This window comes from Protopterus annectens, chromosome 2.part1 (genome assembly GCF_019279795.1).
Source record: "Protopterus annectens isolate FY-2018-M chromosome 2.part1, PAN1.0, whole genome shotgun sequence".
In the NCBI taxonomy this organism is placed as follows: domain Eukaryota; kingdom Metazoa; phylum Chordata; order Ceratodontiformes; family Protopteridae; genus Protopterus; species Protopterus annectens.
In genome coordinates, this window is record NC_056729.1 from 1,843,596,262 (window position 1) to 1,843,740,440 (window position 144,179).

The 144,179-nt window shown below is 40.1% G+C and overlaps 1 protein-coding gene across 1 annotated transcript; it reads left to right on the forward strand.

The window, feature by feature from the left end:
* Positions 1-8,454: 8,454 nt before the first annotated feature.
* Positions 8,455-106,474, forward strand: CYTL1 (cytokine like 1). The gene is made up of 4 exons (XM_044063415.1): positions 8,455-8,755; positions 9,034-9,078; positions 105,738-105,884; positions 105,985-106,474. Exons 1-4 carry the CDS (start codon positions 8,594-8,596, stop codon positions 106,075-106,077), a joined length of 447 nt encoding a protein of 148 aa, XP_043919350.1. The 5' UTR covers positions 8,455-8,593; the 3' UTR covers positions 106,078-106,474.
* The last annotated feature ends 37,705 nt before the right edge of the window (positions 106,475-144,179 follow it).

Sequence of the window (144,179 nt, forward strand, 5' to 3'; positions counted from 1 at the left end):
ACAATAAACAAAACATGCTGGAGGGATAGGTTCCTGACCCAGAGACTCCCAGACTCTGAATAGATTGCCCATACATGTCAAGCAGAGTGCCTCTTTGGACCTCTTCAAGAGGAACCTTGACAATTGGATGGGAGAAAGGAAATTCACCCCAGGGATCACGTCGGTCGCCCTGCTAGACAGGGGTCCAGGAAAGTAAATAATGTGGGAAGAAATAGCCAGGAATTGTTATGGCTAGTAGTAGGCCCTAGGGCTGATAGCCTAGTACCAACCTATGAACCTATGCTTCAGTATTCTGTCTCCATGCACGTGCACATGGGTATTAAAGCACTGTATGCTTCAGTATTCTCTCTCCATGCACATGCACATGGGTATTAAAGCACTGTATGCTTCAGTATTCTGTCTCCATGCATGTGCACATGGGTATTAAAGCACTGTATGCTTCAGTATTCTGTCTCCATGCATGAACACATGGGTATTAAAGCACTGTATGCTTCAGTATTCTCTCTCCATGCACGTGCACATGGGTATTAAAGCACTGTATGCTTCAGTATTCTGTCACCATGCACGTGCACATGGGTATTAAAGCACTGTATGCTTCAGTATTGTCTCTCCATGCATGTGCACATGGGTATTAAAGCACTGTATGCTTCAGTATTCTGTCTCCACGCACGTGCACATGGGTATTAAAGCACTGTATGCTTCAGTATTCTCTCTCCATGCATGTACACATGGGTATTAAAGCACTGTATGCTTCAGTATTTTCTCTCCATGCACATGCACATGGGTATTAAAGCACTGTATGCTTCAGTATTCTGTCTCCATGCACGTGCACATAGGTATTAAAGCACTGTAATCTTCAGTATTGTCTCTCCATGCACGTGCACATGGGTATTAAAGCACTGTAAGCTTCGGTATTCTGTCTCCATACACGTGCACATGGGTATTAAAGCACTGTATGCTTCGATATTCTCTCCATGCACGTGCACATGGGTATTAAAGCACTGTATGCTTCAGTATTCTCTCTCCATGCACGTGCACATGGGTATTAAAGCACTGTATGCTTCAGTATTGTCTCTCCATGCACGTGCACATGGGTATTAAAGCACTGTATGCTTCAGTATTCTCGCTCCATGCATGTACACATGGGTATTAAAGCACTGTATGCTTCAGTATTGTCTCTCCATGCACGTGCACATGGGTATTAAAGCACTGTATGCTTCAGTATTCTGTCTCCATGCATGTACACATGGGTATTAAAGCACTGTATGCTTCAGTATTCTGTCTCCATGCACGTGCACATGGGTATTAAAGCACTGTATGCTTCAGTATTCTGTCTCCATGCATGTACACATGGGTATTAAAGCACTGTATGCTTCAGTATTCTCGCTCCATGCACGTGCACATGGGTATTAAAGCACTGTATGCTTCAGTATTCTGTCTCCATGCACGTGCACATGGGTATTAAAGCACTGTATGCTTCAGTATTCTGTCTCCATGCACGTGCACATGGGTATTAAAGCACTGTATGCTTCAGTATTGTCGCTCCATGCAAGTACACATGGGTATTATAGCACTGTATGCTTCAGTATTGTCTCTCCATGCACGTGCACATGGGTATTAAAGCACTGTATGCTTCAATATTGTCGCTCCATGCATGTGCTCATGGGTATTAATGAACTGTATGCTTCAGTATTCTCTCTCCATGCATGTACACATGGGTATTAAAGCACTGTATGCTTCAGTATTGTCGCTCCATGCATGTACACATGGGTATTATAGCACTGTATGCTTCAGTATTGTCTCTCCATGCACGTGCACATGGGTATTAAAGCACTGTATGCTTCAGTATTGTCACTCCATGCATGTGCACATGGGTATTAATGAACTGTATGCTTCAGTATTCTCTCTCCATGCATGTACACATGGGTATTAAAGCACTGTATGCTTCAGTATTCTGTCTCCATGCATGTGCACATGGGTATTAAAGCACTGTATGCTTCAGTATTCTGTCTCCACGCATCTGCACATGGGTATTAAAGCACTGTATGCTTCGGTATTCTCTCTCCATGCACGTGCACATGGGTATTAAAGCACTGTATGCTTCAGTATTCTCGCTCCATGCACGTACACATGGGTATTAAAGCACTGTATGCTTCAGTATTCTGTCTCCATGCACGTGCACATGGGTATTAAAGCACTGTATGCTTCAGTATTGTCTCTCCATGCATGTACACATGGGTATTAAAGCACTGTATGCTTCAGTATTCTGTCTCCATGCACGTGCACATGGGTATTAAAGCACTGTATGCTTCAGTATTCTTTCTCCATGCATGTGCACATGGGTATTAAAGCACTGTATGCTTCAGTATTGTCTCTCCATGCACGTGCACATGGGTATTAAAGCACTGTATGCTTTAGTATTCTCTCTCCATGCATGTGCACATGGGTATTAAAGCACTGTATGCTTCAGTATTCTCTCTCCATGCACATGCACATGGGTATTAAAGCACTGTATGCTTCAGTATTCTGTCTCCATGCATGTACACATGGGTATTAAAGCACTGTATGATTCAGTATTCTTTCTCCATGCATGTGCACATGGGTATTAAAACACTTTATGCTTCAGTATTCTGTCTCCATGCACATGCACATGGGTATTAAAGCACTGTATGCTTCAGTATTCTGTCTTCATGCATGTACACATGGGTATTAAAGCACTGTATGCTTCAGTATTGTCTCTCCATGCACGTGCAAATGGGTATTAAAGCACTGTATGCTTCAGTATTCTGTCTCCATGCATGTGCACATGGGTATTAAAGCACTGTATGCTTCAGTATTGTCTCTCCATGCACGTGCACATGGGTATTAAAGCACTGTATGATTCAGTATTCTCACTCCATGCATGTACATATGGGTATTAAAGCACTGTATGCTTCAGTATTCTGTCTCCATGCACATGCACATAGGTATTAAAGCACTGTATGCTTCAGTATTCTCTCTCCATGCATGTACACATGGGTATTAAATCACTATATGCTTCAGTATTCTTGCTCAATGCATGTACACATGAGTATTAAAGCACAGTATGATTCAGTGTTCTCGCTCCATGCATGTACACATGGGTATTAAATCACTATATGCTTCAGTATTCTTGCTCAATGCATGTACACATGGGTATTAAAGTACTGTATGATTCAGTATTCTCGCTCCATGCATGTACACATGGGTAATTAATCACTATATGCTTCAGTATTCCTGCTCAACGCCTGTACACATGGGTATTAAAGCACTGTATGATTCAGTATTCTGTCTCCATGCACGTACACATGGGTATTAAAGCACTGTATGCTTCGGTATTCTCTCTCCATGCACGTGCACATGGGTATTAAAGCACTGTATGATTCAGTATTCTGTCTCCATGCACGTGCACATGGGTATTAAAGCATTGTATGCTTCGGTATTCTCTCTCCATGCACGTGCACATGCGTATTAAAGCACTGTATGCTTCAGTATTCTGTCTCCATGCATGTACACATGGGTATTAAAGCACTGTATACTTCAGTATTGTCTCTCCATGCACGTGCACATAGGTATTAAAGCACTGTATGCTTCAGTATTGTCTCTCCATGCACGTGCACATGGGTATTAAAGCACTGTATGCTTCATTATTCTCTCTCCATGCACGTGCACATGGGTATTAAAGCACTGTATGATTCAGTATTCTGTCTCCATGCACGTCCTCATGGGTATTAAAGCACTGTATGCTTCAGTATTCTCTCTCCATGCACATGCACATGGGTATTAAAGCACTGTATGATTTAGTATTCTGTCTCCATGCACGTGCACATGGGTATTAAAGCACTGTATGCTTTGGTATTCTCTCTCCATGCACGTGCACATGTGTATTAAAGCCCTGTATGCTTCAGTATTCTCTCTCCATGCATGTGCACATGGGTATTAAAGCACTGTATGCCCAACACTAAGGGACTCTGTCTAACAAAGTTTGCAGATGACTGCAAACTGGGAGCCATTATTGAATCCCCAAATGATGTGGATACTCTACAAAAGGGCCTTACAGAAACAGATGCTTGGTGCCAGAGCCATGGGCTCAAGCTCAATGCCAAGAAATGTATTGTTATCCCCTTTGGGAAAAAACATGTATCCATGAATTACCATATAGGTGGCAGTACACTAAACACAGAAAGTGTGATAAGAGACTTAGGGACACAGGTGGACAGTGGTCTCACCTTCGATAACCACATCACCACAACAGTCAGGAAATCCTTCTATGTGGCACACCTCATCACGAAGGGCTTTGCATCCAGAAAAAAGGAGGTCATTGTCCCACTGTAATCATCCCTCATTAGACCCATTATAGAATACAACGCCCCATTTGGTATGTACCTCTCAAGACATCTGCAACAACTGGAAAGGCCTCAGAAATACCTCACTAAAAGAATCACAGGCCTAAAGCAGATGCCCTATGCTGACTGCCTTAAAAAACTCCAGCTATACTCTGTTGCATATCGTCTACTCAGAGGCGATCTCTGCTTAACATACAAGGCCATGTCAAACCCAGAGCTGTTGGACATGCTACACTTAAAGAAATCCCAATCCCTCAGAGCTACACGCTCCAGGGAACTAAACCTTGGCATCACAATAAACAAAACATGCTGGAGGGATTGGTTCCTGACCCAGAGACTCCCCAGACTCTGGAATAGATTGCCCATACATGTCAAGCAGAGTGCCTCTTTGGACCTCTTCAAGAGGAACCTTGACGATTGGATGGGAGAAAGGAAATTCACCCCAGGGATCACGTCAGTCACCCTGCTAGACAGGGGTCCAGGAAAGTAAATAATGTAGGAAGAAATAGCCAGGGAATTGTTATGGCTAGGCTTGTATAGGCCCTAGGGCTGATAGCCTAGTACCAACCTATGAACCTATGAACCTATGCTTCAGTATTCTGTCTCCATGCATGTGCACATGGGTATTAAAGCACTGTATGCTTCAGTATTCTCTCTCCATGCACATGCACATGGGTATTAAAGCACTGTATGCTTCAGTATTCTGTCTCCATGCACGTGCACATGGGTATTAAAGCACTGTATGATTCAGTATTCTGTCTCCACGCACGTGCACATGGGTATTAAAGCACTGTATGCTTCAGCATTCTCTCTCCATGCACGTGCACATGGGTATTAAAGCACTGTATGCTTCAGTATTCTGTCTCCATGCATGTACACATGGGTATTAAAGCACTGTATGCTTCAGTATTCTGTCTCCACGCACATGCACATGGGTATTAAAGCACTGTATGCTTCAGTATTCTGTCTCCATGCATGTGCACATGGGTATTAAAGCACTGTATGCTTCAGTATTGTCTCTCCATGCATGTACACATGGGTATTAAAGCACTGTATGCTTCAGTATTGTCTCTGCATGCATGTGCACATGGGTATTAAAGCACTGTATGCTTCAGTATTCTGTCTCCACGCACGTGCACATGGGTATTAAAGCACTGTATGCTTCAGTATTCTCTCTCCATGCATGTACACATGGGTATTAAAGCACTGTATGCTTCAGTATTGTCTCTCCATGCACATGCACATGGGTATTAAAGCACTGTATGCTTCAGTATTCTCTCTCCATGCACGTGCACATGGGTATTAAAGCACTGTATGATTCAGTATTCTCTCTCCATGCATGTGCACATGGGTATTAAAGCACTGTATGCTTCAGTATTCTCTCTCCATGCATGTGCACATGGGTATTAAAGCACTGTATGCTTCAGTATTCTGTCTCCATGCATGTACACATGGGTATTAAAGCACTGTATGCTTCAGTATTCTGTCTCCATGCACGTGCACATGGGTATTAAAGCACTGTATGCTTCAGTATTGTCTCTCCATGCATGTGCACATGGGTATTAAAGCACTGTATGCTTCAGTATTCTCTCTCCATGCACGTGCACATGGGTATTAAAGCACTGTATGCTTCGGTATTCTCTCTCCATGCACGTGTACATGGGTATTAAAGCACTGTATGCTTCAGTATTGTCTCTCCATGCACGTGCACATAGGTATTAAAGCACTGTATGCTTCAGTATATTTTCTCCATGCATGTGCACATAGGTATTAAAGCACTGTATGCTTCAGTATTCTCTCTCCATGCATGTGCACATGGGTATTAAAGCACTGTATGCTTCAGTATTCTGTCTCCATGCATGTGCACATGGGTATTAAAGCACTGTATGCTTCAGTATTCTCTCCATGCACGTGCACATGGGTATTAAAGCACTGTATGCTTCAGTATTCTGTCTCCATGCATGTGCACATGGGTATTAAAGCACTGTATGCTTCAGTATTGTCTCTCCATGCATGTGCACATGGGTATTAAAGCACTGTATGCTTCAGTATTCTGTCTCCACGCACTTGCACATGGGTATTAAAGCACTGCATGCTTCAGTATTCTCTCTCCATGCATGTGCACATGGGTATTAAAGCACTGTATGCTTCAGTATTGTCTCTCCATGCACATGCACATGGGTATTAAAGCACTGTATGCTTCAGTATTCTGTCTCCATGCATGTACACATGGGTATTAAAGCACTGTATGCTTCAGTATTGTCTCTCCATGCACATGCACATGGGTATTAAAGCACTGTATGCTTCAGTATTCTCTCTCCATGCATGTACACATGGGTATTAAAGCACTGTATGCTTCAGTATTCTCTCTCCATGTATGTACACATGAGTATTAAAGCACTGTATGCTTCGGTATTCTCTCTCCAAGCACGTGCACATGGGTATTAAAGCACTGTATGCTTCAGTATTCTGTATCCATGCACGTGCACATGGGTATTAAAGCACTGTATGCTTCAGTATTCTGTCTCCATGCATGTGCACATGGGTATTAAAGCACTGTATGCTTCGGTATTCTCTCTCCATGCACGTGCACATGGGTATTAAAGCACTGTATGCTTCAGTATTCTGTCTCCATGCATGTGCACATGGGTATTAAAGCACTGTATGCTTCGGTATTCTCTCTCCATGCACGTGCACATGGGTATTAAAGCACTGTATGCTTCAGTATTCTGTCTCCATGCACGTGCACATGGGTATTAAAGCACTGTATGCTTTAGTATTCTTGCTCCATGCACGTGCACATGGGTATTAAAGCACTGTATGCTTCGGTATTCTCTCTCCATGCACGTGCACATGGGTATTAAAGCACTGTATGCTTCAGTATTGTCTCTCCATGCACGTGCACATGGGTATTAAAGCACTGTATGCTTCAGTATTGTCTCTCCATGCACGTGCAAATGGGTATTAAAGCACTGTATGCTTCAGTATTCTGTCTCCATGCATGTACACATGGGTATTAAAGCACTGTATGCTACATTAACAAAATTTCAGAACTGGACAAAGGGTTTAAGTTGACTTCATCGTAAAAAATACTACCTTCTAGTAAACACTGTGATGTTATCTATAGAGGATGATTGAATCCAGGTCTAAAGCTTGAACTTTAACCAAGCCTGGCCTGCAGAGTCATGCCAAACGTTTTAGTTAGGCACAAGCATTTGGCAGCTTTGATTTTAGAATAAACAAATGCCAAAATGCAGTCTGCATTTGTGTCTGAGGTTGTCACTTGCTGTCATCTGAAATGCAGGATACAGTCTGGGCAGCATGAAGTGCATGTATATATGCTTCTAGGACTGCTGACACATAACAACTAGTACCACCCAGCAATGACAAGCCACATCCATGGATTTGGGGGTTGGCATAATGGTCAAGGCATTTACCTCCATCACAAGGTACAGTGTTTGTCTCTCACCTTTGAGGAAAATTGTCTAGGCTTAAAATGACGTTTAATAGCCTAATATTTATCTACGAACAGAAAATCAAGGGGCACACAGACAAATATGCCAGACTACACCCCACAATCTTTATTACTAATGAAGAGCATTTCAGACTAAACAGGTTATGGCCTAAAGGGTTCGCATAAGTAATATCTGTGTACCCAGAGGAATACTCATAGAAAATGTACTCACTACACTGGCTTCATCACTGATAATAAAGGAAATACCACATTTGAAGGTCTGCATAGAATCCTGAGGTTTTCAGCACAGACATATGGAGTTTGTTAATGCTGTATAAATACAGTCAGATTGCCTGCTTGTTTTCCATGGCAGAGCTCAGACAGACATGCTTTTGTGACATTCCATTAGTTTCTGGTTTCTGTGCCCCAGCAGTGCTCAGTGTACAAAATCCGTCCCACCTTTTGCATAGTTAGGTCAGACTACCAGATGTCATGCCCCATTTAATCTGTGAAGTGAATGTTAAAAATAGCTTTCTGTGCAGCACTTCAAAGCAACACAAGAAAACTTCTTGAAGAGGCAAGCCTGCCCCCCTCCTTCCCTGTGGGTGGGATGGGGTTGTGGTATAAGGCATCACCTTTCTTAAATGCTTGGACTGCAAGTCAAACAGTATAACTGTTCAGATGTAGCTAGTCTTTGGTTTTCCCTTGAATCTGAAATATAGAATCGATAAAAAAAAACTCTTGCTTGAAAACTATCTGGTGTAAAAGCTACACAATGAAAGATAAGCAAACAATGAATCTTTCCATAGGTGTCCTCTTGTTATTTGCCTGCTTTGCTCTTGGCATTGCTGCCCCTCCCACATGTTACTCACTGGCAATCTCTCGCAGCAGATCTATAATGAAATCTATAGCCTTTTTGCAAGAAGTCCCCCGGCTGGTAAGTTTCTGCAGCAATTTCTTTGGTGTCATGTAATGTCACTCATTTTTTTTTAATATCTCTTGGTGATATTTGCCCATGACTTATTTATTTTATGTATTCTTTGTGCTTTGATTTGTATGTATCATTTGTGCATATCATTGACATTTTCTAGCATTTTCTGCTGTTTTTATGCCTTTCATGTCTTTTCTTATTGTGATACCATTTGGGTTGTATAAATGTAGTTGATGCCTGCTGTTTTTTTTTGGACAATGTTCATTCTATTGTTTTCTTAACAGAAACCATGTATGGAGGTACTGCCATTCCTTTACTTCGACATCCATGTAAGTTCATTTGGTCTGAAGATCTTTATTTTTAATTACTGTTGAAGTGTGAATTGGTAACTTATATGTGCAGTAACAATTGCTTGGAACTTACCACCTACTGCTGCTGTTGTAAGTAGTTGAATGCACTTCTGGACTTAATCAGAAACAAAGAAATTTAAGATAAGGTAATAAATGATGTGCTATGCGGTTAGTAATATGTATTAATGGCATACCTTTTGCAATACATTCTTATCATGTTGATATACGACTGGTATGAATTCAGTCAGAATTATATTCTACCAGTAAGTTTACCTGCTAATGTTTAATGCATTAAGTAATTCAAAGAAGAAAGACGGGCAGAGAGGAAAGTTGTAACTACTCAAGGGTGGGACGTGTAAGCTCATATATAGGGAAGTACTATTTCACTGATAAAGTAGTAAAGCCCTATACTGCATTAATGGCAAAACAAAAAAGTTTAGTGTAAGCCTATGGTAAAGTTTAAGAAGTGTGGATATACAGAAAATAACATTTTGGTTTTCTGTCTTGTTGAAATGGAGGAAAGAGGAAATCTGTACAAGAGCTAGCTGCATCCCGATGACTAACAAGATAGACTCTTCCATCTGACACTTTCAGATACTCATATGTAACAAACACTAAATTAAGCTTCACTGCAGCACTTGGCTTGGTTTCTACAGCTTTCATTTCTATGCTATTTGACTGACACTTGGCAAGTCACTAAATCCCAATGTTGACTTGTTTGAACAGGAAAAAGTCTGTCAAAAGTGACTGATTATGTAAAGATTGCAAATTGCTGGACTTTTCATGTACAAAGTTGCAGTACAGAGGGGATTAGGAATTTTCCCTTTCCCCACTGTAGTGTGATCTCAGAGATGATGTCAGGGTGTGTGGGCTGCAGGGAGGATTGCCCCACTACAAAAATATATATTTTTTAATATTTCAGTTTTAAACAGTGTTGTTTTGAGAACTTTGTAATTAATGTTTTGAGTTATGAGGTATAGTAGACTCATAAGTGTGTGTGTGTGTGTGTGTGTGTGTGTGTGTGTGTGTGTGTGTGTGTGTGTGTGTGTGTGTGTGTGTGTGTGTATCAATCTAGCTGTCTGATAGATATGCATATGCATACATACTCACACATACATACATATATATATATATATATATATATATATATATATATATATATATATATATATATATATATATATATATATATATAGAAAGAGAGAGAGAGAGTGTGTGTGTGTGTGTGTGTGTGTGTGTGTGTGTGTGTGTGTGTGTGTGTGTGTGTGTGTGTGCATGCGTTCCTGCATGTGTGTGTTAAAATTTGATTCACTGCTTATTATAATAATTAAAGAAGTTCAGGTTTACACTGAAGCAGTGATTATAGAAGTTTTGTAGGGCTTACGCTAACCAAAATTATTACAATATTTTTTCTCCTAGCCTCAGCTTCTTACCATGCTGCGTAGCTCACACATACATCTCAGCTATTTGTTTATTTAGTATTTGCTTATTTATTTAACATTTGTTTACCAGGGGCATCCAGCTCGACATAACATATTTCCAGCAAAGGACTGGAGAGAAAAACTCCACTCAAAATATTTATGCTGGCACAAGGCACATATGATTGCAACACTATAATCTAGTAACAGAAAATAAAATCATGAGCAGCGTACAGAAGGAAAAATAAACCAAAGAAATACCGAGTCTAATGACTATGTGCCTAAAATATAATATTTTATTTTTTTATTTATTTATTTTACATTTGTTGACTGGGATAGTCCGACTGGATACATGTCCATTTTCAGCGGAGGCCCAGGGAGAAAAGCTCCAGCGTATACATAATAAAACATAGCAATAAGGACAATATAATAGAAACAAAGGTGAATGTAGCAATGCAGACAAATACAAGTAAGCAATTACAGTTAATATTTTGACATTGAAAAGAAGACAGTTACATTACATTTTTAAGCAGTAGTTATAGTGAGGAGAAGTCAAAAACACATTAGCATTGACATCTAGTAGATTTTTTTCCATTTTTGTACATTTATTAAAGATGGCTAGCCAGGTTTGTTACAGTGACAGAGCCAGTTTAGTGCCAGATGTTGTTTAAGTTTGGTCTTAAATTCACGTGGGGAGGATAGCATAGTAATATCAGCTGAGAGTTGATTCCATGTTCTACCTGCAGAATTTGCCAAGAGAGATACTCCTGCTGTGTTGTTGGTTTTAATTGTAAGAATTTGAAGTTTATTAGAGGATCTAAGCAGTCTCTGATTAGTTTGGGCAGTGATACTATTTCTGAGAGCTGGTGTGTTATCTGGATTATAGAGAATCTTGTTCGCTATGATCAGAAGGTTATATTGTATGAGACTGGGGAATTCTAGCCACCCAAGCTGTTTAAGGTTAATACAATGGTGGGTTCTGCATGGCTGGCCAGTGATAAATCTAGCAATGTGATTGTAACAGGTAGACAGTCTGTTAAGTAGTGACTTGTTTAGATTAGACAGAAGGGGGGAAGCATATGTAAGTGTTGAAATTAGGTGAGAGCGGGCAATGGCAATTTTAGCTGGAGGGGTTAGAAAGGCTTTAATTCTATACAATGAACCAAGTTTTTTATTGCTGTTCTTTATTATTTGATTAACATGAAGTTCAAATTTTAGGTTATTGTCAATAATGACACCGAGCAGTTTTGTAGAGGGGTCTGGGGAAATAACAAACAGTACCATCTTTTGCGTAAATAATATAAGTACTGATGAATGTAGTGAGTATAATACAAGTACTGATGAATGTAGTGAGTATAATACAAGTACTGATGAATGTAGTGAGTATAATACAAGTACTGATAAATGTAGTGAGTATAATACAAGTACTGATGGATGCAGTGAGTATAATACAAGTACTGATGGATGCAGTGAGTGTAATACAACTACTGATGGATGCAGTGAGTATAATATGAGTACTGATGAATGTAGCAAGTGTAATGCAAGCACTGATGGATGCAGTGAGTATAATACAAGTACTGATGGGTGCAGTGAGTATAATACAACTACTGATGAATGTAGTGAGTATAATACAAGTACTGATGGATGCAGTGAGTGTAATACAAGTACTGATGGATGCAGTGAGTATAATACGAGTACTGATGGATGCAGTGAGTATAATACAAGTACTGATGAATGTAGTGAGTATAATACAAGTACTGATAAATGTAGTGAGTATAATACAAGTACTGATGGATGCAGTGAGTATAATACAAGTACTGATGGATGCAGTGATTGTAATACAACTACTGATGGATGCAGTGAGTATAATACGAGTACTGATGAATGTAGCGAGTGTAATGCAAGTACTGATGGATGCAGTGAGTATAATACAAGTACTGATGGGTGCAGTGAGTATAATACAACTACTGATGAATGTAGTGAGTATAATACAAGTACTGATGGATGCAGTGAGTGTAATACAAGTACTGATGGATGCAGTGAGTATAATACGAGTACTGATGGATGCAGTGAGTATAATACAAGTACTGATGAATGTAGTGAGTATAATACAAGTACTGATGAATGTAGTGAGTATAATACAAGTACTGATAAATGTAGTGAGTATAATACAAGTACTGATGGATGCAGTGAGTATAATACAAGTACTGATGGATGCAGTGAGTGTAATACAACTACTGATGGATGCAGTGAGTATAATACGAGTACTGATGAATGTAGCGAGTGTAATGCAAGTACTGATGGATGCAGTGAATATAATACAAGTACTGATGGGTGCAGTGAGTATAATACAACTACTGATGAATGTAGTGAGTATAATACAAGTACTGATGGATGCAGTGAGTGTAATACAAGTACTGATGGATGCAGTGAGTATAATACGAGTACTGATGGATGCAGTGAGTATAATACAAGTACTGATGAATGTAGTGAGTATAATACAAGTACTGATGAATGTAGTGAGTATAATACAAGTACTGATAAATGTAGTGAGTATAATACAAGTACTGATGGATGCAGTGAGTATAATACAAGTACTGATGGATGCAGTGAGTGTAATACAACTACTGATGGATGCAGTGAGTATAATACGAGTACTGATGAATGTAGCGAGTGTAATGCAAGTACTGATGGATGCAGTGAGTATAATACAAGTACTGATGGGTGCAGTGAGTATAATACAACTACTGATGAATGTAGTGAGTATAATACAAGTACTGATGGATGCAGTGAGTGTAATACAAGTACTGATGGATGCAGTGAGTATAATACGAGTGCTGATGGATGCAGTGAGTATAATACAAGTACTGATGGATGTAGTGAGTATAATACAAGTACTGATGAATGTAGTGAGTATAATACAAGTACTGATGGATGCAGTGAGTATAATGCAAGTACTGATGGATGCAATGAGTGTAATACAACTACTGATGGATGCAGTGAGTATAATACGAGTACTGATGAATGTAGCGAGTGTAATGCAAGTACTGATGGATGCAGTGAGTATAATACAAGTGCTGATGGGTGCAGTGAGTATAATACAACTACTGATGAATGTAGTGAGTATAATACAAGTACTGATGGGTATAGTAGGTATAGAATGTAGTAGGTATAATACAAGTACTGACGGATATAATGCGTATAATACAAGTACTGATAAATGTAGTGAGTGTAATACAAGTACTGATGGATATAGTGAGTATAATGCAAGTACTGATGGATACAGTGAGTATAATACAAGTACTGATAAATGTAGTGAGTATAATACAAGTACTGATGGATATAGTGAGTATAATACAAGTACTGATGAATGTAGTGAGTATAATACAACTACTGATGGCTGCAGTGAGTATAATACAAGTTCTGATGGATATAGTGAGTATAATACAAGTACTGATGAATGTAGTGAGTATAATACAACTACTGATGGATGCAGCAAAGGTTCATAGGTGTTTATTAGGTTACTGACTACAACGGCCTTTTTAAGGCTATCCATGCATCTGGAATCTATGACAACTTCTGATATCCTTGATAAGTGTAATCATGGGCCTGGGAGATGAACCATTTACAGGTTACCTGTTTACATTAGAGATATAGGTACCAAACCAGGGATGAATTTTCTGTTTGCCATCCAATTGTCCAAGTTCCACTTGAATTGGATTAGGGAGAAACTTTGCTTCACATGGATGGTGAGCCTGTTTCATAGATGGAGAAGTCTCTGGGATGCATATCTATCTCTCCAGCAGGTCCTATTTATATTACAGCCTAGGTTTAAGTCTTTAGAATGGGTAATTGTCATGCTGTTTCTTTTGTGGACATGCAGGAGGTCCATCATAGTGGGGTCTGACAATACCCTGTCTACCAGGCATAGATCTCCCTTCAAAAGCCTGTAGGAGACAGAATACAGGGATAGGGCCTTGAGGTGGACTGCATAGGACATATTACTTATACCCTGTATTCTTTTAGTGAGAAACCTCTGTGGACATTCCAGTTGTTGGATATGCCTATTTAGGTACATACCAAAGGGGGCATTGTACCCAATGATAGGTGTGATGAATGCCAAATACAGTGGAACAATGGCTTCCTTTGACTTAGATGCCATACCTTTGTTTATAAGTATTGAAAAGGGAGTTTATCTTAAGTGTATAGATTAGAATTCCAAGGACCTCATAAATAATCAAGCTGACAAACACAATAGGTACAAGTATAATTAATGCATTAAAATCTATATTCTTAAAACAAGGGATCTCACATGTTGCCATATCAGAAACTGGTTTATGATACAAAAGTCAGGAATTCAGATTCATTGATGACTTGGAATCCGAGCAGTATAATACCCATACTATCTGCAATATAATGATTGTGTGGAGAAAAATATCTAAATAGTATAAGAAAGGTCTGCAGGAAAGACTATGAGGACTGTCATCTTTCAATTTTGGAATACAGGAACACTCTGCTACAGGGACAAAGTCTCTTACAATCTCAGCTGTTAAGAGACAAAGACTGAAAAGTAGATGTCTACTTCAACTGAATCACAGACATCTGTAAAATCAGAACAAAGTATAGGAAATGCTTGACAAAAAAAAATCCGATCAAACTGAAGACTCTTATCTTTATGTCTGAAAATGAAGAGATAGGAGAGAAAAATGTTAGGATATGAAAGTCAAGGTAAGTTTCACAGTTTAATGCTGAGCTACTTGGGAAAGCAGTTGAACCAAGATATTGTATTATTCTTGGAAAAGATGGAAAGCTCTGTAGGAGGAATAACAGTCAGTGTAAAAGACAAATACAGTGAAGTCCAAGGAATGGGGAGCAGAATATTTTGTAATATTACAAGAAAATAGAAAGTAGTCGCCTCTGAATCACTTAAGCTACCCTGAAACTCATTAATTGTGGCCACATACTCTAAACAAGTGTTGGAACCTCACAGATACTCGAGCAAGAAGAACCACCTGAAAATAGTGTAGATTAGCTCTTAAGGAAGTTTTATTTCAACTAAACTACAGAAATCTCTAAAAGTCTTAAAGTGTATCCAGTGAGCATAGTGAGCACATTGCCTGGGTTGGCAGCTCAGACAGGTTTTCCTGGCCACCACCTAACCTAATAAACCTACATTTAGCTGTAAATACAAGTAGTACATAGAAAATATCACACTCATGTAATTCAGCTGCTGAAAAAGGATATAGTAACTGAGTAATAAACCCTGGCTAAGCAGTAATTACTCTGTAACTTTTGTTAATAAAAGGTTCTAATCAACAGCAAGTGAAATAATCCTTACTTTTTAAATAAAATATTTCTGAATTGGAAAATGAGTTAACTGGGTTGAAACAAACCTGGATAGCTGATAATTTTTCTTTTAATGCATGCCACAATCTGGTTCTACCCACTGCATTTGCCCTCGCTGCACTTGGGCTCACTTACTCCCCTACCCAGCCCCCATGTCCCACCCACACCCCACTATGTCAAAATTTATTTAAAATTAGCCACACCCACAAGCCCTATTACCTAATCCAACTAACAAACTAAATTACATCACTTGTACATAGTACTTCTCTCCATAACTAGATAGCAATACTTATAACTAATATAACTTCCCCAATTATTACAATACAGCAATAAATGTACAAAAATCATTACTATCACTAACATTCAAATAAATCAACATGATACCCATCCATGTTACTGCAATAATAGTCTTAACAATAGCAGCAAACCTTGCCTCATACCGCATTATTATCAATAGGGCAGCAACCCCCTATAATACTCTATTTCCCAATCCACCACAAATAAAACCTTTAAATATTAAAATATCACCCTTAGTCTCCAAAATTACTTATATTGATCAGATTACCTATAATATAATACCACAACAAAACAATCCCAATGTCTCACTGAAATATAACACAATCATAGTAAAACTCCTCAAGACCATATCACACATCACCTCACAGCTAACCCTTAGTGGAGATATTCATCCAAACCCTGCACCAGCCCACTCCAACAAACAATATGGCAGCCATAGTTTACTAAACCTTTCTTGGAAACATCTGGCCTCCTACTATTAAATTTGAACATTAGAAGTATCATTAACAAAACCCAACAACTTCACAGCACTCTCACTCACTAATCTCTTAACATCACTCTGATTACTGAAACCTGGTTAAAATCAGAAATGAACAATAATGAAGTCCTTCCTCCTGGATATAGTATGTATAGTGTAGGTAGAAAGGACAAAAAGGAGGGGGAATAGCCATTCTATTTAATAATAACCTTATTCTAAAGATCCTACAACAAAATACTCCTGACTTTGGTAATGCAGAAGTAATCTTTACAAAACTTAAGATCAACCTCAAAAATATTTAAACATAGTTGGAACCTATATACCTCCAGGTAACATCTCCAACCTAGAACTCTACTGGTCCTTAAACTCTCTTCCTCAGTAAACAATTATTATGGGGGACTTCAACATAGGTTGGAATACTTGTAACTCAAAAACCCTTCAAATCACATAAACTTCTATGGCTACATCCATATCACACAAGCCCCCACTAGAATTGATAAAACATCAACTAGGCAATCCATCCTTCATTGGATATTAACAAACAGACCTTCTCTGTCTATATATGCTGGTTCTTCCAGATAGGCTCAGTTATCATCTTCCAACTGTTTTACTTAGGCAGTGAATAAATTTAGTGAAACTCACCAGCTATCACAAAATTAGGAACAAAAAAGAACTTTTACATTCAAAATTTCATTTCCACCCTTAAACTCTGTAATTGGGTGCCACTAAAGCATCTCCCCCTATAGGAAGCTATAGAATACTTTGACTTAATTTTCCTTAACATTCTGAATAGACTAAATCTCCCAAGAACAATAACAATAAAAGCCAACCATGTCACATGGTTAACAAAAGAAACCAGATCACTATTAAAAGAGAGAGATAAAGCTTGGAATCTGTGGTAAAAAAGCAAAACACAAACGACTAAACAGGCATATTAAGAACTTAGAAATAAAGCTAAAAAACAAATCAAACAGAACAAGATTAATCACTATCAAGACATTCAAACTAAACATCAAAACAACCCTCAGAAGTTTTGGTCTACTATTAATAAAATCCTACAACCTGGAAACACCAGTACCCCCACCCATATCACCAATAACAACTCAGGGGGTCTATATTAGCAGACTGAAAACTGTACTGAGTGAATCTCAGTTGAGCAACACCAAAAGTACAAAAACCACAAATATCACAAGAGTGAATGGAGATCACCGTAGGGAATTCTTCCCTTTATTTCAATGTAGTGCGATCTCGGAGTTGGTATATTTAAGTGGCAGGGGTGTGGGGGGTGCAGGGGGGCTTGCCCCCCTGCATAAAACACTTAGTGGCAGTTTACGTGTTTTATTTATCAGATTTGAAATTTGCGGTTTTCGCACATTTGGTGTCACTCATAGGTTCATAGATTAGTACTAAGCTAACTGCCCTTGCAAGCCATTTTAAGCCTAGCCAAATATCCTTTGTGAGACTCAAACCCTGCACCTTGTGCTTATAAGGCAAACACCTTAACCATTAGGCCACCCTCCCAACCCACTCAGCTCAGTTACTCAACTGAGATTCAATCAGTACAGTTTTCATTCTGTTAATATAGACCCCAACTTAGGCCGTATGGCTATGCAATTTAATAAGTATTTCACAGAGTCCATACTAGCCCTCACAAATAATAACTGTTCCACCACCGTCACAGAAATTCCCACAGCAAGTCTAGATAGCAGCACTTTTAATTTCCAACCTGTGCAAACAGACACTATAAAAAATATTGAAAAAACTCAAACCAACGACCCTAGCAGCTGATAACCTACCAGCTGAATATCTCAGTCTAGCTGCAGATGCCATCTCCTACCCAGTATCCATTTTAATAATCTGATCCATCTCCAGCAATCTGGAAAATATCACACATCATTCCACTACAGAAAGGGGGAAAATCATTAGAATTGCCCAATTACAGGCCAATAGCTATACTGTCACCCCTGTCTAAAGTTCTAGATAAATCCACTTGCAAATGATGAAGTATCTCCTTGTTAACAACCTTCTATCCAAAATCAACGTGGATTTTTGGCCCCACACTAGCACTACTTCCACCCTAATGAGTTTCACAGACATCATTAATTAACATAGGAACAACAGTAAAATAGCATCCTCCATTTTTCTAGATCTATCAAAAGCATTTGATACCATCTATCATAACAGACTTATACAAGTACTCTTAGAACTAAACCTTAGTCAATCCACAATTACTTGGTTCAAAGACAATTAACAGGGCACCAGCAAGCTGCAAAATGGCAACAAAGTATCTCCTGTGCTGCCTGTTACTCTAGGTGTACCATAAGGTTCCAGCTGAGGTCCCCTCCTTTACACACTTTTCACTAACAATTTACAAAACTACTACCCTGTATACCTTCCTAGTCCAATATGCAGATGATTCTACATTAACATGCATTGCATCATCACTCCAATAGCTACAACAACCACTAGCATACTGTGTCATGTTCCTACACAATTTGTAGAATAGTCATTGGTTACCAGGTATATACTGAAAATGTCATGTTCCTACACCATTTGTAGAGTAGTCATTGGTTACCAGGTATATACTGAAAATGTCATGTTCCTACACCATTTGTAGAATAGTCATTGGTTACCAGGTATATACTGAAAATATCATGTTCCTACACCGTTTGTAGAATAGTCATTGGCTACCAGGTATATACTGAAAATGTCATGTTCCTACACCGTTTATAGAATAGTCATTGGCTACCAGGTATATACTGAAAATGTCATGTTCCTACACCATTTGTAGAATAGTCATTGGTTACCAGGTATACACTGAAAATGTCATGTTCCTACACAGTTTGTAGAATAGTCATTGGTTACCAGGTATATACTGAAAATGTCATGTTCCTACACCATTTGTAGAGTAGTCATTGGTTACCAGGTATACACTGAAAATGTCATGTTCCTACACAGTTTGTAGAATAGTCATTGGTTACCAGGTATATACTGAAAATGTCATGTTCCTACACCATTTGTAGAATAGTCATTGGTTACCAGGTATATACTGAAAATGTCATGTTCCTACACCATTTGTAGAGTAGTCATTGGTTACCAGGTATATACTGAAAATGTCATGTTCCTACACCATTTGTAGAATAGTCATTGGTTACCAGGTATATACTGAAAATGTCATGTTCCTACACCATTTGTAGAATAGTCATTGGCTACCAGGTATATACTGAAAATGTCATGTTCCTACACAATTTGTAGAGTAGTCATTGGTTACCAGGTATATACTGAAAATGTCATGTTCCTACACCATTTGTAGAATAGTCATTGGTTACCAGGTATATACTGAAAATGTCATGTTCCTACACAGTTTGTAGAATAGTCATTGGTTACCAGGTATATACTGAAAATGTCATGTTCCTACACCATTTGTAGAGTAGTCATTGGTTACCAGGTATATACTGAAAATGTCATGTTCCTACACCGTTTGTAGAATAGTCATTGGCTACCAGGTATATACTGAAAATGTCATGTTCCTACACCATTTGTAGAATAGTCATTGGTTACCAGGTATATACTGAAAATGTCATGTTCCTACACCATTTGTAGAATAGTCATTGGTTACCAGGTATATACTGAAAATGTCATGTTCCTACACCATTTGTAGAATAGTCATTGGTTACCAGGTATATACTGAAAATGTCATGTTCCTACACCATTTGTAGAATAGTGATTGGTTACCAGGTATATACTGAAAATGTCATGTTCCTACACCATTTGTAGAGTAGTCATTGGTTACCAGGTATATACTGAAAATGTCATGTTCCTACACCATTTGTAGAATAGTGATTGGTTACCAGGTATATACTGAAAATGTCATGTTCCTACACCATTTGTAGAGTAGTCATTGGTTACCAGGTATATACTGAAAATGTCATGTTCCTACACCATTTGTAGAGTAGTCATTGGTTACCAGGTATATACTGAAAATGTCATGTTCCTACACCGTTTGTAGAATAGTCATTGGCTACCAGGTATATACTGAAAATGTCATGTTCCTACACCATTTGTAGAGTAGTCATTGGTTACGAGGTATATACTGAAAATGTCATGTTCCTACACCATTTGTAGAATAGTCATTGGTTACCAGGTATATACTGAAAATGTCATGTTCCTACACCATTTGTAGAATAGTCATTGGTTACCAGGTATATACTGAAAATGTCATGTTCCTACACCATTTGTAGAATAGTCATTGGTTACCAGGTATATACTGAAAATGTCATGTTCCTACACCATTTGTAGAGTAGTCATTGGTTACCAGGTATATACTAAAAATGTCATGTCCCTACACCATTTGTAGAATAGTGATTGGTTACCAGGTATATACTGAAAATGTCATGTTCCTACACCATTTGTAGAGTAGTCATTGGTTACCAGGTATATACTGAAAATGTCATGTTCCTACACCATTTGTAGAGTAGTCATTGGTTACCAGGTATATACTGAAAATGTCATGTTCCTACACCGTTTGTAGAATAGTCATTGGCTACCAGGTATATACTGAAAATGTAATGTTCCTACACCGTTTGTAGAATAGTCATTGGTTACGAGGTATATACTGAAAATGTCATGTTCCTACACCATTTGTAGAGTAGTCATTGGTTACGAGGTATATACTGAAAATGTCATGTTCCTACACCATTTGTAGAATAGTCATTGGTTACCAGGTATATACTGAAAATGTCATGTTCCTACACCATTTGTAGAATAGTCATTGGTTACCAGGTATATACTGAAAATGTCATGTTCCTACACCATTTGTAGAATAGTCATTGGTTACCAGGTATATACTGAAAATGTCATGTTTCTACACCGTTTGTAGAATAGTCATTGGTTACCAGGTATATATTGAAAATGTCATGTTCCTACACCATTTGTAGAATAGTCATTGGTGACCAGGTATATACTGAAAATGTCATGTTCCTACACCATTTGTAGAATAATCATTGGTTACCAGGTATACACTGAAAATCAGCTGTCATAGGAGACTACTAGGCTATAGGCCCTGAGGCCCTTACAAGCCAAGCCAAGAGTTTAGCTCATGTTTAGACAAGTCAGCACCCAGAGCCCTGTCCAGCAGGGACACAGGTGTAATCCCAGGAGTGTACTTTCTGTTTCCCATCCAGTTATCCAGGTTGTGCTTAAAAAGGGACAATGAGGTACTCTGCCTGACGTGGAGAGGGTGTCTGTTCCACAGATGGGGGAGTCTCTGGTACACAAATCTGTCTTGCCAACAAGTCCTATTGATATCACAGACCAGGTTGAGGTCACACATATGGGTTGCTCAAGTGGAGCTTCGCTTGCGGATATGCAGCAGTCCCATCAAGGTGGGATCTGAGATTGCTTTGTATGCCAGACAGAGGTCACCTTTGAAGACTGTGTATGAAACTGAGTAGAGGGACAGGGCTTTTAGCCTATCTGGTAGGGTAGGTGTTTGAGGCCCTGGATTCTCCTAGTGAGGAACGTCTGTGGTCTGTCCAGCTGCCGCATGTGCTTTGTGAGGTACATGCCGAAGGGGACGTTGTACTCAATAATTGGCCTTACAAGAGAAGAATACAGGGATATTATAACCTTTTTGTCCCTGGATGAGATACCCTTTCTTATGAGGTGGGCCATGTAGAAAGCTTTCTGTACAACGGAAGCAACATGGTGGTCAAAGGTCAAGTTGCTATCAACCTGGGTGTCCAAATACCTCACTACTGATTACGTATTTAGGACAGTGTTATTAATGTGATATGTAGAGATGTCATTCATGCATTTTTTGGCATTCAGCTTGAGGCCATGTTTCTAATACCAGTCATTTGTTTGGGTGAGGCCCTCCTGGAGGATGTCCACATCACTTAGGGAATTGATGACTGTGCCCAGCTTGCAGTCATCTGCAAACTTGGTCAGCCATAGCCCACTGGTTTTGGCCTGCTCCTCAGAGAAGTATATCCTGAATATCAGAAGCCCCAAGACCGATCCCTGGGGTATGTTGGTGGTTATGGGTCTACTGCTTGAGGTGGCTTCCCCTATTTTGATTAGGTGGGTTCTATCAGTGAGCCAGTTTGCTATCCATCTGGTAACATATGGATTGATGCCTAGTTGAGAGAGTTTATCTACTATGTCCGAGTGGGGAATAGTGTCAAAGGCTTTGGCCAGGTCAAGGTAGGTGGTGTGCATCATCTTCCCCTCATCCATGGCTTTGGTGGCTGTCTGAAAGAAGTCTACCAGATATAATAGACATGACCTCCCCTTGACAAAGCCAAACTGTGTGGGGTCAAGTGTTTGGAAGTTGCCATTGTCCTGTTAATGAAGTTCATGATAATCTATTGCATGGCCTTGTGGATTAGGCTAGTTAAGCTGATGGGTCTATAATTTCCTGGATCGGTGGATGGTCTATGTTTGTGTTAAGGGATGACAGTGGCTGTCCTCCACTCAGCTGGGACAAAGCCGATACTCGGGCTTTGATTGAATAGGGTGCCTAATAGTGTTTCAGGCTCATGCCTGAGTTCATGTAGAATGCAGCCTGGAATGTTATCAGGTCCCATGGAAGCTGTATTTTTTGCCTTTGAGAGGGCAGTGATGACATGTTCCCTAAGAGATAAGGGGTAGGGGGAGGTACTGGGGATGTCCTAATTTACTGATGTGGGGACAGAGGGGAGAAGTTTTCACTGAATCTGTTAGCCAGTAGATTGGCTATATCTACAGCATTTGTCTATGTGGTGTCCTTAACCACCAGTTCTGAACAGATCTGGGTGCTTCCTTTGAAATTGTGGACATATGTGAAGAAGGCCTTATGATTTTCTCTAGTAGATGTGGTCAATTTGGACTTGACGTTTGCTTTGAAGGATTTCACTAGTGCTCTTATTTGATTGTTCAGGCTCAGGAGACATTTTGCTTCCAATTGGGCACCTGCTCCTTCTTGGTCTTGGACAGCAATTTTTTCCTTTTGTTATAGTTTATTTTTTGCAGATGTCTACCAGATGGGTTTACTCTTCCTTGCGGAGGAAGATTTTGTCCTGTCAGGTATTCCTGATTCCATGCATCTATATAAATGCTTGTATAGTACTTTGGTGTAGATTTGGACATTAGTGTCAGATCCTGCAGTGGGGGAGGGGGCTGTGAAGCTGTTTATACCATCCATCAGGAGGTTGTAATCAGTTTTGGAGAAGTTTTTTTGTTTGACATAGCTAGGGGGGGGGGTCAGGGGAAATGGTGACTTTGAAAGTGACTGCTTTATGGTCAAAGCTTACCAGGGAGGATGTTCCAAAAGCTAGAGGCTACCAGGCATGAATACTGTATATGGTACTATGTTCCACAACAACTGATGGATAAGCTATTGGCTACCAAGTATGTATACTGCATATGTTATAGCTCAACAACAGCCCACTGATTAGCTAGTGGTTACTAGGTATATATTGTATATGGTATTATGTTTCAGAGCAGCATATGTACCAGCTAGTCATTACAAGGTACTTATTGTTTATGGTGCAATATTCCAGAGCAGCTCACTGACTAGAGGTTGTTAGGTATATGATGTGTACAGTGAAGTGTTCTAGAAGATTTCACTGTGTAGCTAGTGGGCAACTAATATTCTTCTTCTTCTTCTTCTTTCAGCTTTTTCCCGGTTAGGGATCACCACAGTGGATCACCAGTCCACTCATGATTTGCAGTAGAGTTTACAGTGTTGAGTTGCCAGCCCGGCACCCAGCCTTCCATGGAAGAGACACATACATGCATGCACTCACGCCTAGGGCCAATTTGGAGTATCCAATCCACCTACAGCATGTCTTTGGGATGTGGGAGGAAACCAGAGCACCCGGAGAAAACCCACACAACCACAGGGAGGACATGCAGACATCGCACAGAAGGCACCCCAGCTGAGGATTGAACCAGAGAGCCTCTTGCTGTGAGTTGGCAATGCCAACCGCTGTACTACCGCAGCCGCCCAAAAGTGTTTTGGCTTTTCCTGGTTAGGGGTTGCCATAGCAGAACTCCAGTCTGCTAATGATTGGCAGTGGATTTATATGGTGCCGAGTTGCCAGCCCGATGCCCAGCCTTCAAAGAAGGCACACCCATTCACACATGCACCTACTTGCATGTCTTTGGACATCACTTGACCACGGGGAGGACATGCAGACTCCACACAAAAGGTGATCCAGCCGAGAATCGAATAGGAGAACCTCTTGCTGTGAGGCAGCAATGCTACTGCTGCACCACCGCAGCTTCGTGGGTAACATATATTGTATATTTTGCAATGTTCCACATCAAAGAGCAGATTATAGGAACTAGTTTTCTGGAGAAGTAAAGCTTGTTGTGTATGGTTTGGTATTATAGTTTTTTGATAGAAGTTTCAGAATAAGTTATTATGGAATAATTTGGATATCAAATAAATTAACTCTCACAGTGCGATCTATGTTGTACACTAATTCAGAAACAAAGAAATGAACCAGAGATGAAGGGTCATGGCTGGAAAGAGATCAAGGGCCAGCTCACCTTCCCAGTTAACAGATAAATAAATAAATAAAAATAAGAACTGAGGAGCTCTTTGGAGTATCTATTTACTTGCAGAGATGGCATTTCCATCTAAATAAATGTGTACTGTTTTGAAGATAGCTTGCAACCAGTTTGCAGAGATATTGCACATTCTAAGTACTGTAAGTTTAAATATTAACTCGGCAAAATTCTACCATCCATTAAAGTATTTTATTTTTTAAATCTTCAGCAAATTTGGGCAATATAAGCTTCTCCATGCGGTCAGGCTGTGAATAAAATTCTCAAAGAATTGATGCAGCATCCTCTCCTGTTCCCCTGGTGTATATTTAGGGAGCCTGTTCTCCTCTCATCACCTGTATGCATCAAAAGTAATTAATCTCACTCATGTTTATGTTATACTAGGCCCTCATAATGATAATATAAAACACAAATTGTAGTGGCTTATGTTTGGCATTAAAAATGATTTAACCACTGTGGAAGACTTTGGCATTCTTGTTCATGGGTGTTAACTAGGTAACAAACACAGGGGCAGGCCCATTTTCACATCACATCACACATTCTTGTTCATGGCTGTTTACTGGGTAACAAGCACAAGGGCAGGCCCATTTTCACATCACATCACACATTCTTGTTCATGGGTGTTAACTAGGTAACAAACACAGGGGCAGGCCCATTTTCACATCACATCACACATTCTTGTTCATGGGTGTTTACTAGGTAACAAACACAAGGGCAGGCCCATTTTCACATCACATCACACATTCTTGTTCATGGGTGTTTACTAGGTAACAAGCACAAGGGCAGGCCCATTTTCACATCACATCACACATTCTTGTTCATGGGTGTTTACTAGGTAACAAACACAAGGGCAGGCCCATTTCACATCACATCACACATTCTTGTTCATGGGTGTTTACTAGGTAACAAACACAAGGGCAGGCCCATTTTCACATCACATCACACATTCTTGTTCATGGGTGTTTACTAGGTAACAAACACAAGGGCAGGCCCATTTTCACATCACATCACACATTCTTGTTCATGGGTGTTTACTAGGTAACAAACACAAGGGCAGGCCCATTTTCACATCACATCACACATTCTTGTTCATGGGTGTTTACTAGGTAACAAACACAAGGGCAGGCCCCTTTGCACATCACATCACACATTCTTGTTCATGGGTGTTTACTAGGTAACAAACACAAGGGCAGGCCCATTTCACATCACATCACACATTCTTGTTCATGGGTGTTTACTAGGTAACAAACACAAGGGCAGGCACATTTCACATCACATCACGCTGCTGGATGAGCTCTTTGGACTGCAGTCATCTATTAGGCTGCCTAACACAACAGAGAATATCTGGACAGGCAAACCTTATTACACTGTCTTATCACCTCTGTATCTGTGTTGTCTCTTGCTGGTTCATAGTACACTGTCTCATCACCTCTGCACCTGTGATGTCTGTTGCAGGTTCATAGTACATTGTCTCATCACCTATGCACCTGTGTTGACAGGTTCAGGTGTATAGTACACTGTCTCTTCACCTCTGCACCTGTGTTGTCTGTTGCAGATTCATAGTACACTGTCTCATCACCTTTGCACCTGTGTTGTCTGCTGCAGGTTCATAGTACACTGTCTCGTCACCTCTGCTGTACCTGTGTTGTCAGGTTCAGCTGTATAGTACACTGTCTCATCACCTTTGCACTTGTGTTGTCAGGTTCATGTTCATAGTACACTGTCTCATCACCTCTGCACCTGTGTTGTCAGGTTCTGGTGTATAGTACACTGTCTCATCACCTCTGTACCTGTGTTGTCAGGTTCAGGTTCACAGTGCACTACCTCATCACCTCTGCTCCTGTGTTGTCAGGTTCAAGTGTATAGTACACTGTCTCATCAATTCTGTACCTGTGTTGTCAGATTCAGGTGTATAGTAGACTCTCTCATCACCTCCGTACCTGTGTTTTCAGGTTCAGGTGCATAGTACAGTCTCATCACCTCTGTACCTGTGTTGTCATGTTCAGGTGTATAGTACACTGTCTCATCACCTCTGCACCTGTGTTGTCAGGTTCAAGTGTATAGTACACTGTCTCATCACCTCTGTACCTGTGTTGTCAGGCTCAGATGCATAGTACACTGTCTCATCACCTCTGTACCTGTGTTGTCAGGTTATGGTGTATAGTCCACTGTCTCATCATCTCTGCACCTGTGTTTTCAGGTTCAGGTGCATAGTACACTGTCTCATCACCTCTCTACCTGTGTTGTCAGGTTCAGGTTCACAGTGCACTACCTCATCACCTCTGCTCCTGTGTTGTCAGGTTCAAGTGTATAGTACACTGTCTTATCAATTCTGTACCTGTGTTGTCAGGTTCAGGTGTATAGCAGACTCTCTCATCACCACCATACCTGTGTTTTCAGGTTCAGGTGCATAGTACACTGTCGCATCACTTCTGTACCTGTGTTGTCAGGTGCAAGTGCATAGTACACTGTCTCATCATCTCTGCACCTGTGTTGTCAGGTTCAGGTGCATAGTACACTGTCTCATCACTTCTGTACCTGTGTTGTCAGACTCAGGTGTATATTACACTGTCTCATCACCTCTGCACCTGTGTTGTCAGGTGCAACTGCATAGTACACTGTCTCATCAACTCTGTACCTGTGTTGTCAGGTTCAGGTGCATATTACACTGCATTATCACCTCTGTACCTGTGTTGTCAGGTTCAGGTGCATAGTGCACTGTCTCATCACCTTTGTACCTGTGTTATCAGGTTCAGGTTCATAGTGTACTGCCTCATCACCTCTGTACTTGTGTTGTCAGGTTCAGCTGCAAATACACTGTCTCATCACCTTTGTACCTGTGTTGTCAGGTTCAGGTTCATAGTGCAATGTCACTTCACCTCTGCACCTGTGTTGCTAGGTGTACATGCAGGAGCATATTACCTTGTCTCATCACATCTGCACCTGACAACACTGCATCATTTGCCATTATATCTGATACCATCAGTGAATGTCTGTCTACACCTGATGTTTGCTATCAGTGAAATAACCTAAAAGCACCTCACTACTACTTTCCCAAATCTTCAAGTAAATCCATGCCAGTGAGTTCAACCTCGTACTCTATAGTCTGAAACCGACTCCTGTAATCTCCTTTTCTTTGGAGTCTGAATCCATTTCATTTATCTACCTTTGTCTGTTCTCAGCAATTATTTATTATTTTGCAGTTCTTTCTGGGGATACCCCAATTTCAGGGCAGGTGCAGGGATAAGAGCTCCATAATTTGCTTTAAAGTAATGACATAAAGAAAAATGTGTGTATAATTGCTCCATATGAACAGTGCTGAATAAAATCAATGACCATAGTCTGGTTCATTTATTTTATTTTATTACATTTGTTAACTGGGAAAGTCCAACTGGGTGAGGAGCGCGTTTTTAGCAGAGGCCTGGGGAGAAAAGTTCCAACAGTATAATTTATACATTGTCAGACACGGCATTTGTTCACTGTACAGTAATATTAAAACATTAATATAGAATTAAATTTACAGTAACAAGACAGTTATGGCTGAAACTGATCCACAGAAAGCATTGTTGGACTTAAGATGTAATAAATTAGCCGTGTACAGTTTCCTGTAAGCAGTGTTGGACTTAAGATGTAATAAATTAGCCGTGTACAGTTTCCTGTAAGCAGTGTTGGACTTAAGATGTAATAAATTAGCCGTGTACAGTTTCCTGTAAGCAGTGTTAGCAAGGAAACAAGCAGGGATTAATACAAGGAATATTTAGTTGGGGTGGGATCAGGGATAATTTGTAGCAATAATGATGAGAATTACCTGCACAGGTAGGCAGTGGGGGGAGGATCAGCCTGTGGTGAGGCAGGAGCAAACTCATTGGCTAGTTAGGTAGTTTATTACTAGTTGCTTGAACTTGTGATGGTGTGGGTTTTTAGTAATTGCAGGAGGGAGAATATTCCATAATCTGGTAATTTTATTGGAATAGAGACAGACACCATGATAGTTATTAGACTGGGTGACCTTTGGTGAAAATTTATTGGAGGATCTCAGGGTCCTGGGGGCAAGATTTGGTTGAATGAGATTGGAGAGGGCAGGGCAGTTAGTGGGATGATGAATAGTTTTGAGGACCATTGATAGTTGGTTGAGAGCCAGAAGGTTAGGGAGTGCAAGCCATTTTAGTTGAGAGAGAACAGTACAGTGGTGAGTCCAGCGTGGGGCATTCAAAGCAAACTTAGTAATTTTGTGATAGCAGGATTCTAGATTATTTAGGACTGATTTGTGAAGGTTGGTGAGTTTGTGAGATCCATAAAGGAGGGAAGAAAGTAGGTGAGAATGGGCAGTGGCAAGCCTGGCGTTGTGGGACAGGTATGGTTTGGCCCTATATACAATTTACACCAGAAAGATAACTATTGTATCTTTTAATCTTTAGAGTTACCAGGAATAGCACCAGAACTGTGCTACTAATATACAATGTAACTAAGACATACTATATCCCAAATATTAAAAAAACAAAACAAAACTGTGACATTAGAGTTAATAGCTATGATGAGAGTGGGCCGTCTCTTATTTTTATTATAACCCAATTGTCCTGAACATCCTGTCTCTCCACAAGTCCAATATCTCCACCAGTACTAGAACCAGGGACCTAAATCTTCACCAACAGATAAACAAAATGTGATGTAGAGAATAGGTGTATAACCCACTGCCTCCCCCAGTCCTCTGGAATAGACTAACCCTGCATATTAAGCAGTGCAACTGTCTGAGCATGAATTTTGCTATTATGATGTTTAGGTACAGACTTGAGTTGCATAGAAACAGATTGAACAGGTTGAACAGAAATTAAATCTGTTCTGAACCATAGACTGTGTAATAGACAGAAGCAGAGAAAACTACACTGAGTTATCTTTATAATGGGTTAAAGGGTTTCCACATGCTATTTACAAAGATGGAAAATAGAAGTGAGTCAGACATAGGGTCCTTTCTAATAGCGTAAGATCCAACTTCGGCTGACTGCTCAAGTAATATATAGTTTTTGCAGACAGACAGCTTAGATGAAGTGTGTGACTGATGGTATTTAATCGATTTGGCAAGTGAAGATGCAAACAATCAGCAACAACAGCATGGCTGACATCAGCGTGTTCAGTTTTGGTGAGGAGAGCAGTGTCATTTCAACGGCTATAGCAGAGTCCATGTGGAGAATTTCATCCCATATATTGATTCTTTGCATAATGCCAAACTGGGAGTATACTTTAGAAAAAGATTTCTCTCAAAGCCAGACTGGGTTGGGTCCAGTGTCTAAAGGTTGCCTGTGTTTTTTTTTTGTTGTTTTATTAAACGGGAAACATCTTTATCACTTATGACATATGCAATCATACATTTAAATTAATGAAAACAAACCATATTGACATACTTTTAGTTGCACACATTAGACATCATTTACAATCTATCTAGTCACTGGCATTACATAGCTCATTCAAATCCTGCCCTCTTTTAAACCTCATTCATTGTCTGCAGGTATTGTTCCCACAATTTACACTTTTCTCTATGCAATTTGCTCCTACCTTTTTCTAAAGATCTCATTTCTAGTTCTGTCATCTGTGTTACTGTAGTCACTCATTCTAGAACAGTCAGTTTAGACTTCAATTTCCATTTCCTACTCATTGCTTTTTTGGCAGCCATCATGCTTAGACTCATAGGTTCATAGGTTCATAGGTGTTTACTAGGCTAATGGCCACAAGGTCCTTTTTAAGCCTGGCCATCCATCCCTAATCTCTGACGAGTTCTGATACCCTTGATAAGTGTAAGCATGGGCCTGGGAGATGAACCATTTATAGATTACCCGTGTCCATGACAGACATAGGTGCCAAATCAGGCATGTATTTCCACTTTCCCATCCAATTGTCCAAGTTGCACTTGAATTGGGTTAGGGAGGAACTCTGCTTCACATGGATGGGGAGCCTGTTCCTTACTATGTCTAGACAATTTTGATGCTGTATCATAGCTCAGAAAAATAATTTTCTTAGTCATACCAATTTGCTCAGCCAGTATTTATGATGAATAGTCTTCAGGGAATTTTTAAAGTCTGCCAACTCATTCCACTCCTAGAAAATATGTTCCCAACTACCTCTTTCTTTCCCATCACACCTCCAACATTTGCTACCTACATGAGGAAAATTCTGTGGAGTCTACTTGCAGAATAAAAATACTTAAACACTTCCAAGCAAAGATCCTGCATCTTCTAGACTTTGTTGCATATCTGGGAGACATACATATATCCCTCCCCATTGTTTTTGTGAATTGTTTTTCCAGTTTCTCTTCCTAGTCCTTTTTAATGTCCTTTGATCGATTCGTATAGTTATCATACAATATCGTATATGCTCTACTAATTATTCTTTTTTTAGGAGTAGCTTCTGTTCTCGATTCTACTAAAAGCTCTACCAGTGCTGGTCTTTCACTCAGGACCGCCCTATTTATGTCTCTTTGCCTACACTCTGATATCAATCCTTGATAGGGAAGGCAAGCTCTAGCCTGCAAAACAAATACATTCTTGCTTCTTCCCATTCTATTACCTTTCCCGCTCTAATTATTTGGTCCCAGTACTTTGGTTCTTTTTCCAGTTTTCTCCAAGTTCCACCCCCCCTTGTGCCTGTTGTCTGTATTCCTAAATGCAGTCTTCCTTATCTGCAGAATCTCCTATCTCCATTTCAGTGCTGCCTAAATTCTTGAAATACTTTCTGCTGCTTTATGAATATGATATTCGGTAGGTTACTGTTATCCTCCTTAATGATTTGCATCCAAAATCTCAGTCTTCCCTTGTTTCTTGAGCCCCCCCCCCATTTCATCATCATCCCTTTCCACTATGAATTATAACTTTCTGCATGTTCTATGTACAGGAGCCTTAACTGTGTATCTCTGAAATACCTCTTCAAATTGGCCAATCCCGATCCGTCCTGTTCTACTCGAAGAGTCAGCTGATCCCGCTTGACTCTTGCAGTCTTCCCCACCCAGCATACCTCTCAACTGTATAGATTTTTTGCAGAATGTCCAGATTTTTACCTCATATTTTTAGTCAGTTTTTTAATAAAACTGTGGTTTTCTGGCAACTCATAAAATATTGAAGTCCGAAAATAATGAGAGGCATTTGTGTTTCAGACTTTATACTCTTCAGAAAAATGAATGCTACTATAAATGCTGTTATTTCATGAACTTTCTAAGTTTGTAAGAGTAATATTTAAAAAGTTTCCCTATTTTTGGGCCATTGTCACTCAATTATTCATGGCTTTGTCCATATATATTATTTCATAGGATCATAGGATCATAGGAGATTACTAAGCTAATGGTTCTGGGGCCCTTACAAGACTATCCAAGAGTTTATCACCAAAAAAGAAACCTCAATCAGCACCTGTTGCCACTGTCAATGAGGGACACAGGTGGAAGGAACCCCTGGGACAAATTTGTGGTTACTCATCCACTTATCAAGGCTGGTCTTGGAGGGTTTGAGAGGTATGACTCCCAGATAAAATCTTTCAACTCTTTATTATTAATTGCTATCCCCAACTACTCCCCTGGTTGATAAAAATATGCCTGGCCTGTATATAAAAACTAAAGGGACTAAAACATTTTAACTGCTTGTATCTTACTATCCATATCTATATCAATATCCATATAACAAAGCTTCCAATTATAGGTTCAAGGTTCATAGGTGTTTACTAGGCTAATGACCACAAGGGCCTTTTTAAGCCTAGCCATGCATACCAAATCTCTGACAAGTTCTGATACCCTTGATAAGTGTAAGCAGCTTTTGTATTATCTTTTGTTTAGTCTCTTTCTACATATCTTTAGCTGCCACACCAGAATCTTTTTTAATCCATACCCCTAAGTGCTTCATTTTATCATGTCCTCATAAATATATATATTGCTGAACTAATTTATGTGTCGGTACATAATTTACAACTATTGCATTTGCTTTGACTTCATTAATTTTGTATCCCAAAAAGATATGAACCTGTCTCAGAATTTTCCACAGCACTGAAATGTCATTTTCTGGTTTTATCAGGTACAAAATAATATTGTCTGCAAACAGAGACAGCTTCCCTTGACTACCATATTAATTATATCCTTGAATTTCTGCATCCCTTATTTTCTTTGCCAGTGGTTCTAAATGTAATGCAAATAATAAAGGGGAAGATGACAGTCCTGCTTGGTCCCTCTGCTCAAACAGAAATTATCAGAGAGGAACCCACTCACTTTAATTTTTACATTTCATCTCTAATATATCCTCCCAATCAACATTATAATTATATCAGGGAATGCAAATGCTTCCAGTGCCCTGCTCATAAACTCCCAGCTGACTCTGTGAAATGTTTTCTTTGCATCAAGACTTAACAACAACAGTGGTATTTTTTTACATTCTGCTTCCCTCTGGATAATCAGTGTCTGTTAATGTTGTCAAATGTTTGCATCCCCTCCACAAAAGCACACTGATCCATATCTATCAATTTTGGCATCACATTTGCCATTCGTTTAGCCATTATAGACATAAACACTTTATAATCATGGTTTAGGATTGAAATGGGCCTGTATGTAGCTGGATCTGATTGGGTCTTTACCCTCTTTAGGTATTACAGCAACCACAGCTTTCTTCCAGGATATTGGTGCTTCCCCTCCTCTTATAATCCTGTTAAAACTTCCCAGATCTTTCTCAGTTGTTTCCCTGCTAGCTTTCAAACTTCTGCAGGAATACCATCTATTCCTGGAGACTTTCCTGCAGATTGGTTATACATCACCATTGCTATCTCATTTCCTGCTATCCTGTTAGTAATTGAGCCTCGTCTACCTCTTAACTTGGCATATTTAATTATTCCATAAACATTTCCATGTGTACCTTTTTTGATTTCCATATTTCTCTGCTTTATGCAGACTTCCATAAATGTTTTTGAAATATTTTTAGTACCTCTACAGGGTCACTTGTTATCTTCTTTGTTATAGGCTCCCTAAGCTTGGTGACAACTCTTTCTACTTTCTATTGCCTGAGTTGTTGTGCTAAATGTTTTTGTGCTCTGAAGTCGTTATAAAAAAGACAGTTGCTTAACAGCAATCTTTCTAAACTCATATATATGATTGAGGTGATCCCTTATTTTCTGCTTAGCGTTCTGCAGTTGATCCTCTTCTTGTTCTGTGACACCCCCCTAGTCTGCAGTACTTTCACAATTGTCAGTCGCTCAGAATAATTCTTGTTACTTCTTAACCATAGCCCGCTTTCTCTTATTTCCACCCTATTTTTAAACTCCACTTTAATTGTATCCCCCTCCCTAGCTATATTTTCAGTAAAAATTTCTATCTTCTCTAATAATTTCCTGAATAATCTCCACTACCCATTCCTTAAGTTCTTCTCTTTTCAGCCGATAGCTGGGAAAGCGCCAGTGTCTCATTTTTATTTCATTCCCCTGTGTTTTTATTTTAGTTATTATTAGTGCATGATCTGAAATAGTTATTGGATGTGCATCAAAACTGTCAATTAAATGCACATGTTCTTGTGAAATATATGTTCTGTCTAGTCTAGACCAGTTTTTATTTTTGGGGAATAATATGCAAATTCACTCCAAACTCCTACTACTGAATTCACATCTTCCATGACAAATATTTTCATAAATTTCTTCAAAACCTAGCATCTTTTGTTATATTTTCCCTTCCTCCCCCAATACATCTTCACTGCTGCAAATAAAATTCCATTCTACACCTAGAAGTAATATTCCTTGTTGAAGCTGCAGATACAATTCCATTCTACACCTAGAAGTAATATTCCTTGTTGAAAACTCATTATTTCTCCAAGAAATGTCTTAAGTTCCATTATAGCAGTTTTAGGATGGATACAAATACATGCCAGTGTAATCTTTCTCCCTTGTCAGTAGCCGATTAGCACCACAAATCTACCGGTATTATTTTTTTATCTTCTTCTATCACTATCAGAGCTTCTCTTGCACTTAATATAATCACTCCTCTTTTCCTCTGTCCCAGGTAATATAATCACTGCTCTTTTCCTCTGTCCCAGGTAATATAATCACTCCTCTTTTCCTGTGTCCCAGGTAATATAATCACTCCTCTTTTCCTGTGTCCCAGGTAATATAATCACTCCTCTTTTCCTCTGTCCCAGGTAATATAATCACTCCTCTTTTCCTCTGTCCCAGGTAATATAATCACTCCTCTTTTCCTCTGTCCCAGGTAATATAATCACTCCTCTTTTCCTCTGTCCCAGGTAATATAATCACTCCTCTTTTCCTCTGTCCCAGGTAATATAATCACTCCTCTTTTCCTCTGTCCCAGGTAATATAATCACTCCTCTTTTCCTCTGTCCCAGGTAATATAATCACTCCTCTTTTCCTCTGTCCCAGGTAATATAATCACTCCTCTTTTCCTCTGTCCCAGGTAATATAATCACTCCTCTTTTCCTCTGTCCCAGGTAATATAATCACTCCTCTTTTCCTCTGTCCCAGGTAATATAATCACTCCTCTTTTCCTCTGTCCCAGGTAATATAATCACTCCTCTTTTCCTCTGTCCCAGGTAACATAATCACTCCTCTTTTCCTCTGTCCCAGGTAACATAATCACTCCTCTTTTCCTCTGTCCCAGGTAACATAATCACTCCTCTTTTCCTCTGTCCCAGGTAATATAATCACTCCTCTTTTCCTCTGTCCCAGGTAATATAATCACTCCTCTTTTCCTCTGTCCCAGGTAATATAATCACTCCTCTTTTCCTGTGTCCCAGGTAATATAATCACTCCTCTTTTCCTCTGTCCCAGGTACTATAATCCCTCCTCCTTTCCTCTGTCCCAGGTAATATAATCCCTCCTCCTTTCCTCTGTCCCAGGTACTATAATCCCTCCTCCTTTCCTCTGTCCCAGGTACTATAATCCCTCCTCCTTTCCTCTGTCCCAGGTACTATAATCCCTCCTCCTTTCCTCTGTCCCAGGTACTATAATCCATCCTCCTTTCCTCTGTCCCAGGTACTATAATCCCTCCTCCTTTTCTCTGTCCCAGGTACTATAATCCCTCCTCCTTTCCTCTGTCCCAGGTACTATAATCACTCCTCCTTTCCTCTGTCCCAGGTACTATAATCCCTCCTCCTTTCCTCTGTCCCAGGTAAAATAATCCCTCCTCCTTTCCTCTGTCCCAGGTACTATAATCCCTCCTCCTTTCCTCTGTCCCAGGTACTATAATCCCTCCTCCTTTCCTCTGTCCCAGGTACTATAATCCCTCCTCCTTTCCTCTGTCCCAAGTACTATAATCACTCCTCCTTTCCTCTGTCCCAGGTACTATAATCACTCCTCCTTTCCTCTGTCCCAGGTACTATAATCCCTCCTCCTTTCCTCTGTCCCAGGTAATATAATCACTCCTCTTTTCCTCTGTCCCAGGTAATATAATCACTCCTCTTTTCCTCTGTCCCAGGTAATATAATCACTCCTCTTTTCCTCTGTCCCAGGTACTATAATCCCTCCTCCTTTCCTCTGTCCCAGGTAATATAATCCCTCCTCCTTTCCTCTGTCCCAGGTACTATAATCCCTCCTCCTTTCCTCTGTCCCAGGTAATATAATCCCTCCTCCTTTCCTCTGTCCCAGGTACTATAATCCCTCCTCCTTTCCTCTGTCCCAGGTAATATAATCACTCCTCTTTTCCTCTGTCCCAGGTAATATAATCACTCCTCTTTTCCTCTGTCCCAGGTAATATAATCACTCCTCTTTTCCTCTGTCCCAGGTACTATAATCCCTCCTCCTTTCCTCTGTCCCAGGTAATATAATCCCTCCTCCTTTCCTCTGTCCCAGGTACTATAATCCCTCCTCCTTTCCTCTGTCCCAGGTACTATAATCCCTCCTCCTTTCCTCTGTCCCAGGTACTATAATCCCTCCTCCTTTCCTCTGTCCCAGGTACTCTGCTGAATACCTTTCTCTATCACGTTTGCATGCTCATTTCTTTCTGTCTCCAGTAGCATAGCTATTTGCACTCTATGTTTTTAATACAGTATACTATTCTTTCTTTTTTGTATATATCTGTGAGACCATTTACATTTAAAAATAATACAGAAAGCATCATTATGTTAAAATGTTATTATTCCTACCCTCTATGTGTAACAACGTTTTTGTAAGTGTCTAGTTCCAGCTTTTGTGTTATCTGCATGCACTATTGTTTGGCAGGCTGATTTTTTATTCAGTTGTTTCTTGTCATATCCATTTGAGCCTATGTCACATCTTACAAAACGTTTTGTTTTACTGAAAGTCCTCAAAAAAAAAAAAACCACACCCTGAATACACTCCTAAAACCTATTAATTTAATAACACAAAAACTGTACACATTTTCAAATATTGAATTTTACCCTCCTAATAGGAACAATTTCCCCAGACTGACAGCCACACTCACAAACGTAGGTTAACCTAAAAGGAAGGTTATCCATGCTAAGACTCAAGGTACAGCCTGTGCTTATATTAAGTGCTGTTTGGTTTTATCTTATCACTATTACTCTCCCAGATTAGGAAAACACTTGGATGCTTTCAGAAAGCATTATTTCCTAGCCATTGAAAGAAATAAGTATTCTGTTCTTATTGCTGTTTATCAGATTTTCTCCATAGAGACATGAGAACCATTACAGAGTACAGAGTTACTTCTACAAGCAGTCATTTATTTACTAGAGAATTTTCTTTTTTATTAAGGTTGCCTATGTTTTTATTGATCATGTCCATGATAACTTGTTTCATGGCTTTGCATATTAGACTAGTCACACAAATAGGTCTGTAGTTTCCAGGGTCATTTGATGGTCCACCCTTGTGAAGTGAAATAACTCTTGTAATCCTCCATTCACATCATAAAAAGCCCATTTTGAAGTTATAGTTGAAAATTTCTCAAGTGGTCCTGACAGGTCATGTTTCAAGCTATTTAGGAGGCATCCCAGGATATTGTCAGGGTCCATTAAAGCTGTGTTTTTTGGATCTGCTCCCTGTTAAGAGTTGGGTGGATTATGCTAATAGCTAGTTCATGGGAGATGTGAGGGGAGATGGGGGTGAGATTTGAGCTGAATTTGTCAACCATCAAATTCGCTATATTGCTCTGCTCAGTGAAGATGGCACCACTGACCACCAGTTCAGCACACTGCTGTGTGCTGCCTTTGAGGCTGTGGACATAGCTATAAAAGGCCCTGTGACTGTTTTTAGCCAGTGAGGCTATCTGGGCCTCGTAATTGGCCTTGTTGTACTTAATTAGTCTTCTTAGTTTCCTATTTTGTTTTATTACAGAGCTCTTATCATTATGCGAGGTGCTCTTTCTGATTTTAACCATAAGGTTTTTTTTTCCTTTTGTTATATCTCCTGTTAAGGTTAGAATTCTATCAGGTTTTTTTTTTTTTTAGAGTTCGTTTTGGGCCTACGTCTAGTAGGTGTAGCAGCCTCTATACAGTCATTTGCATGGTTGTACAGCACTGCATGAATCCCATAATGTATTGCATTTAAAGCCCGTGACACGTGCATTTGATATGATGGAGCAGTAATATGGTTCTATTGAGTTGTCATTTTATAAAGAATAAAAGTTACCTGTTTAATTAAAATGTTGACAAATCCTGACATCTGGTGTCAGAACTTGGATATTTTGATGAATAATAATAAAAAAAACAAAAAGACAAAATCAGTTACAAAACTGCTCCATACCATCTTAAGTGAATCTGTCACACTTAAGTCAGTTGTTTCACTAATATGAAGCATTTCTCCTCACAAAATAATTGTTTACCCATCATTTTACTTTTTTATTGACATTTAATCAAACCACTATGCCATAGAAAAACACATTTTAAATAATAATTATTCAATTTAACTAACTGAACCAATTTGATTTCTGAAAACCATTTAGCTGTACTACCTGAAAACAAAGGTTCACATAATTTAGAGTTGCAACCAACCGAGATAACGAATAAAGAATCAGATGAGATTCAGGTAAATATCTTGTAGCACCTTAATAGAGAAAAGGTGGAGGTAATATATGTTTCTAATGAGCTGCAGGTTTGTACACAATAAAATTCCTGCTTGGCTTGACTTAAACTTTGGTGAATCGTGACATTTCTGACTCTGCTACTGGCTGTCACTGGGTAATCATTGGTGTATAGCGTAATAGGAATCCAGACTTCTTTGAATTGAGAGGAGATGCGCTTAGATATTAGTTGTGCCAGAGAAAAGGATTTCCTAACTACTATGGAGGCAAAATCGTCAAAAGATAAGAAGGACTTATCAAAAAAGGTGCCAAAGACTGTAACAACAGTATTTTTGTGGGAGGGGGGTCATCTAAGCTGAACTGTACTACATTTTTTACACTGGGTTTAAGGCTGTTGTTCTTGTGTCAGTTACTGACAATGTCTAACCCTTACTGGACTCATTGCAAGACTAGGAATGTGGAAATAACTACACCTAGTTTGCAGTCATCTTCAGACTTGGATAACTATAGGCCTGGGGTATTAGTTGAGAGACCTGAGCAGTAAATGCCAAATACAAGATGTCCGACTTGAATTTCCTGAGGACATCACTGATAACATTGTTAATCTTTGAGGTGATGCAGGCAACTCATGAGTACATGCTTCTGTCAGATAACCACTCTGATATTCACCTACAAAATAAACGTTTATATTCAGCTAGTTCTGCATGGTGACAATGTGTACCACTCTGATATTCACCTACAAAATGAAGATTTATATTCAGCTAGTTCTGCATGGTGAGAGTGTGTGTTTCCATGTGAGTGATTTTGTGTGTGTGTGCACATGTGCACATCTATCTGCATACTTTCTATTTTTATGAGCATGTGTGTCTGCGTATGTATACGCACACACACACACACACACACACACACGCACACACACACACGCACACACATGCGTGTGTGTGAAATATATGTGTGCACGTGTATGACAGTGCAAGGAATTATGCAACTGCAAGTGCATGTGTCTGCATATATATGTAATACGTGTGTGTGTGTGTGTGTGTGTGTGTGTGCATGTGTATGTGTGCGTGTGTCTGTGTATGTGTGTCCATGTGTGTGCGTGTGAGTGTCTGTGCGTGTGTGTGTGCTGTGTGTGAGTGTCTGTGTGAGTGTGTCTGTGCGTGTGTGTGTGTGTGTGTGTGTGTGTGTGTGTGTGTGTGTGTGCATGTATGTGTGTATGTGTGTGTGTGTGTGTGTGTGTGTGTGTGTGTGTGTGTGTGTGTGTGTGTGTGTGTGTGTGTGTGTGTGTGTGTGTGTGTGTGTGTGTCTGTGTGTGAGTGTGTGTGTGTGTGCGTGAGTGTCTGTGTGTGAGTGTGTGTGTCTGTGTGCATAGGTTCATAGATTCATAGGTTCATAGGTTAGTACTAGGCTAATTGCCCTTGCGAGCCATTTTAAGCCTAGCCAATTATCCCTTGTGAGACTCAAACCCTGTGCCTTGTGTTTGTAAGAGAAACACCTTAACCATTAGGCCACCCTCCCAACCATGTATGTGTGTGCACAATTAGGAGTACATGAAGCTGTCCAGCATGTGAATGCTGTTACACTACATTCATCAAGCATGCATTGTGCAGCAGAAAAACAAAAATATTTTGTACTGCAACACTGTCCTCCTAAACTCCTCAGCCCTTACTTCTATTAATTTCATCACATCATACTTATATTTTGGGGTGATCCACTCCCAACATCACATCATTCCTATACTATGGGGTGACCCACCCCCATCTGCTCTGTCCAGCTATGACTTAACTGAAGGTAGTTTTACATGTAGATCAGTACACATACTGTGCTGACTTTAGAACAATTACTACTCTTGTCACATAGTCACTCTGACTAATACCATGTGATACTGGGCAACTCTTCTCCATATTTACCTTGTAATGACCATTGACTTGTACAATACTACTGTCCTGTAATTTACATTTTTGTATTTACTGTAGTATTTGCATTTCTGTCTTTTCTTACATTACTTGAAGGAAGATTGTAATTTCCTGGGTCTGCTTTTGAAAAGGACATTTTTAGTGTCTGCTGTGATTTCCTGGTTAAGAACAATACAGATATACAATGCAAAGAAGCAAACATAATAAACAACACATTAAAAGCCATTAGTAAATACATACCTTTCAGCATTATGTGTTTTCCTTCTTTGATCCTATGCAGTCACATAGACTGGCATTTGTAAGGCCGCATCCTATATCCAGCCTTACTTTCTGGGTTCTTGTGTTGGTGACCTATACAGTCATTTTACTTCAATGTGTTTTTTTGTGTTATTGTTCCAGTGTCTTCCAGAACAAAAAATCTTTATTCAACTGTTTTGCTACATTTCAGATTAATGCGGTTCATACCATCATATTGACTTGCAATATGCATTTTGTAATACGAGTACTAATTTTATGCAGCTGCTTGTTCACATAAGTGTGCATGACTATGTGTTTGCGTGTGTGTGCATGCGTATGTGTGTCTGTGTGTGCACATACGTAAAGTTGTGAGCTTAAATTAATAATAAAACCATTCTTTTGTGGTGTTTTTTTGTTTTGTTTTGTTTTTTTGTATTATCACCTTATTCGGCTTCCTGTCTGGAGTTGGTTGTCTGCTTTCATTGGTGGATTATTGTTTTTAAAGTTTCAAGTGTTCATTTTCTTTTTCTACCAATTGTCCTCTGTATTTTGTTATTTGTTTTCATAGCATATATTAATGGAAGATAGTCTGGGCAACTGTTTTTTTTTTCCATTGGTATATGCTAGATTTACAACAGTCACGCTGGTTGGGCTGACCAATCAGTGTGCTCGTTTTGGAATGGCCCGTCATTGTATAATACAGGTCCTATCACAGCATGAAAACTTCTCAACAAATAAAGACTTATGGCAAGTTTGAACAAAGCTTCTGCAAAGATTGTTTTAATATCCAACAAGAAATGAAGTAAGCGCTTTCATTTTGATTCAATGACTAAAATTTCATCAGACAGTTAAAGTTGCCTAACCCAATACCTTAAATAGTACAAAATGTCATGTGATAACATAATTACATTATTACATTCAGACAACCCCTTTCAATTTGAGCTTCATGTGGAAATGCCCTAAAACAATGAATTTATAATTAAAAAGGAGAAAAACAAGTAACAATATAATTATAATTATAAATATCCCTAAAATTATTATAAATACTTAAAAACTTTGGCACCAACATCAAAAACATGTGTACACCACTACCTTTGTAGGCTTCTTCATTTTAAAATGCATGCTAAAGAGCATGCATAATTCAAGCCTGGCTGGCTATAAGCATTCAGTCTTATTTGCCATAGTAATTCTTGAAGTTCCAGTTTTAGGGAAGTAGGTCCCCCCGGATATCCTGTTCCACTTGGTCTATAATCCGAAAGGTAAAGTTGTGATCAGGGTATTCTTGTATATGTTTTGCTAACGCATTATCTGTTTTTAATTTTTTAATGCTGTAAATATGCTCATATACCCTTTCTTTAAATTTCAGGTTGTTTTTTCCAACATAAAAACTAGGGCATAATTTACATGTGGCTAAATACACCACACTTTTGGAACAGCAACTAAATCTTTTATTATATATGTAATGTTTTGCTTGAATATTAAATGTTGCCCCCACTTCCATAAATCTGCAGTAAGGGCAGGTTTCACATTTATACATTCCTGCTATCCTTACTACCTTAACCTTTTGCCTCTCCAATAAGCTTTTCAAATTAGACCCTCTCCTAAAGATAACCCTAGGTTTTTGTTCAAGTATATGTCTCAATTCCTCATCGGCGATTATTAAATTCTAGTTCTTGTTCAGGATCTGCCTTATGGTCACTGTATCTGTACTAAACGGTGTAATAAATGTAAGATTATACTTAATCTCCTTCTCAGTTGGACAATTGTTCTCAATTGTCTCTACAGTTCTATCAAGTCATCTTTCTTGTACAAGTTTAGGCCTAAAACCAAATTGGAAGAGGCCATGATGATGAATCAACTGCAGCAGCTGGTAGCCCTCATATGAGTGCATCACAACGGAATGACGTAGAAGCAGTAACAAACTTTAATAAGGCAGTCGCCAAATGCCCACATTGGAGTGGGTGTTTGAGAAGTAACATTCAAAATAGTAACAACCAAAATTACAACTTTTCGAACACTCAGGGGGAGAACCCTAATGCTGGTAATTGTTCAACTTCAAATTTTCACAATGAAGGCTAGCAGCAGACATATACAAGGAACAACAATGTGACATTACCATGAACATTGAGGGTGATTTTTAAATTTTTAATTACTCTAGGTTTGTTGTGGACACTTCTTTAGCGGACCTTCTAGCTAAAGGATTAACTTCCGTTCCTGCCCAGTGTGCAGATTTAGCAAGAACTATTATAGATTTGAAATTATTTATACAGAAACTGAATTTGAGTAATATGTTTAAAAATCAGGACTTTGTTCAGAAGGAATGCAGAGTGTTGAGTGTTTACAACCCCATTTTGACACCTATTCTTTCAGTCTTTGAGCACATTTGTGAACTTGACCTACGTGATGCTTTGGGAAATAATAATAGGAGGGCTGTGAACAACGTGGTCAATTTCAGAAGGGAAGACTGGGATACGTTGGACAACTCGAAACTCCATAATGTACGGGTTATTAAACCTGATAAAGGGGGTGAATTAGTGCTTTTGAGGAAGACGATTATAGGAATCATATGCTTAAATTGCTTGACACTGATAATTGCATACATGCATCCTTTAATGAGCTGAATAGGGCTTATCAGCAAATAAGTCTTTTTGAATGATTTATTTATAGAAGCTAGAATTAGCCTTGAGTTATACAATTTTCTTTCCATGTTAGCTCCCCAAACACCAGTCATCTTTGGAATACCCAAGGTACACAAGGACCTTGAGAACCCACCTTTATGCCCAATAGTTGATGGGAGAAACTCCATCACATATCCTATAGCCAAGTATATAGATATGGTGTTATAAAAATATGTCGAACAAGTATAACATATTTGCAAAGATTCCTGGACATTTTTGAAAAATATAAACAATTTTGAATTTAAAGCAAATGTAAAATTCCTTCCAACTGATGTAAACCTTTATGCATCACCGCTTAGCTAGGGTTAAACTATTCCCAGCGCCATAAAGTCTGCTCTTTAAATTCCCATTAGAACTAGCCAGTTTTTCAGTTTTAGCACTAAAATTTGTTTCTTTGAGTTCAGCACTTGTTCAGAACTCGTAAGCACTAAATAACCTACAAGTTACTACCACACTCAACTTTCCTCACTTGTCTAAAGGAAAACAGTTTTTAGTACTTAATAAATAAGCACCTATCCAGGCATGTCTAAGGGTCAGCTCCTGGTGTTTTCTACCTGATGAATCTGGGCATCTTGGGGCAATGCAGCAATTGTCTCGTACACAGACAACCCTCTCTTCCACCACTTCTACCACCCAACACTACAACCTGTGAGAGATATGCTTATATAGCAAACTGGAAGCAAAGCTTTCTTCACCAAAGACTGGACTAGACAGTCAAGAGGAGAAGGTAAACACTTGCACCACACCACACTCATCACATAGTCCTTCAAAACCTACACCATCAAAAGACATACATAGAAACATGAAACACACACCTACATTCGCAGAGGCTCTCAATAAAAATCTGCTCAAGCAACAGAGACCTCCAAAGCAGAAACACAAGCAACCTCCACCCCCCAACACAAACCGAATCACACACAGCCCACAAACTCAGTGTGCCACTCAACCACAGCCCATAAGGCATAACAATGTACCCAACACTCTAGTCATAGGTGACTCTATAGTCAGGCACACTGATGCCACTCACCAGGCTAAACAAGGAGAAAGTTACTGTCAGCTGCCTGTCAGGTGCCAGGATCCACCACATAATGCACGCACTCAGGTCACTCCACAACAAGTACAAATATGACTCTGTCATTGTCCATATTCATGTGAATGACCTGAGACGTAGCTCCCTGGACTACATGAAAACAGACATGGAGGAGCTCTCTGATCTTGTAGCCCAGGCAGGTATGACCCCAGCCCTGAGTAGTATCCTGCCATCACCCAAAATGATACCACAGCACAAGGACAAAATGATTGACTTCAACAATTGGCTAAGCTTCTGGTGTCATTCTAAGGGGATCCAGTACCTGTCTGCTTGGGATGACATGATCGACATACCATGATGCTTTGCCAGAGATGGCCTGCATCTGTCGCCCTTGGGAATCCAGGTACTGCTTAAGGGTATTTCCACCCCTCTAGTGCCTTTTATAGGCAAGGTTCAAATGACATATTCACCACCTTACCAGGTACAAGCAAGCAAAATCTGAGGGTAATGCTACTCTGTGCTAGAAGTCTAAACCTCAAAATGCATTCACTCGAGGCACTCCTTAAAATGGAGAACATTGACATCTGTGCAGTGACAGAGACCTGGTTCAAGGCTCCAGAGAACACCTCTGCATTACCAGGCTATAATTCATACCAGATCTTTTGGCCACCTAATTTGGACCAAAATACTAAAGGCGGAGGTGTGTTCATATTCATTAAGGATATCCACACCTCCAGGCTAGTTGCTCAGCATAATGCATCCGAGATTATCCAAATGCAACTAACTCTGGGCAAGACTGCAATCCAAATTGTAACTTGCTACAGATCCCCCACCATGCACCAGAATTCCCACTCCTCATGTCTTGATACACTGGAAAATATTAGGGTACAACCCAACACCCTAATAATGGGTGATTTCAACTACCCCACCATTAACTGGGAAAACTACTCATGTACCAACTCTTTTGCTCAACAATTTCTGGAATTCATAAATTCCAATGCCTTGTATCAACTTATCCACAACCCCACCAGGGGCAGCAATATCCTAGACCTGGTCATTGCCAACATGGACGACTGGTGTTCCACACCAGAGGTCAATTCCTCGTTGGTCAGATCCGACCACAAGATAATCTCTCTAGACATCCACATCCAGCCCCCACCCCCATTAGGGAAACCACCGTAAAAACGTTCTCCAAAGCCAACTTCACACTTCTTAAGACAGAAGTGCCAAGCTTCACAACACCCTTTCAGATGGACAATAGAGGTATGACTGCTGAATCCTACACAAATGCACTTTATAAGCACTTACACGAGTGCGTGGATCATGCTATCCCTAACAGAACCAAGATGCTATCCTCCAAAAAAAGGAAGCCAATCTGGTGGTCCCCTGCCATAAACAAACTCTACAACAGAAGAAAGAAACTGTTGCAAAAAAGAGTAAAATCCCATGATTGGAGGAACTCCCTGGTCAGCCTCAGTAAGAAGCTGAGATCCCTCATAAAATCCTCCAAAGCTAGTTACGAAAACAAAATCGCCACTGATTCTAAAGACAACCACAAAGCATTCTATAGCTATGTCAAGAATCTCAATGGCAACACTCAGATCTGCTATGAGTTACAGCACAATGGCACTAAATATACAGAACCACCTGATATTGCCAACATCCTGGCAGATAGGTTCAGTGCTAACATTACGCCCCTCTCACCTCCTAAAGGGCCCATCTCTATACCAGAAGAATGCAAATTTCCTGTAATCACAGCTGCACAGCTAAAAACCGCACTCTCCAAAGCTAAGAACATAGCATCCATGGGAACTGACAACATCTCAGGCTGTGTTCTACATGAACTACAAAATGAACTGGCACCCCCACCTAAGCACCATGTTTAATCATAGCCTCACCTCAGGCTTTATGCCCACTGAATGGTGCACAGCAATGGTTAGCTCGCTCCACAAAGGGGGAGCCACCATGGACCCCGGGAACTACCGCTCCATTAGCCTAGTGAGCCTGGTCTGCAAGGCCATGTAATGTATCATCATGGATCTTATAAACAAAGACATTGGTAATCTCCAAACTCTGGACCCCACCCAGTTCAAGTTTGTAAAAGGCAGATCATGTCTCCTAAACCTAATAGACTTCTTTGACGCAGTTAGCAAAGCCGTAGATGAGGGTAAGGTGGTTCACACAGCCTATCTAGAGCTCGCCAAGGCTTTTGACACCATCCCCCACTCTGGAATTATAGATAAATTCACTAAACTAGGTATAAATCCCTATGTCACAAGATGGGTTGCCAACTGGCTCACTGACAGAACCCACACTGTGAAAGTAGCAGAATCCAAATCCAACTTCAGACCAGTGACAAGTGGAGTACCACAGGATTCAGTCCTGGGTCATCTCCTGTTTGGTATCTATTTTTCTGAAGTACAGGCTAACACAGGAGGTCTTTGGCTAACAAAAGTTCACAGATGACTGCAAACTAGGAGCCATAATTGAAACTCCTAATGATGTGGACATCTTACAAAAGGGCTTCAAGGAGACAGATGCCTGGTCAAAGTCATGGACTCAAGCTCAATGCCAAAAAGTGCATTGTCATCCCCTTTGGTAAAAGCTCTGTACCCATGAGCTACCACATAGGTGGTAGTCTACTTAACACCTTAAGTGTGATAAGAGACTTTGGGACACAGGTGGACAGCAGTCTCTCCTTTGATAATCACATCGCCACAGTAGTCAGGAAATCCTTCTACATAGCACACCTCATCACAATAGGTTTCTCATCCAGGAAAAAAGGGGTCATTGTTCCCCTCTACTCATCAATCATTAGACCCATTATAGAGTACAACACCCCTTTTAGTATATACCTAACAAGACATCTACAACAACTGGAAAGGACGCAGAAATACCGCACAAAGAGGATTACCAGCCTCAAACAGATGCCCTATGCAGACTGTCTCAAATAACTCCAGCTTTACTCTGTCACATATTGCCTACTCAGAGGTGATCTCTGCCTAACATACAAAGCTATGTCAAACCCAGAACTGTTGGACATGCTCCATTTAAAGAAATCCCAATCCCTCAAGCTACACGCTCTAGGGACCTAAACCTTGTCACCACAATAAACAGAACATGCTGGAGGGATAGAATCCTGTCCCAGACACTTCCCACATTCTGGAACAAACTACCTATCTATATCAAACAAAGCTCCTCATTAGCACTCTTCAAAAAAAATCTTGATGACTGGATGGGAAATAGGAAATTCACCCTGGGGATCACCTCTGTGGCTCTGCTTGACAGGGGCACAGGAAAATAATTTTCTTGGGTGACAAAAGCCAGGGTACCTTTTTGGCTGGGCTTATATAGGCCCTAAGACCAATAGCCTAGTACCTACCTATGAACCTATGAACCTATGCACATGTAAATAGCTCTAAAGCTGCATCTGTCCACCACAGAAATAAATAAAATGCCAACTTTAAATATAACCTCCCATTGTGGACTCTATTATAAATAGGCTCTATAACAAAAGAAAAAAAAACTCATCATACATAAAACTAAATTTTACTCTCAAGATGCCAACAATGCTCTTGCTAAACTTACAAGGAACTTTGGACCCTGATCAAATTAACTAAAGCCACTTATGATGTAAAAATAGCCATCCTGGTAAGGATAACCACAAAGCTTTCTTTACCTGTTTTAGAAGTCTCAGTGACAATGGTCAGCACTGCACAGAAATAATAGTAAAGGACATCACATAGTCATAGCGAGAGGACATAGCCAATATGTTAGTGGACACATTTAGTTCAAACTTGACTTCCACTCTTTTATTCGAAGATCACCTACCTGCATCTACACCCCATCTGCAAATGTCCCAAGAACAAGTCCTCCAGATGCTATCCAAGGCCAGGAACACTGCTTCCATGGGGTCAAATGATATAATGGACTACTGACCTGTCAGTCTAAAACATTACTTGTTAAGCCACTTACAGAGGCTATTCAATACCAGCCTCCACACAGGTTTCATGCCTGATGAATGGAGGACAGCAGCATTCATCGCCTGGCAGAAAGGTGGGGTGTCAACAGATCTGGGCAGTTATGGGCCATAAGTCTGACCAACCTAATCTGTAAGGCTATGTAAGGGGTCATTATGGAATTAATAAATAAGGACAGAGGTAACCTACAAACTCTGGATCCAAGCCGGCTGCAGTTCATCAAGGGCAGATCCTGCTACTTACCCTGAACAAATTCTTTGAGAAGGTCACTAAAGCAATAAACGTGGGCAAATCAGTGCACATTGCATGTGTAGATCAAAAGGCATTCAATACCATCCCGCATTCGAGTATCATAGATAAACGTTCCCAGCTAAATGTAAATCCCTATGTGATGCAATGGATGGCAAAATGGCTCACAACTAGACCCCAAGAAATTAGGGTGGATGGCTTTACCGCCTCCAAAAAAAATTTCATTAGTGGTGCACCCCAGGATAGTGCTGTTGGGCAAAAGCTGGATGCAAAGCCTATCAGCCATAAAATAAATATCGATTCACTCAGTGTAGGTTCAGATGGAGCATGGAAGTGGATGACATGATGGTACAGAGGGGGCTGGACATTCTATGTGTCGAGGAGACAAGATGAAAGTGCAGTGCAGCAAAGCCACTTGGTCTAGGATCCAGAGTCTACTACTCTGGAGGAGGGCAGGCTAGAAATGGTGTGGGAAGTGTGGTGAGAGAGGGGCGTCAGAAGGCAGTGAGGGATGTCATCAGAATTAGTGACAGACTGAAGATAATCAGATTCCAGTGTAATGATAGGGCAGCATTCATAACCTCAGCCAGTGCCCCACAGCAGGGACGTGACAGTGAAGAGAAGAGTGCATTCACCCACAGCAGGGTTGTGACAGTGAAGAGAAGAGTGCATTCACCCACAGCAGGGTTGTGACAGTGAAGAGAAGAGTGCATTCACCCACAGCAGGGTTGTGACAGTGAGGAGAAGAGTGCATTCACCCACAGCAGGGTTGTGACAGTGAAGAGAAGAGTGCATTCACCCACAGCAAAGCTGTGACAGTGAGGAGAAGAGTGCATTCACCCACAGCAGGGTTGTGACAGTGAAGAGAAGAGTGCATTCACCCACAGCAGGGTTGTGACAGTGAGGAGAAGAGTGCATTCACCCACAGCAGGGTTGTGACAGTGAAGAGAAGAGTGCATTCACCCACAGCAGGGTTGTGACAGTGATGAGAAGAGTGCATTCACCCACAGCAGGGTTGTGACAGTGAAGAGAAGAGTGCATTCACCCACAGCAGGGTTGTGACAGTGAGGAGAAGAGTGCATTCACCCACAGCAGGGTTGTGACAGTGAGGAGAAGAGTGCATGCACCCACAGCAGGGTTGTGACAGTGAAGAGAAGAGTGCATTCACCCACAGCAGGGTTGTGACAGTGAAGAGAAGAGTGCATTCACCCACAGCAGGGTTGTGACAGTGAAGAGAAGAGTGCATTCACCCACAGCAGGGTTGTGACAGTGAGGAGAAGAGTGCATTCATCCACAGCAGGGTTGTGACAGTGAAGAGAAGAGTGCATTCACCCACAGCAGGGTTGTGACAGTGAGGAGAAGAGTGCATTCACCCACAGCAGGGTTGTGACAGTGAGGAGAAGAGTGCATTCACCCACAGCAGGGTTGTGATAGTGAAGAGAAGAGTGCATTCACCCACAGCAGGGTTGTGATAGTGAAGAGAAGAGTGCATTCACCCACAGCAGGGTTGTGACAGTGAGGAGAAGAGTGCATTCACCCACAGCAGGGTTGTGACAGTGAAGAGAAGAGTGCATTCACCCACAGCAGGGCTGTGACAGTGAGGAGAAGAGTGCATTCACCCACAGCAGGGTTGTGACAGTGAAGAGAAGAGTGCATTCACCCACAGCAGGGTTGTGACAGTGAAGAGAAGAGTGCATTCACCCACAGCAGGGTTGTGATAGTGAAGAGAAGAGTGCATTCACCCACAGCAGGGTTGTGACAGTGAAGAGAAGAGTGCATTCACCCACAGCAGGGTTGTGACAGTGAAGAGAAGAGTGCATTCACCCACAGCAGGGTTGTGACAGTGAAGAGAAGAGTGCATTCACCCACAGCAGGGTTGTGACAGTGAAGAGAAGAGTGCATTCACCCACAGCAGGGTTGTGATAGTGAAGAGAAGAGTGCATTCACCCACAGCAGGGTTGTGACAGTGAGGAGAAGAGTGCATTCACCCACAGCAGGGTTGTGACAGTGAGGAGAAGAGTGCATTCACCCACAGCAGGGTTGTGATAGTGAGGAGAGGAGAAGAGTGCATTCACCCACAGCAGGGTTGTGACAGTGAAGAGAAGAGTGCATTCACCCACAGCAGGGACAAGAGTGCATTCACCCACAGCAGGGACAAGAGTGCATTCACCCACAGCAGGGTTGTGACAGTGAAGAGAAGAGTCCATTCAGACAGCAGCTGTAGGACCTACTAGATGAAGCAGGACAACAGGAATTGGTGTTGATAATGGGTGACTTGAATACACATATCAGGACAGAAAGAATAGCATATCAGGACTTCCTGGGTCCACATGGGTGAGGCAACAGGGATAAAGGAGATGCCATTCCAGATTTCTGTCTGGCAAATGGATAGTAACCAAAATGTGGTTCAGAAAGAGAGACAGTCACAAGATCACATACAAGAGTGGCCAACATGCAACTCAGGTAGACCTTCTCCTGGTAAGGAAAAGGCACTGGGGTAGAATCCATGATTGCAAAGTCATCCCCAGTGAAACAGATGGACCACAGCATAAACCACTGGTTCCCACAATCAGCTGCAAGCAGTGGTCATACAGGGCTCTAAGGTCAGCAGAGACAAGGCTAAAGACCTGGAAGTGGACAGTTCAGGGAATTACTCAGAGCTCTAGTACCTGAAGAAGAGAAATAGGCGGAGTTGAAAAAGAATGGCAGTGCCTAAAACAGCATGTGTCAGGACCACAAAACAGATACGTGGCTAGGCCAGGTACTTTGTAACGTTAATAAAGAAAGCTGGTGGTGAAATGTAGAAGTCCTGGAAGTCATTAAAACAAAGAAGGAGTGCAGGAAAACGTGGAAGATAGAAAAGACGTACCAAGCTAGGAAGGAATAGTGGTCAGCTAATAAAGAAAGTAAGAAAGGAGCTGCAGCAGCAAAGAACAAGACATCACAAGCACTCTACCAGCTTCTGGAAAGTGACTCAGTAAGGGGTACAAAGAAACTATATCAGGTTGCAAGGGAAAGACAGAAAGATAAAGAATCTAGTCAGATACCCTTCATAAGGGATGCCAGCAACAACCTGCTCACCAGCCCACAGGACTTTAAAGGCAGATGGGAGTATTTCCAGCAGCTTCTGAATGAAGAAAACCCCACAGGAGCTGTACTGCCCCAGAAACAGCCAATGATGAGAGAAGAAGAGGAGCCACCCTAGAAGATGTAAGAATAGCACTAAGGAAGATGAAGTCAGGGAAAGCAGCAGGCTCAGATGAGGTCACAGCAGGTATGATAAAGATGCTGGGTGAGATAGGGGAGAAATGGCTCCTGAGGGTACTAATAGCAGTGTAGAGAGAAAGGCGTATCCCAGATGACTGGAGAATAAGCATACTCATGCCAGTGTACAAGAACACAGGGGACATCCACAACTGTGGGCAGTACAGACGTATCAAACTCCTGTTACATTGCAGTTCTGGAGAAGGTGATTGATAAATGGATATACAGAGTAGTAGAAAGTAAGATAGGTGATGAGCAGTTTAGATTCAGATCAGGATGCAGCACAAGTGACCTGATGGTTCAAGTGAGACAGATGGTGGAGAAGAAGGAAGAGATGAGGAGAGAGGTCAAGTGGGCATTCCTAGACTTGGAAAAGCACAATTCAAAGTCCCAAGAAAGCTGACCTGGGCAGTACTACGGTGGTTCAAAGTCCCCAAAACACTAGTAGAATCAGTGCAGGGTATCTACAAGCACCTAATGACTCAAGTACGAACAGTGTCTCTCAGAGGGGTCCCAGGGGGAGTGGGTGTGCATCAGGGTTCAGTTCTGAGTCCACTGCTGTTCATACTGGTGATGGATTACATTAGCAAACAGGTCAGAAGGGTCAGATCAACAAACAAAGTTGCTGTATGTAGATGATGTAACATTACAGGCAAACTCTTAACAAGAACATTAGCAAAGGATGGGGGAATGGAATGCAAACTGAAGTACAGATAAGACAGTGGTAATGGAAGCAAATTGGGGAAATCAGAAGAAGCTGAGAATTGTGACAGAAGGGAAGATAATGGAGCAGTTAAGTAGCTTCAAGAATCTGGGAGAGGTGGTTGATGAGGAGAGAAATCTGAATGAAGAGGTCAAAGCTAGAATCAGAGGGGCTGCAGACAACTGACATGTGTAGTGTACGACAGAAGAATGCCAAAGAAACTGCAAAGTAAGGTGTACAAAACAGTGGTGCAGCCAGTACTACAGAGCAGATGAGGAAGCTAGAGATGATGGAAATACAGTGCCTGAAACTGGTGATAGGCTGCACACTGTGGGACAGAGGTAAAATGATGACATAAGAGCAAACGCCAACGTAGACCCAATGCAAAAATGATCAAAGAAAAGATTACGGTGGTTTGGACACGTGCAGAAAAGCAGAAGACAATCTGGTAAAGATTTGAGAACGTGCAGAAAAGACAATCTGGTAAAGATTTGAGAACGTGCAGAAAAGACAATCTGGTAAAGATTTGGGACAGACAGGAAGTAGGCAAGATGGCGTCCAGCAAAGAGGTAGATGGATTGTGTGAGAGAAGATCTGTGACAGTCAAGCATGAGTGTCAAAGAAGGTAGGAGTGTCACTGAATCGAGAGATAGTGATAGTTAACATGACACCCCGACCCCATGTAGAAAATGGGGAAAAGGAGGTTGGTGATGATGATGATTGTCCATGTTGTACTTAAAGAGGGTCAGGGAGCTAGTTTAGTTTACATCTAAAAAAAGAAGGAACCTTTGAGAGAGAGAAAGCTATCTCATCAGCAGTGTAAATCTAGTTCCTTTGAGCTGGTGTTTAAGGTGTTTGTTTTGCAGATGTTTTGAAGGATGTATAGGACTGGATTTTTTTTTTTTTGAGGCTTTAAGGCAGTCTACATAACATATGAAAGACATACCCTTGATTCTGTCTTTCCAACTGAAGCATGTTTAGACAAATGCACCCTGAAAGAACCATTATATTCTGTTACGGGTCCAATGATGGAGGGCTAGAGTGGGATGATAAATTCTCCTGACCTAGAAGAAATACTCTGGTAATCATACTGGCTAGATAAAAGGATCTCATAACGACAGTTGATATACAGTGATAAAGGACAGTTGATTGTCAACAAAAATGTCCAGGTACCTAATAACTGTGTCAGTTTTAAAAAGGAGTGTTATCTATATGGTCTGTGTGGTAGGTGCATCTCTCTGTAGTAGTTCTATAGTAATACATTTCTTGACATTTAGTTTAAAGCTGTGGTCCATGCACCATTTGTTGTATGAGTTAGGCCCTCCTGGAGAATCTGGATGTCAGGTGTAGAGTTAATGACAGCTGCCAACGTGCGGTCATCTGCAGACTTGGGCAGCTGCAGGCCCTTGATGCCAGCTTTGGCATCAGAGAAGTAAGTACCAAAGAGAAGTGGCCCAAGGATTGACCCTAAGGGACACCACAGATAGGGCTTGTGAGGCTTATAGGTTTAGAAGTTCCAATGGTGGGTCAACCCTTGTGGAATGTGATTTCACAATTATCTTAATTTACTATTAAATTAATTAATTAAATAATTTAATTAAATAAATAAATTATTAAATTAATATTATTTATTATTCTTAATTTACTTATTGGCTTTCTTTTTCTGAGAAAGTCTCATTGAATAAAGGAAAATGTACATGTTCTGCACTGGGATGCCTGGGGAAAAGGTCTACACTGGTTCATTCAGGGCCAGATCAGGACAAGATGACCTAGGCATACTAAGCCATGCTTACTGGGGAGCCCAGTTGCACACCATTAAATAAAAAAAAATGCAAATGTCCAGGTTACAGTACATTCATTAAATAAAAAGACATAACACTCGTGAAATAAAAAATAAAGTCAGAATGTCCAGCTCAGCATGTGCACTGAGCCAACAATAGAGAGTTGGTGCACATGTACATGCATGTGTGTGGACACAATGTGAGCCAATAAGAGAAACTAGAGCATTTGGCACCAGGATTTGCTTACCGCAGTGTTAGCAGGCTCTGGCTCTGAATGCTATATGGAGTGATGCTATTGTTTTTGGATGATGGGGATTTGATTATTGAGATAGCAGACGTGGTGATTGGCTCTGGAGCAAGATACTTCTACTAATGGTGTGTGTGTGTGTGTGTGTGTGTGTGTGTGTGTGTGTGTGTGTGTGTGTGTGTGTGTGTGTGTGTGTGTGTGTGTGTAAAATGCCCCAGTGAGTGGGCATTGTCTGCTTAAATGTCTTAGTCAGAGTCAAACCTGCACCTTAGGGGCCAAGACAAGAACCATAATCTTCCACACTAAGTGCTAGACCTCCACTAACTTTTTTTGTGATAAATCACTGAAAACTACAGTATAATCAATTTCATTAAAGTTCCATAGTTTTTGTGCAAAACCTGTATTTCTGATAATTTTTAAGTAACGTAAAGCAGTTTCCTCTTATCTGTCTCCAGTTTTACAGAACATCTCTGATTTTGTCTCATATTTATGCCCTGTCCCCGATCATTGTACACACAATGTTCTTTGCATGCAATCCCCGATCATTGTACGCACAATGTTCTTTGCATGCAATCCCCGGTTTGCTTGTTCTGTTGAATGCTAACAGTGTGTTTATTATTTAGCTGGGTATAAATTGGAGAGCATAAGGTCTTCAAGTTTGATGTTAATATTTTAACTATGAATACCAAAGACATACATCTGGAGCATTTCTCCACTGGCCTCAGCTGAAAATGGGCTCTGTCCCATTCGTGTTTTCCTGGTAAACAAATGTTAAATAAATACATTTTTAACTTCGATTTTTTTGCATGCACACAGGTGTGAAATGCATTGTGCTTGGGTTGCAACCGTTTGTCTAGCACTTGGTGCAAATGAGTAAGGCTATGAGCTGTTAAAGAACTGCATCCTGTAGTGCACTGTATGATTCCCTCAGCTTTCATTTGTCTTTTATATGACTCTGCCAAATTACTTTAGCAAGCAGTACTCCTAGGCTGCTCCTGAAAAAGGACATTTGCATCTAGTGGGTTGTCCCAGGCTGTTAGCAACTAAGTTACACATTTGTCTTTTGCATTTCTGCACCCTTCACATAGATGCTAATTAGTATTTCACTTAAGTATGAATCTCATAGGTTCATAGGAGATACCTCTGCTAATTGCTTAAGGGTTCTTACAAGCCTAGCCAATAACCTGATTTTACCCAATATATGACCCCTAGGGGCAAGAAGATGGCATGGATTTGTGGCTGTGCAATGAGTATGTTATAGATTGCCCCTTTTCATAAGGGACATAGACACTGCCCCAGGTGTGAATTTGCAACTCCTCATCCATTGATCTGAATTGTTTTTGAAGGGGGCCAGGGACGAGCTCTGCTTAATGTGAATAGGAAGCCTGTTCCAAAGAATGCGCACTCTCTGAGACACATATCTGTTGTTCTATCATGTTTTATTTGAGTCACTCACTGTTTACATCCCTAGATTGGGTGACCCTCATCCTGTTTGACTTGTGAATGTGTAGCAGCTCTATCAGGGCTGGATTTGTGAGTACCTTGTACGTCAGGCATAGGCACTCCTTAATAGTCGGTAGGAGACAGAGTAAAGGGATGGGGCTTTTAGTTTATCCGCATAGATCATATTGTCTACACCCTGTATTTTCTTTGTGAGGAACCTCAGAGGTTGCTCCAGCTGCTGTAAGTGTCTAGTCAACGACATGCCAAATGGCGCTTCTGTACTTGATTATTGGTTTAATGATGGCTGCGTACAGTGGGAACATAATTTCTTTGGATCTGGATGACTTAACTTTGCTTATAAGTTGTGCCACATAAAAGAATTTCCTCACCACTGTGGACACATGGCAGTCAGAGTTCAGACTACTGTCTATCTGCTTACATAGACCTCTCACCTCTGAGTCCACTCTAAGAGGTGTGAAATTGATATTGTAATTTGCAGGGGTATTTGACTTCCCAAAGGGTATGATAATGCATTTTTTGCATTTAATTATAGACCATGGTTCTGACACCAGACATTTGTCTGATCTGCACCCTCTTGAAAAATATCTATGTCACTGAGAGACTGAGAGATTCCGTTATTTCTCAGCCTATAATAATCAGCAAACTTTGTCATCCAGAGGCCTCCCACATTTGTCTTGATTTCAGAGTATATTCCAAACAGGAGTAGTCCTAGCACTGAGCCCTATGGCAGACCACTAGTAACTGGCCTCTTCCTGGATCTGGAGTCACCCACTTTAACCACATCTGTCCTGCCAGTGATCCAGTTGGCTATCTATCTGGTGACATATAGGATTTATGCCCATTTTTGTGAGTTTATTTATAATACCTGAGTGGGGAATTGTGTCAAATGTCTTGACAAGGGGAAGGTAGGCAATGTGTACTGTTTTACCCTCATCTATTGCCTTAATGACTTTCTCAAAAAAATCCGCCAGATTCTGTAGGCATGACATGACCTTCACAAAGCTGAATTGGGCCAGGTCCAGTGCTTGCAGGTTTCCTATGTCATTATTTATAAGGTGCATAATAATTCTTTCCATTGCCTTGCATATAAGACTAGTCAAACTTATGGGCCTGTAATTTCCTAGGCCAGTAACTGGTCCCCATTTATGAAACAGGATGACTTTTGCTGTCCTCCACTCTGTTGTGACAAAGCTATTCCAGAGGCTGTAGTTAAATAGAGAGCCCAGAGGTCCTGATATGTCCTGATTTAAGCTGTAATAAATAAAACCAAACAGGCTAGCAAACTCACACTGGGTCACAAAAAACAGCTCCGAATAAAATAACTAAATGTCTAGGTCATGAACTGTACAAAAAACTTTATTAAATGGCAGGTTTAGCACTTTCATCTATATCATACAATAAACATCTTCATATCCATTTAAAAACTCAGTACTTAATTAAGAAAAAATGCAAGAGACATTTAAAAACACAGCCCAAGTAAAAACACCAGTCAGATATTTTATACCCAAAAACACACCAATTGTTCTTAAGAGGCAACACAGATTAATTACATTCTACCATAATATACTGTGTGATCATCATGTTTAAAAGTGACACTAAAAATACAGAGTACCACTGAAAAAGGTAGTAATGTAGATCTGAAATAGTGAATTAATTCATAACTTAGAAGCTCTATGCTTTAGTTCACTTGTAATAGAGACAGCTTCATTCAAGCTAGGTGGGCTCATTCCATCAAAGCTTAACTGCCAGACCATGTCTCTGTGTAGAAATCGGTTCAGCCAGCTGCCACAGTATAAGTCAGCCTGAATCTTCTCTATTATAGAAAATGTTAGAGTGTGCTCAACCATATACTAAGGTTGAAAGTAACTTTGCTACAAATATGCAACATAAACAAGGTATAAGATAAAGCTTGCTTAAATGTAGAAATAGAGTTTAGTAATATTTATAATATCTAGTAATATTTATAATATTTATAATATTTAGTTGTTGTTGTCTCTTTCGGCTTTTCCCGGTTAGGGGTTGCCACAGCGGAACTCCGGTCCACTAATGATTGGCAGTAGATTTTTACGTACTGGCTTGCCGAGCCTAACGCACAACCTTCAATGAAGGAACGCCCATTCATGCATGTCGCTGCACAGAAGACGCTCTAACTGAGAATCGAATGGGCAGCGTCTAACTGTGAGGCGACAACGTTACCACAGCACCACCACTGCATTTATAATATTTAGTAACATTTAGTAATACGGGCCTCTGCTGAAAATGGACCTACATCCAGTCGGACACTCCCGGTCAACAAATATAAATAAATAAATAAATAAATAATATGTGATCAGCATCCATACTAAATTACCATGGCTTGGAAAATAAGGAATCTGCTGAATGGACATTTTTTCCTTACAGACTTAAAAACAGGATGTATGCAAGAGCAAAAATGCAAAATTTGCTTTTAAAGAACAAAGACATGTTTTTCTGCATATAAAAATAACACAGTATGTTTCCTTAAACAACAGGACATGTTTCTGCATAATGGACACAATGTTTCCTTAAACAACAGGACATGTTTATGACACTGTTACAATCTGTTTCCTTGGCACAAGAACAGATGTTCTTATACAAAAGACAAAAAACAGGATGTTCACACTGTCAGAAAAGCTGGCCTCTTATAAATTCAGCAAAAATGTGACAAGACATTGTTAAACAAGGAAGCTTAAAAAATAATATTATTAAGTCAGCATTTGCATCAGCATCTGCAACAATCAGTAATGTTTCTGTAGGATGAGCAAGTCTCCAAAACAGAATACCAAGAGGAAATGTATATGCATGTGCATGACTAAAATTGTATATAAAGAGCTGTATGAATCCAGTTATGTTAGCGGTATTTGTAGAGACACATTTGTCTTGAGGTAAATGTTATATCTCTCACATCATCTGTACTATATGAGAAGTAAAGTTGGAACCGTACTTTAAGCTGCAACGTTAGTCCATTTGGTTTATTATAAAAAGTTATTTGTTACTGCTCTAAGTTGATGCTGCAATGTATTTTCTCTTATCAGTGTATATTCTGCAAGTTTCTGTATGCAACAGACTGTGAATGAAAATATAATCAGACTTTAATTTTAGCAGAATCCAGCCAGCAAGACTGAGTGTCTTAAGAAGACTTCAAATCCATCACAGTAAGCAGCAACAATATAATTTTTCAGAAAACTTAAACATACTAAACTTAATACAAGAGAGTGTATGTCTGACCAAATACTCTTATTGTCTTTTTTATATATAATATACAAGTGCTGATGCATCTGCTTATTGAGTGTGTTGTTTGTCTTGCCCATGTAAAAGGCAAAACATGTCCAACACCTTGCCAGGTACACTGCTTTATGAGTGTCATGGCTTGAGTATCTAACTTTGATCAACCATTTATTTACTTTATTAAAAATTGTACATTCAGGTTCTGCATCAAAGTAGGCACATTGATTATAACTTCCACATTTACTGTTTTTAAATGAACCATTGCAACATGGTATCAATAGTCTCTCCATAATCCCCTCGATGTTTGGTCTGTTTTTAAAAATAAAACCTAGTGGTTTCACAGTGCATATTTTAAAGTTTTCATCCCCTTGCAGAATCATCCATTTTTGTTTTGTATAAAGTTCTGGATGTCTTGTGAGTATAAAAAATAATGCAGAACCATGCTTTCTGGAGTATATGAGCATGGTGAATCATGGTTGCTGCTGTTATGTACTTCGCTGGTTAAAGTAGGCATGTTTGGCTTATACAAACCTTTATTAATAATAGGAGTAAACTTCTCAGTCCTTCCAGGTGAAAATTTGTATTTAATAATAATCTGTTATACTATCTGGGTAACCATATTCTGAGAACTTTCCTTTGAGTTTGCTAAACTATTTTTTACATTCACTATTGTCCAAGGTTAATCTGGAAGTTCTTATAAATTAGTTTCTAATAATGACTCTCTTTGGATGGGTAGGGTGGCAGTTCTTGTAATGTAAGAAAGCATTACAGAATGTAGGTTTCCTATAGACTGAGGTAACAAAACTGCCACTGTCATCTTTTTTCTATTTCCACATCAAGAAAGTTTATTTTTTGTTGTGTACCTTGTATGTCAATTTCAAAAACTGTCAGATTGTTCAGGTTCATCTATAAACTTGTGTAGTTGGTCAAAGCTACCTGCCCATAACAAAAAGAGGCTATCCAGATAGTTCAAAATAACATTTACAGTGTTCAAAAGGATTTAATTCAAAAACATCTTCAAGCTCCCATCTTACTAAGACCACATTTGCAAAAGTGGGGGAGTGTGCCACACCCATTGCAACTCCTTGCCATTGTTTAAAATACTCCCCATTGAAGAAAATGAAGTTGTTACTCAGGATTAATTCCATAAAATCTGAAATAAGCCTCCCATCATACATCATATGTAGTAAGTGGTTTATAATTCATTAACCAGCGAAGTACATAACAGCAGCAACCATGGTTCACCATGCTCATATACTCCAGAAAGCATGGTTCTGCATAATTCTTTACACTCACAAGACATTTATTATTTATTTATTTATTTATTTTAGATTTGTTGACCGGGATAGTCCAACTGGATTAATGTCCATTTTCAGTGGAGGCCTGGGTAAAAAAGCTCCAAGGTAGACAGTTACAGTAATAACAAAGAAGGCATTTACAGATGAGATATTTACAAATGACATAAGCAGACATGAAATAGACAATATCACAAGTTTGAGTTACCCCTGGTGACATCCAGAACTTTATACAAAAAAAAAAACTGGATGATTCTGCATGGGGATGAAAACTTTAAAACATGCTCATGTGAAACCATAAGGTTTTATTTTTAAAAATAAAATGAACATCAAGGAAATTATGAGGAAACCATTGATAACATGTTATAATGGTTCATTTAAAACCAGTAAATATGGACAATGTAATCAATGTCCCTACACTGATGCAGAATCTGAATGTGAAATTTTTAATAAAGTAAATAAATGGTTGATCAAAGGTAGATACTCATCCTAAAGCAGTGTATCTGGCAGGGTGTTGCACATGTTCCAACTTTTACGTGGGCAAGACAAACAACATGCTCAGTAACAGATATGTCAGCACTTATATAGTATAAATAAAACAGGCAGCAAGAGTACTTTGGCCAGACGTGCACTCTCTTGCATTAAGTTTAGTATGTTTAAGTTTTCTACATTAGAGAAGGGTCAGGCTGACTTATACTCTGGCGACTTGCAAAACCAATTCCTACACAGAGAGATGGTCTGGCAGTTAGGCCTTGATGGAATGAGTCCACCACGCTTGAACGAAGCCATCTCTATTACAAGTGAAGTAAAACATAGAGCTTCTAAGTTATGAAGTAGTTGATTTTTCAAATCTACATTACTGCCTTTTTCAGTGTTACACTGTAATTTTAGTGTCACTTTTAAACAGCACGATCACACGGTGGAATGTAATTCAATTGAGTTTCCTCCTTAGGGCAATTTTCAGGTTTTTGGAAATAAAGAATCTGATTGGTGTTTTACTGGGGTTGAATGTTTAAATGTCCTTTTGCATTTTTTCTAAATTGAATAGTGAATTTTTAAATGGATCTGAAGAGGTCTATTGCATGATATAGATGAATGAGCTAAACCTACCTTTTAATAAAATTATTTTGTACCATTTGTGCCCTGTACATTTGGTTATTTTATTTGGAACTGTTTTTTATGGCTCAGTGTGAGTTCACTAGCCCATTTGGTTTTATTTATTATTGCATTTTGGGGCAAGCTCTCGTAAAGTCAGCATTGGATTCTGAAGAACTGCTTTTTAACAAAACCCCTGCTTCCAGATTACCAGTCCTAGTCATGAATTTGACTATATTGATTCAGCAGCTGACACAAATTGAATCTCAGCAAACTAACAGTGGCAACTTTACAAATTCACAGGGAAGAGATTATAGGAAAAAAAACAAATGGACAGACAACTCCATTTTGAAGGGAATTCTGTAGCACAAAAAATGGCAGTTAAACTCCCAGCTTGATTTTGTCAAAATGACAAACGTTCATAAATGTTTTACTTATCCAGTTGAAACTGTTCATATTGGATCCCCAGAAGTTTTTATCAATTGACCAGCAATTTCAAAAATGGGACAAAATTTTGTTTAAGACAGTACAACTTGATAATTATTGTTTGAATGAGAGTGTCAAATAACAACATGTACCAACAGGTCTCCAAATATGGAAATTTCCACAAGGAGTGGAAGAAAACTCCAGTTTCCGTATGGAATACCTGGAATTATTTGACAGAAGTGGGCTTGGGCTTACTCGGTTAGTGATAAAAAAAAAATGAACGTTTGATGTCTGGGCTTAAAAAAGAGATATGGAAATTGGTCTTATCCTTTTGGGATGATTTAAATTTTGTACAACATAAACCCAGGTTTGATAATGTCTTCCACTGGGTTGAATCTAAGATGTTCCCTATAAAACAGAGGAACGTCAAAAAGTTGCAAAATAATGATATAGAATACCAGAACAAAATAGTTTACCCTAAACCAAAAAATACAACACATCCGTATACTGATATGGAATGTGATTCTTATACTATGAATGAACATCAGGAAGAACATGACTTGGATGTCCCTTTAGACCAACCAATACCCAGATGATCTGTGAGAATAGCCAACAGGAATAGAGACTGACAAGGTACATCAGCCTATCAGGAGAACAACTTGAAGCACAGCTATTGGCCACAAAGAAATCAACATTCCAACAGGTGGTGACATCAACCAGTCCTCTAGAACTGTTATTGGTGGGCTTAATTCCAGGTACTGTTTTTGTGACATCTTTTTTAATTTTAATATATACAATTTCATGGACCTTGTTGTTGGCCCAGAGCATCATGAACTATTTCTGAAAGGTTTCTCATTCATCCCATCAAGTCGAGCCAATATAGAACAGATGCTCACAATTTAAATATCTTTACTAGGGAGTTGAATTTACATATATTATTTGGCAAAATAATGTGGGGGAAAATACACAAAACAAGCTTAAATGTAAAAGTATTTTTAACCCTCCTTTACATCGAGTACTTACATTGTTTGAGAAAACTAGTGAACATGAAATTAGAGAGTTACTAGAGAAAAAGAGACCCTGCATGTTTCACAACCTAACCAGTGAGGAAAGAAGCATTCTTGCCAACATTACTTACAGCAAAACCATTCGATGTGTGAGACCTGATAAGGAGGGAGGCTTCTTCATAATGGACCGGCAGAATGACTTTCTTGTTGCCTGAGGAAATTGTATACCAGGCGGTTTCCATCAACGAAATTAACACAGCACACAGTGCAATACATGCCTTATTAGATGAATTATAATTATTCAAGGATATCAGTCGAGATTTGTTCAATTTTTTGAAGGTTCCATGTCCAGTAATTTGTAAGATATTTGGCATTCCGAAGATCCATACGAATTGCATTGATCCACCATTATGCCCGATAGTGGCTGCTTTTGGCTCTACTGCAGAGCCTCTTGCTAAATACATTAATCGTAGACTGAAACTGTTGTTTAAGGAGTTTCTCCATGTTCATTGGGACTCCTGGGACTTTCTGGATAAATGTAGGAATGTAAAATGTCTTGATGAATGGTATAGTCATGATGGGCATCAGAAACGTATTCAAGGTTATTCATTGCGAACAACGTATGCAGTGGTTTACAGACATTTTAATCAATTGTAAACTACTTACTACATATGATGTATCATGTGAGGCTTATTTCAGATTTTGTAGAATTAATACTGAGTAAAAACTTAATTTACTTCCAGGAGGAATATTTTAAACAACTGCAAGGAGTTGCAATGGGGTTGGGAGGGTGGCCTAATGGTTAAGGTGTTTGCCTTGCAAACACAAGGTACAGGGTTTGAATCTCACAGGGGATAATTGGCTAGGTTTATTAGCCTGCTATGAACCTATGAACTCTACTGAACACTGTAAATGTTATTTGAGATATCTGGATGACCTCTTTTTGTTATGGGAAGGCAGCATTCACCATCTACACGAGTTTATAGATGAACTTGAACAATCTGACAGTTTTTGAAATTGATATACAAGGTACACAACAACAAAATGAACTTTATTGATGTGGAAATAGAAAAAGATGGCAGTGGCAGTTTTGTTACCTCAGTCTACAGGAAACCCACATTCTGTAATGCTTTCTTACATTACAAGAACTGCCACCCTACCCATCAAAAGAGAGGCGTTATTAGAAGCCAATGTATAAGATCTTTCAGATCAACCTTGGATGATAGTGAATGTAAAAAATAGTTTGGCAAACTCAAAGGAAAGTTCTCAGAACATGGTTACCCAGATAGTATAACAGATTATTATTACATACAAATTTTCACCTGAAAGGACTAAAAAGTTTGCTCTTATTATTAACAAGGATTTGTATAAACCAAAAATGCCTACTTTAACCAGAGAAGTACATAACAGCAGCAACCATGATTCACCATGCTCATATACTCCAGAAAGCATGGTTCTACATTATTCTTTATACTCACAAGACATCCAGAACTTTATACAAAACAAAAATGGATGATTATGTAAGGGGATGAAAACTTTAAAATATGCTCTGTGAAACCACCAGGTTTTATTTTTAAAAACAGACCAAACATCGAGGGAATTATGGAGAGACTATTGATAATATGTTGCAATGGTTCATTTAAAAATAGTAAATGTGGAAGTTGTAATCAATGTGCCTACTTTGATGCAGAACCTGAATGTACAATTTTTAATAAAGTAAATAAATGGTTGATCAAAGGTAGATACTCAAGCCGTGATGCTCATAAAGCAGTGTACCTGGCAAGGTGTTGCACATGTTCCGCCTTTTACATGGGCAAGACAAACAACACACTCAATAAGCGGATGCATCAGCACTTATATATTATATATAAAAAAGACAAAAAGAGTATTTGGCCAAACATGCACTCTCTTGCATTAAGTTTAGTATGTTTAAGTTTTCTATATTAGAGAAAACTCAGGCTGACTTATACTGCGGCGGCTGGCAGAACGAATTTCTTCCCAGAGAGATGGTCTGGCAGTTAAGCTTTGATGGAACGAGTCCACCTGGCTTGAATGAAGCCATGTCTATTACAAGTGAACTAAAACTTAGCGCTTCTAAGTTATGAACTAGTTCATTATTTCACGTCTACGTTGCTGCCTTTTTCAGTGTTACTCTGTATATTTAGTGGCACTTTTAAACAGGACAATCACACAGTATGTTAAGGTGGAATGTAACTCACCTGAACTTACTATTTAAGGCAATTGGAGGGCTTTTCGATATAAGGTATCTGATTGGTCTTTTTACTGGGGGTGTATGTTTAAATGTGAAGTGGTGGAAGGTATTTTTGGGGGATAACTTGGGGTGATGGGGTGGTGAAATTTGAGCTGAATTTGTCAGCCAGCAGATTTGCTATATCTTCTGGCTGAGTATAGGTGATGTCATCTACAACTAATTCTGCACATTGTTAGGTGTTGCCATTAAGATTGCGGACATAACTGAACAATTCCTTATGGTTACACTTAGCTTTGGAGGCTATTTTCACATCAAACTCTGCTTTCAGAAACTTGACTAGTAACCTGATTCACTTGTTTAGACTAACAAATAACTTATTTCTCTGCTGTACACTTTCTCAATTACTTCTCGACTGAATTTTCTTTCTTTTGTTGTATGACCTGTTAATACTAGGGATCCACTGGGGTGGCTTGTTTTTGTGGTTTGGCCTGGGTTTATTTAGATCTGGTATGGTGTTTTTATGCAGTTGTCTATATGGTCATACAAGGTTGTTGTGTATGCCTCTGCATAAGTTTCTTTGTTTTCTGGATTTGGGGGAGCTTGAAAACTACCTATGCCATGCCTTAATAGGGGGTAATTTACCTTAGAGAAGTTCTTAAAGGTTTTTTGGGTTAGGTGGGGGGACTAGTTTTACCTTTATTTCAAGGGAGACCATGCTGTGATATAATCTTACTAGTGAGGACATAACACTGGGGGTGCGGGTGGGGGTGCAGCACTTTCCCATATTTATGAGTACTACATCTACGGTACTTGTTCCACTAGTGGGAGTGCAGAGCAGCTGCTCCAGGGCATTTGAATTTACGAAGTCAAGAAATCATTGGGCCTGCACGTTAGTGGTCATGTATGCCTCCCAATTAATGGAGGAGGTATTTAAAATCTCCCATGAGTATGGTATCGGGCTGGATGGTGAGTGATTCTTGTAACGTCAGGTATGATGTAAGGGTTTCCTGGTTCATGGTGAGGGACCTCTAGCTAGCAAGAATATGGTAGTGGATTTTTCCCTTGGTTAGTTGGACATGGAGTAGCTCAAGCATGTCCTATTGTCTGACAAGCCCTGAGGTGTGCTTATCCTTTATGTAGACAGATACACCTCCACTTTTAGCTGTTTCATATTCAGTGCGTGGTCAGAATGTATGAAAGGCATTATAGCCGTGCACTGCCAGTGTGCTTTCCATGGCTTTGAACCATGTTTCAGTAACTGCACAGATATCAGCATTCTGCAGGGTGAAGAGAGCTTCCAGGGAGTGAATATTTGTTGTGACTCCTACCATTGAGCAGTAACACCTGTAGCTTGTCCTGAGTAGCTGTTGTTATGTTGGAAGGTTTGTCTGTTTGGCAATGCCTAAAAAACACACTATAGGGGTGAATAATGTTTTGATTAATATCTGAAAGTTTACAGGTAACAGGTGAAAACCATCCCTGCAAAGCAACTTTGTCTATCAACTATGTCCTCCCAGTTTGACAGATATTGGACCCCTTTGTAATGACAGCAGTAGGTAAGCCAGTTGTTAACATTGATCATTTTCTGCTGGTATTGTGGCATCATCCTTGGAGACAGTAGAGTGCTGCTCATTGCTAGGCTCATACCTGTCTGTGACAGATATTCTCAGAGCTCAATCATGTCTCTCTTCAAATAGTCCAAGGAGGTACATCTCAGGTCATTCACACTCACATGGAATATGACTAAGTCATACTAGTACTTAGGGTTAAGTGACCTGAGTGCTTGTGTGATCTGATGAATCCTGGCCCCAGACAGGCAACTAAGTTTAACCTTCCGCTTATCCAGCCTGGTAAGACGGCTATCAGTCTGTCTCACAATGGAGTCTCCCATGACCAGAATATTGGGTTATGGCGTGTTACACCTTATGGCTTGGTAGCTGAGGCACAATGAGATGTGGCTTTATGTGTTGTGATAGGAATTGTCTTGTTTGTGTACATGTGGAGTTTCTGAGGACAGCACTTGAGAGCCCTTTGAGGTTTGGGTAAGTTACATGTGAGCACCCCTGCATTTGTGGGTCTGTGTGTGTGGTCCTTTCTGGGTGTGGTGAGTGATGTGCGTGAGTCAATGACAACCTGTTTGTGGCTTTTTGTGTCCGTATGTGAGAGTCTAGCCTCCAATGTCAATCTGTGACTACATCTCTCTCACACACTGTATTTGTCTGTTTGAGATTTAAGTAGTTGTCAGTGCACATGAGGCAATTGTTACACTGCCTCAGAATGCCCATGCCCACCAAACTGGTTGCAGATATAGCAGGAAAGTGCCCATCCATGGTTGCAGGTTCTAATCTGTACTTGAAAGGATAGGAGTGGAGAGTGTTTGTAACTGGACAAGGAAAGTGGACTTACGTGGTGTAATCATCAACTAACCTAACAAGTGTTGCTGCCCTGCACCAAATCAGATGCCCTCTGAGCAGCAATAGTCCTGGGCGCTATAATAAGGTAACTAACACAGTAAACTTTCACAATAATGAAAAAAAAAACAATGTTTCCAGATGTTTGTGTCTGTACAGGGCACTGGTACAGCAAATAGCTCCATACAAATGTGCCGAGTTTATACGATCACTGGAAATACAAAACTGAGCTCTCTGGTCAATATGACTACATTTAGAGCCCTTTTGTGTGCTTCCCAGCTCAGAGAGACCAGGTAAACACCTACTAGTTGAATAATCCCTGTCCTCCTAATGTAAAAGCACATTAAAGGCGTGTCTGGAGTGTAATGCTACCACAAACAAACTTAAAAGATACAAAATGCTATGAGAAATGAACCAAAGATATGGATAGAGCAGTGCACATCAAATAGCTTATAAAAGTGTGATTATTCAATAAAAGTACTTTGCTTTGTAGAAATGAGACAAGAACCACTGAATTGTACAGAATTCATAAAGGCACTAAGAACGCAATAAACTGCTTAATAAGCACGTCTTGTATAGTTTAATGGATCGCCAGGTACATTTTCATCAAATGTGACTTTCAAGGGAAGAGAATTTTACTGTTCTCATGGTAAGCCTATTTTCAGTGTGAGAGTACTTTGTTCTGATTAGAAAATGGTTGTCATTGTTTTTTTCATGTAAAATTTGAAATGAAAGTTTTAAATGAAATCCAAATCCCTGTGATAGCTATAAGTAAAAGGAAAGATGAAGATAGTTTATGTACCCTGACAGGTTTGAACAGTATTTAAGGTAAATGGTGAGAGGCAGCCAAGTAATGGAATATTGGTATGGCCGACAGGGGCCTAATTCATTACCCTACATAGGGGCCCCATTTGTCCACAATCTGGCTGTCTAGATTCTGGAGGTGTTTGCTGTAACAATACAGTAATGTTAGCCATTCAAGTAGGTCAGACCTGTATTAGTGATGGCAAAGTCAAGAGCTGTTCTTGATGACAGAGAACACCTGGGGAGGTCAAAAATGGAAAATAAGATGCAGGTGTCCTGCAAACATATAAGACCCCCCCCAAAAAAAACCCCACAGAATGCTGCATGCAGTAATATTTTTTGTTGTTGTATGACTTGTATTATTTTTAATCATTTTGCTTTATTTGTTGCAGTAAAGAATGAATTCCTCATTAATAAGCACGGATTGTCTAATATTATCTAAACATGTTGCATTTTTGTGGTCTGAGAATGTTGAGTTTTTGTAATATATCTTTGCAGAACCTTCTTTACAGCCTCCAGCATCTATAAAGGGGTTGGCATTTGTCTGGTCATTTAGTCTGGATTATTTGGAGTGCTGATTAGAACTGTCTGACCTTCAGCATCCATTATGTACTGACTGTTGCACATTACCGTGATATAGTCTTCCCTACAAGGGTGGATTGTAAAGGATTTCAACATTTAGTTCAAAATTGTTACTCTTGCAGTTGATGCAGAGGACTAAGGTTTTAATTTCTTAAACAGCTTTTTCCTCTTGTAAGCGTGCAGAGTTGGAATCTTTCAAATTTTATTTACCAACTGTGTGACACTGAGCAAGTTCCTTAATCAGGCAGGGCTTTTGAAGATTTAGGAATCTGAGCTAGCCTCCTTTTTTTTACATAAAAGAGTTTTATTATTTTTTTCTTTAAAGTGAAAAACAAATATCTCGATTAAGATTTTTTTTAAATAGTTTAAACAAAATGTTATATATAACTATGTACAATATTTACATGTGGCCTGAAAATAAAACTATGTAAGAAACCAATCTGGTTCAAATATATATAATAAACAAGTTTTTTTTTTCCTCAGGAAGATATTAAGTTGATTTGTAAAGTATCAATGAGAGATAAAATCTTCCTCCAAGGATTATTACTCCATAATTTAGGGTTGATCTTTAGTTCTTTAGTTTTAATCTCCATCAATGTTGTTTCGTTCAGTAAAGTTAAGAAGTCTTCACTAGAAGGAGCAGAGTTGGACTTCCACCTTCTGGAAATGCAGTTCCTAACAACTGCTAGTGTTGTCCATAATAAATACAAATTAATTTTCTCCATGTCTGGTTCTTCATTTACATTCAACAGAATTAGAGCTTTGGATAATACAAATTAATTTGTACATATAGCTTGTAAGAAATTATTGATATCCCTCTCCCAAATTTTTTTTAACAGTAACACAGTCATAAAAAATATGTACCCAATCTGCTTTGCATATTTGTAGACATCTCCAGCAATCATCTTGGCTAACTTATTATGCATAAAAAAGACTCTATGCAGAAAAAGCTAGCCTCCTTAATGAACTCCAGGCCTGCATGCTTAGTAATTATGAACCTGTTGGCATTGTTTGTTAGTCATTCTCTATTGCATAGCTGATCTAGTTCTAGAATGTTATAGCAATATCACCAGCACACCACCTTTTAATGCAACATGGGTTTTGTTGTTAAAGGGAACCAGACACTGTATTTGTAGATGTAGCACTAAAATGTTCAGTTGTTTGTCAGAAGAAACCTCTGAATTAGTTATAGATCTTTTTTAATATGAAATGATTCAGATGACTTTTACTTCTGCAGAGATTATGCAGATTGTCTTAGCATATGTTATCAATGGTTAATGTTTCTTCTCTTCTCATAAATGCTCTTCTATTTAAACTATGCTGCATATGATTGGATCTTATGCCGTGATGCTGGAGATCTTTATACAATTTCATGTAGTTCATCCAAAGCTACCAATAAAGTACATTTATTTATTTGCAGTTTGATTACCAGGGAAGTCCACTGGGCTGAATTGACCCATTTTCAGTGGAGGCCTGGGGAGAAAAGCTCCAAGATGCATTATGCAATTAAGATACAACTGATAGTTAATATTAAAGATAATATTATGTAGAATAGTTACTCATAAATGCATTCAATATCTTGAAGGTAGGGATCATACAGTTTCATTTGAGGAAAACAGAGGTGCATTACGTTTGGAAACAGTTTACATACAAACCTTTTAAGAAAATGTAAATACGCTTTACATACACACATCAACAGTAGAATGCTATTTACAATATTTAGAAGGTTGGCCTGTGTGAGGGTACCTGTAGGAGTTGTTGAGAGCTTAGAGAGAGAGAAGCTATAGAAATTGTTGAGAGCTTAGATAGGCTCATAGGAAGATAACTATGAGAGGTGTAGAGTTTGGGGACCAGAGAGAGAACTCCCTTTGATTAGGTTGGGTGAAGGCAGGTACATTTCCATTTAGTGGACAGGTGTTTGAATAGCTGTGTTTTGAAGTTTTCTGAGTTTGGTATGGTTCTTAGTGTGGAGGGAAGGGAATTCCATGTTTTGCCTAGTGAGAAAGATAGGAGAAGTTGGCCAGCAGGACGTTTAGGTTTATGGATAGTAATTAAGTTCTGATTTTCAGATCTGAGAGCTAAGTCTTCATAACAATACAGGGCATGCATAGTAAAATTGGTTATTACTGCTGCTGGGGGTTGGTGGCTCTCTGTAGATAAAAATATGTTATGGAGTTATCATCTGGTCATATTTAAACATCTTTAATGTGCCTTTGCAGGACTAAAGTGGATGTGTCTCTGAACTGTGTTGGAACACTTTGGCTACAGTGTTTCTGTGTGAAACAAATTTGAAATGTCTAACTTTGGTCATTATAATTGTTATTATTTTTTTGAAACATGCATCTAAGAAGGATGCAGTCAACAATGTAGTTATAATTGCTGGGTTTTGGGGATATCTGTGGATACAAATGATTGACTCTGATGAGCTGATAAAGGTAAAAAAAAATCATTAGTCTCTTTTTGTAGGACTACAGTGCATTTGTATAAAGCAAATTGGAAAACTTTACTGTGGCCATTTTTGTTACAATCAAATGTGATGTATACACAGTCGATAAAGTGCCTGTAAATGGCCAATGATTGTTGGATATGGATACTGATGGATTATAATGATAGCAGTCTAAGTGGCCTTTGATGGCTGAAATGTTCCAAAATGGGTACTTTTGTCATTACTGGTTCATGCATTTTATTTCACTGTTTACTTGAAAAAATGTTCAAAAGTACAAATTTAAAACATACTCCAAAAATCCTTCTATGTTAAGAATATAATTAGAAACAATCAGTAACGTGAATTAAATGCATTTATTTGTGGTCTTAAACATGTTTGTGTAGAGCCTATGGTTTGAAAACAGCCTGGGGCACAAGCTATACTTAATCCACTGTTTGACAGATGCATTTTCAATGAATGTGTATCAATGGATTCTCAATGAATGTGTGTTTCAATGTCAAAGAAGTTTACTGTTGCTCATGCTAAGTCTGTTTTCAATGTGAAACTGCTTTGGTTTGTTTTGTTTAGCAAATAGCCATCTGTGTTTGTGCTATAAAGTTTGAAATTAAATAAAAAATATCTGTAATCATTGCAAAAATAAAGAAGAATATAGTATTCACACTGACAGGTTCGAACAGTAGTTTTGATAGTTGGAGACAGACCCAAGTAATGGGACACTGGAATGGCTGTGGGGGTAGGTAATTGGTCCCATACCCTGTTTAGGACACCATTTGGTTGTGATCTCGCTCTGGGTTCATAATAATGAGACACTGGAATGACTGCAGGGGGAAGGGTTTGGTTCGGTACACTGCTTATGGTCCCATTTGGCTGTGATTCTACTCTGGGTTCCTCTGGAAAAAAAATAATGTAACGCAGTCAGTAAAATAAAAAAAATGTGTATAGCAAATCATAAGACATCAATAATAAGATGCAAAAACAATAATAAGATGCAAAAACAATGAGAATCAAATTACAAGTTAATTAATTTAAACCAGCCATGCCTTCCACATCTGTAATACCTGACAGAGGTGCAAGGCATTCCACCTTCCACATCTGTAATACCTGACAGAGGTGCAAGTCAGGCAGGGGTTCATCTGTAATACCTGACAGAGGTGCAAGCCAGGCCATCTGTAATACCTGACAGAGGTGCAAGCCAGGCAGGGGTACATTTGTAATACCTGACAGAGGTGCAAGCCAGGCAGGGGTACATCTGTAATACCTGACAGAGGTGCAAGCCAGGCAGGGGTTTATTTCCACCTTCCACATCTGTAATACCTGACAGAGGTGCAAGCCAGGCAGGGGTTTATTTCCACCTTCCACATCTGTAATACCTGACAGAGGTGCAAGCCAGGCAGGGGTTTATTTCCACCTTACACATCTGTAATACCTGACAGAGGTGCAAGCCAGGCAGGGGTTTATTTCCACCTTCCACATCTGTAATACCTGACAGAGGTGCAAGCCAGGCAGGGGTTTATTGCCACCTTCCACATCTGTAATACCTGACAGAGGTGCAAGCCAGGCAGGGGTTTATTTCCACCTTCCACATCTGTAATACCTGACAGAGGTGCAAGCCAGGCAGGGTTTATTTCCACCTTCCACATCTGTAATACCTGACAGAGGTGCAAGCCAGGCAGGGTTTATTTCCACCTTCCACATCTGTAATACCTGACAGAGGTGCAAGCCAGGCAGGGGTTTATTTCCACCTTCCACATCTGTAATACCTGACAGAGGTGCAAGCCAGGCAGGGGTTTATTTCCACCTTCCACATCTGTAATACCTGACAGAGGTGCAAGCCAGGCAGGGGTACATCTGTAATACCTGACAGAGGTGCAAGCCAGGCCATCTGTAATACCTGACAGAGGTGCAAGCCAGGCAGGGGTTTATTTCCACCTTCCACATCTGTAATACCTGACAGAGGTGCAAGCCAGGTAGGGGTACATCTGTAATACCTGACAGAGGTGCAAGCCAGGCAGGGGTACATCTGTAATACCTGACAGAGGTGCAAGCCAGGCAGGGGTACATCTGTAATACCTGACAGAGGTGCAAGCCAGGCAGGGGTACATCTGTAATACCTGACAGAGGTGCAAGCCAGGCAGGGGTTTATTTCCACCTTCCACATCTGTAATACCTGACAGAGGTGCACGCCAGGCAGGGGTTTATTTCCACCTTCCACATCTGTAATACCTGACAGAGGTGCAAGCCAGGCAGGGGTTTATTTCCACCTTCCACATCTGTAATACCTGACAGAGGTGCAAGCCAGGCAGGGGTACATCTGTAATACCTGACAGAGGTGCAAGCCAGGCAGGAGTACATCTGTAATACCTGACAGAGGTGCAAGCCAGGCAGGGGTACATCTGTAATACCTGACAGAGGTGCAAGCCAGGCAGGGGTACATCTGTAATACCTGACAGAGGTGCAAGCCAGGCAGGGGTTTATTTCCTCCTTCCACATCTGTAATACCTGACAGAGGTGCAAGCCAGGCAGGGGTTTATTTCCACCTTCCACATCTGTAATACCTGACAGAGGTGCAAGCCAGGCAGGGGTACATCTGTAATACCTGACAGAGGTGCAAGCCAGGCAGGGGTACATCTGTAATACCTGACAGAGGTGCAAGCCAGGCAGGGGTACATCTGTAATACCTGAGAGAGGTGTAAGCCAGGCAGGGGTACATCTGTAATACCTGACAGAGGTGCAAGCCAGGCAGGGGTACATCTGTAATACCTGACAAAGGTGCAAGCCAGGCAGGGGTTTATTTCCACCCTCCACATCTGTAATACCTGACAGAGGTGCAAGCCAGGCAGGGGTTTATTTCCACCTTCCACATCTGTGATACCTGACAGAGGTGCAAGCCAGGCAGGGGTTTATTTCCACCTTCCACATCTGTAATACCTGACAGAGGTGCAAGCCAGGCAGGGGTTTATTTCCACTTTCCACATCTGTAATACCTGGCAAAGGTGCAAGCCAGGCAGGGGTTTATTTCCACCTTCCACATCTGTAATACCTGATAGAGGTGCAAGATAGGCAGGGGTTTATTTCTACCTTCCACATCTGTAATACCTGACAGAGGTGCAAGCCAGGCAGGGGTTTATTTCCACCTTCCACATCTGTAATACCTGACAGAGGTGCAAGCCAGGCAGGGGTTTATTTCCACCTTCCACATCTGTAATACCTGACAGAGGTGCAAGCCAGGCAGGGGTTTATTTCCACCTTCCACATCTGTAATACCTGACAGAGGTGCAAGCCAGGCAGGGGTTTATTTCCAGCTAGTTAGGACAGATCCCAAAGTATAAGCCCAATGGATCAAACACATATCCAGGTTGGACTGAATCCTGCATAAGTTCCACCCTTGTGTTTTTGCTTTCACTTTAATCATAATTCTAGCAAGTGGATGTAGTCAGTGTTTTTTGATATGCTAGTACATACATGCATACAAATATTTCAAGCATGGGCCTTAATGTCCTTCTAGCTTTTCAATATACCAAAATACTTTTCCCCATATAAGTGTCCAGGCTGTTTGTAAAAGGAAAAAACTTCAAAGACCAATGCACGTTAGGTTCAAGCAAGGCACCCTTTATTACTTGCAGCAAGGAGACAAAGCATGTAGGTACAGGATTTGTCTGGCTCTTTGATGATCAGTATGTTATTCTTATACAGTTCTCTTCATGTCACACAGAAAATGTTATTATTCTATTGCTGACGTAGTTAGACACAGCTTTCTGTATGTTCTACAGAAAATGTTACCAGACATTGCTGACATGGTCGGATTATTTGCTGTCTTGCAAAAAACATTTTGAGAAAAACAACCTGGCCTTGGGCTTATTTTAGCCCACCTTAACTTTTCAATTCTTCAGTTGTACAGTTCTAATACATGTGTTACATTTTGTCTAGATTCAAGGTACATTTCTAGCTTTGGTACAAGTAATGCTGACTACGGTTTATACTTTCAAGCATCTATTGTTTTCTTTATCAAAGCTTCTAGCAGCTGCATATTTTCTCATGGTATAAGCAGAAATGAAATATCTCTTTGTTAAGTTTCATGATATTAGCAGAAATGAAATGTCTCTTGTTAAGTTTCTAATAGCTGTGCAGATTCATGCAGTGTGAACAGAATAAATGTATTAACCCTTTTGAACCTCGAATGTACTAAGCATGCATATTACTATTATATATTTTTCTAACACTGTTCATAAAAATATTTAAACTAATGTAATCTGTTCCATGCATCAGCTGCTCTCTCAGAGATCCAATTAATACACTTCTCATTCCTATAGAATCTAGCTTTTTTAATTTCTCCAAATCGTTTGGGTTTCTAGTACCATTATGGGAATGGATCCCATCGTAAGTCAAAGTATGATTAAAGTTCATGAAATTAGTATTGTTTCACTCTTTGATGTCAGACAAAAGTGCTCTTCGCAGCACCAACAATCTGCTCAGTAATGACTCCTTCTTCAATTCATATGGAGTTACATGTATTGGTAACATATCTAAATATGACTGTAGATTCTTTTTTATAAGACCCATTATTCCTACTGCTATTGGAACTGTCTGGGTATCTTTCTTCCACATTTCTCTCATTTCTGCCTGCAAATACCAATATTTTATGACTTTGTGTCTTTCTGTATGTAAGACACTGTAGTAACTGGGTGTAGCAATTTCAATGATCAAAGCTACTTTTGTCTTCTTTTCATGGACCACTATATCTGGTTTTCTCACATCTATCTTTGAACTCTTGGTAATGGGTGATCCCATGTGAGGTAGACTTCATAATTTTCCGTTATGCTTTGTGGCTCATGTTTCCACTGTTTTTCAGCTACTTTAATATTATAAAGTTTGCACAATCCTCAGCGCAGCATCTTACACATTATCATGTCTTTCAGTTTACAGTCCTTCCGCCATTAATGTGTCACAACCAGCAACAAGGGGTGCAACTGTTTCCAATTCTCTTTTACAAAACCTTCATTAGTCTGTTTCTCCCATGATTGCAGATCTATACATGTAATCAGTTTCAAGGAGGCCCATACCGCCTTTGGAATGGGAAATATATAATCTTGGTATGCCCTGATTTTTATGAAACATTTGATGAGCATGAAGCATCCTTCTTGTTTTCCTATCTAATCTATCCAACACCTTTTGGGGGCAGTCAGTCAGTCCAAAACTGTAAGTTTAGACAGGAAGAGCAAATTGGTTTATAGCTTGAATTTTGTTCCCAGGATTAGTTTCCTGGATGTAACAGTATTTCGAGAAGGAGTAGCCTTGCACACTTGTATACATTGGAATCATTGCCACCTTCCTTCATTTCTGGACAGACACAGTTGCACTCACCACATACTTTTAAGAGTATAGTAGAAGGACAAGCATTAAGGCTGTCTAGACTGTCATCTCTAGACACTGATTTTGAACAGGCAATGGGATGCTTGACTGAAGCCTTTGTTAACAGAGGCTATTCAAGAAAGGGACGTAACCGTGCTTATTCAAGAGTAAGATATGAAAGAGAAGGAAGGGGAAGCCCTATTTTTTTGAGGGGAATAAGGTCTTGTGACAGAAAGCAGATGAGAATTCAGAAGTTCCTATGATTTTACATTACACTCATGATATAGGCTTCGTGAAGCATATAGTAAACAGGAAGTGGCATATTCTTCTTGTAGATGACGACACTAATGGAATAGTAAGAAATAGACGGACATTTCTTTTTAAGAATAGGTTGAGTCTTCAGCAATAGCTGTGTTACCCTAGGAACAATAATCCTTCCACTACCATGAATATTGGAACATGAAGGTGTGGAGTCGGCACCTTCTGTTCATTTATAAAAGAATCTAAATATTTTAGGCACCCTGACACTATGCACCTCTGGCAGATCAAATGTAGTGCTGACTGTAATACTAGGAATGTAGTATATATTGCCCACTGTGAGTATTGTTTTAAATTCTATGTGGGAAAAACTAATCATCGGCTCAGGGAAAGAATCAGAGATCATATGTATTGTGTAAGGAAGGGCCAACACTACAGTGCTATAGGTAAGGATTTATTAAAGGAGGGTGATAGGCATAGGTTCTTGTTTCAAGTGCTTCAAATTCAACCAGATAGTGTCAGGATGGGGGACATATTAAACAATACTGAATCAACTGAATTGAAATGGATTTTGCGCCTAGGGGCACATTGGGGATTTGTGTTAAATGATATTGACCCTCAGTGTTAAAGGCTAAAAAACTTGAACATTCATTTTTTACCCTTGACATATGCATTTTAGCAGTGTTTTTAAATATTTTTTGTATGGGCTTTAATGAAGTTTAATATTTATAATTATATTTATAATTATATGCACTGTATAAACAACAATATGCAGTTACATGAATGTTTTTGGGAGGCTGTTACTTTAACTTAATTGGCTAGCATTTTGGAGGGAGTTTTAAATCATCTGATTGGAAGTTTTTTATTGATTTGTATATAAAACTTTGAGCATTTTATGTATTTTTTTGTGTCTGAGGAAGTAATGATTACATTACGAAAGTGCCTACACTGAATAAACATCAGATTTTTAAGACAAAGTTGTCCATTGCCTTCACTACTGGGTTTTTTGTGGATTCTGTAGGGTAAAGAGAGCTTCCAAGGAGTAGAGTTTTTTTGTTTAGGCTCCTAGCACTGAGCAGTAATACCTTTAGATTTTCTTGGTTTTGATTTGCTATGTCAGAAGTACTTTCAATTTGGCATTGTCTAATAAAGGCACTATGTTTTAGCTAATATTTAAAAGCCTAGAGGGGAGAGGTGCAGACCATCCCTGGCAAAGCAGCGTGATCTGTTGACCATCTCCTTCCATGCTGACAAATATTGCACCCCCCTAGAATGACACCAGAAACTAAGTCAATTATTAAAGTCAATCATCTTTTGTTGGTATTGTGGGATCATTCTTGGACAATGTAAAGTGCTGCTCAATGCCAGGCTCATAGCAACCTGAGGCACATATTAGAGGTTAATTTTACTAATCACTCCTTACTCTGCTTCAAGCAATGACCGCTCCATTTTTTATGAAACTTCAGTTGTTCAGTCCTAGCATGGTACTAAACAAATGACAAACAGCCTACCTGCACTGTGGTGTCAGGAAAGCCAGTCGCTATTTACTCGGCTGTCTGAATCCCGGGGTTAAGCAGCAGATTTTATAATCTTTAAAGATGAGGATACTGATGCTACTGAATACTCCATTAGAAGACTTTAATTTCAGAGCAGCCATGTGGGAAAAGGTATTTTTTCTTAAACTGTTGAAAATGTAGTGTCTATCTTAATTAGACTAGATTTCAGCATAGAAAAATTGAAGAAAAGCCGTGCTCACCCATTGACATGAAGCAGCAGCGTAAAGAAGTGGCTCCGTTGGCTTACTATTAACTACCCACATGGGTTATACTGTGCTCTTTTATGTGCTTGCAGAATGCTTGTGGGGCACTGGAGACTCTATTATATATTGTGTATGTATATATATATATATATATATATATATATTCTGTGAGTGTGTGTGTATGTGCATGTATATAAAGTGTATTTTTGTATATATTATGTGTGTATATAGTGTGTTTTTGTATATATTTGTGTGTATGAGTATATTTATATAGTGTATTTTGTTTATGTGCATGAAAAAAATATATATTATCTATGTGTTTGTATATAAACTGTGTTTTTGTATATACTGTGTGTCTTTGTTTGTGTGTGTGTGTGTGTGTGTGTGTGTGTGTGTGTGTGTGTGTGTGTGTGTGTGTGTGTGTGTGTGTGTGTGTGTGTGCACGCGTTTGTGCTCAATATGCCCTTGCATTGGCAAAGAGACAATGGATAGCACACTCACTCACCACCTAAGGGCCTAAAACTTTCATCTTATGCACACACATATATAGTAACATTGAAGCCATGCAATGCTCACAGCCTTTACTTACCCATGGAATGGCTGTGTACTGCTAGCATCAGACAGAGTAGTCAGCCTTGAACTAAAACTGTAACAACTTCTGGATTTACAAGGTAAGTGATGAACCTGTAATATTAAAAAGCTGTAATAATACAAATGACTGGCATATCCTTGCATATTGTTACTTGGTGATGTAAGTAAGTAAAAGGTGGTTGATTTTTACAGCAATGACTTCAACGTGTGACAGCAGTGACTTATGTGAATAAGTGTCCTCTGTCAAGTAATACACCTCAGGAATCAACGATTCACACATTCATACCTCTCAAAAGTACCAATGGTCAGAGAATGTCCTCAGTTTGGCCTAATACTTGTGCACTGGCAAATCATTAAAGAGAGAAGTTAGAAATGAATGATACAAGTTTTAGTTTCAGACTTCACATCCCTCAGAAAAATCTTAAAAATAGTGATGACAAAACTGTTACTCTATCAACTGTCTTCATCTGTAAGACCAAAATATTTTAAAATTCTCCCTGTTGTTCAGCCTTTTGTCCCACTTTTATTTATGGCTTGGACCAGCTTTGTTGCTGTAAGTGTATGGGAGGCCTGTACACATTCCAAAAACCTGTAAGAAAGCAGTACAATTAGCAAAACAAGCATCACAAACACTGATACACTAAGCACTAAGTCAGCTATGTACCCTGAGCATCAGACACAAGACTTATGTATCCCTGAATCCAAAAGACAGAAAACACAGATATGGCACAGTTATCATCATTTGCAGATGGTGTTTTGTGTGTGTGTGTGGGGGGGCAGGGGCACGAAGCCTAGGCTGACACAAAAGGAAAGTATGATTAAGAAGGAGAAGAAGGCAAACATTTGGATAAAGTATCAAATAACCACTGTGTATGGACACTTCAGATAAAACTGGTGTGTGAGCGTCTGAAAGAAAACAGCAAAGCTCTGTCTTAGCTCCATGTCTTGGTATGTCAGACAGGTATGAGCCATGCATGGTAGAGGTGGCAGTTCATCGTCGTTGTATCCGACCACGAGAACAAGCTATGGCAGGAGTTGCACTGGCACATCCACATCCATGGCCAGATGCACTGTTGCTATCTAAAGTAGTTAGGAAAACCTTCTATATCACCCACCTGATCATGAAGGGATTCACATCTAGATCAAGGGAGGTCATCGTCCCCCTGTACTCATCACTTATTAGACCTATGATTGAGTACAATGCCCAATGTATCTGACCAGACACCTGCTGCAGCTTGAAAGGCCCCAAAAGTTCCTCACCAAAAGGATAAAGGGTCTCAAAAATATGTCTTATGCTGCCCGACTGAAAGAACTCCAGCTCTATTCAGTCTCATACCGCTTGCTCAGAGGTGAACTGTGCCTGACATATAAGGCCATGTCAAACCCAGATTTGATGAATATGCTTCACCTCAAAAATCTAGATCCCTCAGAACCACAAGGGCAGGAGACTTAAACCTTGACACGGTTATAAATAGAACGTGCTGGAGGACAGATTCATCACCCAGAGACTCCCTATGCTGTGGAACAAAATCCCGGTACATGTGAGGCAGAGCACCTCTCTGGTCTTGTTCAAGAGGAATCTTGACCAATGGATGGGAGATTGCAGATATACCCCAGGGATTACTTCAGCGTCACTGCTTGACAGAGGCACAGCAAAATGATAGGCATAGTTTTTATTCAAACTAAAGGGGTGGCGAAAGCCACATAACCATGGGCTAGGCTTATAAATGCCCTTGGGCAGATAGCCTAGTATGAACCTATGAACCTATGAACCTATGAACCTATAAATGTAAATGATGCTGGATGAGTTCTCCTCATGAGTATGTCCAGGACCACTACCCCATAGCTTACCATGTCTGAGTGTGGACACCTCAACCACTGATGGAGCAGTGGAAGTACTACCAATACAGGACCATGATCGGGCATGGCCACATCGGCTAACATCAGATGATGTGGCTGACCTATATCCACGATGATGCTGTTCCCCCTCCCAGCAGACCTTCTGATACAGACACTGCCCATTCCAATGTGTCATTTAACTGATCCATTGAATTGGCAACATGGTGGAGGCAATCACGCATGTCAGCCTGTGACACATCTACAACTCTAAACATTTTCTAACATGCCCTATTGGAATATGCCTGTGCCTCCATGATGACGTTAAACATATGTTGAGTGGCATGAAAAGACACACCTGGATGAAGTGGAGGATGGACAGCAGGCCTCCTCCAAGCACCCCTAACAATCCTCCTGTGTGGCACCTCACCCACAGTTTCACTATGGCCAGAGTCAACAGGCACTGAAGCCACAGTAAACACACTACCTTCACTGAGTGTCTCATCCTCCACCTGTCCAATATCTGACGGCTTACTGGAATGGGTTTGCATAGGCCTACTGTCTGTGTCTGATGGAATTACAGGGGACAGCTGAATGCCAACCTCAGTGTCAGTGTCAACCTCTAAACCCCCCGACTGTGTCTCTGTTTGCTTACCATCATAATGAGAGTCTACCGATACTGTGATATCAGGTGATACGAGTCATACACTTCCTCAGGATTAGCTGTGATAATAAGTAACAAACACAGGAATGAAATTAATATGGACACTACTACAACTTAATATATGATAACAAACTAAGACTGGTGCCACTATCACAGACAGTGCAGCAATACACACACAGTCCTCACACCCACCTCACACATATGGATAACATAAATATTTCTGTGAACTGCTCATCAGTACTGAAATAAAACTGTTTGGCTTGTCACGTGTAAATAACTCCACACTTGCTAGGGAAGATGGTCCTGGAAGAAGTTAAGCAAAATGTAAGGACACCATCATCACAATAACAGTAACACAGGCTGAAAATGTTTGTGCCTTTATATGTCTATTAACAATACATTTAGGCTCATAGGAGCATAGGTTATCGACTCGGAACTCATTTCAAGCCTAGCCATTTCATCATAATGTAATATCATAGATAGGTTAGTCAATACCCAAGATTGCATTTACTAATGACTGCCCCTGGCCAGGAGGGTTTTGGGTGCTTTCCCCAGTAAGAATTTCCCAGTAAGAATTTACGGTGCCCCATTCACTCGTCCAGGTTCCTCTTGAACAGTGGCATAGATGTGCTCTGTTTCACATGAATTGATAGCCGGTTCCAAAGATATGGCAGTCATTGAGAGATAAATATGTCCCTCCAGCATGTCCTATTTAAGTCACAGGCCATATTTAGGTCCCCTGAATGGGTAGTCCTAGTCCTGTTTGATTTACAGATATGCAGCAAGTTCATTAGGTTTGAGTCTGAGATTGTTCTGTAGGTCAGGAATAAATTTCTTTTGAGAAGTCTCTACAATACAGAGTATAGTGACAGGGAATTTAGTTAGTCTGCATAAAGCATGTGCTGCAGTCCCTTGTTTTCTTTGTTAGAAACCTCGGAGGTCTCTCCAATTGTTGCAGGGGCTTTGAACTGTACATGCCAAATGGGGCATTATACTCAATTATGGGCTGGATTAATGCCAAGTATAGAGGGGTTATAACCTTTTTTGATCTGAAGCTGATGCCTTTACTAATCAAGTGTGCAATGTAGAAAGCCTTCCTTACTACCGTAGACACATGGTGGTCAAAGTTAAGGTCACAGTCAACTTGTGATCCCAGGTCCCTTACCACTTCATGGGTACTTAGGGTATTGCTGTTTATTTGATAGTGTGAAGGGACATTGTTTAAACAGAAGGGAATGATACTGCATTTCTCTGCATTCAGTTTGAGACTGTGACTAAGACACCAGTCAGTGGTCTGCATAAGACCCTCCTGGAGTATACTGACATAATTTGGGATTCAATAATTGTACCCAGTTTGCAATTGTCTGCAAATCTGGTCAGCCACAACTCAGAACTTCTGAGAAGTGTATACCAAGCAGTAGGGGGTCCAGCACTGACCCCTGTAGCATCCCACTGGTAACAGGTCTGTTTGTTGATGTGGAGTCGCCCACCTTGATAGTGTATGCCCAGTTTGTGAGTCAGTTGGAAACCCATCTTACAAAGAAGGGGTTTACATTAGGTTTACTAAGTTTATCAGTAATGCCTGAGTGTGGGATTGTGTTGAAAGCCTTTGTCAAGTCAAGGTATGCTGTGTACACAGAATTGCCCTCGTCAATGGCCCTGGTCACATTTTCAAAGAAATCCACCAGATTTAGCAGGGAGAATCTGCCCTGATGAAGCCAAATTGGGTAGGATCCCGGGTTTGGAGGTCACTTATGTCTTTATTTATGAGGTCCATAATGATATGTTCCATGGCCTTATGGATGAGGCTGGTCAGGCTTATGGGTCTGTAATTCCCTGGGTCTGTTGTTAGCCTGCCTTTGTGGAGGGGAATAACAGTTGCTGTTCTCCATTCCACAGGAACAAAGCCTGTGGTTAGGCTATGATTGAAAAGTGTACATTATGGTGATGCTAGTTCATGTTTTAGCCTGTTTAGAAGACAGCCTGGGATGCCATCTGGTGCCACAGAGAATGTGTTTTTTGCCTTGGACAAGGCTTTGATTACCTGCTCTTCAGATATGTAGGGTGGGGGGTTGGGGGAAGGTTTGTGATAAGTCGGGAGGGGATAAGGGAGTGAAAATTTTGCCAAACCTATCTGCTAACAGTTTGCTATATCTGTGGGGTGACTGTGTGTGATACAGTTGGTAACTAGTTCTACACATGCTTAGGTCCTACCTTTTACACTATGTACATAGCTGTAAAGGCCTTATGGTTGTCCTTGAATGTGCTTGCTAAGTTTTTCTCAGAGAAGCCTTTTGAGGATTTGACAAGTTGTCTTATTTGCCTGTAGAGGCCGACGAGGGTGCTTTTCTATTGTTGGAGTCTCACCTTTGATTTCTTAGACAGTAACTTTTTGCATTTATTGTAACGTTTGTTGATGCTGGATGCCCCCCAGGGTGTCTTGTTTTTACTTAGGGCTCTGGCTTTGATTCTTTCTGGTGCAGCTGAGACTATACACTTATGCAAGTGATTGTATAGGGCTTTAGTGTAAGCTTTGGTGTAGATATATCTCTCACACTCTGTACTAGAGTCAGTTATTATTAAAGGGTTGTCAGTGTACATAAGGCAGTTGCTACACTGCTCAAGTGACCTAAGTCAACATGGTTGGCAGGAGAAACAAGGGTAGCTCAACTGTCCATAATGCTAGTTGTCACTAAGGGGGGCTTTTCAGGATCAGTCAAGGAGGAGCTCAGTGGATGGATGTTACTGCCTGTTTTTTTTTGCTGGTGGTTTAATAGGTTCCAGCTCACTAGTAGTATTATTTAGACCAGGAAAGTACTAAGGATGAGGGCTACACTAATATGCTACAGCTGTATCTAAGGGAAAATGTGTTGAATTTATCTGTCCGGTTATGGAACACAATTGTGTGGCAGTAAGTGATGCTGCACAACGTGCAAACAAGTAGAAACCAACTCAAACACAGGGCTTAAATACCAGAATCTAAAAATTTGAAATAAAAAAAATGTAAAAAGGTTCAAAAGGACCAATGAGGATGCTTATTCCAAACCCTAGACCAACCACCCTTCACCAGACAAGTCCCAGTCAGCACAGTCCTCCCACTAGTGTGCAGAAAGGCCCCCTCCAATCCAGGATGGTCTGGTAAACATGCTCAGAACAGTCACCACAAACAGACCCAGATTCAGCAAACCTGTACCTGGACTATGCTAGAGCTACTAGCCACACTAGGTTTTGTGGGAAACACTAGAGAATGGTTAACACAGTAGAAAAATAGCAATGAGACACTAAAAAATGAACCGTTACCTTTGCAGCAGTGAAAAGTACCAGAAAAAAATCAACAAACAGTGAAAAATAGCAAAAACAGCTTTGAAAACGGCAATTAAACACGATTTAACAGGCACAGCAAGGCAGACAATCACAGTGCAACAGTGTAGTTTATACACAGTATATAAATACAGTATTAAAGTAGGCAGCTGGCAATAAAAAGTGTAGTAAATAGTATAACTCATTTAACAGAAACACGTCGACCCCAAGCCCATGTGTAATGAACCACAGTCTCTTGTTAACTATATCAATCTATAATTAGTTTCCCCTCAACAAAAAAATATTAAACAAACTTATGTGTTGCTGTCAGTATATTACTATACAAGACATATTTAACAATTAACACAGGTAAACCTACCTGGAAGCTTCTCCCGGGACATACTTGTCCTCCTTGGAACAGCAGCACCAACATCAATCACATGCTGTTGAGCATTTTCCACTGAGCTCTCTGGTTCCCTGACAGTGGACATGAACTCTTCATTTGGTGGCAGTCTCTCCTTCAGGCCAACAAAATCATGTCATTGGCCCTATGACACACTTGATCATATGTCATGCTGCCTCCCCCAACAGTGTCTACATGCTTCACTATCTGTTGCCAAATTTGCATTCATCCAGCCATATCTCCACATTCTCTTTCAAGTAGAAAGGCACCATGTCACCTAAATGCTTGGACAATTACATAATTCTCAGGGTCACTGAAAAGAGGGGGTGGGAATTGGGACACTTGTTCATAGGTTCATAGGTGTGTACTAGGCTAATGGGCCTGGAGCCTTTACAAGCCTAGCCCATAGGATTACCCTGGCATCATGCCACCTGACTTTAGTTCCCAGTGCCTCTGTCGAGTAAAGCCACTGGAGTGATCCCTGGGGAGAATTTTCCATTTCCCATCCACTCAAGATTTCTCTTGAAGGGGGTCAGTGAAGTGCTCTGCATGACATGTATGGGAAGACTATGCCATAGCATGGGCAGTCTCTGAGTTATGAACCTGTCCCTCAAACATGTTTTATTGATTGTGGTAATAAGGTTGAGGTCTCTGGAGCATGTAGTGTGGGGGGATTTGGATTTCTTTAGATGTAGCATTTCTAACAGAGCTGGTCAGACATGGCTTTGTAAGTCAAGCAGAGATTGCCTCTAAGTAGGCAATATGAGACAGAGAATAGTTGGAATTTTTTAAGTCTGCCCATAAAGGGCAAATGTTTAAGGCCTAGGATCCTCTTTGTGAGGTATTTTTGTGGCCTCTCCAGTTGTTGCAGGTGTTTAGTGAGGTACATGCCAAATGGGGCATTGTACTTGATGATTAGCCTAATGAGGGAAGAGTAGAGGGAGACAATGACCTCTTTCTTCCTGGATGCAAAACCCTTAGTAATGAGATGTGCCACATAGCAGGACTTTCTGACCACAGTAGCAATGTGGTGCTCAAAAGTGAGATTGCTGTCAACCTGTGTTCCCAGATCTCATATAATGCCTTCTGTGTTCAGCGGACTATCATTAATGTGGTAATTCATGAGAACTGAGTTCTTCCCAAAGGGGATGATGACACATTTTTTGGCATTGAGCTTAAGACCATGGTTCTGACACCAGTCGTTGATCTGAGTGAGGCCTTTCTGTAGGATGCCAACATCACTTGGGGAGTTAATAATAGCTCCCAACTTGGAATCATCTGCAAACTCTGTCAGCCAGAGGTCTTTTGTGTGGGCATGGACTTCAGAGCAGTAGATACCAAACAGGAGAGGACCCAGGACCGAATTCTGTGGGACTCTACTCGTGACTGGCAGGCAGTCTGACTTGGAGTCAGCTACTTTCACACTGTGGGTTCTACGTGTTTGCCAGTTTGCAATCCACCTAGTGATATAGGGCTTGATGCCTAGCTTAGTGAGTTGTTCTATGATTCCTGACTGGGGAATAGTATCAAAGGCCTTGGCCAGATCAAGGTAGGCTGCATGAACCACCTTGCTTTCATCCACAGCTCTGGTGACTAACTCAAAGAAGTTGACCAAGTTGAGCAGGCATGATCTACCCTTCACAAAACCAAACTGTGTGGGATCTAGAGTTTGGAGATTCCCTATATCCTTGTTTATTAGGTCTATGATGATGCATTCCATAGCTTTGCATATCAGACTCGTCAGGCTAATGGGGCGATAGTATCCCAGGCAGGGTCTGCAGTCGGTCCTCTTTTGTGGAGAGGGATGACTGTAGCAGTGTGCCATTCAGTAGGGAAAAGCCTGAGGTGAGGCTGTGATTGAACAGGGCACAGAGGTGAGGTGCCAGTTCACTCTGTAGTTCATGTAGAACACAGCCAGGGATATTGTCAGGTCCCATAAAAGCTGTATTCTTGGCCTTGGACAGAGCTGTTTTAACCTCTGCAGCAGTAATACTGGGTGCCTGGCCATTTACTGGTATAGTGACTGGTCCTTTAGGGGGAGGAGAGCGATAAAGGTGGCACTGAATCTGTCAGTTAGTATATTGGCAATATCTGTTGGCTGACAGATTCAGTGCCAACTTTATCCCCCCCAAAGGACCAGTCACAATATCAGTAGGTTGTGACTGGTCTTTTGGGGGGAGAGAGGGGTAAAGTTGGCACTGAATCTGTCAGCCAGTATACTGGCAATATCTCTTGGCTCAGTATAGGAAGTGCCATTGTGCAGTAGCTCAGAGCAAATCTAGGTATTGCCATGGAGATTCTTTACATAACTATAGAAGGCTTTGTGGTTTCTTTACTATCTGCTGCAATTCTGTTTTCATAGCTAGCTTTATAAGATTTGATGAAGGATCTCAACTTTTTGTTGAGGATGATAAGGGAGGTTTTTCCAGTCTTGGGACTTCACCTAATTCCGCATCAGTTTCCTCCTTCTATTGTAGAGTTTGTTTATGGCAGGGGACCACCAGATTGGCTTCCTTTTTTTGGAGGAGAACATCTTGCTTCTATTGGGTATGGTGAGATTCATGCATTTTTGAACATGTTCGTACAGTGCATTGGTGTATGATTCAGTGGTCATGCAACTATTCTTCATTTGCACAGGTGCCACAAAGGTAGTCACCTCTGTTTTTAGGAGCCCAAAGTTAGCTTTCGAGATGGTTTTCATGGTAGTTACCTTTACGAGGGGGTTGTGGATTTCTAAGGTGATTAGTTTGTAGTTGAATCTAACCAGGGAGGAGTTGACTATTGGTGTAGAGCAATGACCGCCCATGTTAGTAACGATCAGGTCAAGGATGTTGCTACCTCTAGTGGGGGTAAGAATGAGCTGGTCCAGGACACTGGAATTAATGAATTCCAGGAAATGTTGGGCAATTGTATTGGTACATGAGTAGTTTTCTGAGTTAATGTTGGGGTAGTTGAAGTTGCCCAGTATGACAGTGTTAAGTTGAACCCTAATATTTTCCAGGCTGCTTAGGAACATGGATTGTGAGTCTTGGGACATGATTGGGGACCTATAGCAGGCTATGACCTGAATCACTGTCTTACCCAATGTTAGCTGCACCTGAAGTATCTCAGATGTGTTATGTTGGGCTACCAGTCTAGAGCTGTGCGCATCCATTATGAATATGGAAACACCACCCCCATTGGAGCTTCGGTCCAAGTTCTGGGGCTGAAAGGTGTGGAATGAGTTCTAGCCTGGTAGTGCAGGGGTGCTTTCTGCTGCCTTGAACTAGGTCTCTGTTATGGCACAGATGTCAATGTTCTCCATTTTAAGTACTGCTTCAACTGAGTGCACTTTCAGATTTAGACTTCTAGCATTTAGCAGCATGACCCTCAGATTGCATTTGTTTATAGCTGTTACAATGGTAATTTGGTCTTTGGAACACCACCTAAAAAAGGCACTATAGGGGTGACAAGAGCCTTGACAAGTATCCAGAAGCCCAGGGGTGACAGATGCAGGTCATCTCTGACAAAGCATTGAGGTCTGTCAATCATGTGATCCCAGACAGACAGATACTGGATTCCCTTGGAATGACACCAGAAACTTAGCTAATTTTGGAAATTAATAATTTTCTGCTTGTACTGTGGTATCATTCTGGGTGATGGTAGGATGCTGCTCAGGGCTAGGGCCATACACGCCTGGCCTACATAATCTGAGAGCTCCTCCATGTCTCTTTTCTTGTAGTCCAGGGAGGTAGTTCTCAGGTGATTCATACACACATGCACAATGACAGAGTCATATTTGTACCTGTTGTTGAGGGACCTGAGTGCTTGCATTATGTGGTGAATCTTGGTGCCTGAAAGGCAGCTGACTGTTACTTTCTCCTTATTCAACCTAGTGAGTGGGACATCAGTGTGCCTCACTATCAAGTCACCTATGACCAGTGTGTTGGGCATGCTGTTTTGCCTTAGAGGCTTTGGTTGAGTGACACACTGTTTAGGAGAGTTATATATCTCATGATTATTGTTGTGTTGTGGTGGTTGAGTGTGTTTATGCCTTGGAGGTCTCTGCTGTTTGGGTATATTTTTATTGAAAGCCTCCACAAAGGTGGGTGTGTGGTTTGTGTTTTTATGTGAAGGCAGTGCTGGTGTGTGCTCTGGAAGTCTATGTATTCCATGTGGTGTGGTGCAAGGGTTGACCTTCTCTTGACCAGCTATTACGGTCTTGGCTGGGGAGTGTGTGGCTTCCAGTTTGGATATATAACTATATATCTCGCTAGTCTGAGTGTTGGGATGTAAGAGGAGAGGCTTGTCATTGTACATGAGGCAGTTGCTACATTGGCTCAGGATGCCCAGGTTCACCAGGTTAATAGGAGAATGCACAGGGAACTGACCTTTAGACATGCCTGGAGGGGTGGGCATTAATAATAAGTACTGGAGTTGTTTCCCTGCAGAATATTTAGTGCTGGTAGTACTTTTGTGTTCTGCAATAATTACTACAATAAATCTAGTAAAGTGCTAGACTAATAAGCTAGTAAAAGTGCAGAACAGGAGAGAAATAGCAGATCTAAGGAATCTTGTGTGACATAGTCTTAGCTGACATAAAACACAAAAGAAGGATACTACACATAAATATCACATAAATAAAAGTCCTGCTTGGATATAACACATAAGTAGTTTATTAATATTACCCACTGAAGAAACCAAAAACTTTCAAGATATTCAAATATGAAAAAGGATTTACATGATTGCAATATATCACAGTCACACACAAAGCAATGTTGAATCCAAAACAAAAGGACTAATAACAGAAAGCAAACCTCTGTACAAACTATAGCCATGGAACTTGGCTCCCCAGCCCAAAACAACAGGCAAATGGCATTTTGGTACCAAACAAAGGAATGAAACATCATTGAATTGTTCTAAGTGGTATCAAAGAAATGCCCCAAAATCATGTGTACACATTTACCACAGAACCTTCATTTTTATGCAATTGCCAGTCACTTCTAGCTGTGTCTAGCACTCTCCTATAGGTGTCTATGTGCCATAATGGAAGGCTAACACCCCTGTGTCATTGACAGTATGACATTTACATTTCACTGAAGTAACAATAGGGGAATGTAAAGACAAACAGTTGTAACACTAGCACTTGTGATGAAAGTTAATAAGGCTGTGCATCTGAAAAAGTAAAATGCCCTGACAAAAAAGCCTGTGCCATCAGTAAACTTCTAAGAAGTGCATACAGATAAAAGTAGCACTTGGAAATGCATATATAAAAATATTTTTCTAAGTGATATCTGAGCATATCAAGTATATAACTGAAAAATTCAATTATACCATTCAATCAAATTGGATGGCTCACAGGTGCAGTGGTTTCCGTGGTTGCCTCAAAGCAAGAAGTTCTCTGGTTCAATTCTCAGCTGGTGTGCCTTCTGTGTGGAGTCTGCATGTCCTTCCTGCATTTTTGTGGGTTTCCTCCCACAATACAAAGACATACAGCTTCTCTCTGGGCCTCCACTTTAAATTGATTTGTTCCAAGTTAGACTTTCCCGGTAAATAAATGTTAAGTAATACCATATCAAGATCAATAGTCTTCAGTGCAGATAAATCCAAAGTAACAGCAATCTCCTTCTGTGTTATCCAGTAAACAAGTCTCCTCGCCTTCAGTTTCCCTAGCTACACTGTTCCATTTTATAATGTAGATTCAGGCATGTGGGTACTGTGAAGATGCAAATGAGGTGTGAACTAATTGGAATTGCTGAATCTCAAATTATTGGCTCTGTGTAGCAGATGTAAACATAATACAGGCACTCTTTCAGTGTTTGATGCTAATGGATTGCAACTGTGAATGATTACTGGTAGGGAGAAGAAAAACACAACAGCAATTCAGACTCTCTTACCTTGAGTGGGTATGTCAGCCAGGTTAAACAAAGTGTAGAAGTAATAGTATAAAGGTTTTAATTGTAAGTAAGCAGCACAAATTTCACAGTTTCTGTTCGGTAACATCCACTGTCCCCTGCATTTGTTGAAAACTGTATATTATTGCCACTTAATATTCTCACACATTTTAAGGAAAATGATACAAAATACCTTACAGACTGCATGTCTCAGATTACTGCTCAGATAAGAGGAGCAGCATGAACACCATACAGATGTAAGAAAGAGCTGCATTTCTGCAAACAATGGTCATAAATTGTTGTGTGATCACTCATTGCACTACATCTGAAATTAATACATGTACAAACAACTCAGAAGTGTACAAGTGGCATATGTCTTGTTAATATAGTGGATGAAGTTGAACTTGCTTGTATGCAAAATGATTTTCATTGTCTGCCGGAAAGCTATTTCTGTGGCAAAGAGGGATAAGACCCCCTTACTGTGTATTGAATGTTCATTGATGTTAGAGCTCAAATCCAGACTTCTGTAAAAATCTTTTATGTCTACTAACATATAGTTTGTAGTGTTGTTTATTTTATAGATTTCTTTTCTTTTCTTTTAATCCCAGTATTTGCTGGTGTGTGGCTTAGCCAAACACAGGAAACAGATAAACACAATTCATGTAAAGTACTTCTTTGATAACCAATACATCAACTACACCTGTGAATCACTTATGTGTGTGTAGTACATCTGCTAAACACCTCGATCCATGCAGCATATACTGTCTGTAGATCAGGGTTCAAGTCACATCTTTGTCTTTTAAGAATGAAACCTAATAAACACTACACACAAGGCAAAAACAAGTTTAGCTTTGCTTCTCTTGTTTTTGTGACACTTGCCATTGCATACATTTGGAGACATTGCCCACACATGAAGCAGACAGAACCTGCAGACAGGATGGAGACTTTCTCAATTTTCAAAAAGGATACATTGTTGCATTTTTTGCTTTCATCCCTCAACACTGCTTAGTGGCATTGTGCAGTGGTTGACACACAGAAGTTAATAATGAATAGGAAAATATACAACTGTTATTTAACTATTCCTGTGGCAGCAGGTGTAAATGTAGGGCTGCAATGCAGATGGTCCTGGGTTCTATTACAGGAAATCCTAAATATTTTTGTTGTTGTTCCATTTTACTTTATATTAAATGTCACATAAAAACATCTAAAAATAATCATAAATAATAATAAGTATGTATAGCAGTAGAGCTTATATGAATTATATGTATGACTAAGGGTATACATACTACTATATTTCTATAATTATAATTATGCAATCTCGCCTTGGATGATCTTCAGACATCAATAAGACTCATAGACACATGAATGTATACACCAGGACCATGTCAGGTCACACACATAACCCTTCAATCTGTCATGTGTATTTATATATAATTCATGACTATGTTTGAGAATCATTTCTTCTGTGTCAAAGGTGGAAAATCACAGCTGTGGAAAAATGTTTTATTTCTTATGTATAACTTTGAATCCCACATTGTAAAAATCAGTTTTATCTGTGTATAAAGCCAAGCAAAAATGTGTCAGGTCAGGAAATTTATGTCCCCAGTACATGTCTGCAAAGTTAAATTACCTAACAGTTCCAGCAGCAAACAACCCTCAAACTAATGCCAAGTGTCAGACTAACCTCCCAATGTGCAAAACTGCACTGTTGCTCACTGCTTAACTATGCACAAACAGAAAAAGTAGTAGAAATGTGCATTTTGCATGCACAAATACTTTGTCATCAATCTTGCAACCCCACTGCTTGGCGTTGCTATGGAAAGTGCAAATAGCATGTATTACTTATGTTTACTGCCAACTTAGTCTTCATCCCAAGAAAGTACTTGCCAAAACACAAAAAAGGGAAGGCACATTTTTGCAGAAATAACACATATTTACACTGTTTCTATCTGTTACCTCAACCCATATCATTGCTGGAGCCTTCCTGTGTCCTGAAAGAGTGCTCTTCAAACTATCTGGAGATATACAGAGCTGAGTATATTTTTCTGGCACTTCAGAGTTGTGTACTGGTAATTGTTGTTTGACTAATTGTATATCATTGCTGGCTGACTTTAGAGTTGTGCACTGTTAGTTTTGCTTCACTGTATAGGTTTTCAGATCTCTGCTGAAGGTGTTGGTTTTCCCATACCCACCCTCCCTATTCCTGTGTTGTTGTTTAAATTTGGAGGTTTTTGCAGTTGCCTGCCCCCACTGTAGATTTGATCTGGGACACTCCCCCAGTCCCATGTCTTTACCTCATTCTACCTAATAGACTCCTTCTGCATTGTTTTTAGTCATTTTTAATTTAATTGCATTTTTTAAACTGTTTGGTCTAACATTGTTGCATACTCAAGTGTGCTAGCTTGCACTGCATTTGAATTGTTTTGACTGCTGTTTTAGCTACTTTTCTGTATATACAAAAAAAAATAACTTTCCTATAACTAATGTAGTCCAGATTCAGATCTGCTGTATCCAGGACTGTATGTAAGCTTCTGAGCCCCCCGCCAAGCTTTCTGTGTTGGAGGGAAGCCTTCTAGCTTATCGGTGGGAGTGGTAAGCACTAGGTAACCTATCTACCACATAAGGAGTGGTTCTGGCCCAGACATTGTAGTTATTGACCGTTTGGGTAGTTTTTCCATCTCTCTCAACTTTCTGATTTAAAAACCCCATTGCCCTTGTTTCCCCCCTTTCCTGTAACTAGTTTAGTCCAGATACAGATTCTTAGTTTTAGCACTTGAATTTGCTTATTCGTGATCAGCGCTTGTTCAGAACTTGTAAGCACTAAATAACCTACTAATTACTACAGCACTCCACCTTCCTCATTACCTAGAGGAAAACAGTTTTGGTACTTACTTTCCTCACTTGCTTAGAGAAAAACAGCTCTTGTACTCACTTTCCTCACTTATCTAGAGGAAAATAGTTTTTTATTCAGGCATGTCCAAGGGTCAGCTCCCAGTGTTCTCTCCTGTCTATTTGATGAATCTGGGCATCTTGGGGCAATGTAGAAATTGCTTCATGTACACAACCCTCTCCTCCTACAACCCAGCACTACAACCTGTGAGAGATGCACTTATCTAGCCAAACTGGAGGTAAAGCTCTCTCCAGTCAAGACTGAACTTGACAGTCAAGTGGAGAAGGTAAACACTTGTACCACACCACACTCATCACATAGTCTCATAGACTCAGTGTGCCACTCAACCACAGCCAATAAGGCAAAACAACATACCCAACACACTAGTCATAGGTGACTCTATAGTCAGGCACACTGATGTCCCACTCGCCAGGCTAAACAAGGAGAAGGTTATTGTCAACTGCCTGTCAGGTGCCAGGATCCACCACATAACCCACGCACTCAGGTCACTCCACAACAAGTACAAATATGACTCTGTCATTGTCCATGTTGGTGTGAACGACCTGAGACATACCTCCCTGGACTAAATGAAAAGAGACATGGAAGAGCTCTCCGATCTTGTAGCCCAGGCAGGTATGACCCTAGCCCTGAGTAGCATTCTGCCATCACCCAGAATGATGCCGCAGTACAAGGACAAAATGATTGACTTCAACAATTGGCTAAGCTTCTGGTGCCATTCTAAAGGGATCCAGTATCTGTCTGCCTGGGATGACATGGTTGACAGACCACAATGCTTTGCCAGAGATGGCCTGCATCTGCCACCCCTGGGATTCCGGATACTGGCTAAGGTTCTTGCTGCCCCTATAGTGCTTTTTTAGGCAAGGTTCAAATGACAAATTCACCACCATAACAGGAACAGGCAAGCAAAAACTGAGGGTGATGCTACTCAATGCTAGAAGTCTAAATCTCAAAATGCACTCACTCGAGGCACTCCTTAAAATAGAGAACATCGAATTTGTGCAGTGACTGAGACCTGGTTCAAGGCTCCAGAAAGCACCCCTGCACTACCAGGCTATACCTCATACCACACTTTTTGGCCATGTAACCTGGACCGGAACACCAAAGGTAGAGGTGTATCCATATTCATTAAGGATATCCACACCTCCAGGCTAGTTGCTCAGCATAATGCAGCCAAGGTTATCCAAGTGCAACTAACTCTGGGCAAAACTTCAACCCAAATTGTAGCTTGCTATAGATCACCTGCCATGCCCCAGGATTCCCACTCCTCTTTTCTTCATGTACTGGAAAATATTAGGGTTCAACCAAACACCCTAATAATGGGCAATTTCAACTACCCCACCATTAACTGGGAAAACTACTCATGTACCAACTCCTTCACTCAACGCTTTCTGGAATTCATAAACTCCAATGCCCTGGATCAACTTATCCACACCCCCACCAGGGGCAACAATATCCTAGATCTAATCATTACCAATATGAGTGACCGGTGTTCCACACCTGAAGTCAATGCCTCATTGGTCTGATCTGACCATAAGCTAATTACCCTAGATATCCACATCCTGCCTCCACCCCCCCCCCCCCATTAAGGAAACCATGGTAAAACCTTTCTCCAGAGCCAACTTCATGCTTCTTAAGACAGAAGTGCTGAACTTCATGACACCCATGAAGATGGACAATACAGTTACAATTACTGAATCCTACACAATTGCACTTTATAAGCACTTACATGAGTGCATGGATCGTGCTATCCCAAACAGAACCAAGATGCTATCCTCCAGAAAAAGTAAGCCAATCTGGTGGTCCCCTGCCATAAACAAACTGTACAACAGAAGGAAGAAACTCTTGCAAAAGAGAGTAAAATCCCATGAGTGGAGGAGCTCCCTGGTCGGCCTCAGTAAGAAGCTGCTATCCCTGATAAAATCCTCCAAAGCTAGTTACAAAAACAAAATCGCCACTGATTCTAAAGACAGCCACAAAGCATTCTATAGCTATGTCAAGAATTTCAATGGCAACACTCAGATCTGCTCTGAGTTACAGCACAATGGCACTAAATATACAAACCCAACTGATATTGCCAACATCCTGGCAGATAGGTTCAGTGCTAACTTTACCCCCCTCTCACCCCCTAAAAAGCCCATCTCTATACCGGAAGAATGCAAAGTTCCTGTAATCATGGCTGCACAGGTAAAAACCACACTCTTCAAAGCCAAGAACACAGCATCCATAGGACCTGACAACATCCCAGGCTGCATTCTACATGAACTACAGAATGAACTGGCATCCCACCTAAGTACCATGTTCAATCATAGCCTCACCTCAGGTTTTGTGCCTGCTGAATGGTGCACAGCAATGGTTATCCCACTCCACAAGGGGGGAGCCACCACAGACCCCGGGAACTACTGCCCCATTAGCTTGACAAGCCTGGTCTGTAAGGCCATGGAACGTATCATCATGGAACTTATAAACAAAGACATTGGTAATCTCCAAACTCTGGATCCCACCCAGTTCAGGTTTTTAAAAGGCAGATCATGTCTCCTAAACCTGATAGACTTCTTTGAAGCAGTCACCAAAGCCATAGACAAGGATAAGGTGGTTCACACAGCCTATCTAGATCTTGCCAAGGCTTTTGACACCATCCTTCACTCTGGAATTATAAATAAACTCACTAAACTAGGTATAAATCCCTATGTCACAGGATGGGTTGCCAACTGGCTCACTGACAGAACCCACACTGTGAAAGTAGCAGACTCCAAATCCAACTTCAGACCGGTGACAAGTGAAGTACCACAGGGTTCAGTCTTGGGTCCTCTCCTGTTTGGTATCTACTTCTCTGAAGTATAGGCTAACACAGAAGGTCTTTGGCTAATGAAGTTCGCAGATTACTGCAAACTAGGAGCCATAATCGAAACTCCTAATGATGTGGACATCCTACAAAAGGGTCTCACTGAGACAGATGCCTTGTGTCAAAGCAATGGCCTCAAGCTCAATGCCAAAAAGTGCATTGTCATCCCCTTTGGTAAAAACTCTGTACCCATGAACTACAACATAGGTGGTAGTATACTTAACACCGAAAGTGTGATAAGAGACCTTGGGACACAGGTGGACAGTAGTCTCTCCTTTGATAATCACATCACCACAGTAGTCAGGAAATCCTTCTATGTGGCACACCTCATCACAAAGGTTTCTCATCCAGAAAAAAAGAGGTCATTGTTCCCCTCTACTCATCACTCATTAGACCCATTATAGAGTACAATGCCCCTTTTTGTATGTACCTCACAAGACATCTACAACAACTGGAAAGGCCACAGAAATACCTCACAAAGAGGATTACCGGCCTCAAACAGATGTCCTATGCAGACTGTCTCAAAAAACTCCAGCTTTACTCTGTCGCATATCACCTACTCAGAGGTGATCTCTGCCTAACATACAAAGCTATGTCAAGCCCAGAGCTGTTGGACATGCTCCACTTAAAGAAATCCCAATCCCTCTGAGCTACATGCTCTAGGGACCTAAACCTTGTCCCCACAATAAACAGAACATGCCGGAGGGATAGATTCCTGTCACCAGAGACTTCCCATACTCTGGAATAAACTGCCTATCTATATCAAACAAAGCTCCTCATTAGCACTCTTCAAGAAAAATCTTGATGATTGGATGTGAAATAGGAAATTCACCCCGGGAGTCACCTCTGTGGCTCTGCTGGATAGTGGCACAGGAAAATAATTTTCTTGGGTGGCAAAAGCCAGGGTACCTTTTTGGCTGGGCTTGTATAGGCCCCAGGGCCGATAGCCTAATACCTACCTATGAACCTATGAACCATGCACTTCAAACTTGGTATCTCAGTATTTGTTCACAAATATGTCAACTACAGTGCAAAAATAAATAACAAATGTTTTCTTATATACATACACATCTTTATAACGACAATACACATTCATATTTTTCAATATTTGTAGTAATGTAGTGAGCTGTTTGCAAATAGTATGCAAACCTGTCTTTTAGGTATACCTGCATATTGGAAACACAACAGAAAATGCTACACTCTACACACTCATCAGTGTGGTAACATGAAGATCTTTAATATCTTGACAGTTGTACATGGCTAGGTATCCATTTCAGATAGGCCTCCCAACATCTTCTATTCAACATTCAATGATGATGTCATCCACTATAAATTGTCCTGTACCATCATAAAAGTCAGATTTCTGCTGTGACACTTGCATGAAGTACTGAATTCTCTGATCTGTGTAATTAGTTATGTATGGGTTCTAATCTCACTCCAGTCAACTGGTGTGTGTGTGTATATATATATGTGTGTGTGTGTGTGTGTGTGTGTGTGTGTGTGTGTGTGTGTGTGTGTGTGTGTGTGTGTGTGTGTGTGTGTGTATATATATATATGTGTGTGTGTGTGTGTGTGTGTGTGTGTGTGTGTGTGTGTGTGTGTGTTTGTGTGCATGCATGTGTGTGTGTGTGTGTGTCTATTTAGAAGAGCAGAATTGTGTATTCTGCGGTCACCACTTCAATCCCATGGAATACCATTATTTCTACAGTTGAACATGCTTACAAATCCATTTCATCCAGACCTCCCAACATCTTCTCTCAAACATCAAATGATGATGATGATGTCATCCACTATAAATTGTTCTGCAGCCTTGTAAAAGTCAGACTTGTGCCATGGTACTTGCATAAAGTACTGAATTCTTTAATCCATGTACTTAGGTAGGGGTTCTAATATCACTGCAGTCAACTGGTGTGTATGTGTGTTTGTGCAATTTCTTGACATTAGAGAGAGCATTTCACACTAGCATGTTGGGATAATGCTATTACCATCTTCCTCTCACCAGACACTGCTGATGTCATCATCTATAGTTGTCTCTCAAGCAAGTTCTGTGAATGTCACAGGCTAGGTTAAGATCCCTAGAGCAAGTGACTCTTGTGCCATTAGATTTGTGAGTGTGTATCATTTCTATCAGGGCAGAGTCAGAGACTGGCCTGTAGGCCAGGCACAAGTCAACTCATCCTATGCAATATAGAGTACAGTGACAAGGCTTACAGTCTATCCACGTACATCATGGCATGGTTTGTAGGCCTTGTATTTTCTTGGTGAGAAACCCCTGTGGTGTTTGTAGCTGCTGCAGGTGTTTGGTGAAGTACATGCAAAAGGGAGAATTGTACTCTATTAGTGTTCTGATGAGAGTTGAGTACAGTGGTGTTATAACATCCTCAGACCCTGATATGATGGCCTGACTTAAGAAGTGCACAATGTCAAAGGCTTTCCTTACAACTGTGGAAACTTGGTTGTAGTTCAAATTGTTATCTACCTGCATTCCCAGGACTTCCACCACTGGGTTTGAGCTTGTGAGTGTTGTCAATGCTATAATTAGCAGGGAATTCCACTTTGCAAAAGGCAAAAATAATGGCACTTTTTTGGATTTATTTTAAGAATGTGTGGCTTTAACACCAATCATTTTTCAGTGTTAACCCTTTCTGCAATATGTTTACATCATTGGTAACCTCAATGCTTACACCCAATTTGCAATCATCAGCAAACATGGTAAGCCAAAGGCCCTATACTTTAGGCTGGGCTTCTGAGAAATAGATTCCAAACAGTAAACGGACTAGTACAAATCCTTGAGGTACACCACTGGTGACAACTGTACTGCTAGAGGTTGAGTCATCAACTTTGACAGTAGGTGTTCTGTTGGTGAAATAATTGGCAAATCATCTAGTGATGTAAGGGTTAATCCCCAGTTGGGAGAGTTTCTCAATGATACCTGACTGGGGGATTGTGTCAAAAGCCTTGGCCAAATCAAGATATATACTGCCTTACCTTCATCCAGGGCTTTGATAACTTTGTTGAAGAAGTCTACTAGGTTTAATAAGCATGATCTATCATTAACAAGCCAAATTGGGTTGGGTCTAGAGTTTGAAGGTCACCTATAACCCTGTTGATAAGATCCATGATGATTCTTTCCATGGCCTTGCAGATGAGACTAGTTAGATGTATAGGTCTATAGTTGCCAGGGTTGGTTGATGCCCCCCCCCCCTTTGTGCAAGGGGATTACTGCTGCTGTTTTCCACTCCACTGGAACAAATCCATTTCTCAGGCTGTAGTTAAAGAGGACACTAATTTGGCCTGCTAGGTCCTGTTTTAGATTGCTTAGTAAGCAACCTGATATGTTATCTTATACCATTGAAGTTTTTAGCCTCAGACAGCATAGATATGACCTGATGTTTAGAGATACTAGGCAGAGGATTAGTGTCAGGTATGTTTTTGGGTATAGCTGATGGGGCCAGGGGGTTGAAATTTGCACCAAATCTGTCAGCTAGCAGGTTGTCCATTTCCTCTGGTGCAACTTCATGTTTAGACTCCTTGCATTAAACAGGAGAAGTTTGGGTTTGCCTCCAGTGGATGTTGTTATGTCAGAAATTTTGCTGCTCTCATATTGCCTAATAAAGGCACTATGGAGGCAAAAAGTGCCTTTGCTCGTATCTGACAACCTAAAGGGCACAGGTTCAGACCATCTCTGGTAAAGCAGCATAGCTTGTCAACCATGTAAGCTCAGGCTAACAGATACTGGATCCCCCCTGGATTGACACCAGAAGCTAAGCCAATTGTTGAAGTCCATCAAATCTGTTTATATAGTGGCACCATTCTGGGTGAAGGGAGAATGCTGCTTAGGGCTAGGGTCATACCTGCCTGGGACACATAATCTGACAGTTCAGTCATGTGTCTCTTCATATAGTCCAGAGCGGTACATTAAAAAAAAATAAATGCACAACCCAATGATAATGTAGAAATCACACCCCTATGAGCAGACGGAGTGGTATGTGAACTATGTACCAAGGTAGATGGTGTGTGGAACGTCTACCAACATGTGGCCACAGTGGTGACTATTCCCTTGTATGTAACACAACTACTGAGTATGTGAAGGGCATCCACATCAAAGGCCATAACACTTCCATAGTTCCCAGTCTTCATCACACCAATAACTGACCACAATGCACCCGTCTTCATGTACCTCCCTACATGCAATAACTGACCACAATGCACCCGTCTTCATGTACCTCCCTACACGCAATAACTGACCACAATGCACCCGTCTTCATTTACCTCCCTACACGCAATAACTGACCACAATGCACCCATCTTCATGTACCTCCCTACACGCAATAACTGACCACAATGCACCCGTCTTCATGTACCTCCCTACACATATTCCAGTCATGTGTAACTAAAATGTACCACCTTTTCCACACTGAGCTCCCCCCATATCTTATTGGCCATACCTAGGTATTCGTTCTGCTGCATAAACATTACTGTCTGATGGTGAAGAACACCCATCAAGGTGTTATACCAGATGCTTGTGTGACTCCTGTTCTGGTGTTATACCAGATGCATGTGTGACTCCTGATCTGGTGATGCACACAGTCACACAATATGTACATAGCTGTTTGACAACATTGATGGCATGGGTGACATTCATGACAGTGTGAATTGTGCTCTCTCTCTCTCTCTCTCTATATATATATATATATATATATATATATATATATATATATATATATATATATGCCATGCACAATTGTCAACTAGCCTGGTTTGAGCATAATGTCACATACAGGTATATGTTACAGTATCAGCACAATGTGCTTGATTACCCTCATAGATTGCTAACATGTCACAATAGTTGTACAAGTGTGTTCATGCAGAACCATCTATTATCACTCACTATTACATATGTTAGAGACATGGGATTACTGTCGGTATTATTCTGATATTGACCATGATTTTGTGTGCTTCTGTTTACTGTTGTCCATGAGAATGTTACTATGTGTCCTACTTGGTTGAGACCTCTGCTGACATTACAGTCATATTCAAGAAACCCATTTTGCGCAGCTTTACAATATGCGTAACCCCTATTGTATATAACATCCCTGATAGATGCCCTCTCCACTGTTCATGTCAGGATGCTTATATCACAAAGACATCTTCTCCATTGTTATTTCACCTTGTGTGACAGTCAAATGATATATCATTTCACTATGCAGTCCCTACTGTATCATGTCAATTTGTGATTAGTGTTGCTGCTACAACTCTCTTTATTTACATGCCCTCATCTGCCATACATTAAGATGTTTCATCTGTTTTATTTTCCTTTCTTCATTCCTACAATTCATCTGTGTGTCCCTATTCAATACACGTGCTTTCCCTGACTGTTTATTTTAAATGGCAGTTCATGTACCATTACAGATCATTTTCACAATTTTGTACATTATGGCTGAAATGGGATTCCACAATACTCTGTACTGTATACACTGCCATGTTATGTTTTTGGACTATATACATTGCTATATTATTAACCCTAATAATCATTGTGGCATTCACCGCAATCGCTCAGACCTAGTTTGCCCATAGGTAAGCAGGTCTACATGTCCACTGCTGTCCATGTTGTTTTACATGGTTTCGTGGCCAGCAACACTGTTGCTAGACAACAAAACCATGCTTGTTTATGTTTAAACGTGGTGTGTGGTATGAATATGTAGTTAGCACTGCTGCTCACTGCACAGACACGTAAACTCCATGTAGGCTTCACACAAAGCCTACACGTAGTTTATTGAATCCCCAGATATGTCTATGTAAATAAGCTATTCAATAAAACATATCAAAAGAGATCTGACTACAGATTAAAAGGGGGCCACCATTTTTTATGGCTCTAAAAGGGTTAGAGGGCCTTTGTGGGGCATATGGTAAACAGGGATTAATGTGACAAAAGGAATAATGGGATGACAGATAAGTTGACTTTCAAGGATGTGGGTTTTAAAAACTATTAAACAAATGAAGAAAGTTAAGGCTGCCAGAGAGAGTGAGAGAGAGAGAGAATGAGTCGCTTGCAGAATTTTACCAACCATTGTTGGAACAGGTGGGCAGCTCCCTTTAGTGTTACTCACTGGTGCACATATGATAAAGCTTTTACAGGGGATGTTGTCAAGGGCAGCAGCACTGTCAGCTGATGGGAGAAAAGTGCTTTTCTTATGGTAAATTGCTGGGGATTTCAATCGAGCAATAATGCCAAACAGGTTTCATAGTTCTTGCTACTCAGAAAATGCACATTGATGCAAATTGTTGTGTTATTAACTTTTTAAGTGAAATAGAGTAATATATATATAAACTGTCAGTGCTTTGAGGCATTTTCTCCCATTATTTTTGGCTTTGCCAAGACTTCTTGAGCAAAGAAGGTGCAAGGTATGGCTGATACCATTCAAGAAATCTTAAAAACATAGGATGATTCTTGTTGGAAAGTGCTTTCCTTCTGGAGAGTATGGAAACAGATAAGGCAAATGTGTAGTTAATATATTGCCATTTATAAAGAATGCATTTATTTCTGTAGTATGGGACTTTGATTTGCAGATTTCAGAGGAAATGGGAATGGGGGTGCACACACTGATCCCCAGATATGTCTTCACTATTCTACATAGACATGCACATAGACACAGACATACAGACACACACACACACACACACACACACACACACACACACACACACACACACACACACACACACATGCCAGATGCCCCACAACCAAAACGTGAGTCAGATTTGAGGGAGTGAACTTTCAGTGGTTTGAACTTGTAGTTTTATAACAGTGCTATACATTTCCAGTCACATTTCCGATTTTTTATTGCATTCATTATCAATTCTTCTTTGAGAAATTGGAAAGCTTATTGAAACAGTTTGTTATTTTCATCTGAAGCCATAGCTAGTAGATGGGGCATTAAGAAACATTATTTACATGAAGAATATACAAGAAACACTTTTTACACATTCAAGTTATACTGTTCCAAAGTATACCCCATTTTATATCTGGACTGTATACTGCGGAGGACAGACATAAGGAAGGCTGTAATATTTTTCTTGAACATAAGCGTGACCTGATATTTTCACACTGATGCTGGAGTCACATATAACATCCCACTCACTGATGCTGGAGTCACATATAACATCCCACCCACTGATGCTGGATTCACAGATAACATCCCACTCACTGATGCTGGAGTCACAGATAACATCCCACTCACTGATGCTGGAGTCACATATAACATCCCACTCACTGATGCTGGAGTCACAGATAACATCCCACTCACTGATGCTGGAGTCGCATATAACATCCCACTCACTGATGCTGGAGTCATAGATAACATCCCACTCACTGCGTATGTCTGCAGTTTTTCTGCATTAAGCAATGCTGTTTTTTTCAAACGATGACTTCTTTGAAATGCATTCTTGTATTTATATTTATATTAAAGTAATTCTGTTGAAGTCATGTTGTTGATTATATTTTACCTCATAGCATCCCTAAACTTTAGTCAGAGATGGGAGCATGGACCTCTAGGCTCGATTTGTCAGTCTTTTAGAATTAATATTTAATAATGCATGCATGACTACAAGCGTGCATTTTTCATTTTATATGTAACCAGGACAGTTAACATTGTTACTGTGCATTGTGATTTTTGTTGTGTAAAGCTTAATTAATTAATTAATTTATTTATTTATTTTTCCCACCATCTCAGAACTCTTGCCTAATGATCAAAGTTCGGGACTATTTATACACTTTGGAAAATATTACTCCGCTACCATGCAGAAAACGTCCGGGGATAGTCGGTCTTGGCAAGACAATCAGGCGTCTGTACAACATGATCAACAAATCGTGTTACAGGGTAAACACTGCATGAGAGTTATTGCTGATGTTTACAAGATTAACCTGTGGCCCTGAGTTTGGTATTTGCAATTAACTGTCATTTGTTTTTAAAATTACAGGATTTGGCATATTTGTCTGATGACTGTGATGCCTTGGAAAATCCAACCCCAAGCCCAGCTCCAACAGAAATCTCTGAACAAATGTTGAATTAATAGCCAGTTCTCAAAGCTTTCCTTAACTGACTGATTGTGGGTCACTGCTTTGTGTTTTGTGACTGTTGAAATGTATGAGGAACACACAGTTCATTTTTCTACATTAGGAGAACTGACTAGTTTACATGAATCCAGAGAACAGACAGCCTGCTGTGGCAGGAAACTAATTAAATATTTTATACCAGAAAGACTTCTGTTTGATTTAGAATAAGAGTGCCTTGTATTCCTTAAATGCTTGCCTGCACTGATATTTTATCAGCAATAAAATGATATATTACACAATGTGCTATGCATGTACTTGCAGATGCAAAACATATACCTGTGTTTTTGTATTATTGCAGTTTCAGATTGCATTCTATTTTTCTAACTGTATACAATAAAATAATTGTAATACTAACATGCTGGTCTCCATGGCAGTTGACAGATTTTTCTGTTATTCGTGAATGAATATTGAAGTCTATTCTAGAAAACAGTGGCAGTTAACTTAGCACTAATTTGTAAACCAATGAACCTATAAACCTAAGGATGTGATGTTGACAACAGAGATGACACCCACAGTAGCGCTGAGAACTGCATTTACTATTTTGTCCAACCTGTTTGTTCTAGTTTGCTAGACATTATGATGGCTCTTTCTCACATAATGAGGATCCTCAGTCAATGTGTACAAAAAGGGACACAGACCTTAGGTAGTTGTAAGTCTCCGTAGGAATAATGATTTACCTTAAAAGTGCAGGTATTTACCTAGGCCACAAAGCAGCCATAACATTCTTAAGGGTTACATGCGAACACAACTTGTAAACGTAACTGTTGCAATCATGCTACAGAGGCTGTAGATCATACACAGAGGAACAGATGAGTACATCCGTATCTTTTTAATCACTTCCTTCACTCCTTTTTTCTCTTTTTTACTCTACTCGTTGCTTCTTCTCTTTCTCATGCCCCCACCCCCACCCCCACCCTGCAACTTCCTGGACTTCTAGACATAACTAAGGCCTGTATGAAGCAGATCACTGTTTGCTGTTTTGCTAAGTTTATACCGTATACTACTTGCCAGTTTCCCACCCCTACCCCCTGTATAAAGAACTACCTCTTGCTTCCATCCTAAACTATCTGTGCAGTTTCATAGTCTTTACTCCATGTTTTGCATGTCCAATAATAAACATCCCTGCTATCTGCAAATCCTCACAATGTATCATATGAAAGTATATTTACTATATCCCCTGGGGCTTATGGTGTTTGATAGACTGCAAACATGTTAAGATCACAATACATTGAACTCAACTGGTTGAAAGTCTGTTTGACTGTGACCCCAATCAGTGAAACCACAATTAATAAAAGAAACAAATAAATAAACATACAGATGGAAAGTACCTTAAAAGCAGCATTTGAAGGAGGGCAAACCCCCATCACCCCACACCCTCTTTACTTAAGCATGCTAGTTTCACAGACACACAATCATGAAGAAAAGAGGAAATATCTCAAGGAGTGAATCGGAGCTGATGGATGAACGGAAACCACAGCAGCAGAGGGATTATCTGTAGGTAACATGAATTACTGTCATTGCAATAATCCAAAGAATTACATTTATGCAGTTCTAAATATTTGTGCCTGTCTAAGCCAGCTGTATGGGTAAGTAAGACACATTTTACAAAATTAAATTTTAAACAAAGGAATATTTGGATTAAATGTTTTCAACTATTTTTTCAGTGATTTGTAACTAAACAATTCTTTCTTTCTTTCTTCCTTTCTTTTTTCTCTTCTTCTTTATATTTTGGAAAACTTAACTATTGCAACTAAGTGACCACACCTCTGTGTTACAGTCTTTTTAGTACAGCACTGTAAGCTTGCAATAATCACATTTCTGCTATAGTCTGCTTGTAAGCTATCATACTCGTGTGTTGCTAAGTAATGTTTGGATTTCTAACAGATATTTTTCTAATACATCCATGATGAGCGTGAAAATGGTTCTAGGGGATCAGCGCCCTATCCTGGTTAACAATGAATAAAAGTAATACATTTTGGGAACTTCTGGATTGCTTATCCCTCCTTTTCATTAAAAGGATTTCATATAGCCTACCCTGGAAGTTCCCATGTGTCTGCTAAAATCACTGCTTTTGACCACCTGTAAGTAGAACTCAGGGACTTTTCACAGTGACAGACAGAGGTAAGTTGCTAAGTGCTGAAATGTACAGAACGACAGAGGCATGAACCTGATGACTTTTCTGGATTATGTCAGGTAATCATGAACAGCAGATGGGTAAGAGGAATGCCAGGTGTCCTTGGTGAAAGAGAGTTTGCTGGCTAGGATCAAAAGAGAGCTGACATCCCAGAAGGTGCTGTAAAATTGGTGTAGAGAGCTTGATTTGTGATTCCTAGATTCCTAATTGCTGCAGATTTCCAGAGATGCATTATTCAAAGCTAATGCTGCAACACATACATTTACAGTAGTTATGACTCTCTGTAAGGAGACACACAGCAATATAGTAATAATGGCAATATAGGTTCATAGGTTCATAGGCTGATACTAGGCTATCTGCCCTAGGGCATTTATAAGCCTAGCCAGAGTGTGTTTGGCTTTCGCCACCCTTTTAGATTAGTTGACTGTGCCTCTGTATAGTAGGTCACAGAAGATAGCCCTTTTAAGGTTAGTTTACTGTGCCTCTGCCTAGTAGGGACACAGAAGTGATCCCAGGGGTAAACCTATGATCTCCCATCCACTTGTCAAGATTTCTCTTGAAGAGGGTCATTGAGGGGCTCTGCCTAACATGGATTGGGATTTTGTTCCAGAGTGAGGGGTGCCTATGGGATATGAATCTGTCCCTCCAGCATGTCCTATTACTTTGGTAAAACTGTGGTTTTCCTATGACAGTATCCTACGGATGTATATGAGGATCTCAGTTTGATCCCATATCATAACAGGATCCTGCAAAGACTGATATGGGAATCTTGGCTTGATCTCATGTCATGACATAATCCTGCAGCGAGAGATTATTTTCTCAGCTTGATCCCACATCATGACAGGATCCTGTTTTGATTTACATGGGGATATCAATCTGATCTCATATCATTACGGTATCCTGCACAGATGGACACAGTGATATCAGCCTATTCCCTTGTCATGACAGGATCCTGTTTTGATGGACATTGGGATATCAATCTGATCTCATATCATTACAGTATCCTGCACAGATGGACACAGTGATATCAGCATATTCCCATATCATGACCGTATCCTGTTTTGATGGACATTGGGATATCAATCTGATCTCATATCATTACGGTATCCTGCAGAGATGGACACAGTGGTATCAGCCTATTCCCATATCATGACAGTATCCTGTTTTGATGGATGTGGGGATATCAGTCTGATCTCATATCATTACGGTATCCTGCACAGATGGACACAGTGATATCAGCCTATTCCCATATCATGACAGGATCATGCAAAGGTAGACATAAAGATCGCAGGCTGATCCCATATTGTGAGAGGATCCAGTAGAGATGGACAAAGGGATTTCAGCCTGATCCCATACCATGACAAGGATCATGTAAATGTGGACATAGGGAATGTCAACCTGATCCCATATCATAAGACAATCCTGTAGAGATGGATGTGGTGATCTCAGCCTCATTCCATATCATTACACGAATCTGCAGACATGAACTTGGGAATCTCATTCTGATCTCAATACCTCTCAACTGTCTAGATTTTCACAGAATGTCCATATTTTTGCCTCATATTTTGATTTGTTCCTCATAAAATGTGTGGTTTTTCTGGCAAATCACTGAGGATTGATGTCAATATATAATGATATACATTTGAGTTTCAGACTTCATATCCTTCAGAAAAATGATTGATAACACAAAACCTGCTATTTTAGGGACTTTCTAAGTTTATAGTCTGGCAGTCTGACTTGGAGTCTGCTACTTTCACATTGTGGGTTCTATCTGTGAGCCAGTTTGCAACCCACCTAGTGATATAGGGGTTGAGGGCTAGCTTAGTGAGTTTTTCTATGATTCCTGAGTGGGGAATGGTATCAAAGGCCTTGGCCAGATTAAGGTAGTCTGTATGAACCATCTCGCCTTCATCCACAGCTCTGGTGACTGACTCAGAGAAGTTGACCCAGTTGAGCAGGCATACTCTACACTTCACAAAACCAAACTGTGTAGGATTCAGAGTTTGGACATTCCCTATATCCTTGTTTATTAAGTCCATGATGATGCGTTCCATAGCTTTGCATATCAGACTCATCAGGCTAATGGGGCGATGGTTCACAGGGTTTGTAGTCGCTCCTCCTTTGTGGCGAGGGATGACTGCAGCAGTGCACCATTTGGTAGGGACAAATCCTGAGGTGAGGCTGTAATTGAACAGGGCACACAGGTGAGGTGCCAGTTCACTCTGTAATTCATGTAGAACACAGCCAGGGATATTGTCAGGTCACATAGAAGCTGTATTCATGGCCTTGGACAGTGCTGTTTTAACCTGTGCAGCAGTAATACTGGGTACCTGGTAATCTACTGGTATTGTGACTGGTCCCTTGGAGGGAGGGGTAAAGTTGGCACTGAATCTGTTGGTCAGTATATTGACAATATCTGTTGGCTCGGTATAGGAGGTACCATTGTGCAGTAGGTCAGAACAAATCTGGGTATTGCCATGGAGATTCTTTACATAACTGTAGAAGGCTGTGTGGTTGTCTTTACTATCTGCTGCATTTCTATTTTAATAGCTAGCTTTAGAGGATTTGATGAGGGATCTCAACTTTTTGTTGAGGCTGATAAGGGAGTTTTTCCAGTCTTGGGACTTCACCTTATTCCACATCAGTTTCCTCCTTCGTACCCCGGCCCAGCAATCAAGGAGCCTCATTCCTCACCACTAACACCAGTGAGGGGCATCTCATATAGGAGGAAATGATAAAAAATACACACAGTAAAGTGCAATTTCCCTTAAGAGCACACAGAGATCACAGTCAGTCCGGGGCTGGTCTCTCCCTTGCTCTCCAGGTCTCCAATAAGACTCCCCACTGGCACAGCTATAGAGTCCAGATCTCAGCCTAGTGGGGAAGCTAAAACCTCCAGCACCCTCTCTACCCAACAGGTGCTTTGTGCCCCTTCCCAAGTAGCTGGCACATACACAGACACACAATTTGAGAAGAGTTTATACAACCACACAGACATTCCTGGAAAAGGCTGGCACAGGATCTCCATCTGTGCCCCTTTTTCCCAGACTATACGGTAGTATCAGCTACCACCACCCACTAATATTTATCAGCTACTCAAAGGCTCTTAAAAGGGTGTCCAATTATTACTGCACAATATTATTATCCAATTGGTAAGTGTGACTAAACAGTCAAGGCTTATTAGAGTGACTTGGTACAAAATTACTATATACATGCAATCTACTCTACAGCTTAAATTATATCTACACAAAACAGCCACAGTTAAAAGGGTTTAAAAATATTTAATAATAAATAATTAAAAACACAAGATAATACGTTTTACTACACAGTGCTAGTCAAGAGTTCAGAGATCACAGAGAAATAGTTAAAATAATTCAGCAGTACAGTTCTGACATCACAGAAAAACACTTAGTCTAATCTTTCTAGTTTCTAGCAATTTCTAAGAGAAAATACAAGTCTAAGATAAAATTACATATAGAGCAAAGGCAGTGCTGATGAGTGGGATGGTCAAGACAAAAATGCTTAATGCTCTGTGATTCTCTCTGTTTTTAAAATCACATTCCTGGTTCACATTACATCATTCTTCACACTTCCCTGGGTTCCCAGGCTAACAGAAACTACATTTACATTCTTAACATCTCATTTTGTTATCTTGCAGCTGGTCAGGAAGCAGAGCAATAAAAATACATTTGCATGTTTAAATCTAGCAATTTAACTCTTGGTTAAAACAACAGAAAAAATATCTTCATTTAGACATTTCTGCACCATGTTTAGATCAAAGCGTCACAACATGCTTTACTTGGTCAGCTTTTTGCCAGCAGAGTGCACTGTTGTTACATTTTTTTCAGTTCCACATGTAACACTATTTTTACCATTTAAGACACAAGCCTGTGGTTTACATTAATATTTACAAATGACAGAATTATCTGCAAAATTATATCTGGCTAGGCTGGCAGCCTTCACATTCCACTACCCTTCCCCTATTGTTACACATCACCCCCCCCCCTTGGAAAATTCAAACTAGATTTTCAAGTGACCCCTGAGAAATGCTGCTTGAGTGGGTTAGGTCTATCTCAGTATACCTTACCCCATTCCCTGTCTTGAGAGCCCATCTGCATTGGCATTGCAAATCACACTGCGGTGCTGCATGGACAAATCATATGCTTGCAACCACCAGGCTCCATCTTAGCAACTTGGCATTTTGCTGGCTGGCTCTGTTTAATCATGTTAGGGGGTTGTGATCTGTTATAACAGTGAATTTCCTTCCATACAGATAAGGCTGAAGTTTCTGCAGTGCCCACACTATGGCTAGACATTCATTTTCTACAGCTGCATAGCTTTCCTCCCTGGGTTGGATCCTACGACTGAGATAAATCACTGGGTGCTCTTCGACCTCTGAAGAAATCTGGCTAAATACAGCCCCCAGCCCATGGTTCAAAGCATCCACCTGCACAACAAGTTCTTTGCTGTAATTTGGACTGGCTAACACAGGTGGTCCTGCCAAAGCTTCTTTAAGCTTCTGGAATGCCTGCTCACATGCTGGAGTCCACACTTCCTTATCTGGCCTGTTCTTCCTTGTCAGATCTGTGAGGGGAGCAGCTATGGTACTATAACTAGGGACAAACTTTCCGTAGTTCCCTGCTGTCCCTAAAAACGCCCTCACCTGATTTTTAGTAACAGGTGCAGGCCATGCCTGAATGGCTTCCACTTTGGCAGGTTCTGGTCTTATCTTACCACTCCCCACTCTATGTCCTAGGTACGAGACCTCTGCCATACCTACCTGACATTTGCTTAGCTTAATGGTCAACCCTGCCCTCTGTAGTCTGCCCAGCACCTTCTGGACATGCTGAAGGTGCTCCGGCCAGGAATGGCTGTAGATAGCAATATCATCCATGTAAACAAGAGCAAACCCTCCTGCTAGGATATGATCTACTAGCCTCTGGAAAGTCACTGGGGCATTCTTCATCCCGAAGGGCATCTTTGTGAACTCATACAAGCCGAAAGGAGTCATGAAGGCTGACTTATCTCAAGCAATGGGAGTCAAGGGCATTGGCCAATAACCCTTGGTAAGATCAATGGTTGTAAGATACTTAGTCCCACCCAGCTGCTCTAGGGCCTCATATGTCCTAGGCATGGGGTAAGCATCTGACTCTGTGTGACTATTTAATTTCCTATAGTCCACACAGAACCTGGTGCTGCCATCCTTCTTTGGCACCAGCACCACTGGGGAGACCCAGGGACTGTTGGACTATTGAATCACCCCTAGTTCCAACATTTCCTGTACCTCCTCCCTCAGAGTCTGTTTGACTCTCTCAAGCATTCTATAAGGGGCCTGCCTAATAAGCCTTTGGGGTCCTATATCCACCTGGTGCTGCCACAGGTGGGTACACCCTGGTTTCCCAGTGAGCATGTCCCCAAATTCCTGCAGCACTGCTCGGATTTCTCGAACCTGGGTAAGAGATAGATGCTGGGACATTGCTACCCCTTCCACTGAGGTGTCAGCCCGAGCCTCACTGAGGAGATCAGTCCCCAGATCTCCCTCAGACTCCTCCTGCAATCAACTGCAATTGCTCAGCACAAGGGCCTCCCTATCATGGTAAGGTTTCATCATATTAACAAGGTACATTTTGTGCCCCTGCCTTCTGCCTAGCAGTTCCACCATGTAGTTAACATCACTTACCTTTCTTACCACCTTGTAGGGTCCCTCCCAAGCTCCTTACAGCTTGTGTCTGACAGGAATGAGAACCGTTACCTGCTGCCCCACAGCATGCTCTCTAGCTCGGGCATTCCTGTCATACCACACCTTTTTCTGTTGTTGGGCTTCTGCCAGATTCTCCTGGGCCAAGCCCTTGAGTTCCTTGACCCTTGTCCTGAGGTTTAGGATGTATGCCACAACAGAGTCCTTGTGACTCACACTCACCTTCCCACTCATCTCAAATAAAATCTAGTGGTCCCCTCACCTTATGCCCATGCAGCAACTCAAAGGGTGAAAAACCTATGGATTTCTGGGGCACCTCTCTGTAAGCAAATGACAGATGGGGCAAATATTTGTCCAACTCCCTCTTAAACTGATCTGCAAATGCCCATAGCATGGACTTGATTGTAGAGTTTAACCTCTCAACAAGACCATTAGTCTAGGGATGGTAGGGGGTGATCTTCATGTGCTTCACCCCACAGGACTTCCACAGATAAGCCAGCAGGTCTGACATGAAATTGGTGCCACTGTCAGTCAGTATTTCTTCTGGGAAACCTACCCTGCTGAAAATCTCTAACAAAGCATTTGCCAACTTCTCTATACTGGAAGCATAGATTAATGTCCCAGAGACTTCCCATGCTCTGGAACAACATTCCAATCTACATTAGGCAGAGCTCCTCGCTAACCCTCTTAAAGAGAAACCTTGACGAGTGGATGGGAAACAGAACGTTTACCCCAAGGATCACTTCAATGGCTTTGCTGGACAGAGGCACAGGGAACTAATCTAACTGGGTGGCGAAAGCCAACACATTTCTGCTAGGCTTATAAATGCCTTCGGGCAGATAGCCTAGTACCTACCTATGTACCTACCTATGTTTAAATCTAGCAATTTAACTCTTGGTTAAAACAATACAATAAAAAGAATGTCTTCGTTTAGACATTTCAGCACCGTGTTTAGATCAAAGGGTCACAACATGCTTTACTTGGTCAGCTTTCTGCCAGCAGAGTGCATTGTTGTTGCATTTTTTCCAGTTCCACATGTAACACTATTTTTACCATTTAAGACACAAGCCTGTGGTTTACATTGGTATTTACAAATGACAGAATTATCTATAAAATTCTATCTGTCTAGGCTGTCAGTCTTCACATTCCACTAGCCTTCACCTATCATCACACAGGGGACCACCAGATTGGCTTCCTTTTTTTTTAAGAACAGCGTCTTGGTTCTATTGGGTATGATGAGATCCATGCATTTGTGTACGTGTTCATACAGTGCATTGGTGTACGATTCGGTGGTCATACAACTATTCTCCATTTGCATGGGTGCCGTGAAGTTAGCCAGCTCTTTTTTTAGGAGCCCAAAGTTAGCTTTATAGAAGTTTTTCATGGTGGTTACCTCACACAAGTGTAAACGCAATATGTGTGTTCTCACATGTTAACATTTGAATAACGACATACTGTGTGAAAGTTTGTATGTCGGAAGTTCTTTTATGGTGTTTTATTGTTATGTGTATATACAAAGTGATCTACCTGAGCTGTTAATTTTTCATAGAGTCATAGGTTCATAGACTGTTACTAGGCTAACGACCCGGGGGGGGGGGGGCTTTCTAAGCCCAGCCAAGTTTTCCTAAAAGAATAATGATGCCCTGCATCCAAGTAGGACACCGAGGGTCAGGCATTTATAAGGTGCCTCTGTCCATAAGGGACACCGAGGGCCAGGCATTTCTAAGGTGCCTCTGTCCATAAGGGACACTGAGGGCCAGGCATTTATAAGGTGCCTCTGTCCATAAGGGACACTGAGGGCATTTATAAGGTAAGCTCTGTCACACTGAGGGCCAGGCATTTATAAGGTGCCTCTGTCCATAAGGGACACTGAGGGCCAGGCATTTATAAGGTGCCTCTGTCCATAAGGGACACTGAGGGCCAGGCATTTATAAGGTGCCTCTGTCCATAAGGGACACTGAGGGCCAGGCATTTATAAGGTGCCTCTGTCCATAAGGGACACTGAGGGCCAGGCATTTATAAGGTACCTCTGTCCATAAGGGACACTGAGGGCCAGGCATTTATAAGGTGCCTCTGTCCATAAGGGACACTGAGGGCCAGGCATTTATAAGGTGCCTCTGTCCATAAGGGACATGGATGCCGAGCCCATTCTAAATTTCCTATTCATAGGTTCATAGGTTCATAGGTAGGTACTAGGCTATTAGCCATATGGCCTATATAAGCCTAGCCAAAAAGGTACCTGGCTTTCACCACCCAAGAAAATTAAGTGATCCCCGGGGTGAATTTACTATTACCCATCCAATCATCAAGATTTTTCTTGGAGAGTGCTAATGAGGAGCTCTGTTTAACATAGATAGGTAGTCTGTTCCAGAATATGGAAAGTATCTGGGACAGGAATCTATCCCTCCAGCATGTTCTGTTTATTGTGGTGACAAGGTTTAGGACCCTAGAACATGTAGCTTGGAGGGATTAGGATTTCTTTAAGTGGAGCACATCCAACAGCTCTGGGTTTGACATAACTTTGTATTTTAGGCAGAGATCACCTCTGAGTAGGCGATATGCGATGGAATAAACCTGGAGTTTTTTGAGATGGTTTGCATAGGGCATCTGTTTGAGGCCAGTAATCCTCTTTGTGAAGTATTTCTGTGACCTTTCCAGTTGTTGTAGATGTTTTGTGAGTACATACAAAAAGGGGTGTTGTACTCTATAATGGGTCTAATGAGTGATGAGTAGAGGGGAACAATGACCTCTTTTTTTCTGGATGAGAAATCTTTTGTGATGGGGTGTGCCATGTAGAAGGATTTCCTGACTACTGTGGCAATGTGATTACCAAAGGAGACACTACTGTCCCACCTGTGTCCCAAGCTCTCATCACATTTTCGGCATTAAGTAGACTACCAGCTATGTCGTAGTTCATGGGTACAGAGTTTTTACCAAAGAGGATGACAGTACACTTTCTGGCATTGAGATTCAGGCCATGGCTTTGACACCAGGCATCTGTCTCAGTGAGGCCATTTTGTAGTATGTCCACATCGTTAGGAGTTTCGATTATGGCTCCTAGCTTGCAGTCATCTGCAAACTTTGTTAGCCAAAGACCTTCTGTGTTAGCCTGTACTTCAGAGAAGTAGATACCAAACAAGACAGGACCCAGGACCGAACCCTGTGGTACTCCACTTGTCACTGGTCTGAAGCTGAATTTGGAGTCTGCTACTTTCACAGTGTGGGTTCTCTCCATGAGCCAGTTGGCAACCCATCTTGTGACATAAGGATTTATACCTAGTTTAGTGAGCTTATCTATAATTCCAGAGTGGGGGATGGTGTCGAAAGCCTTGGCGAGAACTAGATAAGCTGTGTGAACCACCTTACCCTCATCTATGGCTTTGGTGACTGCTTCAAAGAAGTCAATCAGGTTTATGAGACATGATCTGCCCTTTACAAACCCAATCTGGGTAGGGTCCAGAGTTTGGAGATTACCATGGCCTTGCAGACCAGGCTCGTCAGGCTAATGGGGCGGTAGTTCCTAGGGTCCATCATGGCTCTTCCTTTGTGGAGTGGGATAACTGTTGCGGTGCACCATTCAGTGGGCACAAAGCCTGAGGTGAGGCTATGACTGAACATGATACTTAGTTAGGGTGCCAGTTCATTCTGTAGTTCATGTAGAACGCAACCTGGGATATTGTCAGGTCCCATGGATGCTGTGTTCTTGGCTTTGGAAAGTGTGTTTTTTACCGTGATTACAGGAACTTTGCATTCTTCTGGTATAGAGATGGGCCCTTTAGGGGATGACAGCGGGGTAAAGTTAGTACTGAACCTATCTGCCAGGATGTAGGCAATATCAGTTGGTTCTGTATATTTAGTGCCATTGTGCTGTAACTCAGAGCAGATCTGAGTGTTGCCATTGAGATTCTTGACATAGCTATAGAATGCTTTGTGGTTGTCATTAGAGTCAGTGGCAATTTTGTTTTCATAACTAGCTTTGGAGGATTTTATGAGGGATCTCAGCTTCATACTGATGCTGACCAGGGGGTTTCTGCAATCATGGGGTTTTACTCTTTTTTTGCAACAGTTTCTTTCTTCTGTTGTAGAGTTTGTTTATAGCAGGGGACCACCAGATTGGCTTCCTTTTTTTTTTGGAGGATAGCATCTTGGTTCTGTTAGGGATTGCATGATCCATGCACTCGTGTAAGTGCTTATAAAGTGCATTTATGTAGGATTCAGCAGTTGTACCTCTGTTGTCCGTTAGCATGGCTGTCGTGAAGTTTGCCACTTCTGTCTTAAGAAGCGTGAAGTTGGCCTTGGAGAATTTGTTTACTGTAGTTTCCCTAATGGGGGGTGGGGGAGGGATGTGTATGTCTAGGGTGATTAGCTTATGGTTGGATCTGACCAATGAGGAATTGACCTCTAGTGTGGAGCACCGGTTGCCCATGTTGGTAATAACTAGGTCTAGGATATTGCTACCCCTGGTGGGGGTGTGGATAAGCTGATCCAAGGCATTGGAATTTATGAATTCCAGAAAACATTGAGCACAAGAGTTGGTACATGAGTAGTTTTCCCAATTAATGGTGGGGTAGTTGAAATTGCCCATGATTAGGGTGTAGGTTGTAGCCTAATATTTTCCAGTGTATCAAGAAATGAGGAGTGGGAATCCTGGGGCATGGTGGGGGATCTGTAGCAAGCTACAATTTGGATTGCAGTCTTGCCCAGAGTTAGTTGCACTTGGATAATCTCGATGCATTATGCTGAGCAACTAGCCTGGATGTGTGGATATCCTTAACGAATATGGGCATGCCTCCGCCTTTAGTATTTCGGTCCAGGTTAGGTGGCCGAAAGATATGGTATGAATTATAGCTTGGTAATGCAGGGGTACTCTCTGGTGCCTTGAACCAGGTCTCTGTCACTGCACAGATGTCGATGTTCTCCATTTTAAGGAGTGCCTCGAGTGAATGCATTTTGAGGTTTAGACTTTTAGCATTAAGTAGCAATACACTCAGATTCTTCTTGCCTGTACCTGTTATGGTGGTGAATTTGTCATTTGAACCTTGCCTAAAAAAGACAGTATAGAGATGGCTAGAGCTTTAGCCAGTATCCGGAATCCCAGGGGCGACAGGTGCAGGCCATCTCTGGCAAAGCATTATGGTTTGTCGATCATGTCATCCCAGGCAATCAGATACTGGATCCCCTTAGAATGACACCAGAAGCTTAGCCAATTGTTGAAGTCAATCATTTTGTCCTTGTACTGTGGTATCATTCTGGGTGATAGCAGGATGCTACTCGGGGCTAGGGTCATACCTGCCTGGGCTACAAGATTGGACAGCTCCTCCATGTCCCTTTTCATGTAGTCCAAGGAGGTACGTCTCAGGTCATTCACACCAACATGGACAATGACAGAGTCATATTTGTACTTGTTGTGGAGTGACCTGAGTGCATGCATTATGTGGTGGATCCTGGCACCCGACAGGCAGATGACAGTAACTTTCTCCGTGTTTAGCCTGGTGAGTGGAACATCAGTGTGCCTGACTATAGAGTCACCTATGACTAGAGTGTTGGGGACGTTGTTATGCCTTATGGGCTGTGGTGGAGTGGCACACTGAGTTTGTGTGCTATGTGTCATTTGGGTTGTGTTGGGGGGTGGAGGTTGCTTGTGTTTCTGCTTTCGAGGTCCCTATTGCTTGGGCATGTTTTTACTGAGAGCCTCCATGAATGTAGGTGTGTGTTTTGGTGGTGTAGGTTTTGAGGAACTATGTGCTGAGTGTGGTGTGGTGCAAGTGTTTACCTTCTCCTCTTGACTGTCTAGTCCAGTCTTAGGTGAAGAGAGCTTTGCTTCCAGTTTAGCTATATAAGTACATCTGTCACAGGTTATAGTGTTGGGTGGTAGGAGGATAGGGTTGTCTGTGTACATGAGGCAATTATTGCATTGCCCCAAGATGCCCAGATTCATCAGGTAGACAGGAGAAAACACCGGGGGCTGACCCTTAGACATGCCTGGATAGGTGCTTATTTGTTAAGTACTAGAAACTGTTTTCCTCTAGACAGTGAGGAAAGTTGAGTGCTGTAGTAATTTGTAGCTTATTTAGTGCTTACAGTAAGTTCTGAACAAGTGCTAAGCTCAAAGAAACAGACTTGAGTGCTGAAACAAAAAAAAAACGGCTAGTTCTAAGAAACAAAATTAAGCTAGAAGGCTTCCCTCCAACACAGAAAGACTTGGGGCTTAGAAGCCCACAAATAGTCCTGGACACAGCAAATCTGTATCCAGACTAGACTACCCACAGGAAAGGCAGGAAACAAGCTTAGAAATTTGTTTTTTTGGGGGGTTTTTTGAAGTGGAAAGAGAGAAAGGAGGAGCAGAAACTAAGCTGACTGCCCTTCTCAAATGTTCTCCCTGTATTAGGTAAAATGAGGTAATGACACTAGACTGGGAGAAGGGTCCCAGATCAAATTTACAGTAGGGGCGGCCAACTGCAAAGCCACCAACTAGCTGCAGAAATGTTTCTCACAGCAGAAAAGCAGCAGGGAGCCTTTAAATGAAAGTTTTAACAGCTGAAGGAGCCTCTAGAGAAAGCGTTTAACTGCAAACAAGTTATCAGAAACAAACAACCCAACAGATGCTTAATAAAAGTGGGCAATTTCCAGTTAATACCTCACACACAGTGACACTAACTAGAAAAATATACAGTACACAAAGTGCTATAAATAACTCAAACAAAATAAGCAAAAAAACAGGATACTTAGTTATATATTATAGATTCGAGTTTGCTAAGTGTCCTTCCTTCAATTAGCTCAGTGTGAAATGGCAGAAACACTCACAACTTAACTTCTTAGGTAACAGAAAGTTGAAACCTGAGACAACATTTAAGAAAAAAAAGCTCAAAAGAACCAATGAGGTGCTTAGCCAACACTACATTCTTAGATATTCTCAACTCCCTGGCTCCCCCTAGAAAAATCAGAACAAAATCCCACCCTGCACTATAGCGATCAAAGTCCACTTGCTCTCTAATGCTTGATTGAGAAAAGGCTTGGAAAAACTGGTTAAAATTCAGATTCCAGACTAACCTTCTAAACTACAAGTAACTCTGTAACCTCACCAAAAACTAGGTTGCTAACAAGAAAACCTTCTACCAAAAGTCCCAAACAAGCCAATACAGGAATCCATGAAACATTTTGGAACAGTATAAATAACATTCTCTATCCAGGCACCCCTAACTCTAGTAACCCTCTTCCCAACAACCCTCCTCAGGAAATTGCCACCATGTTTAACTCCTACTTTATTGACCACATCTTCAAACTAATCCCAAATATTAATACCACTAATCCCCACCCCCAACTTATACAACTACCTTCTTACTCAAACCTGTCTCCTCTACCTACATAAAAACTCTTCTGAGTAAACGTAAGCCATGCTCCCCCTCAGCAGATAGCTTACGACATTACTTCCTAAAGCTCACCACTCGGTCTTTAGCTTACAAATTTCTATCATAATTACCCATTCTATCCAAGAATATTCTGTCCTCTCTATCTGAAAACATATATTTCGCTCTTATCCACAAGGGAGGACACTCCACTGACCTCTCAAACTACTGCCCCATAGCCACCCATAGCTGTCGAGCACTAATGCGCTATGAAGGTAAAACGTATATCGTAAAATGCTCTTAACTGTTCTCTTGTCACTTTACTAAGGACTTCCTTTTCCCATCATGGTATGATCTCAATGTTGCGAAAAAAGTTAATGTTGGACTAATACTGTGGATTTTGTTGTCCATTATTAATGATATTGTTGCACAAGTTTGGCCACAATTAGCTTGCCTATAGACATTTTAAGCTATTTTCATTTGGATTAGTATATCAGCTAATAATAACAACACCTTCTCCTTACAACCTATCTCAGCTGGCATTATAAAAAACTATGGCCCATGACCCTTGCAGCTGATAAACTACCAGCAGACTACCTTAGAATCGCTGCTGATGCAATCACCTACCCTGTATCCATCCTTATTAACAGAGCCATATCTGATCTCCAAGTCCCTGCTATTTGGAAATTTTCACACATAATTCCTATACACAAAGGTAGCAATTCAACAGAACTGTCCAATTATCAGCCAATTGCTATTATATCACCCTTAGCCAAGATCCTCGAGAGATATATGCACACACAATTTTATGGACTTTTTACTCATTAACAAACTTTTATCCAATACTCAGGATGGAATTAATCTCTACCACAGTACAACCTCTGCTCTTATGACTTTCACTAACATAGTTAATCATCACAGAAATAATGGCAATTTTGTATCCCTCCATCTTTCCTGACCTATCAAAGGCCTTTGATATGGTCTCACATACTGAACTCATCACGGTACTCTCTGATTTCAACTTGAGCCGATCTACTCTAGCCTGGTTCCAAGACTACCTAACTGGTCGCCAGCAAGCAGTACAATGGCAACAACATTTCTCTCCTCTTTTACTTTTTACTCTAGGAGTTCCTCAAGGGTCTATCCTAGGCACCCTGCTTTTCACGCTGTTTACTAACAATCTATACGCATCACCCTACATGCTTCTGTTGTGTAATACACAGATGATTTGACACTAATGTGTGCTGCTCGATCCTTACAACAACTACAAGTAATAACTCGACTCATTCTCTGCATTTGAAACATGGTTAATTCCCAACTAATTCTGAACCCTAACAAAACCAAACTCATGCTGTTCCAACCTACTAGACCCACTGTTCCCCTCAGTTCAATATTGTGCCTGTGAGTAATACTATAATTACACCCCCTCTCAGCCCACACTAAACTTTTGGGAGTAGTGATTGATAGCAACATGAGATTTGATATCCATATTGCCCAGATCATAAAGAAAGTGAACAAAAAACGTGGTTCACTGTACAGAAATAAACATTATCTTAAAAATAACATAAAATCAGTCATTGCTAAAATACATCTTATGACAATTTTTCTCTCTACTATGCCTCTCCAATTCTAAATAACCTAAGGAAATCTGATTTATAAAAACAAGAGTCATGTTATAACAAAATTGCCAAGTTTGCGACAGACTCTCCTTTCAGGTCACATCACTGCATAGCATTCTAGCAACTCAGTTGGTTAGAACTTCCCCAACCCTTACTGTATAGCCAACTTACTATGGCACATAAAATTTGTTAACCAACCAAAGAATACCCCAGCCCTTCAAAATCTCCTACACCTCTGCTCCACTAATCATGTCCTACGCTCTGGCAACAAATCCCTAATAAATGTTACCAAGTCCAACAATGCTCCAGGAGACTCTGCCTTCTTTCAAACTGTATAGCTAAAATCTGGAATAAGTTGCCTACAGATTTAATATCTACTACTAATTTATCTCATTTTACAAAAAAAAAAAAAAAACTTAAAACTCACTCATCCAAAACAAAGCTATGCTCATGCATTAGTCCTGGTTAGGTTCTGTCTTCCTGTGCTTCTAACTCTGTTACTAAGGTAGAAATATTTGAAAGGATATAACTTGGATCTCATATTTATATGTATGTAGATGACATCTACTTATTTTTGCTATGAATATATTAACAAACTCTTTCATACTTTGTAGATTCTCTTACTATAGCGTTTTGTTTACATTTCTCTGAGATCTATGTGAACTATGTATACATGAATATCTGTATAATACTTTTACTCTATTATTCGTGCAAATATGATGCATTTCTCTGTGTTATATGCAAGCTTGTTTATGCATACGTCAACATTTCTCTGTTTCTATGTGGAGCTTTTCTCCCTGGGCTTCTGCTGAAAAAGGACATGTATCCAGTAGGGCTTTCCCAGTAAACAAATGTAAAAATATTTGTTTTAATAAAAAAGCAAACACCTGCATTCACATAAATAATGTGTATTCTTTCTGCAGAATGAGGGCTTAACAAAGTCAGTTACCAGCACTAGGAAAAGAACAAACTGTATCCTACAAAGCTAATGCTTTGAAAAAGACTCCCTGCTTAAAGTTACTATATTAGTATTAACCCTCACAAGCCATTATTCACAGAATTTAAATTCCCTGCTCTGTAAATTATCTACTAGTTCAAAAACTCACATCTGAATGCCTAATCCATTAATGGCTGTTTGCCTGCTCAGCTCCAGTATGACTGGATCTTTAACACAGGCCTCCCATTGGGTTTTACGGCTTTTAGCTCTGTTATTGATACACTGTTTCTTCCACACATCCCCCTTCTGAAGAATTTGAATTCTGTTTTACTACATTAAAGGTATAAATATTGCTGTAGTTTTGAAAGAAACAGACTAAAGTGTAACCAGTGATGAAAGTGCTATCTGATGTATTTGCAATAAAAAACTCCTTTTGAAATTCACTTGTATGGCTGCAGTTCACGCTGTCAAATATTCACTTCATCGATGGTGTTTACTGCTGCCTTTATTCACTTAAAGCAGCTTTTGTCAAGTGCAGCAGTTACTGAAAGTAGGAAGGTTGATTGTATGGTTTTCTATAGCGGATGTGCTTGCAGCTTTTTAAGTCAGACTGTGCGTTAATGCCAGAATTTGAATACTAAAAGTTTTGGCATTAAATGCGGGTTTGTGTGCATGAATGTTTGTGGGTTAGTAGAGTGAGGGTGAAGTAAGAAACAGATTTAGTGATGTGCATTTGTGTTAGTGTATGTGAGTGTGCATGTGAGTGTCTTGTTTAGTAGTGTTGTCAGGGAAATGATTTTCATAAGGTAGTGTGCAAGCTCGGATCATAGGAGGTTACTAGGCTGACACTCCCAGGGCTCTTACAAGCCTAGTCAAGTTCAACCCATGTTCCCAGGATTCTCTCTGGTTCAAACAGACACTAAAATCAGCACCTATTGCCCCTGTCCAAGAGGGAAACAGGTGGACCCACCATAGTGAATTTACGGTTACCCATCCAATTGTCCAAATTACGCTTAAAGAGGGCCAACATGAATAGGAAGCTTGTTCCAAATGTACGGCAACCTCTGTCAGACAAATCTGTCTCTCCAGCAAGTTCTATTGATGTCACATACCAGGTTAAGGTCCTTTGAGTGAGTGACCCGTGTGCCATTTGATTTGTGAATGTGCAGCATTTCCATCAAAGCTGGGTTAGAGTTTGCTCTGTATGCAAGGCACAGGGTGCCTCTGAGCAGTCTGTATGACACAGAGTAAAGTGACAATGAGTTCAGTCTGTCCACATAAGACAGATCTTGAAGACCCTGAATTTTCTTTGTAAGGAACCTTCGGGGTCTCTGCAATTGCTACAGGTGTTTGGAAAAGAACCTACCAAAGGAAGTGTTGTACTCTATTATTGGCCTGATGAGGAAGAGTTTGGAGGTTATAACCTCTTTTTTTCTAGAGACAATGTCCTTACTTACAAGATGAGCAGTATAAAATGGTCTTCTTATCACTGTGGAGACATGATGATCAAAGTTAATTTTGCTGTTAACCTGTGAACCCAGATCACTCACCACTGACTGTGTGCTTAGGGTATTGCCATCGATGTGGTAGTTTGCAGGAGCATCACCCTTGCCAAAAAGAATGATAATGCATTTTTTTCCTGCATTAGGTTTAAGACCATGATCTTGGCACCAGTCATTAGTCTGTGTAAGACCTTCTTGAAGGATGTTGACATCACAGGGGTTTCAAAAATCACTCCCAGTTTGCGGTCATCAGCAAACCTTGTCAGCCACAGTGCTTTAGTTTTATCCTGTAGTTTGGAGAAGTAGAGTCCGAGCAGTAGGGGTCCCAAAACTGATCCCTGTGGAACACCACTGGTTACAGGTCTGCTGGAGGAGGTGGGGTCTCCTATTTTGACCGTATGAGTTCTATCAGTGAGTCAGTTTGCAACCCACCTGACAATACATGGGTTGATAGCTGTTACTACTACTGGAACTGTCTGGGTATCTTTCTTTCATTTGCCCTCATTTATGCCTGCAAATCCTGGTATTTTATGACTTTGTGTCTATCTGTACATAAGACACTGTAGTCACTAGGTACAGTGATTTCAATAATCAATGCTACTTTCGTCTTCTTTTCATGGACTACTATATCTGGTTTTCTTGAATCTTATAGGTTCATAGGTTCATAGGTAGGTACTAGGCTATATGCCCGAGGGCATTTATAAGCCTAGCCAGAGTGTGTCGGCTTTCACCACCCTATTGATTAATTAACTGATCCACTGTCAAGCAAAGCCAATGAAGTGATCCCACGGGTGTATTTTCTATTACCCATCCACTCATCAAGGTTTCTCTTCAAGAGTGTTAGTGAGAGGCTCTGCCTGATGTAATTTGGAATTTTGTTCCAAAGCATGGGGAGTCTCTGTGACAGGAATCTATCCCTCCAGCATGTTCTATTTATTGTTGTGGTGAGGTTTAGCTCACTAGAGCGCATGGCTCGCAGTGACTTGGATTTCTTTAGGTGGAGCATGTCCATCAATTCTGAGTTGGACATGGCTTTGTAAGTCGGACAGAGATCACCTCTGAGTAAGTGATATGCCACTGAGTACAGTCTGAGTTTTTTCAGTCGGGCTGCATAGGACATATGTTTGAGGCCTCAAGAGGTGAGGTACTATTGTGGTCTTTCATAGGTTCATAGGTTCATAGGTTCATACTAGACTATCTGCCCTAGGGCATTTATAAGCCTAGCCAGAGTGTGTTTGGCTTTCGCCACCCATTTTAAATTAATTTTGCTATGCCCTTTTTCAAGGTTAGTATACTGTGCCTCTGTCTAACAGTGACACAGAAGTGATACCAGGGATAAACCTACGATCTCCCATCCACTCATCAAGATTCCTCTTGAAGAGAGTCAATGAGGGACTCTGCTTAACCTGGACTGGGATTTTATTCCAGAGTGAAGGGAGCCTCTGGGTTATGAATCTGTCCCTCCAGCATGTCCTATTTATTTCAGTGCTGAGGTTCAAGTCTCTCGAGCACGTAGCTCGATGGGATTTGGATTTTCTGAGGTGCAGCATGTCCATTAATTCCGGGTTGGACATGGCTTTATACATCAGGCACAGATTGCCTCTGAGCAGGCGGTATGCCACTGAGTACAGCTGAAGTTTCTTTAACCGGACAGCATATGGCATCTGTTTGAGCCCTATGATCCTCTTGGTGAGGTACTTTTGGGGTCTTTCCAGTTGCTGCAGGTGTCTGGTAAGGTACATCCCGAAAGGGGCATTGTACTCAATTATGGGCCTGATGAGGGATGAGTAAAGAGGCATGATAATCTCCCCTGATCTAGATGTGAATCCCTTCATGATTAGGTGAGCTATATAAAATGTTTTTCTAACCACTTTGGCCACGTGGTTGTCAAATGAGTGACTGCTATCAACTTGGGTCCCCAGGTCCCTAATTACTTCTTCTGTACTTAATGGATTACCACCTATGTGGTAATTTGTGAGCACTTTGTTTTTGCCAAAGGGGATGACTATACACTTTTTGGCGTTTAGCTTGAGGCCATAGTTGTCTGTTTCTATGAGGCCCTTTTGGAGGATGCTTGTGTCAGCTGGAGAGTCGATTATGGCACCCAGTTTGCAGTCATCTGTGAACTTAGTCAGCCGCAGTCCTTCCGTGTTGGCCTGTACCTCCGAGAAATATATACTGAACAAGAGAGGTCCCAGGACTGAGCCTTGTGGGATGCCACTTGTAACTGGTTTGGAGTCTGACATGGCTCCAGCAATTCTAACCATGTGGGTTCTGTCCTTGAGCCAGTTTGCAACCCATCTAGTGACATAGGGGTTTATATTTAAACTGGTGAGCTTATCTATAATGCCCGAGTGGGGTATTGTATTGAAGGCTTTTGCGAGGTCCAGGTAGGCTGTGTGGACCACCTTCCCCTCGTCAATGGCCTTGGTGACTGTTTCAAAGAAATCAACCAGGTTTAAGAGGCAAGATCTGCCCTTAACAAAGCCGAACTGGGTAGGATCCAGTGTCTGTAGGTCCACAATATCTTTATTTATGAGGTCCATGATGATCCTTTCCATAGCTTTGCAGACCAAGCTAGTCAGGCTTATTGGGTGATAGTTTCCAGGATCCATTGAGGCACCACCTTTGTGGAGAGGGACCACAGTTGCTGTACACCACTCTTTGGGTACATATCCTGCAGTAAGGCTAAGATTGAACAGTAGTCTTATGTTTGGGTTTAGCTCTTCTTGGAGTTCATGTAGGATGCAGCCCAGGACACCGTTTGGTCCCATTGATGCTGTGTTTTTTGCTTTGGAGTGGGCAGCTCTTACCTGAGTGTCTGAGATGTCAAGGGTGCAGCACTGCGTTGGGCTACATATTTGCCCTTTTGGTGGGGGAGAAGTTTGCGCTGAACCTGTCAGCTAGGATGTTGGCAATGTCTGTGGGTTCAGTGTATTTTTTGTCATTTTGGACTAATTCTGAGCATATCTGGGAATTCTCACCCAGGTTCCTAACATAACTAAAGAAAGTCTTGTGATTATCCTTAGTGTCCTGTGCAATTTTTCTCTTGAAGCTGGCCTTAGACGATTTTATGAGTGCCCGTAGTTTTTTGCTAATACTGATCAGAGATGCCTTCCCTTTTTGGGATTTTGCTCTATCATGTAGTAGCTTCCTCCTTCTATTGTATAGTTTGTTTATGGCTGGGGTCCACCAGACAGGACGTCTGCCTTTGGAGGATTGGGTCTTGGTTTTGTTTGGGATTGCATGATCCATGCATTCCTGAAGGTGTTCATAGAATGCATTTATAAAGGATTCTGCGGTCTGGGCCGTATTTTCCACAGGCCCGGGGTCTTTGAAGGATTCCACCTCGGTTTTGAGGAGTGTGAAATTTGCTTTAGAGAAGTTTTTCACTGTGGTTTTCTGGACAGGGGGTGGAGTCAGGATGTGAATATCCAGTGAGATTAGTTTATGGTCTGATCTTACCAGTGAGGGATACACTTCTGGTCTGGAGCATAGAGTCCCCATGTTGGTGATGATCAGGTCCAGTATGTATTCTCCTCTTGTGGGAGTGGTAACAAGTTGTTCCATAGCATTTGAGTTTATAAATTCTAGGAACCTTTGGGCTAGGGTGTTGGAGTTAGAGTAATGCTCCCAGTCTATGTTTGGGTAGTTGAAGTCACCCAATATAATGGTGTTTGGAGAGACCTTCATATTTTCCAGTGTTCTCAGGAAGGCCGAGTGGGGTTCCTGGGTTTGGGAGGGTGGTCTGTAGCAGGCTATAAACTGGAAGGCAGTTTTACCCACTGTTAGTTGCACATGGATAGTCTCTGATGCTTCGTGCTGTGCCACCAACCTGGAGGTGTGGGTATCTTTGACGAATATTGATACTCCCCCTCCTTTTGTGGTATGGTCCAAGTTTTGGGGCTGAAAAGCATGGTATGAGGTATAACCTGGTAGTGCTGGGGTGCTCTCTGGAGCCTTGAACCAGGTCTCTGTTACTGCACAGATATCGATTTTCTCCATGCTAAGGAGAGTTTCGAGTGCATGCATCTTGAGGTTTAGACTTCTGGCATTGAGTAGCATTACTCTTAGTTTCTTATCCCTTGTGATACCTATGGTGGTGGGTTTGTCTTTTGAGCCTTGCCTAAAAAAGGCACTATGGTGGTAGAAAGAGCCTTTGCCAATATCCGAAAGCCCAGGGGTGACAGGTGCAAGCCGTCCCTAGCGAAGCATCGTGGCTTGTCGAGCATGTCATCCCAGGCTGACAGGCATTGGATCCCCTTTAAATGACACCAATACTTAAGCCAATTGTTGAAATTGATCATCTTGTCTTCATATTGTGGCATCATTCTTGGTGAGGTTAAGATACTACTCAAGGTCAGGGTCATACCGGCCTGGGCTACATGCTCAGAGAGCTCCTCTATGTCTCATGTAGTCCAGGGAGGTACGTCTCAGGTCATTCACACCAGCATGGACAATGACTGAGTCATATTTGTACTTGCTTTGGAGTGACCTGAGTGCTTGTGTTATGTGGCGGATCCTAGCACCCGACAGGCAGCTCACCATGACCTTCTCCTTGTTCAGCCTGGTGAGCGGGACGTCGGTGTGCCTGACAATAGAGTTACCTATTACAAGTGTATCAGGTGTGTTGTTTAGCCTTAAGGGCTGTGACTGTTTGGCACACTGGCTTTGTGAGCTATGTGTTGCACGTGTTTTGTTTTGGGGTAGTGGTTGCTTGGGTGTCTGCTTTGGAGGTCTCTGCTGCTTAGGCAGATTTTTATTTAGAGCCTCCGAGTATGTTTTGTGTGTTTATGTGTTTGGTTTGCTGTCGTGGTAGGTCTATGTGAGACTGGAATTGTAGTGAGTGTGGTTTCCTTCTCCTCCTGACTGGTTTCACCAGTACTGAGTTGAGAGAGCTTAGCCTCCAGTATGGCTATATGGTTGCATCTCTCACATGTGTTGGAATTTGTTGGGAGGAGGAGAGGATTGTCTGTGTACATGAGGCAGTTGTAACATTGCCTCAAGATTCCCAGATTCACCAGCTGGACCGGAGAGGAGATTGACAACTGACCTTTGGACATGCTAGAATAGTATTGAGAATTCCTTTATAATTGAAAAAAAAAGGGCCAATGGGGAATAAGGTACTCAAGGGGAGTTTGTGAGGGTGTAGTGCTTTTAATATTTCCAGCTTTTGGAAGTGTCTTGTGAGGTACATCAAAAATGGGGCATTGTACTCTATGATGGGTCTGTTGAGTGACGAGTAGAGGGGCGCTATAACCTCTTTATTTCTAGATGCTAACCCTTTAGTAATTAGATGGACCACATAGAAGGATTTCCTAACTACTTTGGCAATATGATTGTCAAAGGAGAGATTACTATCTACCTGGGTCCCCAGATCTCTTATTACCTCTACTGTATTAAGGGGGCTGCCACCTATGTGGTAATTTGTGGGTGTTTTGTTTTTCCCAAATGGGATGAGTATGCATTTTTTGGCATTTAGCTTGAGGCCAAGACTTTGACACAAGGTGTCCGTCTCAGTAAGGCCTTTTTGGAGGATGTCCGTGTCAGCCGGATAGTCAATTATGGCTCCCAGTTTGCAGTCATCAGTGAACTTGGTTAGCCATAGTTCTCCTGTATTTGCCTGTACTTCTGAGAAGTATATGCTGAACAGTAGGGGTCCCAGGACCAAGCCTTGTGGGACACCACTTGTGACCGGTTTAGAGTCGGACCTGGAGCTTGCTATTCTTACCGTGTGAGTTCTGCCTGTAAGCCAGTTGGCAACCCATCTTGTGACGTAGGGGTTTATGTTCAGGCTGATGTGTTTTTCTGTAATACCCGAGTGGGGAATGGTGTTGAAAGCCTTGGCGAGGTCAAGGTAGGCTATGTGAACCACCTTTCCCTCATCTGTGGCCTTGGTTACTGTCTCAAAGAGGTCAACCAGGTTTAGTAGGCATGATCTGCCCTTAACAAAGCCGAACTGGGTCGGATCAAGTGTTTGGAGGTTCCCAATGTCTTTGTTAATGAGTTCCATGATGATGCGCTCCAGGCTAGTCAGGCTTATGGGGCGATAGTTACCAGGGTCAGTTGTGGCCCCTCTTTTGTGGAGAGGAATAACCGTTGCTGTGCGCCATTCTATGGGCATGTAGCCTATGGAGAGGCTGAGGTTGAACAGCATGTTTAGGTGTGGGGTTAGTTCGTTCTGTAGTTCGTCCAAGACACAGCCTGGGACACCATCTGGTCCCATTGATGCTGTGTTTTTGGCTTTTGAAAGGGATGTTTTCACCTGTGCATCTGTGATTTTTGGGACACTACACTTTTTTGGTATTGTTGTGGGCCCTTCTGGAGGTGAGAGGGGGGTGAAGTTTGCACTGAATCTATCTTCCAGGATGTTGGCAATATCAGTGGGTTCAGTATATTTTGTGCTATTTTGTACTAGTTCAGTGTATATCTGCGAGTTGCCACTTAGATTATTAACATAGGTAAAGAAGGCTTTGTGGTTATCTTTTGAATCCTTGGCTATTTTTCTTTTGAAGTTAGCCTTGGATGATTTCATGAGGGACCTCAGTTTCTTACTGATACTGATCAGGGATGTCTTTCCTTATTGGGATTTGCTTTTTTTCTGAACTAGTTTCCTCCTTCTATTGTATAGCCTGTTTATGGCAGGGGTCCACCAAATTGGTTTCCTTCTCTTAGAGGAGTGAGTCTTGGTTTTGCTATGGATGGCATGATCCATGCATCCTTGTAGGTGCTCATAGAGTGCATTTGTAAAGGTTTCTGGATCTTGGGCAGCATTACCCTTTAGCGTGGGGGCTGTGAAACTTACCACCTCTGTCTTAAGTAAGGTGAAGTTTGCTTTAGAAAAGTTTTTTACTGTGGTTTCCTTAGTTGGGGGTGGTGGTGGGGTATGGACATCCAGAGTGATTAGTTTATGGTCTGATCTAAGCAGTGATGGGTTGACCTCCGGTGTGGAACACCTGTCGCCCATGTTGGTGATGACCAGGTCCAATATGTTTTCACCTCTGGTAGGGGAGTTTACCAGCTGATCCAGGGCATTTGAGTTGATGAATTCAGGAAGTGCTGGGCCTGGGAGTTTGTACTCGAGTAGTTTTCCCAATGAATGGTAGGGTAATTGAAATCGCCCAATATCAGGGTGTTCAGTAGGACCTTCATGTTTTCCAGTGTCTCCAGAAAGGTGGAGTGATGGTCCTGGGTCATGGAGGGTGATCTGTAGCAGGCCACAATTTGCATTGCAGATTTGCCTGATGTTAGTTGCACATGGATGATCTCAGAGGTATCATGCTGTGCCACTAACCTGGAGGTGTAGGTATCCTTGATGAATATGGATACACCACCTCCTTTTCTGTCTCAGTCCGTGTTCTGTGGCCAAAACATGTGATATGAGTTGTAGCCCAGTAGTGCTAGGATGCTCTCTGGAGCCTTGAACCAGGTTTCAGTTACTGCACAGATGTCGACGTTCTCCATACTGAGGAGTTCTTCGAGCGCGTGCATTTTGAGATTTAAACTCCTAGCGTTGAGTAGCATAACCTTCAGTTTTTTGTCAATTGTGCTGTTTATGGAGGTGGGTTTGACTTTTGAGCCTTGCCTAAAAAAGGCACTATCGGGGCAGCAAGAGCCTTGGCCAGTATTCGAAAGCCTAGGGGTGACAGGTGCAAGCTGTCTCTTGCAAAGCAATGCAGTTTGTCGAGCAGGTCGTCCCAGGCTGACAGACACTGGATCCACTTTGAATGACACCAGAAGCTTAGCCAGTTGTTGAAATTGATCATTTTTTCTTTATACTGAGGTATCATTCTTGGTAAGGGCAGGATGCTACTCACGGTCAGGGTCATACCAGCCTGGGCTACATGATCAGAGAGCTCTTCCATGTCTCTTTTCATGTAGTCCATGGAGGTACGTCACAGGTCATTCACACCAACAAGAACAATGACAGTCGTATTTGTACTTGTTCTGGAGTGACCTGAGTGCTTGTGTTATGTGGCAGATTCTGGTTCCCGACAGGCAGCTAACAGTAACCTTCTGCTTGTCCAGCCTAGTGAGTGGGACATCATTGTGCCTGACTATAGAGTCACCTATTACTAGTGTGTTAGGTATGTTATTTCACCTTAAGGACTGTGATTGTGCAGCACACTGATTTTGTGTTTTATGTGTTGTCTGGTTTGTGACGGGAGGTGCAGGTTGTTTGGGTATTTACTTTGGAGGTCTCCGATGCTTTTCCAGATTTTTATTTAGAGCCTCCGAGTATGATTTTGTGTATTTATGTGTATTTTAGACTAGTAACAGGAAAGGCAGGAAACAAGTGCAAACTCAGGCTTTTAAATCAGAAGGTTGAAAGAGATGGAAAAGCTTCCCAAACGGCCAATAAACTATAATTTCTGGGCCAGAAACCACTCCTCCTGTGGTAGAAGAACTGCTGGTAATGGATGAACCCATGTAATATAAACTTCATTGTTTTCTGTGATGTTTTGTGGTTCATGTTTCCAGTGCTTTTCAGCTACTTCAGTATTATAATGTTTGCACAATCCCCAATGTGACAGTCTTGCCACATTATTATGGATTTCAATATACAGTCCTTCTGCCATTGTATATCACAACCAGCAACAAGATGTGCGACTATTTTCAGCTCTGTTTTACAACACCTAAAATTGTCTGTTTCTCCCACATGTTCAATGGACTTTGTAAACCAACATTTACGTAGCCCACTATCTTGGGCAGCCAATATCAAGCTTTCATCTTTTGGTTTAAATTCACCTCTCCTCTACCATTCCTGCATTTAATCCTGATTAACATGAGGATGTTCCAAGAGTTTTCTATACTTGTAACTATATTTATGCATTTTCCACAGTTCTTGCCTTCTCATCTGATCCTTCAGCTTATATTCTTCCTTTTGCTTTTCGGCACATTCAGTTGCTGCCTTATTTTTATCTGCTTCTGCTTTTATTTCCATTCCTGCTTGACGCCGACATGCTTCTGGTAAACTAAGCAGGAAAGTCATCTTAGACTTATTCTCCTTATGTTCAAAACTTTCTCTACCTTTGAGTCTTGTGAAGTCAGTAGATATGCATGCAGTCCCACTATAAGTTCATAGGTTCATAGGTAAGTTTTCTAAAATATTCTTTACTAAGTTTTATTCACATTTGTTCATGTTTTATTGTTGATCCTTCATCAATTCCCAACAATTTATATACTCCATCTTGCTCAAGATCTTTTATATCTCATTCCTGTCACAGGTTGATGTTTTCTTAGTGCTACAGCGTTCCTGCTTTAAAGGTTGCTTTTGCACATTTATCAAGACCAAATGACATTCTTATATCATTTGAAAAAAAAAATTAACCACTTACAGTTGTACTTTCAGTTCCTCATCTGATGAGCTATACAATTTTAAATCATCTACAAAAAGAAGATGAGAAATATTTACACTTTATTGTTTTCTAGGAACCAAATTATAACCATGACCTAATCTGTTAAGTAGACAGCTTAATGGGTTAAGGGCAAGACAAAAGACAAGCAGTGACAGAGTCACCTTGGAATGCTCTTCTTTGAATTTTTATCCCTGGAATGACAATTGGTCCTTTATCATGGCTTAACTGCAAAGTATTTTGTCATTATTTCATGGTTGCTCTAATGTAATTGATTTTTGTCAAATGCTTTTTTATAGTCAATCCATTCAATACTTAGATTCTTGCCCTTTTTACAGTTCTCCACTATAACTTTATTTAGCAACAAATGATCCTTTGTTCCATATGACTTTCTTTTATTGCCCTTTTGTTCTAGTGCCATAATTGAGTTTTCTTCTAAATGACTATAAACTCTGTCATCAATTCCCGTGTAAAGTTTATACGTCGTCGGAAGACAAGTTATTGGTCTATAATTTTTAGGGTAGCTTGCAGGTTCACTCTTAAGCAGTAGTATTGTTTTTCCTGCTGTTAACCAGGTTGGTGTTCGGGGTGGGCATATAAATAGTTCTTACTCATGGCTAAATCTTCATGCAAAGGTGTTAACACTTTTAGCCAGAAATTAGGTACTGCACTTGGGCCTTGGGTTTTCCAGTTAGAGGCTTTTATTAACTTTGTTTCAGTCTCCCTGGCTGTTGCTTCATCCCATTTCATATCCTGTATATTTGAACTTCTTATTCTTTCTTTTACTTCTTCTATCCATTTAACATCTTTATGTTCCACAGGATCCTCATAGATACTTCTCCAAAATGTATCTATTTCTTCTTTTTCTTTTCTTTTTTTTTTTTTTTTGGTGGCGGTCTTTCAATTCCTTTTACCTTATTTCCCACTTCTCTATAAAACTTTTTTGGGTCATCAATAAACTGCTTATTTTGTACTTTTCCTTTATATTTATCTGTGTATCTTCTAAAGTTTTTCTGCCTGTGCTGATATTTTTAGTTTATTATTTGCAGTAATGCATGATAAATCCTGATTTGCTCTGATACTGTGCATTGTGTTTATCATGTCTGTCTTTCTTAGTATTTTTGTTGATCTGTTCCCTCTTTTAGATTTTTCCAACAGTGACACTTCTTGTCTTAATTGCTTTAATGTTTTCTCTGTTTGATACTTCTGTGACGATTGGGGAGAGATGGTCGAAGGCTGCCAGCCTATTCAAATAGAATTTGATATAATTCTGGCATTTGTAAATAAATGTAAAATACAGGCATGTTTGAGTGTAAAGAATACTGTGAAATGTGGAACTGCAAAATATGTGACAACATTGCACTCTACTGGCCCAGTGAAGCATGTTGTGACCCTTTCATGTTAGAATTCAGCTCCAGTGTGGCTGGATGAAGGTTTCATTCCCATTGTTTTAAGGCTAAAGTTTATGAGCAGAATTTACATGTGGAAGGTGCTTTATTGCTCTGGTTTCTGTTAGAGTATATATGTGAAATGACTTGTATTGTTGTAAGTTTCTGAGCAAGTGTTAGATTGCTAAATAATGCAGTTTGTGGCATGAGAACTCAGACCAGGTGTTAAGATGATGCAATATGAATATTGGGAAAACCTAACTGTCAAAAATGATGTAATGTGGGAGGGCCTTAGAGACATGTTTGTTAGTAATGTTTAAATACTATTTCACACAAGAGACAAGGAAACATTTTGACTTTGGACATCTAACTCAGCACTCTGCCTTATTCTCACATGTAAGTTTCTAGCACTGTGATTTCTTGTAGGAATAGTTAAAGCTAGTAAAGATTAATTAGGTATTTTTCTTTGAAATCAGACCTGTCCTACTGTATTATTTTAAGTTTCTGTGTGATCTCTGAACTCTTAGATATCTCTGTGTTCTTGTAGTTTTGTCTTATGTTTTAATTATTTATCATTAAATATTTTTAAAATCTTCTACCTGTGGCTGGTTTGTGTAGAGATAAGCTCTAGAGTACATTGCATATTTGTAGGGGTTATTGTAATAGACTACTCTAAAGTAAGCCTTGACTGTTAGTCATACTACCATTGGATTATAATATTGCACAGTAATAATTGGACACCCTTTTAAGGGCCTTTTAGTAGCTGATATTATTAGTTGGGTGGTGGCAGTAATTACTACCATATAGCCTGGGTAAAGGAGCACAGCTGGATAATCTGTGTCAGCCTTTCCCAGGAGTGTCTGTGAAGTTGTATAAAAACTTATCTCAAAGTGTGTGTGTGCTGTGTCAGCTACTTGGCAGGGACATGAAGCACTGGTTGGACAGAGAGGGTACTGAAGGTTCTAGCTTGCCCAGCTATGCTGAGACCTAGACCCTATAGCTGTGCCAGTGGGGAGTCTTATTGGGGACCTGGTGAGCAAGGGAGCAACCAGCTCCAGACTGACTGTGAGCTCTGTGTGCACTTAAGGGAAATTGTACTTTACTGTGTGTATTACTTATCCTTTCCTCTCTTCTAGTAGATGACCTCCCTGGTGTTAGTGGTGAGGAGTGAGGCTCTTTGATTGCTGGGCCAGGGCACGGTCATCACAACTTCCATGATGGCATTCCATTTTCCCTGTCCTTTCCCTTACTACCCTGTGTTTTTGTGGTAAAACTTATCTGTTATTAATTTAGCTGCACAGTAATATATCCTGTTTACTTCTAATGTATTGCATGGATTTCTAAATACAGTCCTAATTACTGCATTCATTTGCTTTACCAGACTTCTATCTTTTTGGATTTTATTGACTTTCTGTAGTTTACTTCTTTCATTGATCTTAATATGTCTGTCCAACTCTATTAAATCAAGCAACTCTTCTCTTAGATCATTTTCTTCTAAACTGAAGGCTCATTCTTTGTTTTGCATTTCCTGTGGGCATTCTATTGAAAGTTCCAGAGCATTTTCCTGTGCCACATTTTCTTCGGTTTCATCCTGTGTTCTCCTTTGCTGTTTCATATGGGAACTCACTGGCCTATTACAACACAGCATTGACTGCATCAGAGTTCCCACCGTTTCCTGTTCCTCCCCTTTCTTTGCAACTCCAACTGAATGTCTGTACTGGTTTCCTACTGAAGACTCCAAAGTATCTTCATCTGGCAACTGATCAGATGTTTCCCACTCCACTGTTTTTGCCTTAATTTGGGGATCCATTGCTCTATCCTGCAATGATGTTTCCTGAGTTAGATTTTCTACACTGAATCCTTCACTTCACAGGTAATCCATAACATCAGTTTTTTATTTCTTTAACTTTTCCATTACTAATCCTCTTTTCTACTTTTCCTCTTTGTTTACTTATTTATTTATATTGTAAAATATTTCATATCTGGATCCCTTTGCCTGTATTTCTTGTATTTATTAGTTTTACTTTCTGGTTTGTATCAATATTACATTATATTAAATCTCTTTTTCTTTTCCATGCCCATATTTCTTCTCCTGTTTCTTCTTATTTTGGGGAATCATTATGCCATCATGTTGTGAAATAACCTGTGTTAGACCTTCTACACTAAATTATACACTTCACAAGTATTCCATAACTTCAGCTTCTATTTTTAATTTCTATTTTACTAATCTTCTCTTCTGTGTTCCCTCTTGGTGACTTTATTTTTTATTGTAAAATTGTCCATATCTGGATGCCTTTGCTGTATTTCACTTCAAATAATTTTGGGGCTGCTTTTTTTGTGTTGATTAATTTGGCTTTCTCCTTTGCATAAATATTGTACCGTATCTGAGCTCTCTTTCTTTCCCATTTCCATATTTCTTTTTATACCTTTCAGAAGTCTCTAGGTTTTGTTCTTTATATTCTTGCACTTCCTCAGATGCTTCTTTTTCCAAACTGCACATGGTTTCTTGGTCTATATGATGTTTTTCATAAATCTGTTGCATTAATCAACACAAATTTTTATTTGAAGCTTCTAACAGTTTTTCTTGTGGAAGTATTTTTCTTTCCTCTAATTTCTCTCAATCTTTTTGTATATCCTTTGTCTGGAAATTCTGGGCTTCTTGAATAATAATAACAGTACATAATTTTCTTCTTATCCTCAGTAGTCCACTGTATCTGCTTTGTCGCTCTTTTTTGGCCTAAACGTTTTTGTGATTTTTGTGGACTTTTACTTCCTTCTACAAAAGGGGGGGGGCTATCTTCCCCCGGGCCTGGCCTTGCCCCATTGTAGGGATGTTTCCGTAGTTTTTTTTTTCTCAAAAATTTTTATTTTTCAAATAAAGCTGAATAAATTCCATAGTATTTGTATATAACAACTTAAATAACTATGTGCACTATTTACATCAGCCTGACGCTATAACAGAGCTCAATATATACAATAACTTTATAAGTATAACAATCCAGTTATCAGAGTGTGTCTGTTCAGTTATTGTAAAGTGTCAATCAATGATAAGACTTTTTTTCCATGGATTGTTAATAAATGGCTTAGGATGAATCCTTATTTTTTTTTATTTTAATTTCCAACAATGCGGTGGTCTTCAGTAGGCTGTAGAAGTCTTCGAAAGTTGGTATTGTGTTTGTATTCCATTTTCTTGTTATATGCTTCCTTGAGATTGCAAGTATTGTCCAAACTAGATACATATTTGACTCATTCAAATGAGGACCTTCATACACATTTAATAATACCAGAGCTTTAGATAAGTTAAATGATTCATTAAATAAAGCTTGTAAAAAGTTTTTAATACCATTCCAAAATAGCTTAATTTTAGCAAAGTCGAAAAAAATGTGATTCCAATCTGCATTTTGTATTTGCTCATGCCGCCAACATATTCTCTTTGTGGAGAAATTAATTTTAGTAATTCTATCTGAAGTTAAGAATGTTCTGTGCAAGCATTTCCAATTAAAAACTTCCCAGTATTGTGTAAAGGATGTATGTTTTATTGATAATAAAATATTTGATTTAATTTCTTCAGTTATCTGTAATGAGTATCCTTTTGTGATATAATTCCAATATGAAGATTCGGGTGTTGTTTTATAATTTATCAATATCTTGTAAAATTTCGAAATACTATTTCCCATGTCATAATCATTATATATGATTTCATACAGGTGTTTTGTAAGTTTAGGTATTTCTTTAAATGAGGAATTATTAATTATTCTGCATAAATCTTGCAAATATGTCAGAATGCTTTACATAGTTAGCCAGTCTTGTTGTGTGGAATTTTGTATGTTGTTTCTATTGTTTGCATATCCAGAACTTTAGTTCTTTGATACATTGAAACCTACAAACAAATCATTTCTGTTCCCAGGAATTAATTATTTCTCTGTATATTTTATGTGGATAGCAATTTGCAAATACGAATGGTGTTAAAAGATCAAACCAGATTTTAAAATCTATATTTACATTAATAATTTTCCTAAATGATTCAATGTAATAATTAATCATATGAGTTTTAGTGGGCTTAGTTATGTTATATTGCATAATAATACATAATATGTACCATAGCAAATTGTTTTTATCTGTTATTTGAAATGTTCTTTGTAAATCAAATTCATTTATTGATATTACAGTTAGCAATTCTTTCCAATTTTTCAGAATAATTTGGACTTATCCAATCTGAGATTGTTTTAGATATTGATGCTTTTATATATGTTTCTATATCAGAAAAATTTAATCCTCCCTGTTTCCGTGGTCTGATGTGATGCATTAAAGCTATCCTGTTTCTTTTGGGAAACCATAAAAATTTTATTAGGCATGAGTTTATTTCTTTGAGTATATTCCTTTCCGGTAACAGTTTTATTCCCAAAGCTATATATAGAAACTTGGGTAGTAAAACCTTTTTTGTTAACTGTAGTCTATCTTCAAATGTTAATATTATTTTGTTCCACTTTTCCACAGAGATTTTAATTGTATTGATGATATTATTGTAGTTTTTTGAGACTAATTCATTATTATCCTTGCATAACTCAATTCCTAAATATTTTAAGGTAGATTCTTGTTTCCCTGTAATGTGATTCCCCTTTGTCTGCAATTCTTTTCTTTCATTTAAAAATAAAAATTTTGATTTTAATTTATTGAAATGGAGTCCTGAAGTCCTGTAAAATGTGTCAATTAAAATATCTAATTCTTCTAATTTCTCTTTTGTATTGGATACTGTTAATAATATGTCATCAGCAAAAAAACATTACTTTAGAAGTGTATTGTTCATAAACATCTACTCCTTTGATTTTGGTATTGTTACATATTGAATCTGCCAAAATTTCAATAGCCAAAGGAAACAGAATTGGTGACATGGGACATCCTTGTTTAGTACCCTTTGTTATATGTATAGATTCAGAGATAAAAGGACCTAGCTTAACATATGTATATATATATATATATATATATATATATATATATTCTTTAGTAGATGAACAAAGGAAGGAGGAAATTCAAATAACACCAGAATTTTGAATAAATAGTCCCAATTTAGGGAATCAAAGGCTTTTGGCTATATCGACACCAATTATGAGTGTTTCTTTATTTTCTTTATTAACATAATCTATAAGGGAAATGATCCTTTTAATATTGTCATGTGTGTGTCTATGATATATAAATCCAGTTTGATCATTATTTATTGTTTTGGATGGTGGTATTTTCATTCTGCTAGTTAATATTGTCATAAATATCTTATAGTCATTATTTAATAATGATATAGGTCTATATGAGGCACAGAGGTTTGGGGATTTGTTTTCCTTTAGGATTGGTGTGATTAAGGAATATCTCCAAGAGGGTAGTATTAAAGCTTGTGATTGAATTTCTAATAGAGTTTTATGGAAGACGGATAGTATCTTTGAAGGAAAAAGTTTATATATTTCCATAATTATACCATCTATACCTGGACCTTTATTATTTTTACCCTCTTTTATTGTATCTGTAATTTCTTTGTAGGATATGGGTGCTTGCAGATCTAGTTTTAATTTTTCAGTTTTTTTATATTAAAACATTTTTTTCATCTAGATTTAATTGATCGATATGAATATTTTCTTTTTGGAAATGTTCCATATAGTGATTTCTATAGGCATCAGTAATGTCACCTATATCCAAGACCTTTTTTCCCTTTCTTTTCATGGAAGATACTTTTAATGTTATTAGCTTTTGACTGTATTTTGATTCTTGTGGATAAATTATGTAGATATTTGGGAGAAGTAGCCAAGGTATTAATTTTTAGTTTTTCTAAAGCTAAACTAATTTTATGTATTAGAATTTCATTGTATTTATTGTTTAATACTTCTACTTTCTTTTTCATCTCCAAGTGATTTTGCTTTTTTCAGCTTTTACTGACAAAGGTTTGGATTGCAGATCTAATAATTCAGAATCCCATTCTCTGATTTTTTTATACCAATTTAGGGCTTTACCATATATGTAAGCTTTTAATGCATCCCGTATCATTATTTTATTTATCTCTGTGGTGTAATTAATATCTAAGAAGAACTGCAATTCAGATAATAACCAGGGTTTGAACTCTTTAATTTTAGTTATATATACTGGCATTCTGGAGTTAAAGATTAATGGTTTGCACCCATTTTGAAGTTTTAGTATCAATGAATTCTGGTCTGAAAAGGGGCAGGGAGTGACTGAGAAATTAATGATTTTAGAGTGTAAGTCATGGGCAGCAAGTATTTTATCTAGTCTAGTTTGGGTACCAAATCTGTGATCTTGATGGGAAAACAACAAAGATTTATCTTCTTTAAATTTGAAAATATCTACAAGATGAAATGATTCTACCCACTTGTTTAAAGCTTTTGATACAGCAGATGTACACAGCTGTCTTTTATTTGTAGTTTTAGAAATATCAGATATACAGTTAAAATCTCTTCCTAATATTATGTTGCCTTTATAATTATTGGAAATGAAATCCAAGTATTTTTTTAACAGTTCCTGATCCAATGCCTGGGAACCGGTATAGATTGGCTAGAGTCCATATTTTATTATTATATTTAACTATTACTAATGCCATAAGGCCTTCCTTATCTTCATACTTATAAATGATTACTGAGTTAATCACATTTGTTTTCCATAAAATTATTACCCCTTTTGTCTTTGTCTTATAAGTGGATTGCACCAATATCATATATTCCTTAGGATTCTATTTGTAGTTGTCATTTGTTTTGAAATTAGTTTCTTGAAGGAAGACAATTTGTGCTTTGCTCAGTTTTAAATATTTCAGTAGATTTGATCTTTTGCTGGGATTGTTTAAGCCATTGGTATTTAAAGATAATAAAGTTAAATCCATCTTAGGTTATTTAGTATTTTTTGTTTTATTGTGACTATTAAACATTTTCCTCTAACTATTAAGTATATGTTTGAGCTTTTAAAGGAAATCATCAGTTTTATACTTTGAGTGTTTACCAATAAAGTAATGTTTTGGTCAGGCATACTAAAAATGTTTTTGTGAAATAAATTTAAATTAACAAATATTAACAAAACTAAGAACTGCACTAGCCATGGAATGAAAATCCTTCCTAATCTGATGGATAAACCTAAATCCATCAGATTATCACTCATGCTTTGACAATCCAGAACATCTGAGCTCCATAAATTGAATTATCATATGGAGAATATTTGTAATAGAAATAAGCAATATTTATGTTATTTTGAACAGATATAGTACTATTGTAGATTAGACAGAATTCTAATACAATATAGATGTCTACTTATTGTATAAGCAATTAATATTTACATGAAAGATAGATGATAAGCAATTCAATCATAGTAAAGTAAGATGTATCATATATAAAACCTCAGTAAAAGATAATAGCACACAGTTATTTAACATATTCACCGTTATTGATGAAGTCTTTCAAAATGTATTACTTAATATAAATAAATGGTAATAATATTTATACCTAACGTTTATAATACAGTGTATTTTACTGGATGTATCAGAAGTTATATTTCATTGTTTGCCAGTATTTAAGTAATCACTTTGTTTGTTGCTAACAAAGCATCAGGTTTGTTTTATGTGAACATTGATGAAAGTTAGTGCATTTTAACTATCAGTGCATCCCTCTTCCCCCCATTTCCTACACATAAGGATTTTCATATCTGTCATTTATTATCATAAAATGAGTGAAATTATAGGTTAAAAACAACAAATTCACTTATTGTGATTAATGATTACAAGTTCCTTTTCCATATTCATAAATTGTCATTTTATGGCATATACTGAAAGTTTTTAGATTTAAATGGCAACATTCTATTTTGTATAATCAGCAAAGGTTAAACTGAGTGATTATTGTTAATTTAATATTATTTGTTCAGAATGTGATGGTTACATTCTGTGACATTCCTAGTTCAGGCTTCTATTGTTTCCCTTGAACAACTTTGTCAGTTTGATATCATGTATAAAACATTAGTTACCTTAGTAACAGCTTAAGTATTATATATGGTCAAGATGGGTTACAAAAACTACAATTCAAGTTAAAACAATTACATGAC

Coding starts and splice junctions, on each gene's coding strand:
- CYTL1 (XM_044063415.1), top strand. CDS start 8,594: ATGAAAGATAAGCAAACAATGAATCTTTCCATAGGTGTCCTCTTGTTA. Junction 9,079..105,737: donor TCCTTTACTTCGACATCCAT/GTAAGTTCATTT, acceptor CCACCATCTCAG/AACTCTTGCCTAATGATCAA. Junction 105,885..105,984: donor TCAACAAATCGTGTTACAGG/GTAAACACTGCA, acceptor TTAAAATTACAG/GATTTGGCATATTTGTCTGA.